Source organism: Pristiophorus japonicus, chromosome 18, assembly GCF_044704955.1.
Source record: "Pristiophorus japonicus isolate sPriJap1 chromosome 18, sPriJap1.hap1, whole genome shotgun sequence".
Lineage (NCBI taxonomy): Eukaryota > Metazoa > Chordata > Chondrichthyes > Pristiophoridae > Pristiophorus > Pristiophorus japonicus.
The window spans coordinates 90304264-90448442 of NC_091994.1; the positions used below are offsets into that span (position 1 = coordinate 90304264).

General features: G+C 44.9%; 1 protein-coding gene across 1 annotated transcript; it reads right to left on the bottom strand.

Moving 5' to 3' along the window:
* Positions 1–446: 446 nt before the first annotated feature.
* On the bottom strand, positions 447–60235 carry vwa1 (von Willebrand factor A domain containing 1). Its single transcript, XM_070860960.1, has 6 exons — positions 59869–60235; positions 49435–49998; positions 16967–17245; positions 10251–10523; positions 7217–7492; positions 447–2125 (listed from the first exon to the last, which is right to left on the bottom strand). Exons 1-6 carry the CDS (start codon positions 59945–59947, stop codon positions 2061–2063), a joined length of 1536 nt encoding a protein of 511 aa, XP_070717061.1. The 5' UTR covers positions 59948–60235; the 3' UTR covers positions 447–2060.
* Positions 60236–144179: the final 83944 nt, after the last annotated feature.

A 144179-nucleotide genomic window follows, 5' to 3' on the forward strand; every position in this document is an offset into this window, starting at 1 on the left:
TCAGCACTATTGCTCATTGATGTGGAAATGTGTTCATCTTACTCTGATCTGCTCCTTAATGATTTGGTATTTTGGTTAATGTGTACTAACCTATTAAAGGTGAATTTGAAAGAATGTGAGCTTACTGTAAGTGATGCACAATTGCCAGTAGCAATACACCACGCGTGCGGTACAGAACCTTCGGGGTGGTTCAGTGATCCACAAACACTGCATAACTACCGATGAAATCAAGACTATTAGCATTTATACTGAACAGCAGAGAGAAAGTGGGGACTATTAGTAGTGTAATTGAAGGGAACGTTTCATCCCGCATGCATGAATCTTTTCGATGAAAGGGGCTTCGCTTTCGTTGGTGAATTGAAAAGAAGAGCCGACAATGCAGCAGCAATTCTGAAACTGATATTTTTTGCTAAAAATTTATTTTCCAAATAATGGATCAATGTTGCTTATGAATGAACATCCAGTTGACAAATTAGCCACTATTAATATGGAGAGGAAGGATGTATATGGGTGATGATGTTATAAGCGATAATTTATTAGAGAGATAGAAATAAAATATTGAGACACATTAGTCAAGCAGTCATTTTATACATGGTGGTGTCTCGAGGCTAAGCATGTGACTTGGGCCTCCCTCTGACAATGTTCACGATGCATAATACATGCTGTTCTAGCTTCTCCATGTTCTCTAATTAACCGGATAGCTATATTGTGCTTTCTTAAGAAGCACCAACAGCGGCTGCATTTTCAGGTCAGGTCATCACATTTCCAAATGGGCTTTTCTCCCCCTACAGGGACATTGAGAAACTTCAGGTTACTGAATGATAGCTTTCAAAATACACATAAACTGCAACCTAATTGCTGGTGGAATCATTTCTTTGGCAATATAATTGTATTCACATCTTAATTTGATACAAGATATAAGTTACGCACATTTAATGATTGTGTGTAGAAACCGTGGCTAAATTTACACTGAGTTGTACAAGGATTAGACAGTTACTTTCACTTTAACGGTTTGTTCAGTATCATGTTAGTATTTCCTATTTCAAAAAGGAGGCACAGACAGACCTGACAAATTCCATGTAATTTGCATTTTTCTTTCAGAAGTATCCATGTAATGTCTCGTCCCATATTTGGTAGAATACAAGAGCTGACGTTTTGTCTGTTTCACAGAATTTTGTCTTGGTTCTTTACCAGACATTCTCACAATGCATTTTCCAGTGGGAGTCACTGGGCTGGTGATGAGAAGAAATCCTGGTTGATTTTTCACCCCCTTGAGGGGCATGAGGCCACTTGTAGCTCCCCACGCCCATCCCGCCTGCGATTAGCTGGCTCACCACAGACTGGGGATCAAATCTGGGACCTTCTATATGGCTCAGTACCACACTGGGCAGCACAATTACCCATTGAGCTAGCGAGTCCTGTCACCTTGTTTCAATCAGTGGAAACTCATTAACTGTTCAGGAGACTTTCTTTGTTTCAAAACAAAAAGTAGAAGTGCTTTGAATTGCTACGGAGGTGAAGCTGCCTCTTGGGAGGTTTCTTAGAACACAATCCCGCAGCAGCAGAGCTATATTCCACTTTTGGCATTGTTACTCAAAATATCTCGCAACAACTCTGGTGCCAAAGGTGCAGTATAGCAGCTGCCTCTGAGCCAGATTTTTGCGGTTTGATGTATAGGAAGTGGGTGGCATCTTGGGAGTGTCGCAATTACGTGGATCTCAGTCCTGTCCAATAAGAATGTGAAAACGAGCAGAGAATTATTCGGGCATCTTTCATCAAGCTCTACAGACGGAGCACTGTCCAACAGCGTCGGACATAAAATGGGGAAGGTTCTGGCGTGACACGAGCCTGGCATCACAGCACCGAGTTACTGGGGATTTACACTTTTCAGTTGCTTGTACAATATGGACATTTGGAGACCATCGCCTATCTGGACATCATTAAACTCTGCAAATAAGCTGCAGAGAGATTTTTTTATTAATCCAGCTATTGTCTCTGCTTTTGGTGTGTCCTCCTGTTGTTTTCTAGCTTCCATTATCTTTACGATTTATTCATCTCTTTTACCAGCACTGGTGATCTTGAATGCAGAATGATTTGGGAGATTGGGTCTCAAATGACAAAGAATCTGAAAATGGAATGTAGGCAAGAGTTAGAAAGGCTCATTAATGTCTCAACACTTTTTGTAAGAAAGTGAAACTTACGGATGAGCATAGAAACATAGAAAATAGGTGCAGGAGTAGGCCATTTGAGCCTGCACCACCATTCAATAAGATCATGGCTGATCATTCAACCTCAGTACCCCTTTCCTGCTTTCTCTCCATACCCCTTGATTCCTTTGGCCATAAGGGCCATATCTAACCCCCTTTTGAATATATCTAATGAACTGGCCTCAACAACTTTCTGTGGTAGAGAATTCCACAGGTTAACCACTCTGAGTGAAGAAGTTTCTCCTCATCTCGGTCCTAAATGGCTTACCCTTTATTCTTAGACTGTGACCCCTGGTTCTGAAGCTCCCCAGCAACGGGAACATTCTTCCTGCCTCTAACCTGTCCAATCCCGTCACAATTTTAAATGTTTCTATGTGATCCCCTCTCATTCTTCTAAACTCCAGTGGATACAAGCCCAGTTGATCCAGTCTCTCCTCATATGTCAGTCCTGCCATCCCAGGAATCAATCTGGTGAACCTTTACTGTACTCCCTCAATAGCAAGAACGTCCTTCCTCAGATTAGAAGACCAAAACTGAACACAATATTCCAGGTGTGGTCTCACCAAGGCTCTGTACAACTGCAGTAAAACCTCCCTGCTCCTATACTCAAATCCTCTAGCTATGAAGGCCAACATGCCATTTGCCTTCTTCACCGTCTGCTGTACCTGCATGGCAACTTTCAATGACTGATGTACCATGACACCCACGTCTCGTTGCACCTCCCCTTTTCCTAATCTGTCACCATTCAGATAATATTCTGTCTTCCTGTTTTTGCCACCAAAGTTATCACATTTATCCACATTCTACTGCATCTGCCATGCATTTGCCCACTCACCTAACCTGTCCAATGCAAAGTGCATTCAGCTTCTAATACCATCCTCTAGAATCCATTGTTGCTCTTCCGTCTAGTACCCTAATTTACCCATTGATGTTCATTCCTCTAGTACCCAAAACTCACCTATCAAACCCTGTCCCTCTAGTATCCTAAGTTACCAGTCAATGCTTGTCCATCTAGTACAGCTCAGCTATCATTGCATCTTCCTCTGGTGTCCTCTCACTTGTGCCTTAGCTTCCATAATTCACCTGTTATGTATTGTCCAGGTACATTAAATGTATGGTGCGCCACAAGGGGCGCTGTGGTGGGAGACCCGATAGTACCTGCAAGACAGAGTATAAAAGGTTGCCCATCACACCTGTGAGGCACTCTGGAGTTACACAATAAAGGACTAAGGTCACAGCAGTTACTACAACACCATACTGTGTGGAGTCAGTGATTTGAGTGCTACATACATCACATTGGCGATGAGGACACGGACGAGCTTCACGCAACCATGGCTACTCTGGGCTCGCTAAAGGATTTTACAGTGGGTAATGACTGGGAGGCCTTTATGGAAAGGCTCGAGTACTACTTTATAGCAAACGACCTGATGTGGGACACAAACACACTGAGCAAGAAGCGTAAGGCGATATTGCTGTCCAGTTGTGGTGATGAGGTTTACTGTCTCATCAGGGATTTGCTGGCACCCGCGAGCGCCAAGGACAAATCATATGAGCATTGAACTCATTCGTGACCAACTGAATCTGAAGGAGAGCATCCTCACGGCCAGGCGCAAATTCTACCACCACTGCAGACCTGAGGGCCAGAATGTCACCAAATATGCTGTGGACATCCGGAGACTCGCGGCGCCGTGCGATTTTGGCACGCTCCTTGACGAGGCGTTGTGAGACGTTTTTGTTATGGGGATTGGCCATGAGGGTCTCCTTCACAAGCTGCTAGCCACTGAACCTACAGTCAGCCTGCAGCAAGCCATCAACATCAGCCAGGCATTTATGACCTCGACTTGCAGCACCAAGCAGATGGTCTACACGGTCTCGAACCCAGCAGGCACTGTCCACAGGCTAGCGCCCGTCACGGACAAAACGGCAGAACGTGGCTCTGCCCAGGGCAGAGAGCACGGTCCTCAGGGTCCTGGAACTCAGAGTCCGCCAAGGAGGGCTAATCGAGTAGCACCATGCTGGTGCTGCGGAGGAAGCCATGGGGCTCACCGGTGCAGGTTTGCGGAGTATACATGCAATACCTGCCACACGAAAGGCCACCTTCAGCGTATGTGCAAAAGAACCATGACTCACCATGTGGCTGTGGAGATGGTAGATGATCTACCATCCAGTGAGGAGCAGGTAGAAGAAGATGATGCGTTTGGACTGTATACGTGTACCGACGATTCGGCCCCAGTGATTATGGAAGTCAAGATTAACGGAGTCCCAGTGAGTATGGAAGTGGACACTGGATCGGGTCAGTCGCTGGTGAGTCAGGAAACGTTTGATAAACTGTGGATCAACCCAGCTGCACGACCCAAGCTGGTCCTGGTCACGCCGAAGCTGCACATCTACACCAAGGAACAGATACCTGTTCTTGGCAGAATGGATGTGCAGGTATCTCACGGGGGCGAGACGCACGGTTTACCTTTGTGGATCATTTCAGGCGATGGGCCGATGCTACTCAGCAGGAGATGGATGGGGAAGGTCCGTGGGCGCTGGGAAGACTTCATCCCTCCACCGACCGCTGTCCCCCGTGTTCACAAACAGCAGCGCCGACTGAGCTGGAGAAGGGAGAAGGGAGAAGGGCTTCAACGGGCTGTTCCAGCAGGCACCGTCGGCCCGCAGGCAGAGGTTGGCTCCGGAGGATGTGTGTGTGTGTGGTGGCTCCCGGGCAAAAAGGTCAGCTGCGTGGGGTGCTCCGGAGGATGCAACGGTGCGGGGACCAGTGCGTTGCAGCTCCCGGGTGCGGTCGGAGTGTGCTGGATCTCCACAGAGAGTCGAGAGCAAACCGTCAGGCAGCAGCAGGCTAGAGTCCAGCAGGGAAAACACCCAGCAAACCAACCTCGCAAAAGGGTCCGAAGAAGGAAAGCTGTTTATTGGCGGTCTCAATTTCGAGACAGACGAGCAGGCCCTGGAAGAAGAATCCCCCAAGTACGGGCAGATCTCCGAGGTGTGAGTGATCAAGTACAGGGACACCCAAGAGTCCCGCGGTTTCGGCTTCAGCACAGCGAGCTCAAGATGGCGGCGAGCCTCGTGGCAGCAGAGTTCTGCAGAGAGAGAGGCAGGCAAGCAGGCACCAGCAGAGCACCTAAAATGGCGGCGCCCAGTGGAAACCTCGTGGAAAAAACAAGATGGCGGCTTAAAAGGGAAATGTACCCGGGAGTCTTAAAGGGGCCTTACTTCGTTGGCGGTCCCCACAAAGAGACTTTTGTAAGGGCAAGAGCGAGTCAAAATGATTACTGTGATTTGTATGATGACATGATTTATGACAAGAATTAATATTTTGATGCTAAAATGATTACTGTGATTAAAATGATTTACATGATTGGTGAAAAGAATTAATATCACCATGCACAAGTAAAAGGGTTAATGGATCTGTGACTAACATGACTAATAGTTTAATGCGATTTCCGATATTTTCTGAGAACAGAGGCAACGCACAAGTTGCCATACCCTGTCTCAGTGCAGCCATTACCTCGGGCAAAAAGGGGCACTATGTCACCACCATGCCTCACCCAGTGTAGCTGGGTTTAAATAACTGTTCAATGTACCTGCAACCTTTTGACATAACTCTTCAATGCATCTATATGTACCATACAAATGTACTGTCTATGTGTACCTGCTTTCTATTGGAGATTATGTGTGTGTACTTCATCACCCATGTAAGGACTGCAAATATCACATGCTTGCACCGGATCGCAAGCATAATCTCTACATGGTGGGGTGGGGGGGGGAAGAGGGAAGTGGAAGGTCATGGACTCACACTCACAAATCAACCAGGATGAACAAGGCCGAGGTTACCGGCAATGTGCTTTTGGAACTGGGGGGGGGGGGAGTGAGATGTTATGTATTGTCCAGGTATATTAAATGTATAGTGCACCACAGCGGGCGCTGTGGTGGGAGACCCGATAGTACCTGCAAGACAGAGTATAAAAGGTTGCCCATCACACCTGAGAGGCACTCTGAAGTTACACAATAAAGGACTAAGGTCACAGCAGTTACTACAACACCATACTGTGTGATTTGAGTGCTACATACATCACATCACCTATCACAACCCATCCCTCGAGTATACCAAGTCACCTATCAAAGCCTTTCCCTCCAGTACCCTAACTTACCCATTGCTGCTTGTCCCTCAAATACGCAAACTCACCTTTCATGGCCTGTACATCCAGTACCTTAAGTCACCCTTTAATGCACATTCCTCTAGTACCATAACTCACCCATCAAAGCTGGTTGCTATATTATTCTAATTCTCCCATCAAAGCCCATCCCTCTAATACACTTCTGGTACCTTAACTCTCCTTTTGAGGTCAGTCTCTCTGGAACCCTAGCTAATCCATCAATATCTGTCCCTCGAATCCCCAGACTTATCCATCAACGCTTGTGCCTCTAATACCTAACTCACATACCAAAGATAATCCCTCCATAACCCTAAACTATGTAATATCCCAACTCGCTCATTAATAATGTCTGTCCCTCTAATACTCTAACTCACCCATCAATAGCCATCCCTCCAGTACCCTAACTCTGCCATTATAATATACAGCTACATTTTGAATGCCCCTAGTATTTATGCTCCCGCTCTACCTACAGTTACAATTCTGTACCTTGAAAAAATGTAACATCCCCATCGACTCTTGAGAATCCTTGGCCCAAGACCGCTCAAAGTGGAGGAGAAGCATCCGAGAAGGCACCGAACAACTTGAGTCTCTTCGCTGGGAGCATGCGGAAGCCAAGTACAAACAGCGGAAGGAGCGCACGACAAATCAAGAACCCCACCCACCTGTCCCTCCAACCACCATCTGCCCCACAGAGACTAGAACCCGCATTGGTCTCATCAGTCACCTTAGAACTCATTTTGGTGTGGAAGCAAGTCATCCTCAACTCCAGGGGACTGCCTAAGAAAAGAAGAAGACATCTGGTTAAATGGCCAGGCTTGGTACCTCTTACTTGCCTCAGTTACCTACCTTGTCGCTGTGGTGTGCGTGCCGTCCTGCACAAGCCTTTCCCTGCACCATTTCTGTACACTGCCTTCACACAAATCCGGTTGTCAGTTCCTGGAATAAGGTCTGTTAATAGCACCCTTCGGACCTGTGCTGGGACTGTCCTCACAGATGGGCTTCTTGGATGACGGGTGCATCTCACCCTGTACTGCAGCACTTTACCGCTAGCAGGGTCCCACGAGGCTGTTACACTGGTGGGACTGATGTCAATAAGCTTCAGTTCGTTGACTTTAGAATTCACTGTTCGGAACAAAAATACAGAGAACGAAAATCACCTAGTATTAGAGCTAAGACCTCCGATTAGTGATGCACGTCCTATGCTTCCATTTCGTTCTACTGTGCTTGTGTTCGTTAGATGGGGTGGGTGTAGGTAGTGGCTAGAGTGTGACCAGGTTATGGTGCAGACTGTTTCGCTATGGAGCCAGTGCCAGTGTCAGGATTTCATAGCTCAGGTATGATTCGTGTCTAATACAGTGTACTGAAGCTTTGCTTACATTACATTTACCACTCGTATTAGAGAAGAGCAAACCGTACCCTTCGTCACAGCAGAGTGTTGGATTTGGTGGGAGGGTACATTACTCCACTTTTTCTGGTTGTGTCCAAACGTTGAGCTGCCCCCAGAGGCAGAAGGTACCGTGTTGACATCCAGAAGTTCACCAAGCACCTGAATGAACCAGATCCGCTTACTGTCCCCTGGGCCTCCCCATGGGGCTCCTCTTGGGCTCCAATATGGGCAATCACTTGGGTTTCTTACTAACTGCAAGCAGATTATTGATCCCACTAAGGAGACGGCAGGATGTCTCTCCTCTAATGTGGTCGATATGATTGAGACATCACAGAAGATGGTTTACCTCCCAAAATAAAGGCCCCAACTGCCTTAAGGGTCTTTGAAATTTGGATCCATTTCTTTCCTCCTGCCAGCATTTGTTGGCATGTTGTCAACACTCTCTGCACTCCATTCCTCCCTTCTGACTTCAATCTACTGCTGTGTGTGCAGCAACCTTCACTCTGGGTTTGACACACATCTAGTGGATATCCTCAGCCGTGACCTCATTCATGCTGCAGCCCCACTGCGCAAGCTCAACAAGGAATCCCGTCATCACCCCAGAATCAGGAACTACAGCAAGGAGGACGTGAAATGATGGGCTGGAAATTGTGGTCAGAGGGCTTCCTGTGGGCGGATGTCTCCGATCTGCAAGCAAAGTACGCACCTTCCTGGTGCCTCCGTTCCTTCGGACTGTTTTGGTCCTAGGCCTGCAGGTGTACGCCTGCGTAAAGGCCTACGTATCCCAGGGATGCATGCAGTTTGCAAGCGTCCCTGAGATCACGTGGGCCAGCCCAACCAATCACAATGGGGGAATACCATTATGCTTATTAGGATTCATTTGCATACAGAAAACCCATAAACATGAATAGGAATCCCTAAAAAACATACTTTCACCCCACTTAATAAAAATAAATCATCACGTTAAAAATTAATTAAAGTACAATTGAATTAAACATTTAAAACAAAAATTTTAATTTTTTGAAAAATAAATTTAAACATTTTTAAAGGGGTCAAAAATAACCTAAATTAATTTTAAAGATTTTTGAAGGTTTAAATGATTTAAAAAAAATGATTTTAATATTTATTTAAACCCTTATGCTGGTAAAAGAAGGCGTTATGCCTGCTTCTACCAGGCGTAAGGATTTTGTGGGCATTCGCTGGGCAGTAGTTGGGAAAATTGCCCAACTCTGCAACAGCGAATGTCCATTTCCAGTGCAATCGTATGATCTGTCCAGAGGTCATAGGCCCTGGAAAATCCGGGTCTATATCTTTGGTGATGAATGCAATCAAATCATGAAAATCTGCTAGTTACATATTACCAGCTCTCAGATTCAGTTGGAACAGGAAAAGTTTGAGTGAGCGAAAATGCGGAGGAATCAACTTCAATGGGAAACCATCTTCAAATGTGTTTGGAAATAAACGGCTGTTTGTTACATACACAACATGGCATGACCTAAATGGAGTTGAAACACTGCATTGCATCTTTTGTGTGTGACAAATGACACATAGCTCTTTGGGCTCCCCAAAGCACAAAATGATCACCGTGCTCTTTTTCCATGACTGCCGTCTTCCTTTAAATTTCACGACTCAAGTTGCAAAATTGCGCAGAAATAGTCCGAGTATCTGGAATATCTCCTGAAGATGCTGCTCGGGTTGTTTGCCTGGCACTGTCACCGTTCCCACAATCTCATGCTCAGTGCGCACTACATTTGGACACCTGATCACACCGTATCCATTGTTTCTCCTGCACTGTTCAGTCACTACCAGATCTGTGGGGTCACCAGTGCTTTGCAGACCCACCAAGTGCTTCTTGGAGGGTTTGACTTTCGGGTGGACTCAATCTGGGGATGATTGAGAACTTGTGACAAGCTCACAGTCTCTAATGCCTCCCTGACATGTTGAAGGCTTAGATTCTGACCCTTTGTAGGCAATTACAAAACAGAAGGTCAGACTATGTGTTTGGGTGAGAGTGGGCAGGTCGGAGGGCCTCTTTGTGAGACTGCTCCTGAGCCTGGCCAAGGTGGCCATTAACAGGTCCAAGCAGCGGGCGGTCAAGGCGGGGTCGTTCAGCCCAACTTCCTGCCTCTCTTCTGTGGCTACGTTCGCGCCTGGGTGTCTCTGGAGATGGAGCACGCGGTGTCCACCGGTACGCTCGAGGCCTTCCGCGACCGGTGGGCACCGGAGGGACTTGAGTGCATCATTACATCAGGGAACAGAATTTTAATTTGATTTGTTAAGGTTCGCTTTAACGTTTATTTGTTAATTTGCGGGTTCTAGAGGTTGTAACAAGGGGCCACATGGTTGAATTGTAATATTTAAAAAGAGTTGTGTTTGGGTGAGTGGTCTATATAGTTGGAGTTTGGGTGACCAGGTATCAGGCCATATTCTGATGGATGAAATGCTACCCCTTGTAAAGTGGCATTTCTTGACTCCTGTTGCGGAGGCTCTTACCGTCCTGCGTGCAAGCTTTCGCCGATAATGCTTTGGTTCTACCGGATGAGTACAAGGCTGACACAGTGACCAGGTAGGTGGTGTTGGGCTCCAAGTTGTTCACGACGGTGGTGTTCTGGTTGCTGTCGATGGTGAGCGATTTGGGCTCACCCCCCGGCAGGACCCCGTACACAACCTCATAGGAAGCAACACTGAGCGGAGTTGGGGCCCAACTGACCTGGAAACTTGTTGGTCGTGACTCAGAGATTAACACCATCTGTGGGCTGGTCTCATCTGGAGTTACAGAAAACAAAAATGTTTCCGAGTTAATTTTGTATAATTAAACTGCTGCAGAAATCCTCATAAAATTGTGCTAGAGACTGATATTTTCACGTTAATAATGCACCAATATATTAATACATTTGTATTTTCTAAAGTAATGTGATCATTATTTTATGTATCTCTATGTATCGAGGTACACATCAGTGAATGGTCCTAATTTACTGAAATTTAGGTTCTGGCTGGAGGGATGGTCACTGCTTTCAAGCTCCTGATAAACATATTCCTAGATCAACTCTCGTTAGGTTGATTACAGTAGAATCCAGTTACGGTGATCAATTTGGCCAATTGGCCATTGACCACAAACTGACTGGTGAGCGTGGTGCAGCATTGCAATCACCCATTGTTTTTATATTGGTTTCATGTCATATTGGAGCCACTGGTGTAGCATATCAAGGGTGATACCTGAACTGAGAGCTTATAGGTATCAGGAAAGACTGAACAGGCTGGGGCTCTTTTCTCTGGAAAAGAGAAGGCTGAGGGGTGACCTGATAGCGGTCTTTAAAATTATGAAGGAGGTCAATAGGGTAGATGTAGAGAAGATGTTTCCACTTGTTGAGTTCAAAACCAGGGAACATTGAATATAAGATAACCATTAATAAATCCAATAAGAAATTCAGGAAAAGTTTTTTACTCAGAGAGTGGTTAGAATATGAAACTTGCTATCACATGGAGTAGTTGAGGTGAATTGCATAGATGCATTTAAAGGGATGCTGGATAAGTGCACAAAGGATAAAGGAATAGAAGGATATGTTGATAGGCTGAGATGAAGTAGGGTGGGAAGAGGCTCATGTGGAGCGTAAACACCAGCATATGTTGGGCCAAATGGCCTGTTTCTGTGCTGTAAAATTCTATGTAGTTCTATGCACTGGGTTTAGCACTGGCAGCGCCAGACCCATGCCATAGAAGCAGGTTGTACTGCGCTGCATAAAGCCAATATAAAAGTAGCTACTGAGTTGCCCACAGGATGCTTTACAGTCAACTAGTTAAGGACAATTAGCAGCCCCATGTTAACGCCACTTCTGGGCCAGGCCGCCATGCTGCTCCTTCTGCTCCCTGGCTGTCTGCGTGGCTTCCGGCCTGCGAGCACCATCGGAGCAGGCCGGGGAGTGGAAGGAGCAGCGTGGCGGCCTGGCCCAGCAGTCTGTGCGGCCCCCGGCCTGCGAGCACCATCGGAGCAGGCCGGGGAGTGGAAGGCATAGCGTGGTGGCATACCACTTCAGGGAGCAGCACGTGCTGGAGCAGGAGAGCGACGGCAGCGAAGAGGGCAACTGGATTGGACGTCACCAAGATCCAGGTCAGTAATTGGAACATGGGCAGATATAGCAGGAGTGGTGAGGTCAGAGCGAAGGAGTGGTGAAAGATTGTAGAGGGACGTGATCGGGACCAAGGAAGGGCGTGAGTTCGGGGCCCAGAAGAGGCGAGGGCCCAGGACACCACGTGCCAGCCCACATTGTGATATGTGTGCGCACTAGGTCCGTGCAGCAGAGCAGATCTCCAGTCGTCTTGGATAACCCTTGCCACTGGACCAAGACCTAGCTCTGTCAAGCCCGTGTGGTAACTGGTGTGCATCGGCCACCATACATTAAAAAAATCCATGCACAGGCATCTTCCACCCTTCAAGATTTAGTTCGGGACCTGGAATGTTGGGTCCTTCATTGAAACACCTGTGAACTTTTTGGCGTGGAAGCAAGTCATCCTCGACTCGAAGCACTGCCTATATGATGATGTTAATGTCATTACCTGGATTAACAGTGTTACAACTCTGCCAATTGTCTTTCATTTATGAGGAGTTGCCACTGAACAACCAAACTGTACTGATCGCAAGAAACAATCGCAAAACAGTGTTATATGGGTTATGATTTGGGGAAACAGGTTTGAATAATTGTAAGCGAATGGGCCATCCAAATGGACCAATATGAGACTGACCAGATAGACCTTGATGGTCTTTTTTAGCCCCAGCCACTACAAATAATGACCAGAATAACAGGGTTCCACTCTATTTACAATCGCACTTAGGAATCTGACTTCACACATTAAGTTAATTCTATGTGCAAATTAAACTCAAAATATTCAGTTCCTTTCATCTTAACCTGGCACATAGCTGCTGCAGTGTGTGCGTGCATTGAATGATCACACACTTTGTTCGCCTGACCCCAGGAATGTCACAGTGACATATCAATGCTAGAATGCTTGGACATCAAGGTCATCACCCTGACCTATCTGGGCTGCCTTCAAAAGCTTTTGAGCTCAAGTTCTGAAGGCTGTTTTGGCCCTGAACACGCTTAACGACTGCAGCCCAGATGTAGCAGCTTCCATCAAATACTCACTCGGCTGATTCCCAGTAACAAGGACTTAGTTGGAGGCAAGGCTTTGAAGAGTATAGTGAGAAGTTAGGGTTAACCTATGAAAAAGAGCCAAGTCTATTGCACTCAATAGCCATTTACTGTTCCTGAATACCCTGATCCTGTTTGTGTGGATTTATTTATTGTCGAATTTAATGAGTTCCCTTCCCCCCCCCTCCCCCCCACCTCGTTCTGGACGCCTAATTTGTAACCTGCGCCTGATTTTTTAATGTGTAGAACAGGTTTTTTCAGTTCTACAAAAATCTTCACTGGCTCCATTCTACTTTAGTTTGGAGTACATTTTCACTGTGGAAACTTTCAAATCAGGCGTCAGTGGTCGGACACGCCCCCTTTTGAAGAAAAAATTCTGTTCTAAACTAGAAGTGTTCTACCTGACTAGAACTGCAGAAAAAAAAATGTGGAGAATTGCGATTTCTAAAATAGTCCGTTCTCCACCAGTTGCTCCTAAAAATCAGGCGCGAATCTTGTGGAAACTTGGGCCCATAAGGTGGTGTCCTGCTGGGTTTGCTGCCATCAAAAGGTGAAAAGTTCTGGAGGTACTGCAATGAGATTGCTGGAGCAGCACCTAAAAAGTGAAGTGGGTGGAAAAGCCCTCAAGAGGAGGAATGAGAAATTTATTAAGCCTCAGGCAATTCCTAAAAAAGTAGCTGTTTTGGGGTCTATATTTGCCTCAGTATTTACCAGGGAGATTAACAACAACAACTTTTATTTATATAGCGCCTTTAATGTAGTAAAACATCCCAAGGTGCTTCACAGAAGTGTTATAAGACCTGCGTGGACAGGTACAGCAAGAGCGGCGAGGTCGGGGCGAAGGAGTGGCGAGAGATCGTGGAGCGACGTGATCGGGGCCCAGGAGAGGCGAGAGTTCGGGGCCCAGGAGAGGCGAGGGCCCAGGGGCAGCACTGGCCAGCCCACACTGCGATATGTGTGCGCACTAGGTCCGTGCAGTAGAGCAGGTCTCCAGTCGTCTTGGTTAACCCTTGCCACTGGACCAAAATCTAGCTCTGTCAAGCCCGTGTGGTGGCTGGTGTGCAACAGCCACCACACATTAAAAAAATCCACGCACAGGAATCTTCCTCCCTTCAATATGTAGCTCGGGATCTGGAATATTAGGTTCTTCATTGAAACAACTGTTAACTCATCTCTTTTTGGCGTGGAAGCAAGTCATCCTCGTTACGAGCGACTGCCCATGATGATGATGATGATGCTGAGACAAAACAAATAAATTTGACACCGAGCCACTTAAGAAGAAATAACAGCAGATGACCAAAAGCTTGGTCAAAGATGTAGGTTTTAAGAAGCATTTTAAAGAAGTAAAGACAGGTAGAGAGGCAGAGAGGTTTAGAGAGGGAGTTCCAGAGTTTAGGCCCAGGCAGCTGAAGGCACAGCCACCAATGGAGGAGGAGTTATAATCAGGGATGTTCAAGAGAGCAGAATTTGAGGAACACAGTCATCTCGGGGGGTTGTGAGGCTGAAGGAGATTACAGAGATAGGGAGGGCGAAGTCATGGAGAGATTTGTAAACAAGGATGAGAATTTTGAAATCGAGGCGTTGCTTAACCGGGAGCCAATCACTGAGCACAGGGGTGATGGATGATGGGGACTTGGTGGACATGACATTGGAAGAAGAGATCAAAAACGAGATTTAAGGTAGAAAGGGCAGATTATTGATACACTAATCAAACTTGCGGAGAAGATAAAACCCCTGGTTTGGATGAATTACACGCATGCATATTAAAAGAAGTTAGGGAAGAGATAGATAGTAGAAGCTCTATTGCAGATATATATAACAATTAATTGGAAAAGGGAATAGTGCCAGAAATCTGACGAACAACTAATGTTATTCCTATATTTAACAATTTGGAACAAGTCCAGGGAACTATAAACCAATTGGCTTAACATCAGTGGTAGGAAAGATAATGCAATCTTTACTCAAAGATGTAACAGAAAAACATCTAGAAACTGAAAATACAATAGAATGGTCAGCATGGATTTCAAAAGGTTGACCAACCTTATTGAATTTTTTGATTAAGTAACAGAAAGAGTAGACCAGGGTAATGAACTAGATGTAATATATTTGGATTTTCAAAAGGCCTTCGATAAAGTATTGCATAGTAGACTCATGACTAAGGTCAGAGCATGTGGAGCCAGGGGATAGGTAACAGAATGGTTAGCAAGCTGGCTACAAATAAAAAACAGAGAGATGGGGTTAAAGACAGCTACTCAGACTGCCAAAAGATGGGAAATGGTGGTCCACAGGGATTGGTGCTGTTGTTCACAATTTACATTAAGGATTTGGACTTGGAAATCAGAAGTACAATTTCTAAATTTGCATACAACACCATTCTATTGTATTTTCAGTTTCTAGATGTTTTTCTGTTACATCTTTGAGTAAAGATTGCATTATCTTTCCTACCACTGATGTTAAGCCAATTGGTTTATAGTTCCCTGGACTTGTTCCAAATTGTTAAATATAGGAATAACATTAGTTGTTCGTCAGATTTCTGGCACTATTCCCTTTTCCAATTAATTGTTATATATATCTGCAATAGAGCTTCTACTATCTATCTCTTCCCTAACTTCTTTTAATATGCATTAATTTGCATACAAAGGAAGGTTGTGACAAAATACAATAAACTTGCAGAATGGGTGTTTCATTGGCAAATTAATTTCAATATAGATAAGTGTGAGGTGATGCATCTTGGGCTAGGAAGAATAAGCAGGCCACATACTGCTTGGATAATACGAGTCTGAATGGGACAGAGAAGCAAAGGGATCTAGGGGTACTGATACACAATCACTAAAAGTAGCGAAGCAAGTTAATAAGGTCATAAAATAAAAATCCAAGCACTGGAGTTTATTTCTAGAGTGACAGAATTGAAAAGAAGGGAAGTTGGTGTTGTGTTGAACCTTGGTTAGACCACACTTGGAGTGAGTACTGTGCACAGTTCTGGACTCCATATTATTAAAAGCATATAGAGGCACTGGAGAAGGTGCAAAAACAGATTTACAAGGATGATGCCAAAACTGAGAGGGTACAACCATCAGGAAAGGCTGAACAAGGTGGGCTTTTTCACTAGAAAAGGGAAGACTTAGAGGTGACCTGATAGAGGTCTTTAAAATGGTGAAGACATTTGATAGACATAGAGAAGATGTACCCACTTGTAGGGGATTGAAAAACCAGTGGCCATAAATATAAGATAGTCACCAATAAATCCAACAGGGAATTCATGAGAAACTTCTTTACCCAAAAAGTGATTAGAATATGGTACGTGCTACCACAAGGAGTAGTTGAGACAAATATTACAGGTACATTCAAGGGGAAGCTAGATAATCACACAAGGGAGAAAAGAATAGGACATGCTGATAACGTTAGAAGAAGTAGGGTGGGAGGAGGCTGGTGTGGAGAATAAATGTCGGCATAGAGCAATTGGGCTGAATAGCCTATTTCGGTGCTGTAGACTAGACGTAACTCAATATAATGGAGGGGAAGGGGGCCATTACTAATCACTCTCCCTCCTTCCAAACATTTAGGGGCTTGCCACTACCTCAACAGGGACTTGTGCTAACCCATCTCCTGGTAGTCCCTGGGATTAATGGAGACAGCGGCGGTAAACAGGAAAATCCAGTGATCTGCCAGGCCCTGCCTCCCCCCACCTCCCCCCTGGCATTTAGGTGTGGTGGGCAGCGAAAGGGTGCCCGGCGATTGGAGGGGATCTTTTTGTGTCCCACCAGAGTTACAGCAGGAGATCAGCGCACCATCCCTCCCTGCCCCCACCAGAAAAAAAACACACATGGACTGATCTAGTGTAAGCGGAGTCAGATTCCTGCTACAACTCGGATCATTTTGTTCTCCATATCAAAGGAACTGAGGACAATTGCAATATCTTTACCACCACCTTCACTGAGATCAGCTGACAGACTAGCCGCTTTCTGCTAAAGATTTTGTTCATTTGACAGTGCGTTAATGTTCTTATGAACTGCCCTTTTGATTTCAGATTGTTCAGGTTACAGCACACACGTCAGCACTCACCTTCCAGTGTAGTTACCTTTGTAACAAGGGGTTTGTTAGAGTTGCCGTTATTTATTGGCGTAAGCTTCACTTCATACGTGGTCTGTGGGAGCAGCTGTCGCAAAACGACACTTGTTTCATCTCCTGTGACGGTCTTCCATGATCTCTTTTGAGGCTCGGTGAGTGGGCTGTACTCAATCAGATAATAGTCGGTGTCACTGCTGAGCAGCCTGGACCACAACAAGCGGAAGCTGCTCGACGTGATCTCCAACGCTTTCAATTTTTTAACCCGGATAATCTCTGGAAGGGAAAAAACCGCAGGAGAAACAGATATCAGTGAAAACTTTAAACAATTGTGTATGTGTGTGTGAGAGAGACCTGTACGTATGGGATGTACACGTAAAGGGCCTCTGTGAAGGGGCGTATGTTTGTAGGCTATCTGTGCATGTGTGTGTGAGACGTGTAGCTGTGTATGTGTGAATGAACATGTGTGCATCTGTGTACGTGTTAAATATGTATCTCAGATGTCTGTGCATGCATGTGTGGTATCTGTGCAGCAATATTGTTGTGCTTGGCACCTGGACATGTACTTGGGGGGGGTGGGGGGGGCGGTGTTAAGTGTGTGCACACATACATGTGTCTAGGTGTTAAGTTGTATATATGCATATGGCATGTCTGTGAAGTCTTGTGTGTGGCTTGGTGTGTGTATATAGTGAGTGTGGCATGTACATGGTGTGTGTGTGGCATGTTGTACACATGTAGTGCGTGGCATATTGAATACACGTGTGTGTGGCATGTACAACGTGTGTGGCATGTTGTATACATGTCTGTGTCGCATGTTGTATACACGTCTGTGTGGCATGTACATAGTGTGTGTGTGGTGCGCATATGCATTATAAACATATTTTCATCTGTTTGAGAAACTCATGAAGAACCATATTGCACACTGCAGAACACCAACTAAAGTGTAAGCCGTAGGACAGAAGATGCAATAAATCAGAATGTGGTAAATAGGTAAGATCAAGCTTAGTTTTTAAAAGTCTGTAGGTTATGGGAGAAGTCGAGACTGAGGGCGTGGAGAACTTCCACACATTTGATGTGTCACCAATAAGTTAGAGTAGGAGACTGTGTGATGAATCTTGATTTCAAAACAATGAGGAAACAGAAAGAGGAATAAAGTGTGGGACAGGGTATTTAGAGCTTAGGAGGAACTAAAGAAAACTGATCATTGCAGCATCAATAAAATTGCAAGGACTGAAATTGGGGCTCAGATATGCACATCTTTTACTGATAGGTTTGCAGGTGAGCCTAAAACCGATGAGATCTTCCACCACAAAGCCGAACATAGTTATACTGAGTGTGCAAGGGTTTCACTGCCTCATGTTGCAGCATTAGTTCAGAGTGAGAGGATGCCCAGGCGATGAGACTGGGAAGGGGGTGATGAGGAACAGTGGTTAAATCTACGGACAATGGAGGGAAGGACATAGCCAATGAGGGCCACATTTGTGTGCGGCTGCATCAAGCTGTGCATAGACCCTCGGTACACAAACACCAAGTGTCACTACGTGCTGAGGTTCGGTGTTGCGAAGGATGGGTCTGACCAGGCTGCCGTGGAACACCCCAACCAGTTGGACCATGCCTAACCACCTGTCCTTCGTAGAAAGTTTTTTTTTAAAGAAAAACACCTTTGACTACAAGGCCATAAAGCATTGGTCGGCACGTAACGTCCTGGACGCCCTACGGAAGAAGGAAATGGTCGACTCGAGGGCAACTGTGGTGTGGAAGAGACGGTCATCCATCTCCTTCAGGACTGCCCCTTTGCAAGGCAGATCTGGAAAGAGATGCCGTGGTTTCTGTCGAGGTTCATCCCGAGCAGTTCCGTAACACAGGACTCAGTGCTCAACGGACTGTTCCCAGGGACGCACACTAAGACAGACATTATCTGCTGCTGGAGGGCCATCAACTCGGTGAAAGACGCACTTTGGTCTTCCCGAAACTTGCTGGTCTTCCAGAGCAAGGAGATGTCCATCACCGAGTGTTGCAGACTGGCACAATCCAAGGTCCAGGAGTATGTGCTGAGGGGCGCACTAAAGGTTGATGCAAAGGCACGATGGGGAAGGGCCACAGTTTAAGGCCCTCCCACCATTGTACAACGAGGAGCTGGAACTAGTTATAAACCCCCCCGAGCTGTTGGTGGACCCTGAAAAATGTGACTGAAAATGTACATGCTATGGATTCGAGAAAATGGATATCATATGTATTGAACGTATGGTATTGTATTATATTGTATGTACTGTAATGACCTTTAAACCCGAATGTATTGTATGGAACTGCTGTCAGCATCCAAATGTTTTGTATGGAATTGCTGATGGCATCCAAATGTACTGAACTGATTTCAAATGTATTGTGAAAATTTTTATATGAATAAAGTATATATTTTGAAACAAAAAAAAAACTGGTTAAGTGACGACACAGGAGTAACCGTTCAAAATGACAAAAGTGATCCTGCACAATTTGTCCGATAAACGTGCACCTTACAAAGCATCATATTATGGAATACAAGTGAATAGATAGATGAATGTGTATCACAATCACTTTGTGTGTTTAAACATCCAGCTAAAGTCTTTAGAAATCACATTAAAATCACATTTCAATCAGAAGACAATTGTACAGCAATAATGTGATAATCACATGGCAACCCCACAGCAACTGCACAGTAAAAATCAAGCCGCAAAATCATAGGGCTATGTAACTTTAAAATTGAGAACAGCAACCTGCTCAATCCAAAGTGACATTTGAGACTCACAAAAAGCTCACTTCTTTAATATTATAGAAACACTGTGCAGCTGTGCACAGGAACAGTTAGTTGGATTGCATTAGCCTGTATGGATGGGCACAAAGTAGCACAGGTACAACATCCCGAATCCGGAATTCCGAATAACGGAATTGTCCAAAAAAAACGGGCATTTTTGAGGCGGCCAAGATGGTGACATCAGGCGGCAAGGGACGAGGAAACCGGTAAAAAAATGCAGCGCCGGGGGGCCGCGGGCGGCGAGAAGCAGGGAGGAGCGGAGGAGCAGCGGGAATCGGCGAGTGAAGGAGCGACGGGCAGCGAGGAGCGGTGGGAATCGGCGAGGAGCATCAACAGCGAGGTCCGAAATCCGGCAAAACCCAAAAACCGGCACGGAGTTGGTCCCGAGGTTGCGGGATTTCAGACATTGTACCTGTACAACAATCAGCCCTGAGCAGCCACATCAGCCGAGAGAAAGTGAGAAACATAGAGATCGAGAATGAGAGAGAGGCAGAGAAAGACTGAAAGAGAAACAGAGGGAGAGAAAGAGAGAGAAAAAAGACAGTGAAAATGAGAGACAGGAAAATAAGAATGACAGAGAAATAGAGAAAATGGATGTTAAGACTGCAGTTATACAGACACTTTTTCATTGCTGAGTTCTGAGTCTGCATTGATGTGCGAGGTGGTAGTTTCACTCTAGTTTCAGGTCCTGATCTGGCTTTTGAGCCTGAATGTCAAAAAAGTACTGTTCAAAGATTGTAATGTTACTGGAGGTACCCCTGCCCTGCTCTCCTAGCATTACAAATGAGCGTAGCTCTCCATTTCATCATGTACACATGTGTAGAATCCGTTAGTGGCTGGTGTCAGTGAAAGCTACAGCACAATGCAGCTGGCAATATAACACTGGTTGTTGGCTTCACATCACAATCCATAGCTGCCAGCCCGAGATCAGCAGCTGTATGTTAACTGCAGCCCGAGAGATTTGGATCAATTTCTCATTACACCAGGTCAGTAAAATTGGGTCAAAATCTGAGTCACTGCAACATGCCCTATGCTGGGTGACTAAATGAAGTTGCATTCATATCATGCTTTTCATCACCTGAGAACATTCAAAAGTGTTTTACAGATGAAGTACTTTTGAAGTGTAGTCACCGTTATATAGGTAGCAATAATCCACAATCTCACTCCAGCAATATCCCTGTACTTAGCTTTCTACTTCAGAGGGGAAATCTAAGTTAGGATTACAGGATGATGGTTCATTGCCAGTGAATGTTGACATGAATCCACTCCCTCACCCTACTATTAACCTGATTTCTGAAATACCCCATAAAAATTCTAATGACATTTTGTGATGATCACTGATTAGCGTGTTTTGACCAAGTTTTATTTTTAGGCAGAGTCTTTCCCTTTCACCTGTGCTATGTTTAAACTTGGAAATGGATGGTCCACAGATTTCTGAAAAACTCACAAATCAAGAAATTTGGAACAATTTGAAAATCACACAAAACACAAAAGCAAAATACTGCAGATGCTGGAAATTCGAAATACTCAGCAGGTCAGGCAGGTCTGTGGAGAGATAAACAGAGTTAAGGTTTCAGGTCGATGATCAGAACTGTAAGCCATTCCACCTCCTTTTGCTTTGCACCATTATCCCTTTTGTCATTGAATCACTCCTGTCCTCCAGCACCCTATCACAGAGCTTCCCTTTTGTTCTTTCCTCACCTTCGTTTCCCCCCTCCTACCCACCTCAAACCACACCACCTCTTTTCCCTGGTTCGTAACTTGCTTAAAAACTGTTAACTCTCTTGAGGGGGGGCGGGGGGTATTCAGTACCATGGCGTCTCCCATTAGCGTCAGCAGATGGCGCTAATGCAGTAGCGCTGGGGCAAGGCAAATCCGGCGATGCATGGCAAATCTCCCCCCCCTCCCCCCCCGCCCCCGTTGTGCTGTCGGTACGAGGAACTGCCGGGGATTTTATCGCCAGGAAGATCGTGATGTCAGTGAGCATGCAACGCTCACTGGCTGCCCGATCTGGAAAGTGAATTGTCACCACTTACCCTGGCACCGCGACCAGACAGTGACAGGGAGAGCTGGTGTGCAGCTCCAGGAGGCCAGCTCCAGCGATGTTATTTAGGCATCAGCGTTAATCAATCAGTGTTTAAATGGTTTGCTGTCAGTTTCACCAACTGGAGCAGTTCCTATGAGTAATTTCAAGCTTCTTTTGTATCAGCAGTCTTCTGGCAACTGCAAAGTAGCTACATTTATACTACAAAGTAGCTAGATTTATTATTCAAAGATTCAAACTGCTATTCTTGGCAACATTAATGGGGGCTATGCTAGCTTGATACATCACCCTCCAGGATCTATGGCAGAGGCAGTGTAAGCAGTGAGAAACACGGGAATATGTGCACAGACGGATGAGGAGACATCAGGGTTCACACCGGAAGGTCTTACCCACTGAGGGTATTCCGACAGCACCTCCTCTCCCTTCAGTTAAGCGAGGAGCAGTGTATTAGATGGCTCTGCTTCACCAAGGTGGTGGTCACAGAACTCTGCCACCTCCTCCAAACAGACTTCCAGCCTCACACCAAGATGACTTCAACCCCAGATCCCTTTTGCTCACCACATCCCCATCATACCTTCCCTGTGTCATGCCATATCACAGTGTCCTCCAGGCCGCAAAGGTGAAATATGAGAGAGACCGCAAAATATTGCAAACTCCATTAATAAATTTATGCATAAACATATTATGCATAATAACATTCTTTCTATTAACTAATGACCCTTGTGCCTGCCATAGTTGAATAGCTGTCATTGTGTGCAAGGTGTGAGATGTCGGTGTGAGTGTTGGTAGGCAGAGATTGTTGCTGGCTGAGTGCTGGGAGTGTGGTGCTTTGGGCAGTGTGTGAAGACTGTGGTATGGATGGTGGGATGAAGCATTTGTTGAAGCATTCAATCATCCTGACCACCCGTCTGCCATGAGTATACCTGCTTCAGTTCTCTGGTTCCTTCTCCTTGTTGTGTTTCTCCTTGCTGAGGCAGCTGCACACTCAGCAATGTGAGACTGAGGTGCAGCAATATCAATGAACCTCCCTTTTAAGTACTGGGAAAATCCTGTGGCAATGATGAGTTGCGATTAGACTGCACCCAATATTGGCCCATCCTTTAATCTAATGAGCTAGACCTTCAAGACTTGAGTAAGCACTTCAACCATTTCCTTGAGCAGTGAGAATACATTTTGTGCACATTAACTTCTGGCGTTAATTCTCAAATGTTTCTAAAGATACCGCCCACTCCTGGGCTATAATGAATTTCCAGCCACTAACTTCTTCCAGTTCTGATGAAAGGTCATCGACCTGAAACGTTAACTCTGTTTCTCTCTCCACAGATGCTGCCTGAGCCACTGAGTATTTCCAGCATTGTCTATTTCTATTTGTAAAACACACAAATCACTCAAATTGAATTCATTCCCATTCCCGATTCGGGTTTTCTTGAGCCGACAGTGGGCGGCGCCACCTTCATGGGATCAGCTTGCGCAGTTGCCCAGACCTCCCAACCTGAAACTGTAAACAAGCCCAGAGAAATCACAGAGACTTTACTCTGTATAGAGTCATCTCCAAATAAGCAAATATCTCATTTTCAGTACACAGAATGAGGTCATGGTTTCTACAAACCACGAACATGGTAAGGGAGATTTGGTCTGAAATGATTCAATGATTTTTCCGTCTATACTTCCCAATGGGACCCAGGGGGGGGGGGGTGGGGTTATGTGTAGTGACATAATGAATACATGGCAACAGCAGGTGGTTATAGTTTCCCTTTCATCGCCGAGAGCATGCAGAAATCAAGTGCAGGCAGCAGAAAGTGCGTGCGGCAAACCAGGCTCCCTGCCCACCCTTTCCCTCAACGACTATCTATCCCACCTGTGACAGAGACTGTGGTTCTCGTATTGGACTGTACAGCCACCTAAGAACTCATGCTAAGAGTGGAAGCAAGTCTTCCTCGATTCCGAGGGACTGCCTTTGATGATGATGATAGTTTCCCTTTGTACAGTGGCCAAGCGGATCAAGGACTTGTATTGCGATGATCTGTGGTCTACACCTTTAATCAGTTTGATTGAGAAGTGTGAAAAAACAAATTGACCACACAGCAAGTCCAGCTTCACTCCCTGACCCCGCTAAATTCAAAACAAGTTCCAACAAGCTGCAGCTTTAGGCTTGGACAGCATTGCAATATTCAGGAATGCTGCTCTGACATTGGGATGGGATCAAATGTCACTCACATTTGGTTCAACTGAGATGTACAATGCAGAGATGAATCCCTCCAAATACTTGCACTGTATTCCTAAGAACATAGGAACAGGAGTAGCTCACTCAGCCCCCTCGAGCCTGTCCCGTCTTTCAATCAGATCATGGCGGATCTGTACCTCAACTCCATTTACCCACCTTTGATCCATATCCCTTGATACTCTTACCCAACAAAAATAGATCAATCAGTCTTGAACATTTCAATTGACCCAGCATCCACAACCTTCTAGGGGAAGAGAGTTCCAGATTTCCAATACCCCTTGTATGAAAAAGCAATTCCTGATTTCACTTCTAAATGCCTAGCTCTAATTTTAAGATTATGTCCTAGAATTCCTCCACTAGAAGAAATAATTTCTCTGTACATACCCTATCGAATCCCTTCACCATTTTAAATTCATCAGTTAGACCATTCCAAACCTTCTAAACTCAAGGGAACACAAGCCAAGCTTATGCAATGTGTCCTCATAACTCAACGTGTCCTTTAAGCCCAGTATCATTCTGGTGAATCTCCCGTCCAAGGCCAGTATATCCTTCCTAAGGTGCGGTGCCCAAAACCGACGCAGAATTCCAGATGGGGTGTGACCAAGGTTCTGTTCAACTGAAGCATCACATGCTCCCCTTTGTAACCCAGAACCTCGTCAGATAAAGGCCACCATTCCATGAGTCTTTTTGATTACTTTTTGTACCCTGTACTCAAGCGTTTAGTGATTTGTGTACACGGACATCCAAATCACTTTGCTCCGCCCTTTGCAATTCCTAGTCTCTCGCCAATAATAAAATATTCTGATTTGTCACTCCTATCTTAAAGGATTGAGAGTTGGTAAATAATTCATTTTGTTTTAAGCCGCTAAAGTTAAAAGCCTGCGAACTTTGCTGACGGTGGCAATCTTCATAAAGATCGCAAACAGTCTGATCTCATTAAACAACACATTGATCATAGTTAGATCTTGATTTTGTCACAATTCATGCATTCTTGCTATTTATCTGCAGTGTAGCCATAATAGAGCATATTCCATGCCTTACTAAAGCCTAAACACCAGCATTTTCTGCTAGCCTCCGGGACCACAGACATCAGATAAATTGACAAAGCCTGTATGTAAAGGCTATGGAATGTGTACGGATTAATACAATTACAAAGGGCGAGGTCATAGTCAGAAGTTGGAAGATGCAGCAAAAGGAAGCGGTCTAGGAAATTGAGTGCAATGACTGTTAATGTGTGATATTCTACAGCAAAGTATTGCCATGTGTTGTCTGTGAATATGTTCATGTAAGCCTTAATAAACTTGTAACTTGTAGGTCTTTGACTTCTGCATCTGTAACCCTCATTCCTGGTACATGGACAAGGACTGCAGCCTCTGTCTATCCTTACACTTGGATCCAAAATGGATGATCTCACAGTTCCCCAGGTTGAACTTCATCTGCCACAGTTTGGCCCAGTCAGTTAATCTACCCGTGTCCCTTTGCATCTTCCTGCTCCCATCCACACAACTTCCTGCGCCTTCAGAGTGTGAACCTGGTTGCACTGGTAATGTAACCTGCTACAGAAGTGGGACCCGGAACATTTTATTATAGTGAGAGAGGGGGCAACCCATCTTGATTTTGGGTTAAGGACAATGACTGGGCTATACTGGAGCGAGATGCACACTGTGAGTGACTGTCCCATCATTTGACACAACATTTGAGAAAATGTCCAGTTCTTCAGTTTGCTTCACCCAGATGACCCAAATTCATCAAACATAATAGCAACAAAGACACTCTGCAGATCTCCACATGTGAAACTGGGTCTCAATACGAGCAGAACTTGAACAGCATACTTCTGATTGCAGGACCTGCACTCCACCAGCCTGGCCTGGAGACAGGAACTCTCGGTAAGATTCATTCCCACAGGAGAATGTTTTGTTTGCATATAGTCAGTAATGAGCAGATTTCAGGATCCCCAAAGATTCTTGTCATGTATCTTACATTATTATATATAACTGTATCCGAACATGCTATACATGACTGTAATAAGATATGACCTGTAACCACCAGCACACCTTACCACCAGGGGTGCATTTGCAAGAGACAGGTATATAAGGACAGGTCTCAGGCAAGTGCAGCATTCCAGAGCTGTGAAATAAAGGTGCAGGTCCAGAGTGACCTTGACTTCACTACATGCCTCGTGTGAATCTGTACTGAGGGGACAGGACTTTACAGTGGCGACGAGTTACGGGATTACAGAATCCACAGAATGGCGAACAACGGATCAGATGAAAAGTACAATGCTGGAGACAATTGGAAGGACTTTATAGAAAGGCTCCAGCAAAGCTTTGTAACCAAAGACTGGTTAGGAGACGACAAAGCAGAAAAGAGAAGAGCCCATCTCTTGACCAGCTGTAGCTCGAAAACATACGCTTTAATGAAAGATCTGCTGGCACCCAAGAAACCAGCAAGCAAGTCGTTTGAAGAATTGAGCACACTGGTAAGAGACCACCTGAAGTCAACGAGCAGCCTACACATGGCCAGACACAGGTTCTACAACTACAGACGCTGTGTGGACCAGAGCATACCAGACTTCATGGCGGAACTTAGGAGGTTGGCTAGTTTATGTGAGTTCTCCGATGAACTGAGGAGAGAAATGCTGAGAGACTTTTTCAATGAAGGAACAGGCCACGCAGGCATATTCCGAAAGCTCATAGAGACCAAGAACCTGACCTTAGAGGCAGCAGCACTGGTTGCACAGACATTCTTGGTAGGGGGAGAAGAAACGAGGGTGATTTACAATGCAGGTACGACAACTAACGAAATATCGGAACAAGAAGTTCACAGCATTAAACAAGCTGCTACCCCCACACACAGACAAAACCAGGAGAACAGGCTCTCGACAGCAGGCAGTGGCGCCAGAAGCCATCAAGGGCCACAGGAACGGCCGTTCACACCTCATCAACCCACAATACGAGCAATCAACTACAAACTGAGAGAAGCTCAAGAGAGATTAGCCAGAAGCAGTCTGTGCTGGAGGTGTGGGGGTGGGCACTCGTCAAGGGGATGTTGATTTCAGCAGGCTGTTTGCAGGAACTGTGAATATACAGGGCATTTGGCCCGCATGTGCAAAAAAACTGCAGCTCAGCTGATATACGAATCGGATGGGTCGGAAAGCGGACCAGAAGACGGTGGGAACAGTACCCGGGACACCGATGTACAGCGGGTCAATACGATCAAAGGCCGCTGCTCCTACAACAGGACACCTCCTATAATGATGAGGGTCCTACTCAACGGGATATCTGTCAACATGGAGCTGGATACGGGAGCGAGTCAATCTCTCATGGGCGCTCAACAATTTGAACAACTGTGGCTGCATAAAAGAGACAGACCAAAACTCACAAGAGTCGACACCAAACTACGGACCTATACCAAAGAAATCGTACCAGTCCTCGGCAGCGCCATGCTCTCTGTCACACACAAAGGGACAGTGAACTGACTTCCCCTGTGGATTGTCCCCGTAGACCCCCCAGCACTGCCGGGGAGAAGCTGGCTGGCAAAACTGAACTGGAAATGGGATGATGTCTATGCCATGTCATTAGAGGAACGGACCTCCTGCTCAACAGTTATAAAGCGATTTGAACATCTCTTTCAGCCAGGTGTGGGCACTTTCAAAGGGGCCAAAGTCAAAATCTACATCACACAGGATGCTAGATCGGTCCATCACAAGGCCAGAGCTGTACCCTATGTGATGAGGGAAAAGATTGAACACGAACTAGACAGGCTTCTGCGGGAAGGCATTATATCACCCGTGGAATTTAGCGACTGGGCAAGTCCCATCGTCCCAGTCTGAAGCCTGATGGATCCGTACGAATCAGTGGGGATACAAATCTACCATAAACAGAGTCTCCCTACAGGACCAATACCCGCTGCCCAGAGCGGAGGACTTATTTGCCACATTGTCTGGAGGTAAACTTTTCTCAAAACTAGACCTCACATCTGCGTATACGATGCAAGAATTGACCGAGGAATCCAAGCTACTCACCACCATCAACACACATCGAGGCCTTTTCATGTACAATCGATGCCCATTCGGCATCAGGTCGGCAACTGCCATATTCCAGCGCAACATGGAGAGTCTGCTCAAGTCCATCCCGGGGACGGTTGTGTTTCAAGATGGCATATTTATCACGGGCAGGGACACCGACTCCCATCTCCGTAATTTGGAGGAAGTACAAAAGTGGTTGGATCGGGTAGCCTACGAGTCAAGAAATCCAAGTGCCTGCTTCTCGCACCCGAGGTTGAATTTTTGGGTAGAAGGATTGCCGCTGATGGAATCCGCCCAACAGAGTCCAAAACAGAAGCAAAACACCTGACACCCAGGCCCCGGAATGTCTCAGAACTGCGCGCCTTTCTCGGGCTACTCAATTACTTTGGGAACTCTATGCAGAACTTAAGCACGCTGTTGGAGCCTCTCCAAGCGCTACTCAGGAAGGGGTGCGATTGGTTTTGGGGGGACGCCCAGGAACGCGCCTTCAATAAGGCACGCAACCTTCTGTGTTCCAACAGTTTTTTGACTTTCTTTGATCCAGGTAAAAAGCTAGTTCTCACATGCGATGCATCAGCGTATGGGGTCGGGTGCGTTTTGCAACAAGTCAATAGTGCGGGCAAATTACAACCCATAGCTTATGCCTCCAGGTCACTTTCGCGGGCGGAGCGCGGGTACGGAATGGTAGAGAAGGAGGCACTCGCGTGCGTGTACGGTGTCAAAAAGATGCACCAATATCTTTTAGTGGCCAAGTTCGCGTTAGAAACTGACCACAAGCCCCTCATGTCCCTCCTATCCGAGAGCAAGGCAATAAACGCCAAAGCCTCGGCGCGAATTCAACTGTGGGCACTCATGCTGGCGTCCTACGACTATACCATAAGGCATAGACCAGGCACAGACAACTGTGCCGACGTGCTCAGCAGGCTACCCCTGGCGACCACGGAAGGGTCTGACGAACAGGACTGTGAGATAGTCATGGTGATCAATGCCTTTGAGTCCACAGGTTCGCCCATGACGGCTCGCCAAATCAGAGCTTGGACGGCCAGCGACCCCACGTTATCCTTAGTAAAAAGACGTGTCCTAACCGGTGACTGGGCAGAGGCTCACAATGCCTGCCCCGAGGAATTAAAACCCTTTCACAGGCGCATACATGAGCTATCACTACAAGCAGACTGCCTGATGTGGGGCAGCCGAGTAGTCATGCCTCTGTGAGGCAGAGAGGCATTTGTCCGGGAGCTCCACCGCGAGCACCCGGGGATCGTTCTCATGAAGGCCATAGCCAGATCCCACGTCTGGTGGCCTGGTATTGACGCGGACTTGGAGCTCTGCGTCCGAAGGTGCACCATTTGTGCCCAACTCAGCAATGTCCCCAGGGAGGCTCCCCTGAGCCCCTGGCCTACCAAACTGTGGTCGCGGGTGCACGTAGGCTATGCGGGCCCATTCATGGGCAAAATGTTCCTCGTAGTTGTAGATGCATCTTCAAAGTGGATTGAAGACACCATTTTAAACTCGAGCACAACCTCCACCACTGTGGAGAGCCTCGCAACCATGTTTGCAACGCACGGAATTCCTGACATATTGGTCAGTGACAATGGTCCGTGCTTCACCAGCACAGAATTCCAAGATTTTATAATTGATCACCGCATAAATCACGTCAAGACGGCACCGTTCAAGCCGGCCTCCAACGGCCAGGTGGAGAGAGCAGTGCAAATCATTAAACAAGGCATGCTTAAAATCCAAGGTCCCACGCTGCAGGGTCGCCTGTCGCGACTGCTGCTGGCATACAGATCTCGTCCGCACTCATTGACTGGGATCGCCCCCGCGCAACTGTTGATGAAAAGGATTTTAAAAACAAGGTTCTCATTAATCCTCCCAGACATGCACAAAATCGTTGAGGCAAAGCGCTGTAAGTTGACTGAGTACCATGACATAAATTCGAGGGGGGGATGGAATGAGATAGGGGACAAAGTGTTTGTACTAAACTATGGCAGAGGTCCCAAATGGCTTGCAGGGACAGTAACGGGCAAGGAAGGAAACAGGCTACTGGTAGTACAAATGGACAATGGCAAAACCTGCCGGAGGCATGTAGACCAAGTCAAAAGCAGATTTACCAACAACACTGCGGAACCAGAGGCAGACTACAATGTGGAACTCGCACCACACCTGGTGGACAGACAGAGGGAACAACCTGAGGAAAGGGCAATCCCTACAGACAGCCCAGGCGAGTCAACAACAATCACACCAATCGAAACAGATAGCCCAGGCGAGATACCAGCAACCACACCCAAAGAAAAACAGACACCAAGGCAAACAACTGAACCACAACTCAGACGCTCCACGCGAGAACGTAGACCATCTGAGAGACTGAACCTATGAAGACAATAAGACCTTGGGGGAGGGTGATGTCATGTATCTTACATTATTATATATAACTGTATCCTAACATGCTATACATGACTGTAATAAGATATGACCTGTAAATAAGAACATAAGAACATAAGAATTAGGAACAGGAGTAGGCCATCTAGCCCCTCGAGCCTGCTCCGCCATTCAACAAGATCATGGCTGATCTGGCCGTGGACTCAGCTCCACTTACCCGCCCACTCCTCGTAACCCTTAATTCCCTTATTGGTTAAAAATCTATCTATACATGACTTGAATACATTCAATGAGCTAGCCTCAACTGCTTCCCTGGGCAGAGAATTCCACAGATTCACAACCCTCTGGGAGAAGAAATTCCTTCTCAACTCGGTTTTAAGTTGGCTCCCCCGTATTTTGATGCTGTGCCCCCTAGTTCTCGTCTCTCCAACCAGTGGAAACAACCTCTCTGCCTCTATCTTGTCTATTCCTTTCATTATTTTAAATGTTTTTATAAGATCACCCCTCATCCTTCTGAACTCCAATGAGTAAAGACCCAGTCTGCTCAATCTATCATCATAAGGTAACCCCCTCATCTCTGGAATCAGCCTAGTGAATCGTCTCTGTACCCCCTCCAAAGCTAGTATATCCTTCCTTAAGTAAAGTGACCAAAACTGCACGCAGTACTCCAGGTGCGGCCTCACCAATACCGTATACAGTTGCAGCAGGACCTCCCTGCTTTTGTACTCCATCCTTCTCGCAATGAAGGCCAACATTCCATTCGCTTACCTGATTACCTGCTGCACCTGCAAACTGACTTTTTGGGATTCATGCACAAGGACCCCCAGGTCCCTCTGCACCGCAGCATGTTGTAATTTCTCCCCATTCAAATAATATTCCCTTTTACTGTTTTTTATTCCAAGGTGGATGACCTCACACTTTCCGACATTGTATTCCATCTGCCCATTCGCTTAACTTATCTAAATCTCTTTGCAGCCTCTCTGTGTCCTCTACACAACCCGCTTTCCCACTAATCTTTGTGTCATCTGCAAATTTTGTTACACTACACTCTGTCCCCTCTTCCAGGTCATCTATGTATATTGTAAACAGTTGTGATCCCAGCACCAATCCCTGTGGCACATCACTAACCACCGATTTCCAACCCGAAAAGGACTCATTTATCCCGACTCTCTGCTTTCTGTTAGCCAGCGAATTCTCTATCCATGCTAATACATTTCCTCTGACTCCGCGAACCGTTATCTTCTGCAGTAACCTTTTGTGTGGCACCTTATCGAATGCCTTTTGGAAATCTAAATACACCACATCCATCAGTACACCTCTATCCACCATGCTCGTTATATCCTCAAAGAATTCCAGTAAATTAGTTAAACATGATTTCCCCTTCATGAATCCATGTTGCGTCTGCTTGATTGCACTATTCCTATCTAGATGTCCCGCTATTTCTTCCTTAATGATAGTTTCAAGCATTTTCCCCACTACAGATGTTAAACTAACCGGCCTAGAGTTACCTGCCTTTTGTCTGCCCCCTTTTTTGAAACAGAGTCGTTACATTAGCTGCTTTCCAATCCGCTGGTACCTCCCCAGAGTCCAGATAATTTTGGAAGATTATAACGAATGTATCTGCTATAACCTCCGCCATCTCTTTTAATACCCTGGGATGCATTTCGTCAGGACCAGGGGACGTGTCTACCTTGAGTCCCGTTAGCCTGTCCAGCACTACCTCCTTAGTGATAGTGATTGTCTCAAGGTCCTCCCTTCCCACATTCCTGTGACCAGCAATTTTTGGCATGGTTTTTGTGTCTTGCACTGTGAAGACCGAAGCAAAATAATTATTTAAGGTCTCAGCCATTTCCACATTTCCCAATATTAAATCCCCCTTCTCATCTTCTAAGGGACCAACATTTACTTTAGTCACTCTTTTCCATTTTATATATCTGTAAAAGCTTTTACTATCTGTTTTTATGTTTTGCACAAGAGTACCCTCGTAATCTATCTTTCCTTTCTTTATTGCTTTCTTAGTCATTCTTTGCTATTGTTCAAAATTTTCCCAATCTTCTAGTTTCCCACTAACCTTGGCCACCTTATACGCATTGGTTTTTAATTTGATACTCTTCTTTATTTCCTTGGTTATCCACGGCTGGTTATCCCTTCTCTTACCGCCCTTCTTTTTCACTGAAATATATTTTTGTTGAGCACTATGAAAGAGCTCCTTAAAAGTCCTCCACTGTTCCACAATTGTGCCACCGTTTAGTCTGTGTTTCCAGTCTACTTTAGCCAACTCTGCCCTCATCCCACTGTAGTCACCATTGTTTAAGCATAGTACGCTCGTTTGAGACACTACTTCCTCACCCTCAATCTGTATTACAAATTCAACCATACTGTGATCATTCATTGCGAGAGGATCGTTTTCTAGGAGATCGTTTATTATTCCTCTCTCATTACACAGGACTAGATCTAAGATAGCTTGCTCCCTTGTAGGTTCTGTAACATACTGTTCTGAGAAACAATCCCGTATGCATTCTATGAATTCCTCCTCCAGGCTACCCCGTGCGATTTGATTTGACCAATCGATATGTAGGTTAAAATCCCCCATGATTACTGCCGTTCCTTTTTCACATGCCTCCATTATTCCCTTGATTATTGGGTGCCCCACCGTGGTTATTATTTGGGGGCCTATAAACTACTCCCACCAGTGACTTTTTCCCCTTACTATCTCTAATCTCCACCCACAATGATTCAACATTTTATTCATTAGAGCCAATATCGCCTCTCACAACTGCCCTGATATCATCCTTTATTAACAAAGCTACCCCACCTCCTTTCCCTTTTTGTCTATCTTTCCGAATCGTCAGATACCCCTGTATGTTTAATTCCCAGTCTTGGCCACCCTGCAACCACGTTTCTGTAATGGCCACCAAATCATACCCATTTGTAATGATTTGTGCCGTCAACTCATTTACTTTATTTTGAATGCTGCGTGCGTTTAGGTAGAGTGTTTTAATACTAGTTTTTAAACCATGATTTTTAGTTTTGACCCCTCCTGCAGCCCCTATATATTCAGTGGCCCTTTTTGTTTTTTTCCTTGGGTTTCTCTGCCCTCCACTTTTACTCATCTCCTTTCTACCTTTTGCTTTTGTCTCCTTTTTGTTTCCTTCTGTCTCCCTGCATTGGTTCCCATCCCCCTGCCATATTAGTTTAACTCCTCCCCAACAGCACTAGCAAACACTCCCCCTAGGACATTGGTTCCGGTCCTGCCCAGGTGCAGACCGTCCGGTTTGTAATGGTCCCACCTCCCCCAGAACCGGTTCCAATGCCCCAGGAATTTGAATCCCTCCCTGCTGCACCACTGCTCAAGCCACATATTCATCTGAGCTATCCTGCGATTCCTACTCTGACTAGCACGTGGCACTGGTAGCAATCCCGAGATTACTACTTTTGAGGTCCTACGTTTTAATTTAGCTCCTAGCTCCTTAAATTCGTCTCGTAGGACCTCATCCCTTTTTTTACCTATATCGTTGGTACGAATGTGCACCACGACAACTGGCTGTTCACCCTCCCTTTTCAGAATGTTCTGCATCCACTCCGAGACATCCTTGACCCTTGCACCAGGTAGGCAACATACCATCCTGGAGTCTCGGTTGCGGCCGCAGAAACGCCTATCTATTCCCCTTACAATCGAATCCCTTATCACTATTGCTCTCCCACTCTTTTTCCTGCCCTCCTGTGCAACAGAGCCAGCCACAGTGCCATGAACTTGGCTGCTGCTGCCCTCCCCTGATGAGTCATCCCCCTCAACAGTACTCAAAACGGTGTATCTGTTTTGCAGGGGGATGACCGCAGGGGACCCCTGCACTACCTTCCTTGCACTGCTCTTCCTGCTGGTCTTCCATTCCCTAGCTGGCTGTGAACCCTTCACCTGCGGTAAGACCAACTCACTACATGTGCTACTCATGGCATTCTCAGCATCGTGGATGCTCCAGAGTGAATCCACCCTCAGCTCCAATTCTGCAACGCGGTCCGTCAGGAGCTGGAGGCGGATACACTTCCCACACACGTAGTCGTCAGGGACACCGGAAGTGTCCCTGAGTTCCCACATGGTACAGAAGGAACATATCACGTGACCGAGCTCTCCTGCCATGACTTAACCCTTAGATACACTTAAATTGGCAACAACAATGCTAAAGTATACTCACTGTTCTCGAAGAGAAAAAAGAAAAACTACTCACCAATCACCAGCCAATCACTTACCCCCTTGGCTGTGACGTCACCTTTCTATTTCTTTCTGCTTCTTTTTTGCCTTCTCCCTGTAGCTGCACAAGCACGCCTTTTGTAGGCCTCTCTGACTCATGGACTCCCGACTCAGCGACGCACCTCCCGACCTTGCAGCCTTTTATAGGTCTCACCAACGAACCTCCTCGACGCTGCTCCCGACTCAGCACCAGCATACCTTACCACCAGGGGTGCACTTGCAAGAGACAGGTATATAAGGACAGGTTTCAGGCAAGTGCAGCACTCCAGAGCTGTGAAATAAAGGTGCAGGTCCAGAGTGACCTTGACTTCACTACATGCCTCGTGTGAATCTGTACTGAGGGGACAGGACTTTACAATTCTGTACCAAAACGCCAGGAATCCCAACTAATTCAAGTCATCTTTTAACACTGGGCCAGCTTGTCATGGTCCTTTTCAGCTCCTGCCCCAGCCTTCATTTCAACAGTGATGTTTCAGCACTGCAGAGAGGCACTGCTGGCGCGAATACACAACCTCATCTCTCTCATCTGGAGGGAGGAGAGCATGCCGGGAGATCTCAGAGATGCAATGATCGTGACCATCTCTAAAAAAGGGGACAAGTCTGACTGCGGCAACTACAGAGGAATCTCCCCGCTATCAGCCACTGGGAAAGTCATCGCTAGAGTCCTCCTCAACCGTCTTCTTCCCGTGGCTGAGGAGCACCTCCCGGAGTCACAGTGCGAATTTCGTCCCCTAAGGGGCACAACGGACATGATTTTTGCAACGCAACAGCTACAGGAAAAATGCAGTGAACAGCGCCAGCCCTTTTACATGGCCTTCTTCGACCTCACAAAGGCCTTTGACACTGTCAACCGCGAGGGTCTATGGAGCGTCCTCCTCCGTTTCGGATGCCCCAAAAGTTGGTCACCATCCTCCGACTGCTTCATGACGACATGCAGGCCGTGATCCTTACCAACGGATCCATCACAGACCCAATCCACGTCCGGACCGGGGTCAAACAGGGCTGCGTCATTGCCCCAACTCTCTTCTCAATCTTTCTCGCCGCCATGCTCCACCTCACAGTCAACAAGCTCCCCGCTGGAGTGGAACTAAACTGCAGAACCTGTTCAACCTGCGCCGTCTCCAGGCCAGATCCAAGACCACCCCAACCTCTGTCGTCGAGCTATAGTACGCGGACGAAGCCTGCGTCTGTGCACATACAGAGGCTGCGCTCCAGGACATAGTCGACGTATTTACTGAGGCGTACAAAAGCACGGGCCTTATGCTAAACATCCGTAAGACAAAGGACCTCCACCAGCCTGTCCTCACCACACAGCACTCTTTCTCCCCTCCCCCCCCCCCTCAGTCAGCAAGATCCACGGCGCGGCCCTGGACACCGTGGGCCACTTCCCATATCTCGGGAGCGTCCTATCAACAAGAGCAGGCATCGACGACGAGATCCAACATCGCCTCCAGTGCGCCAGTGCAGCCTTCGTCCACCTGAGGAAAAGAGTGTTTGAAGACCAGGCCCTCGAAACTGCCACCAAGCTCATGGTCTACACGGCTGTAGTAATACCTGCCCTCCTTTATGGCTCAGAGACATGGACCATGTACAGTAGACACCTCAAGTTGCAGGAGAAATATCACCAATGATGTCCGCAAGATCCTGCAAATCCCCTGGGAGAATAGGCACCAACATCAGCATCCTCACTCCGGCCAACATCCCCAGCATTGAAGCACTGACTACACTCAGTCAGCTCCGCTGGGCAGGTCACATAGTCTGCATGACAGACTCGAGTCTTCCAAAGCAAGTGCTCTACTTGGAGCTCCTTCATGGCAAACGAGCCAAAGGTGGGCAGTAGAAACACTACAAGGACACCCTCAAAGCATTGCAGATAAAGTGCAACATCCCCACTGACACCTGGGAGTCCCTGGCCCAAGACTGCCCTAAGTGGAGGAAGTGTATCCGAGAGGGCGCTGAGCACCTCGAGTCTCAATGCCGAGAGCATGCAGAAATCAAGCACAGGCAGCGGAAAAAGCATGCGGCAAACCTTCCCACCCACTCTTTCCCTCAACGACTATCTGTCCCACCTGTGACAGAGTCTGTGGCTCTGGTATTGGACTGTTCAGCCAGCAAAGAACTCATTTCAGGAGTGGAAGCAAGTCTTCCCTGATTCTGAGGGACTGCCTATGATGATGATGATGATGATGTTTCAGCTAAATTCTGTCTAGAGAAACAGACAGATGGACAGAGAACGAGAAAGAGAGACACACACACACAAACTGAGGCAGAGAGAGCCCGTGCATGGAGAGACAACAGAGAGAGGCAGGGAAAACCTGCAAGAGATCTCACAGAAACATATAAAATTCTGAAGGGATTGGACAGGTTAAATGCAGGAAGAATGTTCCCGATGTTGGGGAAGTCCAGAACCAGGGGTCACGTCTAAGGATAAGGGGTAAGCCATCTAGGACCGAGATGAGGAGAAACTTTTTCACCCAGAGAATTGTGAACCTGTGAAATTCTCTACCACAGAAAGTTGTTGAGTCCAGTTCGTTAGATATATTCAAAAGGGAGTTAGATGTGGCCCGTACGGCTAAAGGGATCAGGGGGTATGGAGAGAAGGCAGGAGTGGGGCACTAAAGTTGCATGATCAGTCATGATCATATTGAACGGTGGTGCAGGTTCGAAGGGCCGAATGGCCTACTCCTGCACCTATTTTCTACGTTAAGAGAGAACAAGCCGGCAGATTATGTACACAGAACATCGAGACAGAGAGGGAGAGGCACACACACACCCCCTGGAGGAGGTCTGGGTGTTGTTAAAGCTCCACCTTCAAAACAAAGAAGGAAGATCAAGCAGCAAGTGGCACCAGCCAGAACTCATGGCTGAGGCTCTTCAGCAAATGAAGGAAAAAAAGGGCCTTGTAAATGTCTGGAGTGTCACCCAGGTCGGGTGGCACTCTTTAATGTTTTATGTTTTCGCAGGTAAACTCAAAAGAGTTTCAGCAAATGATCAGACAGATGTTGCATTCTGACCCAATCCCCCAGCTTGAAGCAGCTGAAAATTGTTAGCTGGGAGTGGGAAGCAGCAAGTCACAGCTCAGTGCAATTAAGTCTGAGGGCTCCAGCTGCTACAATGAGCGATGTGTGTTTACACAAGTATTTACACGTAAACTCAAGAATGTCATGTAGTACAACATGCTCTGGAGGCGAGACCGTCATTATGTCACTGGCCCTCACACGCCTCAAGAATGTTGGCTTTGGCTGGGGGAGGGGAGTGGGCAGAAAACCTTGTCTTTCTGTATAAATAGTTCACACGATCACTACGGATGAGGAAAGTTGTGCGGCCCATCTTAATTCGTCCATCCTGAAACAGCCTACATATCCCGCAACATACAATTGTTTCTTAACTGATTCCAGGATATTCATCTTCACTCCATGTGTTGATTGCTGTTTGTGTGAAGGAGAATTTCCTGATATCAGACCTAAATTTCAACCTTGGTCCATATATCCTACTCTTGCAATTTAAAGTGGTATTCCAGATTTACTTTAACTCTCTTGTATAGCTCTAAAAGATCATCTCTCGGAAGCCTCCTTTCCAGGCTATTGCAATGCTGAGATCAGGAGAAGCCTGGTCTGCAACTGTAGAGTGTCAGGATCATTAAGAAACAGAAGCAAACAGTATTTATGGATAGAACCATAGGACAGATTATGAACTGAACAAAATAGGAATTCAACTTAATTTATGGCATCACTTCTACCGATTTGCAGTCACCAACTTATAAATACTGACTCATGTGAAGCATTTGAGATGAAGTTCCATTAGTTTCTAATTCAACAGGAATTCTACAAGGAGATAGGGTTATAGAAACATAGAAAATAGGTGCAGGAGTAGGCCATTCGGCCCTTCGAGCCTGCACCACCATTCAATATGATCATGGCTGATCATGCAACTTCAGTATCCCATTCCTGCTTTCTCTCCATACCCTTTGATCCCTTTAGCCGTAAGGGCCACATCTAACTCCCTTTTGAATATATCTAACGAACTGGCCTCAACAACTTTCTGTGGTAGAGAATTCCACAGGTTCACAACTCTCTGAGTGAAGAAGTTTCTCCTCATCTCGGTCCTAAATGGCTTACTCCTTATCCTTAGACTGTGACCCCTGGTTCTGGACTTCCCCAACATCGGGAACATTCTTCCTGCATCTAACCTGTCCAATCCCGTCAGAATTTTATATGTTTCTATGAGATCCCCTCTCATTCTTCTAAATTCCAGTGAATACAGGCCAAGTCGATCCAATCTTTCTTTATAGATCAGTCCTGCCATCCCGGGAATCAGTCTGGTGAACCTTCGCTGGCAGGAAAACAATGGAAAATGTTTGGATCATGGTCTTCAAAGAAGAGCTGAGGCTGAGCTCGATACCGGGCTGAGCCAGATGAGCTCTCAAAGGTAAGTACGGATAAGGCCCATCTACTTCATCCTTCCATTGAAACTTAAAATAGCCCTATCACAGCAACTAACAGTCTCCTGAATAACCAACGTTTTTCACCTCCACCCCGCTCCCCAGAGTCCATTCCAGGTATTACTCACTCTGATTCCTGACATTAAGCCTAAGCTTCCTTTTACCAGTTCTCCCCATACCCTGTACTGGTGGTTGAACATTATATTAGGACAGACTTGGGTAGGTTTTAACAAGCGGCTTAAAGGAAGAGGGTGAGATCAAGAGGCAGAGAGGTTTAGGGAGGAAAGCACTTAGGGCCTAAGCAGCTAAAGGCAGAGCCGCCAATGGTGGAGCAATTAAAATTGGGGATGCACAAGAGACCAGAATTGGAGGAACGCAGATATCTTGGAGGATTGTGGGGCTGGATGAGCTTACAGAGATAGGGATTTGAAAACAAGGACGAGAATTTTAAAACTGAGGCATTGTTGCACCAAGAACCAATGTAGGTCAGCGAGCTCAGGGGTGATGGAGGAATTGGATTTGGTGCAAGTTAGGATATGGGCAGCAGAGTTTTGGATGAGCTCACGTTTATGTGGGTTGGAAAATAAGAGGACGGCCATGAGAGCATTGAAATAGTCAGGTCTAAAGGTAACAAAGGCATGGATAAGGATTTCAGCAGCAGCTTCGCTGAGGCAGGGGCGGTGGCGGGCGATGTTATGGAAGTGGAATTAGGCAGTATTGGTGATGGAGCAGATATGTGGTTGCAAGCTCATCTCAGGATCAAATACGACGCCAAGGTTGTGAACAGTCTGGTTCACCCTCCGACAGTTGCTAGGGAAAGGGATGGAGTTGGTAGCTACGGAACGAGTTTGTAGCCAGGACTGAAGACAATGGCTTCGGTCTTCCCAATATTTATTTGGAGGAGATTTCTGCTCACCCAGTACTGGATGTCAGACAAGCAGTGTGACAAATCAGAGAGTGGAGGGGTCAAGAGAGGTGGTGGTGAAGTAGAGCCGAGTGTCATCAGCGTACATATCAAACCTGACTTTGTTTCGGATGATGTTGCCGAGGGGCAGCAAGTAGGCAAGAAATAGGAGGGGGCCAAGGATGGATCCTTGGGGAATCCAGAGGTAAGGGTGTGGGAGCAGGAAGAGAAGCCATTGCAGGTGATTCTCTGGCTACAACTGGATAGATAAGAATGGAACCAGGAGAGTGCAGTCCCACCCAGCTGGAGGACGGAAGAGAGGCTTTGGAGGAAGATCACAGAGTCAACCGTGTCAAAGGCTGCAGACAGGTCGAGAAGGATGAGGAGGGAGTGTTAACCACAGTCAGAATCACATAGGATGTCATTTGTGACTTTGATAAGGGCCATTTCAGCACTGTGGCAAGGGATTCAAACATAAAGTTGTGGGAAAGATGGGCCTGGATTTGTAGAATTTGCAATTGTGCTCAGGATTACCCATTTCTATTGCACTACCTTACACACTTATTTATATTCTCTACAAGGTCCCCTTTCATTTTCCGCCTCTCAAAGCTTGAAGAGCCTCTCTTCTACTTAGTAATGCAGTATTGCTTCGGAGACTGAAAAAATGATTTGCAGATGCATGATGTCCAACAGCTGTTCAACATTATGACTGGAACAAATTCTATGGTCTCCAGTTCTTCACACAGTTTAAGAACCAGTAACTGTTTCAGAAGCATTTAAAATTGGAACTTGTATAATTGGGCAAATGAGGTAGGTTGTGACAAACTGCAGTATCTGAATGCTTTTCATACATTGTGTTCTTCACACATAACTATATAATTTCATCATGTCTCCTTGCATTAAGCCAAGGCATTGGATTTCACTTTGGGCCTCACCACTGCCAGGATTCCGTCTGGGCGAATGATTACAAACAGCATTAGTTGCTGCAGCCAAATGAGGGTTATATTTAATTAACTCAATGCAAGAGTAGCTCGCCAGCTGAAGGTGTGATGTCACAGGAGTGGTCAATAATGGCTTTGGAGAGGTAACACTTGTGGTTCAGGAGAGGGATGAGTGATGCAGAACAGGAGCAGGAGGTTCAAGCACGTTCCAATTTATCCACGTAGAAAAACAGAAGTCTCATAGCCTTGTCCGTGCCAGAACAGCAACCAACAGCTGTACATTCTACGGAGGACAGAATTCATCTGTCACACCAACCAGCATCTCTTATTAAGACAGTGTTTAACTAGTGCTTGTTGAATCCTGTAGCCAAAAGGACTACCCCACTCCTTGCAGCTACCTCTGGAGTCCCGCAAGGATCTATCCTTGTGCCCCCTCCTCTTCATTTACCTGCTGGCCCTGGGCCACACCGTCCAAAGACATAGCCCCCGCTATTTACGGGGAAGTAGGGAGGGAGAGAGGGCGACTGTTAGCGGATGGGAAACTCGGAAATACGGGAAAGATGGAGATCCTGCCAAATTTAACGGCGGGGCCTCATTGGGATTTTAGAACTCAGTTTCATGCCAGCCAGATTGAGAGGCTAGCCGTTATCGGATGAGAAAGTCTGCTGTACAAAGCTACAGCCAGGGAATGGAGAGGAAGGTGGGAGGGAGGGACAGAATGGACGGTGGAAGAGATCACGGGGTAGGCAAAGAGGTCACGTGTGGAGGGGGGGGCAAAGAGGTCGTGTGTGGGGGGGCAAAGAGGTTGCGCATGGGGGAGGGGCAAAGACATCGCCCGGGGGGAGGGAGCAGAAAAGAGATCGCTGGTGGTCTGGAGATTGCAGGGAGGGAAGCAGATCATGGTAGGTTAGCTTGGGGGCCGGGAAGGGAAGAACTTCTGCTTCTCCTGGCCCACAAGCAGTGCTAGAAAAGCAATTACCTGCTGGATGCAACAGTTCTCGTCTCCCTTCAGCTGCCGGTTTCCCGAGCCCTGGGAAACCCGGCCTGCAGTCGTTAAATCCAAATGGCTGCTGAAATCTGAGGCACGCAGCCTCATTAATATATTATAGTCACCAACCCGCTTCTCGAGAGCTGGTTATTTGGCTGACCCCCAACTCGGCCCAGTTAAACTGGAGGTAGGTGCATTCGCAGACAATTTGAGGTTGGGTTTTTCCATCTTTTACAATTTAAACCCACCCCAACCACTGTCCCGCTCATCCTGGGGGGGTTAAAGTTCCCCCACAGGGTCAGCTTCCACATGCACGATGATGACAACCAGCTCAACCCATCCATCGCATCCTGTGACTCCTCCACTGCCACTGTGCCATCAAACTATTTCCTTCAGTTAAAGATTAGAAAGACCAAAGCCATCGCCTTCGGCCCCATAGATTTTACAGCACAAAAGACATTGGACTCAGAGCATTGGTAAAACCCACGTAGCCTCTATTCAACTACTGGCCAATGAGAAAAGAACACAACAGTAAATAGTAATGTAGAAAAATGTTCCAACACACCATAGATTCCATCCCACTCCCCAGACACTGTCTCAGGTTAAACCAGGCTGTTTGCAAGCTCTATGTCCTATCTGACCCCATGCTACCCTATATCTTCTTTGTCACAAATATCGCCCACCTCAATCCAATGCTCATCTGGCTGGCCTCCCATCCTTCACCCTCCAGAAACTTCATCTCATTAAAAACTTTGCTACTTGTATCCAATCCTGCATCAAGTCCCACTCACTCATCTCCCCTGTGCTCGCTGACCTACATTGGTTCCTGGTCTCCCAACATCTAAAATTTAAGGTTTTCATCCTCGTGTTTAAATCCCTCACCAATTCCTATCTCTGTAACCTTCTTCAGCCCTAGGACCCTCCAAGAACTATGTGTTCTTCCAGCTCTGACACCATGCATCCAGCATTCCCGTTGCCTCACCATTGGAGGTTCTGCCTTCATCCGTCTCGGGCCTCAGCTCTGGAATTCCCTCCACTGCTCTCTACTCTTTTAAGACGCTTCTTATAACCTACTTCTTTAACCAAGCTTTTGATCATCTGTCCTAATTTCTTCTTATGTGGTTCAGTGTCAAATTTTTCTGTTTTGTCTTATAACACTGCTTTGAAGCGCTTTGGGATGTTTTACTATGTTAAAGGCGCTATATAAATAAAAGTTGTTGTTGTTAAGACTCTCCTCAAAACATACTTCTTGGACCTGTCCTAATATCTCCTTCTTTGGTGTCGATTGTTTGTCTGATTTCGCTCTACTGGAAGTGTGTTGGGACATTTTTCTACATTACTGTTTACTGTTGTGTTCTTTTCTCATTGGCCAGTCGTTGAATAGAGGCTATGTGGGTTTCACCAATGCTCTGGGTCCAATGTCTTTGTGCTGTAAATTTTTTTTGTGTTAAGATTTTGTTATTCACCGTCTTAAAAAGGTCCTTTTGTTTTGCGCACTGAAAATTGGCATAAAACCTGGTCAGATGAGTAAAAGAATTTAATTATCAGACTTTCTGCTCTGTGTACAGGGTGAACGCAGGGAGAGTTGTGGTGGGGGAGGAGGAGGAACTGAATATCAAATGTTTTAACTCAGCTGAAAGCTGGGTAATTGCATCATTGAGAATCTTTTTCATTTTAATTTACAGTAGAAACTTGCGCTGCTGGAGTGAAGCCTACCGCGGGAACAGCATTTTCGGTCTCATTTCCTTGTGGTACAATTCAGGAAGGTGGTGGTCAGACATAATGAATCACAATTAAACATCACTAGCAATTCATGGATGGATTAAAGGAAAAGGATATTATTAGCCAATTGTGGACTTCTTAAAGGGGATGAGGAAGACGATCTTTGTGATGTAAAGTGCTCACAGTTATTACAATCCAAAGGCACTTCAATCTTATTGGTTGATTAGGTCTGGGTGAGCGAGACTCAAACCGAGACTCTTGAACTCCGTGCCCCTCTCTGCAATTTACTGTGATCTGCTGCCACTTTGTAAGTCCAATTGAATGCAGAGGCCCATTTTTCTATGCAAGATATAATATACGGGAGCAGTCTAACAACAAAGTGAGTGCCAGAGATAAGATCAACGTGCTGAAAGCTGATTACAGACACAGTCGTATTTCTTAAGGCAGTTCAGTTATGTGCAAATTATAAGCCTGTAATTCAGGAATGTAGCTGGGCGTTTAATAATACTTCTATAATATACAGCAATCTCTTTCTCTTGATTTGTTTATAGTATTTTTCCTTCAATTTCCTCACATGAAGGCAGTGATTTCTGCTCGGGTATGGTTACATAATATTTACAGCACAGAAACAGGCGACTCGGCCCCACAGGTCCACGACGGTGTTTGTGTTCCTCCCACCCTGCTTCCATGGGCACAGGGCATGCTCACCCAACTGGCCATTCTTCGTGACCCTAAAGCAGTGGTGGGCAAAATATGGACCGTCAAGTCATTCCATGCCCGCTGAACGGGACAGAAATAGATTGCAAGCCGGAGCTCAAGCTGCACATTAATCACGTTCGGTTCTCCTGGGTCAGAGTCGGACCCAAACTGCAGTGAGGGAGCACATAGTAATACTTAATTCAATTTATCAATTCGCAAAAGCGATTCTCCCCAGCCCAATCTAAAAAAGATCTGTTCTGCGATTCTGGGCCCCAATGGCCTAGACATCTGTACCCAGAAATGCCCTATCCATTTTAGAGTCGAGTCATGGCTGCTCATAGAAAGAAAGCCTTGCATTTACATAGCGCCTTTCACGACCACTGGAAGTCTCAAAACGCTTTATAGCCAATGAAGTGCTTTTTGGAGTGTAGTCACTGTTGTAATATGGGAAACGCAATTTGTGCACAGCAAGCTCCCACAAACAGCAATGTGATAATGACCAGATAATCTGTTTTTGTTATGTTGATTGAGGGATAAATATTGGCCAGGACACCGGGGATGACTCTCCGGCTCTACTTTGAAATAATGCCATGGGATCTTTTATATCCACCTGAGGGAGCAGACTGGGCCTCGGTTTAATGTCTCATCTGAAAGATGGCACCTCCGACAATGCAGCACTCCCTCAGCACTGCACTGAGTGTCAGCCTAGATTTTTGTGCTCAAGTCTCTGGAGTGAACCCACAACCTTCTGACTCAGAGGCGAGGGTGCTACCAACTGAGCCACAGATGACAGTATTCTCACCTCCAATACTCTTTAGCCGAAGAGACTGGTGCTGTGTCTTTCCTCTACCGGTACCCAGAGGATGATGGCAGGGGAGTTCTCATGGCTGTCTTAGACACGGGAGTGGATCCCAGAGCACCAGGACTCCAGGTAATTGCACGGGATTATAGATACTGCGCATGCCCTCGTTGTTTATAGAGCAGCATATTTAACCTGCCCATATTTTTGTGGTCAATATTGTTTCTGTTTTAATGGAGGGCTCTTCATTTCAACCTTGCTGTAGCTGGGGGACTGTGATGTGGGGTTATTTCTGCTCGCTGGGTCAGTGTTCATTCTAATTGGAACTTCTGTTGGGTCTGATAAAGGGTTTTGCGCACTGAATCATTTCGAGAATAGCCTCATACAGGGGTAGCTTTGAAATCAGATTGCAAAATAAGGAACAATGGATATCTGCATGGGGTACTGGAAACAATATGGCAAACAGCCAGCTGCACAGTCTGTATGGTTTCAAAGACAGGGTAAATGTAGCTGGTTGGTTTCAGTGTCTCTTACTCAGGGGTGGCTAATTATTTGGGCCGGGGGGGGGGGGGCGCTTAACAATACTGCACGCACCTTATCTCTTCCAGTGGCAGGAGCCGGTGAGCGGCCTGCGTAGGACCTTGTGATTGGTACATGGCCGCGCTCCTTCGGGGGAACATTGGTGGGCGGACCCTCAACAGTTCACCAAAACTTGTTAAGTGGCCCTCCAGCCCAAATAATTGTCCTAATGTGTCAGCAGGGTATTTTTCTTTTGAATGCAACACTAATTTATGTGTCTATATCCCAAATATTAAACTCCAGTCCAGTTACAGGAGTTATAAACCCAACTGTCAGAATGAACATGATTCAGTCTGGGATGTGATTAACAGCAGCAATAACAGCAGAATCCAGGCTATTTCATGATCGTAAGAGTCACAGGTGATTATGATTATGTCTTCATGTGACACTGTGCACGTTCCAGCAGTAGTCACTGAGCAACAGGAGCATAAACTGAGTCTGATATGTTTTCCCTAGCCCATGGACACCAACGCCAATTGTAGGCCTCTAATCACTATCCCCACTCAGATCAGCTAACGCAGCACATATCATGAACAATATTCTCGCTATGCTGTGCAGCGGTCTGCAGGTCCCGCACGGGCTGCTCACTGCCCTTTATATGGGAGAAACTGCGCATACACAAAACATTTGAATGGGCCGCACAGCCAGTTAAAGGGACAGCGCACCAAAACAAAAAGAAGAGAGGACATTGATCAAGAGTCTATCTTCAACAAGAGAGAATCTATTCTCCTTCCCATAACATTGCATGGCAAAATCATCGCTGAATCCCCCACCAGCAACATTCTGAGGGTCACCACTGACCAGAAACTCAACTGAGCCAGCCATAGAGTAGGTGATAGGCTGGGTATGCTATGGTAAATGGCTTACCTACTGATTCTCTAAACCCTTTCCACCATCTACAAGGCACAAGTCAGGAGTTTGATGGAATACTCTCCACTTGTCTGAATGAATGCAGCTGCAACTACACGCAAGAAGCTCGCCACCATCCAGGACAAAGCAGTCCACTTGATTTCCTGCCCATCCACCATCAAGCCATCCACTCCCTCCACCATCAGTGCACCACGGCTGCAGTGTGTACCATCTACAGGATGCACTGCAGCAACTTGCCAAGGCTTCTTTGACAGCAGCTCCCAAACCCACAACCCCTACCAGTTAGAAGGATAATGGCAGCAGGCACATGGGAACTCCATCAGCTCCAAGTTACCCCCCCCCCCCCAAAACCGAACACCATCCTGACTTGGAAATATATAGTCATTCATTCATCATCGCTGGGTCAAATTCCTGGAAATCTTTACCTAAATCCCAGCACTGTGGGGTACCTTCACCATATGGACTGCAGTGGTTCAAGAAGGTGGCTCACCACCACCTTCTCAAGGGCAACCAGAAACGGACAATAAATGCTGGCTTTGCTAGCAATGCCCATATCCCAACAATGACTTTTTAAAAAGCAGGCAGTCGCAACTCCATGCTCATTTAGCAGCCCAGAACAGGAAGCACTTAATCCAACAACAGATCACAAGACCCACAAAACTCTGGGTCTACCACTGAAGATCTGAGCCTCAGAATTTGTAAGAACTATTATGGTCACCAGCATAAAGGTCCCCATAATCAACCTCTATGAACTCCCCAAAGAAGCTAGGGTGGATCAGCCTGTGAAGTGTCCAGCTCAAGATAATGAGTTCAGTGCAGGCTATTTGCTCAAAGACTGACTGCCTGTTTGTACTTTAACAACAGTCCCCGCTAGGTTTTTCTATATCACACAGAACATCAGCTGTACCAGGACTAGTAATAAACAAGAATCGGTAACTGCAGTTTTCCCTTTGCTCCTCATGCTAACCTGCTCCCTCTCTTCCTCATCTTTTTGTTAACCTGCTCCCTCTCCCTCTAAATGAGCCTTGCTATTAACAGTAAATTAATTACATAGGATTACATAGGCAAAGAAACAGGTCATTCGGCCCAACCAGTCCATGCCGGCGTTTATGCTCCACTCGAGCCTCCTCCCGTCTTTCCTCATCTAAATCTATCAGCATAAACCTCTATTCCCCTCTCCCTCATATGTTTATCCAGCCTCCCCTTAAATGCATCTATTTTATTTGCTTCAACCACTCCCTGTGGTAGTGAGTTCCACATTCTCACCACTCTTTGGGTAAAGAAGTTTCTTCTGAATTGTTTATTGGATTTCTTGGTGACTATCTTATTTTGATGGCCTTTATCTGCACAAGTGGAAACATTCTCTCTGTATCCACTCTTTCATAATTTTTAAATACCTCTATTAGGTCACCCCTCAGCCTTCGATTTTCAAGAGAAGAGACCCAGCCTGTTCATCCTTTCCTGATATGTACACCCTCACATTACTGGTATCATCCTTGTAAATCTTCTCTGCACCCTCTCCAGTGCCTCTATATCCTTTTTATAATATGACGACCAGAACTGTACACAGTACTCTAAGTGTGGCCTAACCAAGGTTTGATACAAGTTTAGCATAATTTCCCTACTTTTCAATTCTATCCCTCTAGAAATAAACTACAGTGCCTGGTTTGCATTTTTTATGACCTTGCTAACCTGTGTCGCAACTTTTAGTGATTTGTGTATTTGTGAATTGATTTGAAAATATTTTGTGTTGTGATGTAACATTGAAATTGGCTGATATTGTAATCGAAGTACTTTATAATGGTGAATTATACAAAACAACACAGTTTACAGAGAGAGCATTCCTCGCTAATTCAGATGGTGGCAAAGCTATTTGATTAGAATATTCCTACAACTTTGCGCAGAAATATTTCCTTATATAGAGATTTTAAATACTTTTGTTTCTTTGAATACTTTAACGGGATATATTATCTTAAAAAGATTGGCTCGTGTGTCCTTTTAATCACATGATTAATGATGTAATGATGTAATGACCCAAAGATGTGAGTGATTCAGCACTAAATAAACTACTTCAAACGAATGCTTTAAACAAGTAAAAGCCCCTCATTAACCCACTGTACAAGAGTTTGTCTGCTAGTAGATTCTACATTTACTGAAGCATGGACAGTCCCTGTGCCCAGCCTGAGCAGCTGTTCCAGGCACAGGCCTGTACAAAAACTGCCCAAAAGTACATCAATAGCCTGCTGAAGAGTCTTGCTTCATACCTTGTATCAGATATTTTAAACTATAACACAACCTTCAATACAAGAACTGTCATTGACAGAGAAATGTGAAAAACTTGCACGTGATCCCCAGCCGCCAACCAGCATCTAGTACTGAGTGTCTGGGATCTGGTCTACTTGGCCCTTTGTTGCAGAGCTGCCCACACAGAGCCCTGGGAGCAGCTCAAACTCCTTTCCCAGTCACAAAGCTGCACACACAGAGCCCTGGGAGCAGCTCAAGCTCCTTTTCCTGTCACAAAGCTGCATACACAGAGCCCTGGGAGCTGCTCAAACTCCTTTCCCAGTCACAAAGCTGCATACAGAGAGCCCTGGGAGCAGCTCAAACTCCCTCCCCAGTCACAAAGCTGCACACAGCCATGGGAGCTGTTTGAACTCCCTTCCCAGTCACACTGCTGCCCACAGAGAGCCCTAAGAGGTGCTTCTGCTCCCCACCCAATGACAGACGGTGAAGATAAAGGGATTGGGGGAACATACTTTAACCCCAGCGGAGAACAATTGTATTGAAATAATGACTGTAACATGGACATACCTAGAATTTCATTACGGAGCTCCTCAGTAATAACATGCATGTCATCGGGATCTACGTAATACAGGTGCCTTTCTGATGGTTCACTGGCTGCAGCCTTCAGTTCAATGTAATTTCCCCTCCCCGTGCTAACAATGAAAACGGTAACCCCGAGGTCCTTGAGGTGTTGGATGGGCTGTGATATGTCGTCTGATGATACCCCGTCCGTCAGCCATACCAGGACTTTTGGGACATCTGGTCTGGCGCCTGCCTTCTGTGTGAACATCGAGTCTTTGGCATGAGTCAGTGCCTTGCCGGTATTGGTGTCTCCCAGTTTCTGCTTCATGTTCAGAAGAGCCCGCTGTACAGTAGTGTCCGACGTGTATTTATTAAATGGAAACTCCACCACTGGGTCATCACTAATGTGCACAAATCCGACCTGCACGTCGCTGGGGCCTATGGTGAATGGCTTCAGTAAATCAACAACGAACTCTTTCAAGTTGGTGAACTCATAGGGCAGGATACTGCCAGAACTGTCCATCAAGAAGAGCAGGTCTCCCTCTGCAGCCTCGATAGAGTGCTCAGCCCCTGGAGGGAGGGGAGAAAACAACAGATTCAATTAGAATAAAGGCATAACTGTACACCCACTGAAATGCTCACTCGGGTTCTCTCTGCACAGATGCTGCCTGACCTGCTGAGTGTTTCTAGCACTTTCTGCTTTTATTGTGCATTAATTTTACTGTTATAGAAAAAAGAAAGATTTGCCTTTATATAGTGCCTTTCACCACTACCGGACATCTCAAAGCATTTTACAGCCAATGAAATACTTTTGGAGTGTAGTCACTGTTGTAATTAGGAAATGTGGTAGCCAATTTGCGCACAGCAAACTTCCACAAACAGTAATGTGATAATGATCAAATAATCTGTTTTTGTTATGTTGGTTGAGGGATAAATATTGGGCAGGACACTGGGGATAACTCTCCTGTTCCTCCAAATCATGCCATGAGATCATTTACGTCCACCTGACAGAGTAACCAGGGACTCGGTTTAACATCTGATCTGAAAGACGGCACCTCTGACAGTGCAGCACTCCCTCAGCACTGCACTGGAGTACCAGCCTCAATTTATATGCTCAAGTTCTTGGAGTGGGACTTGAAATCTCAACCTTCTGATTCAGAGGGGAGGGTGCTACCCACTGAGCCACAGCTGACACTTGTTTGCATAGTCCTAGATTCTATTAGTGAATGTTACAAATGGCACGCATATTGATGCGTTGAGATGTAAGAATGATCTCGAGAAGTGTTGGGCTACAAGACAGAACAAGTTATCCTGACATTGTGGAGATCAATAGCAAGTCCAGTTCTGGAATATGACGCGCAGTTTTGATCACCCTACCTCCAAAAGGATATTGATGCCTTAGATAGGGTGACTGGGATGGTCTCAGGCCTTAAGGGGACTAAGTTATAAAGGAAGTTTCAATGACTAAGCTTATCTTTGCTGGAGAAAGCTCTGAGTGGAGACATGATTCAGGTCTTTAAGATAATGAAAAATGAGGAAGAGATGGAAGTAAACCAGCTGGACAAGAATGCAGGACTAGGGGGCACAAGGTCAAAATTCATTAGCCTCGAGCAGGGTTAGTGATTAGATGAAACTTTATTGCCCCAATGGGATTGTGGATATGAGCCAGATTCCTGGAGAATGGAGTTGATCTGGGGTCAATTAACACCTCGACATCTCTTGAGAAGGGCTCCTGGACAACTGTTAACACAACTGCTTGACTTTCCTTTCTCAGTGGAGCTAAGGGAATGAACCATGCTGTTCTTTAACATAAAAGGGATCAACAGATGGAGTGGGAGGATAGAACAATAAAAGAATAATCAGGCAGTGTCTGTGGAGAGAGAAACAGAGTTAACCTTAAGGGTCATCGAACTGAAACGTTAACTCTGTTTCTCTCTCCACAGATGCTGCTTGACCCGCTGAGATTTCCAGCATTTTCTGTTTTTATTTCAGATTCCAGCATCCGCAGTATTTTGCTTTTGTGAAAGAATAATCAGAACAGGTTCTGGGTGGAGTGGGAGTGTTTTAAATTTTGGGTTGCACTAGATAGTCTCATCGGTTCAGCATCACCAGACCATTCCTTAAGCAGATGCTATATTTACCTTTACTGCCCAGTATCTGATTGTATGACAGTGTGACCTGTCATTGTGTGCACTCTATCCTGTAATCTTGCACATGCTTCCATGTGCATTTCTCCTAGTTTTCCGAAGGCAGACTGATAAATATTCTAGTGTGACATGGCCAGTTGTGAACCAAGATACAAGATACAGAGCCGAACAGAATACAGTTATCAATGAAGTTCAAGTTATTTTATTTTGCTCCACATAACATGAAAGATAACAAAGACGTCACTCTCACCCATTAACTGGTGAAATTTATTTTACTGGTCAGCAATCTCTGAAACTAGCCAGTAATAATCTTTCTCTTACAAAAGGTATTTGTTCATATCTTAGCCACAAGACTCTTCATTTCTAATGTGTTAATCAGACAATGAAAGCCTTCCTGACTGTTTCCAAATTCAAACTTGAACAGAATGCCTTTGTCCCAGCTTAAGGTGAAGCCAAAAACCTGACCACTGACCTGCCTCCAGCTAGCTCCCCGTGTTGGGTATTGACTTGTTGAGCTGCCAATCAGATCTGCTACCACTAATCAGAAATCTCATCTCCTCCACTTAAATGGTCTGTTCAGATATAATCCCCTGCTGTGCTCAATGCAAGGAAGCCATTCTCACAGCACATCCAACTTCCTCTCTGAAATGTACGAATAAATCCCATTGTCTCAAATTGATATGGTACATGAGAAACACAGTTCTGTTAGCCCCAGCTACTGGGTCTAATCCCCCCTTTCCCAGGTAGCTTGTGTGTTGCCTGGTTAACCCTTTGAATGCTGAATTTAAGTAAATAGCAACATCACAATATAAATAACCTGAAATACCTCCAAAACCAAATAGTCAACGATTTTGAAACATGACAGAGACTGAAGGCTGACTGGGCTTTCTTGCTCTGAATTTCCTTATATCTTTATGAAATAAACAGATGTATTGGAGGTGACAGCTTGCTGTTAATTATCCTGCAGTTGCCATTATCGATTCCTAGCAAAACATCAGGCCAGGCTTAGGATTCAAAAGGACAAATTGGAAAGGAGTAGCGCACATTCCTTGTTGAGTAAGATGTTCTACTTTTCAAGGTAAGGGCTATCAGGGCTAGGAAATGGATTGCTTACCATTTTTGGGAACCCATTGTCAGCATCAAGTATTCCCAGGCCAAAATTAGATGCACAGTAAGATACCTCTACACTACACATCAAGCACCGCCAGTGCAGAGTAAGGTATCTTTCCATTTTCCTCACCAAGTGTGCTATGGTCTCATTGAGTGGGATTTTCAATTTAATACCAATTAATTTCTAAGAGGCTGCCTAAACTCATTTCACATTGGATACAGATAAAAACTATCATCTCATCCATCTGGATTGCATTCCAACATGTCCCAGAGGTAACAGACTCATTGTGCTTCCCTATGATCAATACCGTGGGGACGGAGATGGTGTGTACAAAACCCAATCTGCCGCAGTTTCCTGGTGTCACCTTTCCTCAGCCTTAGCACTCTCATCTCTGAGTCAGAAGGTTGTGGTTTCAAGGCCTACTCCAGAGACTTGAGCATACAACACAGGCTGTCACTTTACTGCAGTACTGAAGGAGTGCCTCACTGTCGGAGGGGTCTATTTCAGATTAAGTTATAAAAGTGAGGCTCCAGGTGGACACAAAAGATCCCAGAGCATTATTTGAAGAAGAGCAGGGGAGATATCCCAGTGTCCTGGCCAACATGTATCCCTCACCCAACATTACTAACACAGATTATCTGGTCACTTATCTCAGTGCTGTGGGACCTTGCTGTGCATAAATTGGTTGCCTGTTTGCTTACAACACTCACTGCAGTTCAAAGCTACTTAATTTGCTGTGAAACACTTTGGGATGTCCTGGGGTTGTGAAAGGCACACTAAATGCAAGTTCCTTCCATCCTGCATGATTGCGCACCTTTAAAAGCAGAAGGGAAGAATACGACATAGGAGAATCTGGTACATTGATGGAGGAGAATCTGGTACATTAATGGAGGAGAATCTGGTACATTGATGGAGGCTGAGATGACGAGTGAGGTGTGTGTTCTGGTCATTCTTCTTGTTGTGATTCCCCCCTCCTCCCTGCCGTCCTCTCTCCTCCCCTCCCCCCAGAACCACGTTCATTGTCACACATGTTGGTTGCAGTTTGGCTCATTCCCCTAAACTGTCGTCTGACATTGTGTAACTAGCAGTGTATTTCCTGCTGCTGGGCACTACATACCTGCACCACCATGTTGTTTTGTTATAATTTGCAGAGTGGGCCTTAAAGAAATACAGAACTGGCAGCTATAACTTAATAAAATATGGAACAATGACTAACTGCTGTAGTCAGGCATTCCAAGTGAGGACACGCAAACCAGGGCTGAGGGCAACACAAGTTGGTACTGCGCCTGACTTACAACCACAAAAAGCATTTATGTTTGGCCCTAAGCAGTTGTGTAAATGCACAGCAAGTGATTCTATTGTATCTGATGCACAATAATACATGATTCATCCAACTTGAGACAGTCTTACTGTGTACACAACAGATCAAAGACCAGCACTCCCAATACACGCGCTCTGTTTAGTACCACATTGTTTGTCATAAAGGGCCATACAAGTCAATTTATACAATTAGTAACAGAGCTTAGCAAATCCAGTCAGTGAGACAATGTCATCACATCACCAATTGCAGCTGTTACTAATTACGTATTTATAAAAACTAAATATTATCGTGCACTTAATCATGTGATCGAATACACTTGACTTCAGAAAGAATTTTGGGGATTTTCTTTGCGCTCATCAAGGTGAATGTTGTGTGAATGTTAATGCTGGGAATGGAGTACTTCCCATGTTGGATATTCAGTGTCAGCATCAAGCACTCCCAGGGCAGTTACAGAGATGCAGAGTAAAGCTCCAACTACACTGCCCATCAAACACTCCCAGTTCAGATATAGAACAGGTTAGCTACAGAGCAAAGAATCCTTCACACTGTTCCATTAAAGACTCCCACATCAAGTACAGCACAGACTACATATACAGTGAAGCTCTTTCTACACTGTCCCAGTAATATGCCTCCGCTCAATGCCCTCTACTGCACCTGTATGACATTTCCAATGTGTGACTGCTCCAATTTTAGTATTTAAATCACAGTTTTTAAAAAGGTATTCCCTATATACTTTATCTAATTTTATAATCTGGTTACTTCACATTCTGTGATATTCACACCAGTATGGAATAGAAATGAGGAAGATCTTTCAGCCCATCTTAGTTCATCTATCCAGAAAGACCCGAAATTTCCCTCATTTCAGCATCCAATTGTTTCTGAAAAGATTCCAGTTTTTCCCACTACTCTTCCTAGAAGTCTGTTCTATATGTTGATCAATCTTTGTGTAAAGAAGAATTTCCTGATATCAGTCCTAAATTCACTTTTTACTAGTTTGGACCTATGTTACTTGGTCCTACTATCAATATGTAATGTAAAGTAATATTCCAGATTTACCTTTTCTGTTCCCTTAACTAGCTTGTTGTCCAGGATAGCTTGACATATGTGCTGGGCTGCAAACTATGATTTATGTTTTGTAACAAAGTACAAGAAGATCTTTCCATTTAAATTAAGTTTTGTTTAACTTCATGACCACCTCTCAGACACCTCCATTCCATACTAAAAAGCCCAACTTTATCTCGTCTTGCCTCAAAACTCAGACCATTGACACTAGGCATCAGTCGTGTGGCTCTTCTCGGCAATGACACTCGCACTTATATGTCTTTTCTACATTACAACAGTGACTACATTCCAAAAGTACTTCATTGGCTGTAAAGCGCTTGAGACATCCGGTGGTCATGACAGATGCTATATAAATCCAAGTGACCAAAATCGGATGCAGTACTCAAGGTACAATCTGACCAGAGCACTATGCAGTTTGGTCGACTTGTATTTGACTGTTTTTGCTATGTTGTTCAACATTCTCTTGGCTTTATTGATTGCTGTTGTGCATTGGTTGAACATGTTGGGGATAAATTAACTTTGGGCAATTGTGTAAGACGGGCAATATTGAATTGGTCACCCATTCTACACCTTTCCCAATTTTCCTTTCTATTGGCTTAAATGGAAATGGAAATCAAGCATGGTGTATAATTTGATATTGCCCATTTTACACCATTGCCCCATTGAGTATTGAGTTTACTAGGAATTCTAGGTCTCGTTCAGCTTCATCGTTGCCTATTCCAATACCATTTATGGAGTAAATCTGTTACTTATTTTTTTCTTTGAATGTGTAATACTTTACATTTGTCTGCACTAAATTTCATCTGCCATTTTTCTACCCACTAATATATTTTAGCCCACTTCTTCTGACATTTCTGAGCTGTCTCCTCTAAATCCACTGCATCTCTTAGTTTGGCATTATCTGCAGATTTGACCATTTTACATCTAGTTTCTGAATGCAGGTCATTTACATAGATTAGAAACAGCAACGGTCTTAACACCAATCTCTGGGAAATCCCACTCAGCCCTTCCCCCTCCCCAACATAACTCCTTTCACAAGTACATTGTTTTCTACCCTTCGGCCAATTATTTATCCATTCTCAGGGTTTACCCTGAATCACTAACACATTGAGCTTAACTAGCAGGCTTTTTGTGGAATTTTGGCGAATACATTTTGGAAGTCAGCATAGGACATCCCACAGTTCACTTGGGCCATCACTTCATCGAAGCTTTTGAGGAGGTTTGTCAGGCAGGATCCTTCCCTTCTGAATCCATGATGATTGTTGTTTACTAGATTATTGTACAGATAATCTTCAACTTTACTCCTGATAATCAACCCATTATTTATATAGAATGGAATGGGTCTCTTGTCGCTTCTGTCTGTTCTAAATATGGGCACCAGATTACCCTGCTTACAATCTTCTGGTACTTCACGAGTGCCCAGTGACTCCCTCATAATGGTTGGTAGTGCCACATAAAAAAAGAATCTGGTCTTTCTCAGCACTCTGGGATAAACACCATCCATTGCTGAGGAATTATTTGTCATGAGCTCTTTTAGCCTGTCTAAAACTTTCATTTTATTTATGCTGAAGTGATTGATTCTCCTTAGGTTAATTCTGTTTGGGGAGAACATATTGCTCATGTATCCTCTTCTGAATAGTTTGAGGAAAGAATCATTCAGAATATTTACTATTTTGTGTTCATTTTCAATTTCAAGCCTGTTTACATATTTTATGTTTTGCACAACAACTTACATAGTTAGCACAGCGAAAACACACCGCCCTCTTACTGTTATAATACTGGGAAATATATATGTTTTTAACTGATGTGCTTAGCCTCTGCCTCTATGCGGTTTATTCAGGTTTCTCTTTGTAACGCTGACCCCTTTTAATGTTTTTTTGCATTTTAAAAATATTAATTCCAGTGAATCTCTTTGCCTTTCTCCGTGCAAGATTTGTTGATATTATTTATACTGATTATCTTTTAATTTGTTTATTAATCTAAGTTAGGGTCACATTTGCTTAGACTGGGATTTTAGCAATGCATTTGACCTTTATACTCAGCATTATACTTTTAAAGGCATTCCACTTGACTGCCACTGAAGTGTTAAGAATCTACTAAAATATTTATTTTAGTTGTTTACCTCATTTCTTTGAATGGAGCCCTTTTAAGGTCACACATGATTCCTCCAGTCCTCGTCCTATGTATATTTGACTTCAAGATCATGTTGAACTTGATTATTCTGTACTCGCTATTCTACCAGGCGTACAACTTCAATGTCCTTTATATTGCCTGGATTATTAACTAATACCAGGTCCAGATGAGCACTGCCTCTTTTGGTTTCCTCAATACACTGGGGGCATGTATACAATGCAGTTTAATGCATAACATTTACCAATATCGACTCTAAACCAGATGCTTTCCCAGTTTATACTTGGTTGATCAAAGTTCTCCCTGTCTATCTCTTCATAGAGTCAAAGAGCAAATAGCCTCCCCCTCACACCTTATACTGTTCCGGAGGTCTGTAGCATCCTGTAAGCTTTGATGTATTTCAGTTTTGAGATATCTAACCAGAGTCATTCAGTTTGAAGTTTTCGCCCTTCCACTAAACCGTTCCTGAACAGCAGCCCATATACACCCTATGTGCGGGTATGAGATCTGTGCAGATGGACAGGAAATCCCAGCGCTGCTCGTTGTTTATAAGAGTTACTGTTATCTGCAGTGAATTTGAATTCCGAAATGTATCATTGGGCCATTCCAGAGTGGAAATGAGTGGTTACTGCTGCCGATTAAAAGGTCGCTGCGGGTTATCAGTCGCCAGCTTGTGATACCGTTTTAGTTGTAACTGTGAACAAAGGTTTCTGTTGAATTAATGAGCCTTTGTTGTTCTGCTCATTGGGCTGCGATTGCTGGGTCCGCGAAGTGTGCGTACATTGCAATAATGCACGGTCTTTGTGTTACAGAGATGGATCACCTCGACAATACGCAGTCAGTAACGCCAAGCCACTCCCAAACTTTGGTGAAAATCTCGTATAAGCGGTCTGAGCTCGTTGCCAGGATTGTAGTTACAGGGGCCCGAGTATTTTAGATTCCAGGGGCGCCAACTAAGGGTCGCTTAGCATTTTAAACCAGGTTCTCAATGTAACACACATCTCCGCCCGAGGTGATATGCAGCTACCGTGTACACACATCCGACACAGTCACTAAGGACCACACAGTTAGCCGCAAGAACTTCTAATTGCCAGGGAGTTCGAGATATTCCTGCTTCTCTAATACACGGACATGCCCAATCTAGGCAGGGAACTGCCTTCTTCTAAACAGCTCCCAGCAAAACCAACCGCGGAGTTACATACATAATATATGAGTTACATAATCAGCAACAATCAAATCCTCTTCTCTTCCAGGTAGAACTAGCTAACCTGGCCAAGGGAAGCTAAATAACATTGGACAAGAAACAACCTGATTAATCAGGATTGAAACACGCTGAACAGCAATGTGATTCAAGATAACCACACAAACAACCCGCGGCCCCAGTTTGCAGGATTTCGTTCTCGACTCATAGAAATTGACATTGCAGAAGGCGGGCATTCGGCCCATCGTGTTCGTGTCAGCCGACAAAGAGCAATCCAGCCTAATCCCACTTTCCAGCTCTTGGTCCGTAGCCCTGCAGGTTATAGCACTTCACATGCATACCCAAGTACTTTTTAAATGTGACGAGGGTTTCTGCCACTAATACCCTTTCAGGCAGTGAGTTCCAGACCCCCCCAGCACCCTCTGGGTGAAATTTTTCCCCTCAAATCCCCTCTAAACCTGCTGTGACCAACCGATCCCCTGAGTCCCCCCCCCCCCCCGCAGGTGGTGGGTTTCATGCTGTTTATCAATAGCAGTGCACTCTCTCTAGGTCTAACTCTAGGACCAGGTCAAGCGTTGGCACACCTTCCGCTGGGTTAAGTGCCCGATGGCTGCCACCTGCCACTCAGAACTGGCACCATATCCCGTGGGAACCAGAGAGAGAGAGAGGCTCAGAATCAGAAAGATAAATCGGAGATGGTGGTGTGGGGGTAGAGTGAGTATCCGAGAGCCCACTGCATGTGCCCACCCCACCTCTTCCAGCTGGGACAGAGAAGCGGTTTTAACTTCATTTCGTAACAAAAAAACTCCTTCGGGAATCCCCGCTTCTGCTCTCCCAAACCCAATGAATGCGGAGAGTTGCAACTCAGATTTCAAAGCTCAAGTTCGCATTCGAGCTTTCAGTTTCTGATTTCCATTTTATTTTTGGTCTTGTTCTACCAGCGAGTTTAAGGCTGATCTGAATAATCCAAATCGGCGAACAGGATGTTCCAGAAGTGTAGAAGAGCTCAGTGTTCACTCTGCCAACCTGGGTAAGTACAATCTAATCCCCCCCCTCATTGTAATCTTCAACTCTGCAATCCCCACAATTACAAACATTGCAGGAAAATTCCACAATCCGCCTCTCTGGGTGAGAGGTAACAGTCTCAGATTCCAGTTTCAGGTCGTGGTCCCAAACAGGGACCTGGCACCCGCACTCACAACAGGTCTCAGTCCCAGCTTCAGGCGCCTAGTCTGTACCGAGGGATATAGGGACATCTGCCTCTCCATCAGACTTGTTACAAAAGCACTTGTTTGAAACTTGCTGAGCCAATCTAACCTCGCACACACTCCTCTCACTCCACGTGATATTTGTCTTCAAACTCTGAAATTGGGTTCCTCAACCCAAGACAGGATAGGAGATGAATCACCACCCCCTCACCACCCCCTCATCTCCCCAGGGTGCTGCTCCCACCCGTGACCTGCCTCACCTGTGCTCAGCACCTTGCTCTGGAAGACCCAAAGCACTCGCAGAAGGGACTGCAGACTGATGGCTCGGAGTGCGAGCATGGCGGCTGCTGCTCCCGAATCTCGGCACAACTCCGCTGTGACTTTGTGCTCATATTATTCCCAGGAATACCAAGGTGGAAAAGCCGCCGAGTAACCGCGCGGGTCCCGGTCACATGTCAGCCTGGACCGGCTCTGGGCTGCATCCCTGGCCCTGGCGTCTCGAATTCCCCTGCCCGATCGAATCGACAATCGCAAACGTTCACGTTAAACCAGAAGGAGCTCTGTGATCAAATCTCTCTGTGCATCGCCGAATTTCGAAACGCCGCGTCACTGCAAAGCTGGCAAGATGCCTAACTGTAAAAAAAAACCTTTAAACAAACCCAAAGTTTAACCATCTCATCACTTGGTGTTGATAATTAAATGGAAGCAAAAGTTTCCCGAGCCCTAACGCCCTTAGTTACATCTTCAACAACCCCATCAACCTTTATAACACTCAGTTGGGGTACGGTGGCACAGAGGGTATGTTGCTGGACGAGTAATCCAGAAGCCTGGACTAATGATCTGGTAGACATGAGTTCAACACACAACAGGACAGCTGGAGAATTTAAATTCAGTCATTAAATAAATCTGGAATACAAAGCTAGTGAAACTACAGGAATGTAGTAAAAACCCATCTGGTTCACTTAGGGAAGGAAATGTGCTGCCCCTACCCGGTCTGGCTTCTACGTGAATCCAGAACACATGTGGTTGATTCTTAACTGCCCTCTGAAACGCCTCGCAAGCCACTCAGTTGTACCATACTGTTACAAAGAAGTATACTCATGTGACGGACTGCAGCGGTTCGACAAGGCAGCTCACCGCCACCTTCTCAAGGTCAAGTAGGGATGGGCAATAAATCCCACATCCTATCAATGATTAAGATCGGTGTAGTATGTAGCCTGAATCAAATAGTTATTCTTATCAGAAATGATTATTTTAATGTAGGATTATGCAGATTCAGAAACGTTCTGACCATTTAGTTACATTCCAGCTCAATATGGAGTGTAAAAGAATTAGTACTAAGTATAATGTAACAGCAATAAGTGTGAAATAATAACTATGGAAGCAAGAGGGTCCGAGGCAATAAACAGTGTGCTAATCAAGAGAGAAATCCAGGGTGTGTTAAATGGAACAGTCAGCAGTCTGCTGATCTGGGGAGAGAGCATGGCCAAGAAATTGGTTGGTGCCACACCCATTTTACAGATGTAAAACAAGTGGTACAGCATGTGCCAATGCAGTGGGCTAGGTACACAGGCACATTCCATGCCTGTCATATTGGTAAAGGCAGAAAAAGAGACATCATGAGCCCAAGCCTGAAACATATGGAAATAAGCAGTGAAATTAAAAAAAATGTGGGCATCGCTGGCAAGGCCAGCATTTAATGCCCATCCCTAATTGCCCTTGAGAAGATGGTGGTGAGCCGCCTTCTTGAACCGCTGCAGTCCGTGTGCTGAAGGTACTCCCATAGTGCTGTTAGGGAAGGTAATTCCAGGATTTTGATGAAGGAACATCGATATACTTCCAAGTCAGGATGGCATGTGACTTGGAGGGGAACTGCAGGCGGTGGTGTTCCCATGCACCTGCTCCCCTTGTCCTTCTAGGTGGAGGAATCTGAGACATTAGTTGAAAGGTACGATTCTATGAGTATGACTATATCAGGCTGTTGCTTGACTAGTCTGTGGGACAGTTCTCCCAATTTTGGCACATGTCCCCAGATGTTAGTGAGCAGGACTTTGCAGGATTAATGGCAGTTTTAGGTTCCCTTTACAAAGTTGGTCTGTGCTGAATGCAGCCGGCTACATTCAGGAGAACGTAATCTACATGTGGGCTAACCAATGGTTCTTAAATGGGCTGCAGGAGGCTGGCACCAGATTTGTAAAAAAATACTTGCCTGAATGCTCATTGTTCCATTGCAATGCTGAAGACTTCCGATCATTCCTCGCACCCTCCTGATCACCCCCTCCTCCCGATTACCCCCACCCTCCTAATCATTTCCCCATCTCCTGATCGCCCCCTCCCTCCCGATCAGCCCCTCCCTCCCAATCATTTCCCCTTCTCCTGATCGCCCCTTTCCTCCCAATCACCCCCTCCCTCCCAATCATTTCCCCTTCTCTCTCCCTCCCTCCCAATAGTTTCTCCTTCTTCTGATTGACCCCCCCTGAGCATTTCCCCTTCTCCCGATCATTTCCCCTTCTCCTGATCGACCCTCCTTCCCCCACCCCCACTCCCAATCACCCCTTCCTTCCCAGGACCTACCTGCGGGCCCCCACTGGAGAGGAATCGACACACAATCCAAAGCCGATTCATCGGCAAGTCACCTGCTGATGCCCAGCGTGTGTCTGCCGCTTGCTGGTCTCGTCTGCGGTAAGTGTCTGCAGCTCGAGGAACTTTGGCTCCGCATTGATGAGTTGGAGTCCAAGCTGCAGACACTGCGACACATCAGGGAGGGGGAGAGTTACCTGGACACTGTGTTCCAGGGGGTAGTCACACCCCTTAGGTTAACTAACTCAGATTTGGCTAGCGGTCAAGGACAGGAGGGTGTGACTACGAGTGAGGATGGTATCGGGATCCAGGAGGTCGTGATGGAGGAGCCTCGGCCCTTGCTCTTGTCCAACAGGTTCGAAGCTCTTGCTGCCTGTGTGGACGAGAGCAGGGACTGCAGGGAGGATGAGCAAACTGAACACAGCGCCGTGGTACAGGGGGCCATTCAAGCGGGGGGAGTAAAAAGAAACATTGTAGTGGTAGGGGACAGTATCATTAGGGGAATAGACACAGAGGTGAGCCTGAGTCCCGAAGGCTGTGTTGCCTGCCCGCTGCCAGGGTTAAGGACATCTCCTCCAGGCTGCAGAGGAACTTGGAGTGGGGAAGGGGTAGATCCAGTTGTCGTGGTCCACGTGGGTACCAACAACATAGATAGGACAGAGAAGAAGGTTCTGCTAAGGGATTATGAGCAGCTAGGAGCCAAATTAAAAAGCAGAAGATAATAATCTTTGGATTACTACCCATGCCACGAGCAAATTTACATAGACTAAATAAGATCAGAGAACTAAATTCGTGGCTCAAAGACTAATGTGGGAGAAATGGGTTTTGGTTCCTGGGTCACTGGTACCCAGTACTGGGCTGAGAGGCAGCTGTTCCGTCGGGACGGACTCCACTTGGAACGTGCTGGGGCTCGGGTCCTGGCGAACCGAATAACTAGGGCTGCAGAGAGAGCTGTAAACTAATTAGTGGGGGGGAGGGTTCAGGTGAGCAGAAACCTAAAAGCTCAAAGAACAAGGTGAAGGCAATAGAGCAGGGTAGCATTGGGAGAAACGAAAACCAGAGCGAGACAGGAAGGGACAGAAGCTATAAACACAAGAGTGTATCAGAAACTGGGGCCATAGCAGGAGAAAATGGTAAGAAAACACATTTAAAAGCTCTTTATCCGAATGCATGCAGCATTCAACAAATTAGATGAGCTTTCTTGGTCACCTTGCAACCACGTCTCTGTTATGAACTGGGAATTAAACATTTAGGGGTACTCGACAATTCGGAAGGACAGACAGAAAGGAAAAGGAGATGGGGTAGCTCTGTTGATAAAGGATGGAATCACTGCAATGGTGAGAAATGATATTGGCTCAAATGATCAGGATAGGTGGAGATAAGGAATAATAAGGGGAAAAAGTCATTGGTGGGCATAGTCTATAGGCCCCCTAATAGTAGCAACTCTTGGTTGGAGTATAAACCAAGAAATAGTGGGGGCTTGTAAAAAGGGAACAGCAATAATCATGGGAGATTTTAACCTCCATATTGATTGGACAAATTAAATTGGTCAGGGTAGCCTTGAGGAAGAGTTCATAGAGTGCATAAGGTTCCTTGAGTAGTATGTAACGGAACCAATTCAGGGGGGCATGCTATCTTAGATCTGGTCCTGTGTAATGAGACAGGATTAATAAACGATCTCCAATAAAGGATCCCTTTGGAATGAGTGACCATAGCATGGTTGAATTTCAAATTCAGATGGAGAGCGAGAAAGTTGGATCCCTAACCAGCGTAATAAGCTTAAATAAGAGAGACTACAAAGGTAATAAGCCAGAGTTGGCTAAAGTGGACTGGGAAAATAGATTAAAGTGTAGGATGGTTGATGAACAGTGGCATACATTTAAGGAGATATTTCATAACTCTCAAGAAAAATATATTCCAGTGAGGAGGAAAGGGTGTAAAAGAAAAGATAGCCATCCGTGGCTAACTAAAGTAATAAAGGACGGTATCCAATTAAAAACAAGGGCATAAAAATTGACCAAAATTAGTGCGAGGATAGAAGATTGGGAAGCTTTTAAAAGCCAGCAAAGAATGACTAAAAACATGATTAAGAAAGGGAAGATAGACTATGAAAGTAAACTAGCACAAAATATAAAAACAGATAGCAAGAGTTTCTACAGGTATATAAAAAGGAAAGAATGGCTAAAGTAAATGTTGGTCCTTTCGAGGATGAGACCGGGGAATTAGTGTTGGGGAACATGGAGATGGCAGAAACTCTGAACAAATATTTTGTATCAGTCTTTACGGTAGAGGACACTCAAAATATCCCAACAGTGGATAGTCAAGGGGCTCTGGGGGGTGGGGGGGAGGGGGGGGGGAAACTTAACACAATCACAATCATTAAGGAGGTGGTACTCAGTAAGATAATGGGACTAAAGGTGAATAAATCCCCTGGACCTGATGGCTTGCATCCTAGGTTCTCAAGACAAGTAGTGGCAGGGATAGTGGATGCATTGGTTGTAATTTACCAAAATTCCCTGGATTTTGGGGGGGTCCCAGCAGATTGGAAAACTGCAAATGTAACGCCCCTATTTAAAAAAGGAGGCAGGAAACTATAGACCAGTTAGCCTGACATCTGTGGTTGGGAAAATGTTGGAGTCCATTATTAAAGAAGCAGTCTAAGGACATTTGGAAAAGCATAATTCGGTCAGGCAGAGTCAGCATGGATTTATGAAGGGGAAGTCATGTTTGACAAATTTGCTGGAATTCTTTGAGGATGTAATGAACAGGGTGGATAAAGGAGAACCAGTGAATATGGTGTATTTGGACTTCCAGAAGGCATTTGACAAGGTGCCACATAGATAAAAGTTCATGGAGTTGGGGGTAATATATTAGCATGGATAGAGGATTGGCTAACTAACAGAAAACAGAGAGTTGGGATAAATGGTTCATTCTTGGGTTGGCAATCAGTAACTAGTGGGGTGCTGCAGGGATCAGTGCTGGGACCGCAACTATTTACAATCTATATTAACGACTTGGATGAAGGGACCGTGTGTAAGGTAGCCAAGTTTGCTGATGATACAAAGATGGCGGGAAAAGCAATGTGTGCGGAGGACACAAAAAATCTGCAAAAGGACATAGACAGGCTAAGTGAGTGGGCAAAAATTTGGCAGATGGAATTTTATGTTGGAAAGTGTGAGGTTATGCACTTTGGAAGAAAAAAGTCAAAGTGCAAGTTATTATTTAAATGGAGAAAGATTGCAAAGTGCTGCAGTACAGAAGGACCTGGGGGTCCTGGTGCATGAAATACAAAAGGTTAGTATGCAGGTACAGCAAGTGATCAGGAAAGCCAATGGAATCTTGGTCTTTATTGCAAAGGGGATAGAGTATGAAAGCAGGGAAGTCTTGCTACAGTTATACAGGGTATTGTTGAGGTCACATCTAGAATACTGTGTACAATTTTGGTTTCCATATTTAAGAAAGGATATACTTGCTTTGGAGGCAGTTCAGAGAAGGTTCACTAGGTTGATTCTAGGGATGAGGGGGTTGATTTATGAGGAAAGGTTGAGTAGGTTGGGCCTCTACTCATTGGAATTCAGAAGAATGAGAGGTGATTTTATCGAAATGTATAAGATTATGAGGGGGCTTGACAAGTTGGATGCAGAGAGAATGTTTCCACTGATAGGGGAGACTAGAACTAGGGGGCATAATATTAGATAAGAGGCCGCCCATTTAAAACTGAGATGAGGAGGAATTTCTTCTCTCAGAGGATTGTAAATCTGTGGAATTTGTTGCCTCAGAGAACTATGGAAGCTGGGTCATTGAATAAATTTAAGACAGAGATAGAAAGTTTCTTAAATGCTAAGGGATTAAGGGGTTATGGGGAGTAGGCAGGGAAGCCATGATCGTACTAAATGGTGGAGCAGGCTCGAGGTTGCCGTATGGCCTACTCCTGCTCCTATTTCTTATGTTCTTATGAATGAGATCCAAGGCCCAATATCAGGTGTAGCTCACACCTACATGTTCTGCCTGTGTCCAGCTTGCGCTGGCCTGCTAGCGTGAACGTATTTCTAGGCTTTTAGGTTGATGTTGTTTGTTGAATGGGACAGTGAGATAGCATGCTGACCCTGAGAGAAATCTAGTATTATCTGGTGTGGAATGGAACAGTGAGACAGTGTGCTTGTTATATGTGGGATTTCTTTTGACAATTTTTTCAGAAAAAGTATTTTTTTTAAAGAGTTGCATATTTTGCGTTGTGTTTTGAAGCAAAGTGTATTCACACAAGTTTTAGAAAAGACACTGAGATGAAAGGTGTTTAAAATGCTAATGAGCAAGGCTTTGAAGTTGTTTCCCTCACAAGTGTAAACAATCAGACATTCATTAACCAACTTGATAATCACAACTATTGTGCATCATCATCATAGGCAGTCCCTCAGGATCGAGGAAGACTTGCTTCCACTCTTAGCATGAGTTCTTAGGTGGCTGTACAGACCAATACGAGAACCGCAGTTTCTGTCACAGGTGGGACAGATAGTCATTGAGGGAAAGGGTGGGCAGGGAGTCTGGTTTGCCGCATGCTCCTTCCGCTGCCTGCGCTTGATTTCTGCATGCTCTCAGCGACGATACTTGAGGAGCTCAGCGCCCTCCCGAATGCACTTCCTCCACTTAGGGCGGTCTATGACCAAGGACTCCCAGGTGTCAGTGGGAATGGCGCACTTTATCAGGGAAGCTTTGAGGCTGTCCTTGTAACGTTTCCTCTGCCCGCCTTTGGCTCGTTTGCCATGGACGACTTCCGAGTAGAGCGCTTGCTTTGGGAATCTCGTGTCTGGCATGCGAACTGTGTGGCCTGCCCAGCGGAGCTGATCAAGTGTGGTCAGTGCTTCAATGCTGGCGATGTTGGCCTGGACGAGGACGCTAACGTTTGTGCGTCTGTCCTCCCAGGGAATTTGCAGGATCTTGCGGAGACATCGCTGGTGGTATTTCTCCAGCGACTTGAGGTGTCTACTGTACATGGTCCACGTCTCTGAGCCATACAGGAGGGTGGGTATTACTACGGCCCTGTAGATCATGAGCTTGGTGACAGTTTTGAGGGACTGATCTTCAAACTCTCTTTTCTTCAGACAGCTATTGTGCAGCTTTTAGCTTAAAAACATAACTGACTTCATGCGTATTTGTCTCTTTTTATCTTGCTTTGGAGGAGAGGGCCCTGCCTGATGACCCCTGCTTGAGCACCTGAGACAAGATGGGACAGAATGCTGATCAGGGAAGAGATCTAGGGATTCCAGTGTATGTTAACTGGAACTGTGGGACAGGGTGCTGATCAGGACAGAAATCTCGGTGTTTTAGTGGGTAAATCTGTGAATCCATCAGCACATGACTTAATTGCAGTAAAACAAAACAGATATTGGGTTCCATCAGAAGAGGGAAAGAGTACAAATCTAAAGAGGTTGTGTTGCTGCTGTATAAGATACTTGCCAAACTTCATCTGAAGCTCTAGGTGCAGGCTGGGAATCTTATCATAGAAAGGATTCTATTGCCTCAGAGAATATAGAGAAGAGAACAACAAAGGTTATTTCAAACGTAAGAAATTGTGAGGAAAGGCTAAGGAAGTTATTTCACTTGGAAAAGAAGTGATGTCAAGGACTTCCTTATATAAATAATTTACAACAGCTTGAATAACATCCCAAGTCATTTCACAGACAAAAATAGACATCGAGCCATAAAGGAGATGTTAAGAGGGTTATACAAACAGACGAACATATGAACAATGACGGACGGGTAAAAACTCTCTGGTCTATCCAGCCTGCCTCACATAATTGTGCTACCTTGTGTATCACAATATATACACTCAGCACTTCATCCAAAACCATGTGAGAGGCGAAAAAACAGAGTAATTTGGGCGGAGGGTGGAAATTCTGGGAAATTCCTCTCCGACCCATCTAGGCGATCAAAACTAGTGCAGGAGGTCACTCTGGCCCTGAATTCCCTGCAGTGCCCATCATTTTAAGCGATGATGTTTGCCCCAGCAAGAAACAGGTCCAGCTCTCACTTGAAGGGATTCAGTGAATTGGCATCCGCTGCACAAGATGGCAGCTTGTTCCAGAGGTCCACTATTATCTGGGAAAAGAACCACCTCCTGACATCTAATCTAGATGTGGCCTTGTACAACTTAAAGTTGTGACCCCGGTCCTCCCTAATCTATTTGATTGGAACAAACTGTCAACTGGAATACAATCTATTCCCTTTATTATCTTATAAACCTCAATCAGAGGGTTATACACTTCCCGAAAGCGTAGAGTCCCAGCTCTTTTAACCCACCTCGATAACTAAGATGCTTTATACTGGGAATTAGACCAGTGGCCCTCCTCTGCACCCTTTCCAAAGCCTCAAAATCACCCACCATGTGAGGAGACCAAAACTGGACACAATATTCCAAGGGAGGCCTGACCAAGTACAAGGACAAAATAGTATGTCTCGTCTTATAATCAATTCTCCTATGCACCCCAGCACCCTATTCACTGTAACTATCGCTTCACAGTATTGCTCATGCATCTTTAGAGATGCATATGTATTAGAATGCCTACATCTTTCTTTCTCCATCTTCTTTAATGCTTTTCCCTGAAGGGTGTGTGTATGTTGAGCATTCACTCTGCCCACATGCATAATACTGCTCTTTTCAAAATTAAACATAACTTACCCATCGTGAGCCCAATCTCCCAACATATCAAGATCCGCTTGAATTCGTCGAGCATTGTCTACAGTCCTAACACACGCAGAGATCTTAATATCATCTACACATTTGCAGATTGTGCTGACAACACCTACATCTAGATCATTAATAAAACAGTAAAGAGCAACGGTCTCAACGATCCCTGCAGGACACCACTGGTGACCAGTTTCCAAACAGATCCAATTCCATCTGTAACTACTTTTTGCCTATGTCCTTCCAATCAATTCTCAATCCAGCTCAATATATTACCACTAATACCAAAGGCTTCACTCTTGTAGAGAAGCCTCTTATGTGGTACCTTATCAAAAACTTTTTGGAAGTGTAAGTAGACAATATCTACTGGGACTCCGTCATCCACCATCTTGGCGAATTTCTCAAAGAATACAATTAGATTTGTAAGACATGACCTTTTTATGAAGCCATGTTGGGTGTCTCTAACTCTCTCTATCCAAGCAATCATATATTGCATCCCTAATGATTCCCTCACGCATCATTCCTATTACTGATGTCAAATTAATAGGCATTATAGTTACCCAGGCCCGTCTTGTCACCTTTTTTTAAAAATGGGGACTACATTAGTCTGCTTCCAGTCAATGGGAATCATCCCAGAGTGTAGTGAGTTACTAAAAAAAAATTGTGGGGGGGAGGGGGAAGGGGCGAGAGCATGTGAATGGTGTGTGTGTGTGTGTGTGTGTGTGTGTGTGTGTGTGAGGGAAGAGTGTGTATGTGAGGAATGCATGGGTGGGGGTATTTGCGGGAGGGAAAATGTTCCATGGGAGGGAGAGGTCCCTTAAATAAGTAACATTCCAACTCAGTTTTGGGCTCAGTCAGGGCCTACCCTGCTCACCATGAAGCTTTTAGAAAATGCCGTAAATACCAAAAGTTTATAAAAACAAACACTTTAAAAATCAAGAATGAATCTGTTGGCTTCTGAATAATCCGCACTGGTGCTGATGTTGATTGGGGTCCTACTATTTTCTGATCACTGTTATCTGATCATTTGAAAGGAGGTGTTCCATTTCACAGAGATACTTCCATGACTGAAATCTGTCAAGTAGGAGGGCAAGCAATGAGTGAGCATACAGCTACTGGAGGAGCTGGGCTATCTCCAACCCCAGCGATTTCATCCAAAGCTCTCACCAAGAATCTGCCAGATTTTGCTTCAATGAACACTCAATGCGAACTGACTGAAGAGTTTAATGAAGAGGCTCCTTTATTTTAAATTTATTTTGTTATGTCTCTTTCTTGTAAATTAGAGTATTTCCTATCCTGTGATTAAGCTGTGAATATGTGAACACTTTACAGTGCAGAAGGTTCATTTCTTGAATGCACAGTATCACAGCTGGGCAATGTGGGAACTGGATGCATTGGGCAAAGAATAGTGAGAATTGGTCACGGACTTGTCAACGGTATCATTGATATCCTAGTGGCTAGGGAGCGGAAGGAGCATCGTGGCAGCTTAGCCCAGCAGTCTGCGTGGCCCCCGGCCTGCGAGCATCATCGGAGCAGGCCAGGGAGCGGAAGGAGCAGCGTGTCAGCATACCACTCCAGGGAGCAGCACGTGCTGGAGCAGGAGAGCAACGGCAATGCAAAGGGACGTCACCAAGGTCCAGGTCGGTGATCGGAGCGTGGGCAGGTACATCAGGAGCGACGAGGTCGGGGCGAAGGAGCAGCGAGAGACTGTAGACGGACGTGATTGGGGCCCAGGAGAGGCGTGAGTTCGGGGCCCAGAAGAGGCGAGGGCCCAAGGGCAGCACGGGCCAGCCCACACTGCGATATGTGTGCGCACTAGGTCCGTACAGCAGAGCAGATCTCCAGTCGTCTTGGTTAATCCTTGCTATTGGACCAAGACCTAGCTCTGTCAAGCCCGTGTGGTGGCTGGTATACAATGGTCACCACACGTTAAAAAAATCCACGCACAGGCATCTTCCACCCTTCAAGATTTAGTTCGGACCTGGAATTTTAGGTCCATCATTGAAACACCTGTGAACTTTTTGACGTGGAAGCAAGTCATCCTCCGTTCGAGGGACTGCCTATAATGATGATCCTAATGGCATGTGCATTGTGTACCAAAATATAGCCCCTCTCCCCCTGCACTGTGTACCACAGTGTAGTCCCCAGTGTACCACAGTTTAGTTCCCCCACCATGCACTGGGTACCACGGTACCACTGTGCCCCAACCACCGAGCACTTTGTATAGTTTCCATGGACTGGTAAGATGTGGCTTTGAGCCTCTGAATTCCCCAATCTTGTCCCAGCCATGGTGAGATGCTGCTTAGCGCCAACATAGTGCTTCCCCACAGAAACGGCGGGACGTTCAACCGTTAAGTCAACCCTCAGCCAGGGGCCATTTTCAAACCCATTACTTTTACTACAATTATTAATGTGGTACTCGCGAAGAAATGTTTTCCATTCAAAGACCTTGTGGAATGAAATCTGTTTCCTGTGTCCTCCCATGGACAGACACTTCAAGTTGAACTTTTACTGACTGCACGAAGGAGTAGGAAGCCTGGTCTAAATTCAATGTATTTATATTTAAATCTGCCGCATCCGCCTCCTTCATTCAGAGATCAACCACCTGCATTGCAAATTAAAATTATGAACTGGAGCTTAGCAGAAAGAAACCTTGAAACCATATTTATCTGCGGATCCTACAGTTTCTGTCCTCGATCAATGTGTTTAAAAATGTCACATGCAGCCTGTTATTTTACTTCCAATCAAAGGGACACAGCGAAATTTCACCAAGAGGGACACAACTAACTCAGTTTTATTCTATTCACGGTGTCCCCGGAACTGGCTACAGATCCATCCATTCACTGACCGAGATCAGGTCCCTTGTGTCGTCCTTCACTCCGACTTTATACTCATTACTGCTGTAGGTTGTGGGGTCTCAGAAATGAGGGTCGTTCCTTACGGTTTCTTTCACAGTTAAATGATTCAGAGTACTGTACATAATACGTTGAGTGTTTTAGCAGCTGATCTGGTTTCGTGCTGAGCGAGGGATGCATGTTAGAATTTCTAGTGATTTGACCAGCAGCAGCAACTCCCTGTTCTTCAGCAAATACTGCCATGAAACCTTTAACGTCCAACCGAACGACTGGAACACAGCACCTTTATTTAATGTCTCATTACTGCATGGTGTCAGTCTGGATTATGAGGCTCAAACCCCAGGCGTGGGCTTGAACTATCAACCTATTGACCCAACTGAGCGAAAAGACACACGAGGGGATAGTAGTGAATAAGGGCCACTGTACAGCAAAATTCTAAAAGGACAAAGGGTGTTAAAAAAACAAGCCTGAAGGCTTTGTGTCTTAATGCAAGGAGTATCCACAATAAGGTGGATGAATTAACTGTGCAAATAGATGTTAACAAATATGATGTAATTGGGATTACGGAGACGTGGCTCCAGGATGATCAGGGCTGGGAACTCAACATCCAGGGGTATTCAACATTCAGGAAGGATAGAATAAAAGGAAAAGGAGGTGGGGTAGCATTGCTGGTTAAAGAGGAGATTAATGCAATAGTTAGGAAAGACATTAGCTTGGATGATGTGGAATCTATATGGGTAGAGCTGCAGAACACCAAAGGGCAAAAAACATTAGTGGGAGTTGTGTACAGACCTCCAAACAGTAGTAGTGATGTTGGGGAGGGCATCAAACAGGAAATTAGGGGTGCATGCAATAAAGGTGCAGCAGTTATAATGGGTGACTTTAATATGCACATAGATTGGGCTAGCCAAACTGGAAGCAATACGGTGGAGGAGGATTTCCTGGAGTGCATAAGGGATGGTTTTCTAGACCAATATGTCGAGGAACCAACTAGGGGGGAGGCCATCTTAGACTGGGTGTTGTGTAATGAGAGAGGATTAATTAGCAATCTCATTGTCCGAGGCCCCTTGGGGAAGAGTGACCATAATATGGTGGAATTCTGCATTAGGATGGAGAATGAAACAGTTAATTCAGAGACCATGGTCCAGAACTTAAAGAAGGGTAACTTTGAAGGTATGAGGCGTGAATTGGCTAGAATAGATTGGCGAATGATACTTAAGGGGTTGACTGTGGGTGGGCAATGGCAGACATTTAGAGACCGCATGGATGAACTACAACAATTGTACATTCGTAAAAATAAAAAAGGGAAGGTGACTCAACCGTGGCTATCTAGGGAAATCAGGGATAGTATTAAAGCCAAGGAAGTGGCATACAAATTGGCCAGAAATAGCAGCGAACCCGGGGACTGGGAGAAATTTAGAACTCAGCAGAGGAGGACAAAGGGTTTGATTAGGGCCGGGAAAATGGAGTACGAGAAGAAGCTTGCAGGGAACATTAAGGCGGATTGCAAAAGTTTCTATAGATATGTAAAGAGAAAAAGGTTAGTAAAGACAAATGTAGGTCCCCTGCAGTCAGAATCAGGGGAAGTCATAACGGGGAACAAAGAAATGGCAGACCAATTGAACAAGTACTTTGGTTCGGTATTCACTAAGGAGGACACAAACAACCTTCCGGTTATAAAAGGGGTCAGAGGGTCTAGTAAGGAGGAGGAACTGAGGGAAATCTTTATTAGTCGGGAAATTGTGTTGGGGAAATTGATGGGATTGAAGGCCGATAAATCCCCAGGGCCTGATGGACTGCATTCCAGAATACTTAAGGAGGTGGCCTTGGAAATAGCGGATGCATTGAAAGTCATTTTCCAACATTCCATTGACTCTGGATCAATTCCTATCGAGTGGAGGGTAGCCAATGTAACCCCACTTTTTAAAAAAGGAGGGAGAGAGAAAGCAGGGAATTATAGACCGGTCAACCTGACCTCAGTAGTGGGTAAAATGATGGAATCAATTATTAAGGATGTCATAGCAACGCATTTGGAAAATGGTGACATGATAGGTCCAAGTCAGCATGGATTTGTGAAAGGGAAATCATGCTTGACAAATCTTCTGGAATTTTTTGAGGATGTTTCCAGTAAAGTGGACAAAGGAGAACCAGTTGATGTGGTATATTTGGACTTTCAGAAGGCTTTCGACAAGGTCCCACACAATGTGCAAAGTTAAAGCACGTGGGATTGGGGGTAGTGTGCTGATGTGGATTGAGAACTGGTTGTCAGACAGGAAGCAAAGAATAGGAGTAAATGGGTACTTTTCAGAATGGCAGGCAGTGACTAGTGGGGTACCGCAAGGTTCTGTGCTGGGGCCCCAGCTGTTTACATTGTACATTAATGATTTAGACGAGGGGATTAAATGTAGTGCCTCCAAATTTGCGGATGACACTAAGTTGGGTGGCAGTGTGAGATGCGAAGAGGATGCTATGAGGCTGCAGAGTGACTTGGATAGGTTAGGTGAGTGGGCAAATGCATGGCAGATGAAGTATAATGTGGATAAATGTGAAGTTATCCACTTTGGTGGTAAAAACAGAGAGACAGACTATTATCTGAATGGTGACAGATTAGGAAAAGGGGAGGTGCAACGAGACCTGGGTGTCATGGTGCATCAGTCATTGAAGGTTGGCATGCAGGTACAGCAGACGGTTAAGAAAGCAAATGGCATGTTGGCCTTCATAGCGAGGGGATTTGAGTACAGGGGCAGGGAGGTGTTGCTACAGCTGTACAGGGCCTTGGTGAGGCCACACCTGGAGTATTGTGTACAGTTTTGGTCTCCTAACTTGAGGAAGGACATTCTTGCTATTGAGGGAGTGCAGCGAAGATTCACCAGACTGATTCCCGGGATGGTGGGACTGACCTATCAAGAAAGACTCGATCAACTGGGCTTGTATTCACCGGAGTTCAGAAGAATGAGAGGGGACCTCATAGAAATGTTTAAAATTCTGACGGGTTTAGACAGGTTAGATGCAGGAAGAATGTTCCCAATGTTGGGGAAGTCCAGAACCAGGGGTCACAGTTTAAGGATAAGGGGTAAGCCATTTAGGACCGAGATGAGGAGAAACTTCTTCACCCAGAGAGTGGTGAACCTGTGGAATTCTCTACCACAGAAAGTAGTTGAGGCCAATTCACTAAATATATTCAAAAGGGGGTTAGATGAAGTCCTTACTACTTGGGGGATCAAGGGGTATGGCGAGAAAGCAGGAAGGGGGTACTAAAGTTGCATGTTCAGCCATGAACTCATTGAATGGCAGTGCAGGCTAGAAGGGCTGAATGGCCTACTCCTGCACCTATTTTCTATGTTTTTATGTTTCTATAATGAAACACACAGAAGTACACACACGCAAAGGCAATGATTCTGGGGACGGGGAAGATTATCAATCACTATTCAATTCACTCAAGGTCGTGAAAAATGAAATACCAATTCCGAGTGCGTGTTTCATTCAGTTTCACTCATGCTGCCAGCACAGTAGCAGGATGTACTTATGCTGCTCGCCACAGTTTTTAGGCCATTGCTCATCTGTTTATCTGTCTTTGCTGCATTAATCGCTGACCATCACAAAGGGTCCCAGGCCTGAAATGGTAACCACCACCCCCCCCAATCCTCTCTCCACAGATACCGCGTGACCTGCTGAGTGTTTCTGTATTTATTTCCGATGTTCAGCAGCTGCAGTATGTGACTCTTTGTTCCCGTGTTGATAAAGTCTGTAGCAGTGTGGGTTAATAATCCTCCTCCACCGACCAGAGTCCAGAAACAGTGAACTTCATTCACTCAATTGTTTCAGCATTTTTGCGGGGGAGAGGATTTTGCAATTATCAACCTGTTGGGGGCAAATGTTGTGGAATGGAATCTTCTGTTGCACAACCCACGTCATCAATATTTCCTGAACACAATCTCAGAGGTTGAGGATGGGCTGATTGACAAGTGCTTCCCTGTGATATTTTGATTCTCAACATCAGCCATCCAATCCCTTTTCTGTGGTATTGGGACGTTGCCAGGCCTTTTTTGGGCTTTAGCTTTACGTCCACAGGGAATAGGGCTGAAACCATCTAGATTGTTTTCGATTAGGAAAGTTAACAACATCAGGGAAAGGAAACTTTCATCTGGAATCTCCTGGCTTGAACTCAGCACAAATAACATAGATAAAACCCATATTCTAACCTGCTGCTCCACCTAATCCCTGGTATGTTTCCTTCAAAACTAAAGATAGTACTTTATCTACAATGTGAAAATGAGAGAATGCTTTGGCAGGACTGCCAGTTGCAGAATGGAATCAGCGCTTTTTATAATCTCTTTCCAACAGTCACAAATACATGCAGCTGATGTGCCTATGTGCGCATGTATCTGCTTGTCTACATTTGCTTGTTTGTGTGAGAGTCTGTGTGTGTGCGAATATGTGCCTGGTTGTCTCATTGTTGGTGTGCACGTCTTTCCATCTGTGTGTTTGTCCTTCTATGTGTGCGTGTACATGCATAAGAATATAAGAAATAGGACGTGTGTATGTGTCTCCCTGTTTTAGGAAAACAATTATTTTTATGCTCATCTGCTGAAAGTTAGTTATCCTGCCACTGTCTGTGTGGTGGAAAGGCATTTCTTGATATCTGGGGAATTGGTGTGCTGTGTGTTCTGGTACAATGCTTCAGTTTTAGAAGGTTCGAATTAATTACTGTCCTGAGTAATGACCATTCAGATAAACTGCTGAGACTAACAGTTTATGACATAAGAACATAAGATAAGAACATAAGAACATAAGAATTAGGAACAGGATTAGACCATCTAGCCCCTCGAGCCTGCTCCGCCATTCAACAAGATCATGGCTGATCTGGCCGTGGACTCAGCTCCACTTACCCGCCCGCTCCCCATAACCCTTAATTCCCTTATTGGTTAAAAATCTATCTATTCGTGACTTGAATACATTCAATGAGCTAGCCTCAACTGCTTCCTTGGGCAGAGAATTCCACAGATTCACAACCCTCTGGGAGAAGAAATTCCTTCTCAACTCGGTTTTAAGTTGGCTCCCCTGTATTTTGAGGCTGTGCCCCCTAGTTCTAGTCTCCCCGACCAGTGGAAACAACTTCTCTGCCTCTATCTTGTCTTGTATCTTGTATTTCATTATTTTAAATGTTTCTATAAGATCACCCCTCAGCCTTCTGAACTCCAACGAGTAAAGACCCAGTCTACTCAATCTATCATCATAAGGTAACCCCCTCATCTCCGGAATCAGCCTAGTGAATCGTCTCTGTACCCCCTCCAAAGCTAGTATATCCTTCATTAAGTAAGGTGACCAAAACTGCATGCAGTACTCCAGGTGTGGGCTCACCAATACCCGATACAGTTGCAGCAGGACCTCCCTGCTTTTGTACTCCATCCCTCTCGCAATGAAGGCCAACATTCCATTCGCCTTCCGGATTACCTGCTGCACCTGCAAACTAACTTTTTGGGATTCATTCACAAGGACCCCCAGGTCCCTCTGCACCGCAGCATGTTGCAATTTCTCCCCATTCAAATAATATTCCCTTTTACTGTTTTTTTTCCAAGGTGGATGACCTCACACTTTCCGACATTGTATTCCATCTGCCAAACCTTAGCCCATTCGCTTAACCTATCTAAATCTCTTTGCAGCCTCTCTGTGTCCTCTACACAACCCGCTTTCCCACTAATCTTTGTGTCATCTGCAAATTTTGTTACACTACACTCTGTCCCCTCTTCCAGGTCATCTATGTATGTTGTAAACAGTTGTGGTCCCAGCACCGATCCCTGTGGCACACCACTAACCACCGATTTCCAACCAAAAAGGACCCATTTATCCCGACTCTCTGCTTTCTGTTAGCCAGCCAATTCTCTATCCATGCTAATACATTTCCTCTGACTCCGCGAACCTTTATCTTCTGCAGTAACCTTTTGTGTGGCACCTTATCGAATGCCTTTTGGAAATCTAAATACACCACATCCATCGGTACAACTTTATCCACCATGCTCGTTATAGCCTCAAAGAATTCCAGTAAATTAGTTAAACATGATTTCCCCTTCATGAATCCATGTTGCGTCTGCTTGATTGCACTATTCCTATCTAGATGTTCCGCTATTTCTTCCTTAATGATAGTTTCAAGCATTTTCCCCACTACAGATGTTAAACTAACCGGCCTATAGTTACCTGCCTTTTGTCTGCCCCCTTTTTTAAACAGAGGTGTTACATTAGCTGCTTTCCAATCCACTGGTACCTCCCCAGAGTCCAGAGAATTTTGGTAGATTATAACTAATGCATCTGCTATAACTTCCGCCATCTCTTTTAATACCCTGGGATGCATTTCATCTGGACCAGGGGACTTGTCTACCTTGAGTCCCATTAGCCTGTCCAGCACTACCCCCCCTAGTGATAGTGATTGTCTCAAGGTCCTCCCTTCCCACATTCCTGTGACCAGCAATTTTTGGTATGGTTTTTGTGTCTTCCACTGTGAAGACCGAAGCAAAATAATTATTTAAGGTCTCAGCCATTTCCACATTTCCCATTATTAAATCCCCCTTCTCATCTTCTAAGGGACCAACATTTACTTTGGTCACTCTTTTCCATTTTATATATCTGTAAAAGCTTTTACTATCTGTTTTTATGTTTTGCGCAAGTTTACTTTCGTAATCTATCTTTCCTTTCTTTATTGCTTTCTTAGTCATTCTTTGCTGTTGTTTAAAATTTTCCCAATCTTCTAGTTTCCCACTAACCTTGGCCACCTTATATGCATTGGTTTTTAATTTGATACTCTCCTTTATTTCCTTGGTTATCCACGGCTGGTTATCCCTTCTCTTACCGCCCTTCTTTTTCACTGGAATATATTTTTGTTGAGCACTATGAAAGAGCTCCTTAAAAGTCCTCCACTGTTCCTCAATTGTGCCACCGTTTAGTCTGTGTTTCCAGTCTACTTTAGCCAACTCTGCCCTCATCCCACTGTAGTCCCCTTTGTTTAAGCATAGTACGCTTGTTTGAGACACTACTTCCTCATCCTCAATCTGTATTACAAATTCAACCATACTGTGATCACTCATTCCGAGAGGATCTTTTACTAGAAGATCGTTTATTATTCCTGTCTCATTACACAGGACCAGATCTAAGATAGCTTGCTCCCTTGTAGGTTCTGTAACATACTGTTCTAAGAAACAATCCCGTATGCATTCTATGAATTCCTCGTGCAGGCTACCCCGTGCGATTTGATTTGACCAATCGATATGTAGGTTAAAATCCACCATGATTACTGCCATTCCTTTTTCACATGCCTCCATTATTCCCTTGATTATTGCGTGCTCACCGTTAAGTTATTATTTGGGGGCCTATAAACTACGCCCACCAGTGACTTTTTCCCCTTACTATCTCTAATCTCCACCCACAATGATTCAATATTTTGTTCATTAGAGCCAATATCGTCTCTCACAACTGCCCTGATATCATCCTTTATTAACAGAGATACCCCACCTCCTTTCCCTTCTTGTCTATCTTTCCGAATCGTCAGATACCCCTGTATGTTTAAGTCCCAGTCTTGGCCACCCTGCAACCACGTTTCTGTAATGGCCACCAAATCATACCCATTTGTAATAATTTGTGCCGTGAACTCATTTACTTTATTTTGAATGCTGTGTGCGTTTAGATAGAGTGTTTTAATACTAGTTTTTAAACCATGATTTTTAGTTTTGACCCCTCCTGCAGCCCCTATATATTCAGTGGCCCTTTTTGTTTTTTTCCTTGGGTTTCTCTGCCCTCCACTTTTACTCATCTCCTTTCTGTCTTTTGCTTTTGTCTCCTTTTTGTTTCCCTCTGTCTCCCTGCATTGGTTCCCATCCCCCTGCCATATTAGTTTAACTCCTCCCCAACAGCACTAGCAAACACTCCCTCTAGGACATTGGTTCCGGTCCTGCCCAGGTGCAGACCGTCCAGTTTGTAATGGTCCCACCTCCCCCAGAACCGGTTCCAATGCCCCAGGAATTTGAATCCCTCCCTGCTGCACCACTGCTCAAGCCACGTATTCATCTGAGCTATCCTGCGATTCCTACTCTGACTAACACGTGGCACTGGTAGCAATCCCGAGATTACTACTTTTGAGGTCCTACGTTTTAATTTAGCTCCTAGCTCCTTAAATTCGTCTCGTAGGACCTCATCCCTTTTTTTACCTATATCTTTGGTACCAATGTGCACCACGACAACTGGCTGTTCACCCTCCCTTTTCAGAATGTCCTGCACCCGCTCCGAGACATCCTTGATCCTTGCACCAGGGAGGCAACACACCATCCTGGAGTCTCGGTTGCGGCCACAGAAACGCCTATCTATTCCCCTTACAATCGAATCCCCTATCACTATTGCTCTCCCACTCTTTTTCCTGCCCTCCTGTCCTGACTCATGCCCTCCCCTGATGAGTCATCCCCCTCAACAGTACTCAAAACGGTGTATCTGTTTTGCAGGGGGATGACCGCAGGGGACCCCTGCACTACCTTCCTTGCACTGCTCGTCCTGCTGGTCTTCCATTCCCTAGCTGGCTGTGGACCCTTCACCTGTGGTAAGACCAACTCACTACACGTGCTACTCACGTCATTCTCAGCATCGTGGATGCTCCAGTGTGAATCCACCCTCAGCTCCAATTCCGCAACGCGGTCCATCAGGAGCTGGAGGCGGATACACTTCCCGCACACGTAGTCGTCAGGGACACCGGAAGTGTCCCTGAGTTCCCACATGGTACAGGAGGAGCATATCACGTGACCGAGCTCTCCTGCCATGACTTAACCCTTAGATACACTTAAATTGGCAACAACAATGCTAAAGTATACTCACTGTTCTCGAAGAGAAAAAAGAAAAACTACTCACCAATCACCAGCCAATTACTTACCCCCTTGGCTGTGACGTCACCTTTCTATTTCTTTCTGCTTCTTTTTTGCCTTCTCCCTGTAGCTGCACAAGCACGCCTTTTGTAGGCCTCTCTGACTCACGGACTCCCGACTCAGCGACGCACTTCCCGACCTTGCAGCCTTTTATAGGCCTCACCAACGAACCTCCTCGACGCTGCTCCCGACTCATGACAGATGAAATACAAATGAAAAGGCTGTCAGGCCCGACAAACCCGTTGATCCCATTTATCATCATCATAGGCAGTCCCTTGGAATCGAGGAAGACTTGCTTCCACTACTAAAGTGAGTTCATTGGTGGCTGAACAGTCCAACACGAGAGCCACAGACCCTGTCACAGGTGGGACAGACATTCGTCGGGGGAAGGGGGGGAGGTGGGACTGATTTGCCGCACACTCCTTCCGCTGCCTGCGCCTGACCTCTTCACGCTCGCAGCGTTGAGATTCGAAGAGCTCAATGCCCTCCCGGATGCACTTCCTCCACTTAGGGTGGTCTTCGGCCAGGGTCTCCCAGATGTTAGTGGTGATGTCGCACTTCACCGGGGAGGCATTGATGGTGTCCTTGTAACGTTTCCGCTGCCCACCATTGGCTCGGTTGCCATGAAGGAGCTCCGCGTAGAGAAATTACTTCGGGAGTCTCGTGTCTGGCATAAGTGGCCTGCCCAGTGAAGCTGATCGAGTGTGGTTAGTGCTTCAATGCTGGGGATGTTAGCCTGGACGAGGACACTGATGTTGGTGCGCCTGTCCTCCCAGGGGATTTGCAGGATCTTGCGGAGACATCGTTGGTGATATATCTCCAGCGACTTGAGGTGCCTTCTGTACATCGTCCATGCCGCTGATCCATACAGGAGGGCGGGTATTACTACAGCCCTGTAGACCATGAGCTTGGTGGTAGGTTTGAGGGCCTGGTCTTTAAACACTCTTCCTCAGGCGGCCGAAGGCTGCACTGGTGCACTGGAGGCGATGTTAAATCTCTGCATCAATGTCTGCCTGTGTCTGTGCACATTCTGAGGCTGAACTCCAGGATATAGTCGATGTATTCACCGAGGCATATGAAAACATGGGCCTTACACTTAACATCTGTAAGACAAAGGTCCTCCACCAGCCTGCCCTCGACGCACAGCACTGCCCCCCAATCATCAAGATTCACGGCGCGGCCCTCAAATGTGGACCACTTCCCATACCGCTGGAGCCTCTTGTCCCATTTATACTGTCTGCTTCAATATCCTTTCCTGGTAACTTACCCCATAATTTGATTACCCTTTGAGTCACTGGTGTCCAATAGAAATTGTTGACTGACCACAGGTGTGGCTACTGCAATACCATCCTAGCCAAATGCATAAATTTAGTAGAAAGTGCCTTACATACACTCACACAATACAGTTAAATGTATTACACATGTGTATATTTACATAACAAATAGCTACCACCATTTAGTAACCAAGGAAGTAAAGCGTGCACAATGATAATTTTACCAACAAATGCAAAAAAACTAATTGTGGATTTTTTTTGGTGGTGTTGGTTGAGGGAGGAATATTGTCAGGACACTGGGAGAATGTCATGCTTTGAGTAGTGCAATTGGATCTGTAAACTGACCATAAAAGGCAGATTTAGAGTCAGTTTAACATTTCATGAAAAAGATAATACTTCCAGCAATGGAAGTCTCCCTCAGTACTACACTGAAGTGTACATTAACATTTGTTTTTGTACCTAAGTTGTGGAATGGGCCTTGGACCCAGAAACTTCCAGCTCAGAAGAGTGCTACCAGGTGAGATAAGCTGGCACTTATATTAACAACTGTTGCAACTCCACTATACTGGAAAAGAAAAGGTCTATGAAGTGGGAATACAAGATAAATGGTAGTGATTAACAGGACACAAAAGGGAGAGGAATCTGGGGGTATCGATGGAAGCTATCAGCACAGTAAAGAAGAAAAACAGATCCTAAGAGTGTACAGCTAGGGGTAAGATATCGCCTATTGACAGATGTTAGAAGTTAGAATTAAGAAGCTTATTTTACACATCTTTAATTAATGAATAACCTTTATGTTTGTAACTTTCTTTATATGCATTGATTGTATGTAAAATTCACATATAAATGATAGAAAATAGCTGTATAACATAAAATGGGTTTAAAAATGGCCAAAGGCTGAAAAGCAAAGCATCATGGTAAATTGAGCCATTATGTTAACCATTTTTGTAACAGCTGATACAGCTTCATTTAGAACTAGAATGATCAAGGTCAGAATTATTAATAAATAAGATAAAGGTATGCAACATGTACCATTTCTTATCATAATTTTGTAAAGCCAAGCTCAGTATAATTCTGTGTGACATGGTCTGTATAATTGTACTCAGAGAAGTAATTCCTGCCACAGAGAGGGAGGGGAGATAGAGATAACATAGAATGTCAAAAGCAGTAGACTTAATATGATCTATTGTAAGGCTGAAACAGCTGCAGTTTTTCACAACATTTGAATGGGAGGAAAAGGGTATAAAGTAACAGCTCTTCTACCAGGAAGGTAGTACGAATCAAGACAACAGGAGATAAGGGGTCAGCACCACGGTCACTCGAGAGAACGCTATCGAGAACAGGCTGTGACTATCATTTGTTAAGGGTACTTTTTGTAACATAATGTAATTTACTTGATAAATCTCTGTTGTTTTTATTCAATATACCTGTATTAAAAGCATTTGTTACGAGTCTCCTAGTTTGAATTAAATATAAGCCCTGAGAATAGTTGAATTGCTATAATTAGCAAAGCGGCAAAAAGCTACTAAGTAGTTAAACATACACATAGGATCCTGGATAATAGTGAGATTGTGTACAGCATGGGTCTCTTTCTACCTGGAGAACGGTATACATTAGCCACCGCACTCCAGTGGTGACTTCCTGGCTTTGGAGAGGATACACAGGAGGCCAACTAAACTGATATTGGGGTTGACTTGCTTGAGCAATGAGGAGTGATCAAAGAAGCTGGGAATGTTTATACAAGAGAGAGGGCAGCTAAGGGAGATTTTATTGTTGTTTCAATAAAAAAGTGTCTTCTAAATATAAGGATATAATAGCTATGTTTGTAATTGTTACATGTCACTAATGATGGGAACTGCCTACACAGACCAACAGTCTAGTGTGTGCAAAATAATGAGGATTAATCGGGAATTGCTAAGTTGAAAGCATAATGTCAAGATGTGACCCAGCTGTCATGATAAGTTGGGATCCAAGGTATTTTTACCCACTGTGCAGTAATTGTGAATTCCTGGTTCTAATGCTCTGGTCTGATCTCCTTAATCTACCTTAGTTAAAATTATTCTGTTCCTCTGCTAACATTCATAAACAAGGGCCTTGATATTTACGGGAAGGTGGGGAGGGTGTGTGGGAAGCAGGAATTGGCCGAAGGACTAGGCAACGCCAGGGACACGAAGGTCTTGCCAAATTTAATGACAGGACATCATTATCATTTTTTCTTTCTGTTTCCTGCCTGGCAGCCGGCCTAATTGACACCCTGGTCAGCTCCGAGCGGGGAAACCAATGGCAGGAGGCTGCTGATGGGGACCCTTGGAGACGATCGGCGATAATCGGGAGGGGGGTGGGGTGGGGGAAGGTCGGTGTTTGGGACTTTGGGGCGAGCGGAGGTCGACCGTGATCGCACATAGAGAAGTTGGCAATTGTGCCTTGGAGAGGGAGTAGTGGACGAGAGGCCACCACAGAATGGAGTGGTCGGCCATCATGGCTTTAGGGGTGTGGGGGAAAGAGAGGTCCTTGAGGTCATTGTGGTATGGAGGTGAGTGATCGGGGCTTAGGGGGTGGGACCGGGGGTGGGACCGGCTGCAATCAGCTGGAGGGAGAGGCTTGAATGGGAAGGAGTTGGAAGCTGACGATTGTGGCGGGGGTGGGGGGGGGGGTGCGTGGGGAGAGACACTGATGATCGTGGCGGAGGGAGAGAGCTGCGATCGACAGGGGGAAGGTCGAAGGCTTCCTTAACATAAGAAATAGGAACAGGAGTAGGCCATTTGGCCCCTCGAGCCTGCTCCGCTATTCAATACGTTCATGGCTGATCTGATCATGGCCTCAACTCCACTTTCCTGCCCACTCCCCATAACCCTTGACTCCTATATTGTTCAAAAAATCTGTCTATCTTCACCTTAAATATATTCAATGACCCAGCCTCAACAGCTTTTTGGGGTAGAGAATTCTAAAGATTCACTGAGAAAAAAATTCCTCCGTTTTAAATGTGCGATCCCTTATTCTGAAACTATGTCCCCTAGTTCTAGATTCCCCCACTAGGGGAAACATCCTCTCTGCATCTACCTTGCAAAGCCCCCTCAGAACCTTATACGTTTCAATAAGATTATCTCTCATTCATTCTTTTAAACTCCAGTGAGTATAGGCCCAACCTGCTCAATCTTTCTTCATAAGACAACCCATTCATCTCAGGAATCAACCTCGTGAACCTTCTCTGAATTGCCTTCAATGCAAGTATATCCCTCCTTAAATAAGGAGACCAAAACTGTAAGCAGTATTCCAGGTGTGGCCTCACCAATACCCTGTACAGTTGTAGCAGGACTTCCCTACTTTTATACTCTATCCCCCTTGCAATAAAGGTCAACATTCCATTTGCCTTCCTAATTACTTGCTGTACCTACATGGTAACGTTTTGTGTTTCATGTACAAGGACCCCCAGATCAATCTGTACTGCAACATTTTGTAGTCTCTCTCCATTTAAATAATAATTTACTTTTTATTCTTCCTACCAAAGTGGATAACCTCACATTTTCCCATATTATATTCAATCTGCCAAATCTTTGCCCACTCACTTAACCTGTCTAGATTCTTTGTGTCCTCTTCAAATTTGCTTTCTCACCTAACTGTGTCTCATCAGCAAATTTGGCTACATTACACTCAGTCCCATCCGCCAAGTCATTAATACAGATTGTAAATAGTTGAAGCCCCAGCACTGATCCCTGCGGCACCCCACTAGTTGCAGTTTACCAACCCATTTATCCTGACTCTCTGTTTTCTGTTAGTTAGCCGATCCTCTATCCATGCTAATATATTACCCCCAACCCCATGAGCTCTTATCTTGTGCATTACCTTTTATGTGGCACTTTATCAAATGCCTTCTGGAAATCCAAATACACTACATCTACTGGTTCCCCTTTAACCACACTGCCCCTTACATCCTCAAAGAACTCTAGCAAATTTGCCAAACATGATTTTCCTTTGATAAAACCATGCTGACTCTGCTTGATTGCGTTATGATTTTCTAAATATCCTGCTACTACTTCCTTAATAATGGACTCCAGTATTTTCCCCAATGACAGATGTTAGGCTAACTGGTCTATAGTTTCCTGCTTTCTGTCTCCCTCCTTTCTTGAATAGGGCCATTACATTTGCGGTTTTCCAATCTGCTGGGACCTCTCCAAAATCCAGGGAATTTTGGTAGATTACAACCAATGCATCCAGTATCTCTGCAGCCACTTCTTTTACGACCCTAGGATGCAGGCCATCAGGTCCAGGTGACTTGTCCACCTTTAGTCCCATTAGTTTGCTTAGTCCTTTTTCTCTAGTGATAGTGATTGTTTTAAGTTCTTCCCTCCCTATAACCCCTTGATTTTCTGTGATTATTGGGATGCTTTTAGTGTCTCCTACCATGAAGGCTGATACAAAATATTTGTTCAAAGTCTCTGCCACTTCCCTGTTTCCCATTATTAATTCCCCACTCTCATCCTCTGAGGGACCAACATTTACTTTAGCTACTCCCTTCCTTTTTTATATACCTGTATATAAGGGGCTGGGGAGAGCAATCCTGCTCCTCCTGGCCCAAAAGGACTGCTTGCTGTTAAAGGCATTTACCTTGAGGATCTGCCAGCTTCCTTCTCCCTTTCACTGCCAGGTTTCTCAACCTCTGTTGTAATGTAAGAAACTTGTGTGGCATCTGTAACATTTAAATGGGCCTCCCAACTTCATGTTATTGAGGATGAGTTTAATTCATGCTGAAAGATGTTGATATCACTGGCAGCTATCTTGCTGACAATGCCAGACTGACTTTAACTCCAAGACTCTTGAAGAAAAGTGCTTGGCTTGTGAGATTAGGTGAACAATCAGTACTTTAAAGAAACTTTCACTTTAGTATAAACAAATGGGGACCTGTCCCTTTTAAATTTAAATAATCCAAAGAAGGAAAGAAAGACTTACATTTATATAGCATCTTTTACAACCTTAGAATACCTCAAAGCACTGTACAGCTAATGAAGTACTTTTGAAGTGTAGTCACTGTTGTAATGTAAGAAATGTGGCAGCCAATTTGCACACCGCAGGGTCTGATGAGCAGCAATGTGATAATGACCAGATAATCTGTTTTTAGTGATGTTGTTTGAGGGTTAAATATTGGCCAGGACCCTCAGACATGAAATAAAGTAATCAACATCAGTCTGATTTAATCAACTATCAACGTCTTATGCAAAGAGTTCTAAAATGACTGCGCGTTGGCTCCAGTGACCATTGGAATGAATCCAATATAAACATTTAACCATGGAACCCATGTCTAATCTAAATTTCAGAGCCTGGTCCATAAACATAATGACAAACAGCAAGCTCTGCATTGCATTGGCCATCGTGTCTCTGGAAGCTTTGGATTTGGAACTCTTGTTATACATGCCAACCTACAAAACTCAGAAGCTGACACACAGCTTCAATGAAGTTGGCACAGCCTCTGAAAAGTTGACAACTCAAAAAACAACTGAAAAGCAGCTCTGAATAAAGGCCTATAACCAAGGTCTTTGCTAGAAAGTGATGGAATAGGTTATATTCCTTTTTAGGTTATATTCCATTACAAGACTTCTATTAGTGACGTGAGTTCTTGCCTCCAGTATGCAGAGGTTGCTATCAGGGCCAGTATTTTTGGAATCAGTGCAAAAGAAAGCAGGACTGCCTGGTGCTTTAGCTACTGAACTCTGGAGGAACAGACTGTGGTGGGAGGGGTGAAGGGGGCGGGGTTTGGAAATGAAATTACACTGTTTGTTGATTTTGGGCCACAGTGGTCACTTACACAAATGAAATATTCAGATGAGTTTAAGGGTTGTTCAATGTCTATTTCTTTAACTTTAATAAAATAGTAACCTACTTAGACCTACAGATACCAAAGTCTATGCTGTGCAAATGGCACCAATGCATCTTAGAGCTCAAAACTGTGGGTGCTGGCGTTGTGATAAAGATTGGGGAAGATAATGCATCACCCAGTTACATGTAGTATTCAGCACCCATCACAGCAATGATGCACATCATTTAGACAGCCACAATTGTATCTACTGTATGGCAGAGAGAGCAATAATGTTAAATTTCACTCATACATACGTAAATATTTGAAATCAAAAATGAGAAGTATAACGCTATAGTAAACAACAATTAAATCTCATTGATCATGTTCTGCATGAGGCATAGTAAACATGCCGGCATGGGCTCGATGGGCCGAATGGCCTTCTCCCATGCTGTAACCATTCTATGATTCTAAGTGCTCTCTAAATTAAAGAATTGCATCACACCTTGGATGTAATGGATACATTCACCTTAATTTCTGTGTTTTAATTTCAGTGAGCTTTTCAGGTTTAATACATCATTCCTGCTTTATCTCTTGATTAGTTCTGCATGACCCACTTGTTTTTTTTTCTGATCCATATTATTTAAAAAAAATAAATTTTTACATGTTTTCTCTCTATCTGCTTTTTCCTTTACCCTGTAAGGAACTTTTTGTGCCATTTCATGTATTTATTTCTGTTTCAAAGCTTCCCTCCCCCCATTTATTTGAGTGCATATTGCTTAAAGCAAAAACAGAAAATCCTGGAAACAATCACCAGGTTAGTCAGTATCTGTGTATGAGTTCATATTTCAGATTAAGAAGTGTTCAAGTTGATGAACTAGTGCCGGTGAAGGGTCAACACTTGAAATGTCGACTCATTTGTTCAGTTTACGGATGCTGACTGACCCGCTGAGTGTTTCCAGCAAATTATGCTCGTGTTCCATATTTTCAGCACCTGCAGTTTATTTGCTTTTTGTGCATATTGTTGAAATTTTCTGTATCTGTCAAAACTATATGCTGTTCTAATTTTCATTTCCCCCCCTCATTTTTGCCCATATTCCATATTTTTCCTTTATTTGCATTGTAATATTTCTGGGTTTATCTTTCTCATTTTTCATTTATTTTGCTTTCCATTCTCTTATGCCTTAGTTCCATGTTTTTTTGGTTTTAGCCAATTTGCTTCGTTTTCATTCACGTTTTATCGCCACCCCTCTCTTTTACTCCCTTTAGTTTGTCATAAACTTCTGTTTCAGTCAACTATTTGTCATTTCTTGATATCCATTTGACTTTTACTCTCCTTATTCATTATTATTTTTATTTGTCCCCATTGTTTTCTTATTTTGCTAATTTTACTTCTTGTTTTTCACCTTATTTTCTCCATAGTTTGTGTGTCTTTTATCCTTGGAATGCTGACATAGTATCAGTATCATCCTAGATTCTTGTTTTGGTCCTTCCTGGGTATTTCTTGGTCTCACTCAAATCATCTTTTCTTACTTCTCAGTGTTCTTCTCCCCCCACCCCACCCCTTCTTGTTCCTGTCGTCTTCCGTATCAACCCTGGTGCACTCCAAATTTCACTCACAAGTCCTTTTGTTTCTCCAGCACTGTAGATCATTCAGGACCTTCAGTTATAGCTTTGCTAGCCCGATTGATTCTCAGGCCCCGTGCTTTTCATTTCACCCTTTTTCACAGCTGTCTCGGAAAACAACCCTTGAACCCCTGATTGACTTCCCCCCTCTCACCCCCAATAATACATAATCAGTCTCAAAGTGTGAGGCAGCATTTAAAGTGCCAAGATCCGAGATGTCGGCCATGCTGGTGTGAGTAGCGCAGATAGAGGAAGGCAACAGTGATGCAATGTGAAGACACATGAAACTTCCCAATAGAAATAAAAAGTATAATTACAAATACCATCCTGTATGACTCAGAGACGTGGACCATGTACAGTAGACACCTCAAGTCGCTGGAGAAATATTACCAGTGATGTCTCCGCAAGATCCTACAAATCCCCTGGGAGGACAGACGCACCAACATTAGCGTCCTCGATCCAGGCCAACATCCCCAGCATTGAAGTACTGACCACACTTTGATCAGCTCCGCTGGGCAGGCCACCATAGTTTGCATGCCAGACACGAGAGTCCCAAAGCAAGCGCTCTACTCGGAACTCGCCCACGGCAAACAAGCCCCAGGTGGGCTGAGGAAACGTTACAAGGACACCCTCAAAGCCTCCCTGGTAAAGTGCGACATTCCCACTGACACCTGGGAGTCCCTGGCCAAAGACCGCACTAAGCGGAGGAAGTGCATCCGGGAGAGCGCTGAGCTCCTCGAGCATCGTCGCCGAGAGCATGCAGAAATCAAGCGCAAGCAGCGGAAGGAGCGTGCGGCAAACCAGACTCCTCACCCACCCTTTCCCTCAACCACTGTCTGTCCCACCTGTGACAGAGACTGTGCTTCTCGTATTGGACTGTACAGTCACCTAAGAACTCATTTTAAGAATGGAAGCAAGTCTTCCTCGATTCTGAGGGACTGCTTATGATAATGATGATGATGCACTAAGGTGATAGCAAGTGTTTTCCAAAGGCTTAATTTGACCCTGCGACTCTCAGTCCTGCTATAATTCCCATCTTGCAACCCCATCTATGATGTTTAGGCTATAATATTGCAGTGACTATTGACAATACATTCACCTGCTTCCATGGAAGAAAGAATTGCATTTATAAAGCGCCTTTCACGATTACCAGACATCATAAAGCTCTTTATAGCCAATGAAGTACTTTTTGAAGTGTAGTCACTGTTGTAATGTAGTAAATGCAGCAGCCAATTTGCACACAGCTCCCACAAACAGAAATGTCATCTTTTTTTTAAAGTGATGTTGATTTACATCCACCTGAGAGAGCAGACAGGGTCTCGGTTTAACGTCTCATCCAAAAGACAGCAGCTCTGACAGCTCAGTACCGCACTGGGAGTGTCAGCCTAGATTTTTGTGCTCAAGTCTCTGGAGTGGGACCTGAACCTTTTGACTCAGAGGCAAGAGTGCTACTCACTGAGCCACTGGCTGTCCATAATGTAGTAAATGCTACGATCGAAACGTACCACCAACCATAGCTTCCTATCCCATGCAAAAGACATGCATTTAAAGAAAGACTTGCATTATATAGCGCCTTTCACCGGATATCCCAAAGTGCTTTACAGCCAGTGAAGTACTTTTTGAAGTGGAGTCACAGTTGTAATGTAGGAAATGTGGCAGCCAATTTGCACTCAGCAAGTTCCCACAAACAGCAATGTGATAATGACTAGATAATCTGTTTTTAGAGATGTTGATGCAAGACTACTTTAGTCAGCTGTCAAGTCATATAATGATTTTTCAGTGGCGAGGTTGGGATGTCAGGGTTGCCCCGTTATCTTTGTAAATCAGTAATATTAACTGAAGCTGTGGGGACATCTTTTCAACCCTGTTTAATATATGTTCTCCAGCACAGACTAACGGGAAGAGATACAACAAAGGCTGACATATTTGCAGCGTTTGGGGTTTTGGATTGTACATGTAGCAGACCAATGGTGCTCATTCATGCCCACTTGGTCCTCGTACCTGCCGTGTTCCGCCCGCTGCCGCTTCCAACCGCCTCTCCGCGGTTCGGACTTCGTCGCCTTTGCGCATGTGTGCTGTGCGCGTGGGGGTCGGTTGGAGCGGGAAAGGCGGTTTGAAGCGGCGCTCGCGCGGGCCCAGGCATCAAACACACTCCGATGGTGAGCACTTGGCAACTGTGTCCTTTAACCCTGAGCCACAAAGGTCAATTGGAGGACTCGGACTGCTGCCAGATTGGAGGACAAGCATCGAATCAGCCAGACCACCTCTGCTTGTTCTGTGCATCGGACATACAAACAGGAGGAAGTCATTCAACCCCTCTGTCCTGTCCCATCATTCAGTTAGATTATGGCTGATCTGTATCTTAACTCCATCTACCTGCCATGGTTCCGTATCTCTTAATACCCTTGGCTAAAAAAAGAAAGACTTGCATTTATATAGTGCCTTTCGTGACCACCGGACATCCCAATGGGCTTTATGGCTAATGAAGTACTTTTTTTTGAAGTGCAGTCACTGTTGTAATGTAGGAAACCCAACAACCAATTTGCACACAGCAAGCTCCCACAAACAACAATGTGATAATGATCAGATAATCTGTTTTTAGTGATGTTGATTGAGGGATAATTGTTGGCTAGGATTCTTCTTCAAATAGTTCCATGGGACTTTTTGCATCCACCTGGGAGCAGCCAGGTCCTCAGTTTTAACATCTCATCTGAAAGACAGTATCTCTGACAGTGCAGCACTCCCTCAGTATTGCACTGGAGTGTCAGCCTAGATTGTTATGCTCAAGACTCTGGAGTGGGACTTGAACTCCAAACCTTCTGATGCAGAGGCGAGTGTGCTGCCAACAAAGCCACTTTTTAAAAAAGGAGGGAGAGAGAAAACGGGTAATTATAGACCGGTTAGCCTGACATCAGTAGTGGGGAAAATGTTGGAATCAATCATTAAGGATGAAATAGCAGCGCATTTGGAAAGCAGTGACAGGATCGGACCGAGTCAGCATGGATTTATGAAAGGGAAATCATGCTTGATGAAGCTTCTGGAATTTTTTGAGGATGTAACTGGTAGAGTGGACAAGGGAGAACCAGTGGATGTGGTGTATTTGGACTTTCAAAAGGCTTTTGACAAGGTCCCGCACAAGAGATTGGTATACAAAATCAAAGCGCATGGTATAGGGGGTAATGTACTGACGTGGATAGAGAACTGGTTGGCAGACAGGAAGCAGAGAGTCGGGATAAACGGGTCCTTTTCAGAATGGCAGGCAGTTACTAGTGGGGTGCCTCAGGGCTCAGTGCTGAGACCCTAGCTCTTTACAATATACATTAACGATTTGGATGAAGGAATAGAGTGTAATATCTCCAAGTTTGCAGATGACACTAAACTGGGTGGCGGTGTGAGCTGTGAGGAGGATGCTAAGAGGTTGCAGGGTGACTTGGACAGATTAGGTGAGTGGGCAAATACATGGCAGATGCAGTATAATGTGGATAAATGTGAGGTTATCCATTTTGGGGGCAAAAATACGAAGGCAGAATATTATCTGAATGGCGACAGACTAGAAAAAGGGGAGGTGCAACGAGACCTGGGTGTCATGGTACATCAGTCATTGAAAGTGGGCACGCAGGTACAGCAGGTGGTAAAGAAGGCAAATGGTATGTTGGCTTTCATAGCTAGGGGATTTGAATATAGGGGCAGGGAGGTCTTATTGCAGTTGTACAAGGCCCTAGTGAGGCCTCACCTGGAATATTGTGTTCAGTTTTGGTCTCCGAGTCTGAGGAAGGACGTTCTTGCTATTGAGGGAGTGCAGCAAAGGTTCACCAGACTGATTCCCGGGATGGCTGGGCTGTCATATGAGGAGCGACTGGATCAGCTGGGCCTTTATTCACTGGAGTTTAGAAGGATGAGAGGGGATCTCATAGAAACATATAAGATTCTGACGGGACTGGACAGGTTAGATGCGGGAAGAATGTTCTCGATGTTGGGGAAGTCCAGAACCAGGGGACATAGTCTTAGAATAAGGGGTAAGCCATTTAGGACTGAGATGAGGAGAAACTTCTTCACTCGGAGAGTTGTTGACCTGTGGAATTCCCTGCCGCAGAGAGTTGTTGATGCCAGTTCATTGGATATATTCAAGAGGGAGTTAGATATGGCCTTTACGGTTAAGGGGATCAAGGGGTATGGAGAGAAAGCAGGAAAGGGGTACTGAAGGATTGATCAGCCATGATCTTATTGAATGGCGGTGCAGGCTCGAAGGACCGAATGGCCTACTCCTGCTCCTATTTTCTATGTTTCTATGTTTCTAAGCCACAGCAGACAAACAAAAAATCTATCAATCTCAGTTTTGAAACTTTCAATTGGCCCTCAAGAGCTTTTTGAAGGAGAGCGTGGAAGCTTTCTTGATTTTATATAAGTGCTGAAAAAAACATTGAATTCACAAAGGACAGCTAAAGATAAAAATGCAACCTTGAAACTAGACTGTTAAAAGGCAAACAAATTGAACGTCTAATTGGGGAAAAAAAGTGTTTGCAATTGTCTTATGTAGTTTAAATTAACATAATGGGCACAGTGAAATCTCGGCTTTGTTTCAAAGTGCGACAATTGGAAAAGAGATAAAAGACACTCTATGTTGATAATGATTTTAAATTATGAGAAAGTTTCACTGCAGTAAAGGAGATTTAAATTTCGGGTTTGAAAACCTTTTCAAAATGGACGGTGCTTATCGAGGAAAAGTCCCGAACAGTCTAAACAAGCAGGGGAGGGTTTTGAAAATAACAAGGGGAAAAGATCTAACCTATGCGAACTCAGCAAAGGAAGGGTGAAAAAACTGAGAATTAGAAAATGTTGCTGAGAGGACAATTATATAAAAAGATGGAACCGGCATGGAAATTTTTGCTTTTGTGCCAAGAGAAATAAAAGACAAGATTTGCTCAGTGAACGGGACCTTAAAAAACAAAATGCTGGAATGTATATAGCTTGGGTGAAAATGTAAAAAGTGTGGCAGTTTACCTGATTGTTCTGACTATGATTTACAGAGCTAAGAAAAATAAGCCACAGTTGCCAGTACTTTATTTTAAATTGGATTTCAGTAAACAAAATAGCTATTAAAAATGTGTGGTCTTGTTTTAAATCAATTAAAAAAAACCTTTGGCAGATATTTGAATTGGAAGTTTAGAAAAATTAGAGTTTAATCTAAAATGCTATTTTTCCCGATGAGAATGCTTTATTTAAAGCTGATGACAGCTTTACTAATGATTTCTGCTGTTTTAACGGATTCTTAATTTCTAAGCAAGTTTTGAAGGCACAAAGACCGAAAAAATGATTACGTGAAGCCACGTAATGACATCAGGCCTTCTTATAAACCTGCAAAGGCGTTAACCCTTTCCATTGACAGTGGTTTTATACTGGACATTAGTAATTTGGGTTTCTTAATAAAATAAATGAAATCACAAAAATAGCAGCAGAGACAAAGGGGGAGGAAACACACCCTCATGCAGCTGCCCTGATATGTTTTAGTTGCAATAAGGGGGGAGGCGAGGCCCCCAACAGGCAAAGAAGGGAGCACCCTTTTTCAGTATGTGGATGATATCCTTATTGCCTCCAGTACAGAACAACAACACGTACTAGTTCTAACTACAGTGCTAGGAGCTCTACAGAGTGCAGGATTAAAAATAAATCCTAGGAAGGAGCAGTTGGGAAGGAGCGAAGTAACATATCTAGGATACATAATATCACAAGGGAAGAGACAGATGCCTGAGGACAGAAAGGCAGCAATCCGATCAATGCCCAGGCTAGGAACTGTGAAAGGGGTCAGGCAGGGCTATTCAACTACTGCTGAAAAAACAAGCTCTCACAAGTGCTCCAGTCCTGGGATTACCCGACCAGAAAAGGTCCTTCCACATCTGTACCCACCACAGTAAAGATCATTACATGGGGACTGGCATAGGCCAGTGGCATAGTACTGTTGGGACACATACCCAGCATACCTTAGTAGAATTGCTTAACACAGGAAAGCTAAAAACGGTATCCGGCGCGCAAAGAGCAAGGTGGGAAGCAACGCTCTTACCCCCTCAACGGGACGGTAACAATAAAAGACAACTGTAACAACCCTGCAGGATGGATCATTACGCAGGGAGACGAGCATCAGTGTAGCCCGACAGGAGAAGACGAGGGAAGTAGTCAGACTTGAAGAGCCAGACATAGATCTATACGTAGATGGGTCTCGGCGCTATATCAATGGGACACCACGGATGGGATGAGCCGTGGTAGATTGCAGCGGACAAGTTAGAAGGGAAGGACAGCTAGAAGGGGGCTTATCAGCTCGAGTGGCTGAATTGGTGGCTCTCACCGAGGCTCTGAGGATGGCTAAGGGAAAAAGAGTAAACATCTATAGACAGTCGGTATGCTTTTGGAGTAGTGCATGATTATATGATAGCCTGGAGAAGACGGGGATACATGACCTCAGGAGGAGGGTCAATTAATCATGAGGGGATTGTTAAAAAATTAGTGGAAACCTCCCTCCTATCCCAAGAGTGTGCGATAATTACCGATCAACATCAACAGGGGCCGAACAAGGGACTGGCGGGATATGGAGGAAAGATGGGAATGTAGTGGCTCCAGAATATATCCAGGGGAGCCTACAAAATTATACCATGGGTATGTCCATACAGGTAGAACCAACATGATAAGCTCGATGTCCAGATGTTGGTGGTGGAAGGGAATGGATAGAGATATAGAGGACCACTGTAGAAGGTACCTGACATAGGCAAAATACAACCCAGGGGGGAAAGTAAAGGTCAGAATGGGACATCAGCCCCGGCAGGAAGGACCCTGGGAAAACTTGCAGATAGATCTTACTGGACCGTTACCCAGCAACAAGGGGAAGACATACTGCCTAGTGATAATACCCCGATGGGGAATGCCACTACAGCTGGACTCAGATCAAGGTACACACTTCACAGGGAAGATAATGAAACAGGCCTGCGCTTTACTAGGGATCAGGCAAAAATGAGATTGCCAGAAGTTGTTACAGGAAGCGAGGACAAAGGACCTGATAAAGACAGGATATGGAGGTTTGTGATGGAACTCTGTAAGCAGTTACATGACTTAAAAGCACAGGCTAGAGATCAGCAAGTAATCAAGGACTTCGAGAACGACACTAAGGAACAGAAGATCCAAATACCCCAAAGGGACCAATCAGGTGATGGTGAGGATGGTAAGCGCCTGCGTAGTTATAAGGGGTATCTGCAAGTGGAAACACTGGACCCAGTTAAAAAACCATGGTCACTAACTAACAGGTGACAACCGGGAAATATTGTTTTTTTGCAGGACTCTAGTGCTCATGGAAACAATGTGGGGTAACGCAGCCTCATATCAAGGGCAATAGACTGAGGGACGGCAAGGCCTATATTACAGGGACTCGGGTGACATTAGTTTAATAAAGTATCAAAAACACTGATGGTGATGGATGGAACAACAGTAGACTTAAATAACGGGCATAAAACAACGTAACGAGGAAACAAAACAACATTGGGGATGGGCCAGTAATACGGGACCAATAATTCGTGGGAATAAGACCACGGTGTGTTTTATAATCAGGAGGGACAGAGATACTGCACCCGGGGGAAGGGAGTGCAGATTTCACTCAACATCTGAATGGTGGTGGAGGGATATCTCCCGCGATAGACCCACCAACACGGCCCCACCCACTACTTTAGCAACAGTGAGCACTACCAGGGCCCTGACCATCACACCCCCAGTGCCACAAACGTGTCCAACTATGAACACTGGGCCAAAAGGCAGATCAAGGATAAGATATACTTCGGGGTACACCAGTGAATAATTACTGTATTCCTAAATTTAACAGACTTAAAAATCCCCAACTTCTGCGGGTTAAACACTATAAGCCTGTATAAAAACCTGACCCTACGGGCACTTAAAGGCCCTGAATCAAAAACCATGACAGATGTGGAAAGAGGGTCAGGTAAAAAGCAGGACCAGGGAAAAAGAGGGATACTAGAAATGGTAAGTGCGGGACACGCGGCAGGATACACGGCGGGAGTTGTGACGGTAAACACTATAGATGATCGACTTGACACTCTAACACGAACCTCACGGGATTGTTGGAGAGAAATGTAGGAGAAAGTCACGTGCGGTACCATGACAATCCAGAAATGTATTGAAGAGAGCAACGGTACTAAGAGTCTCAGCATAGATGATTGTTATAAAAATAACCAAGTTGCTTTATGTCGAGATCCACTACGAATGATCAAAGATGACTGTGGCTATGACCAAGTGGACGGGTGCTCCTTGAGTATCACCCCCCCAACACAGGACTACGAAATTATCGCTGTTCCACGAGGAAATGGAGATTGATGTGTGAACATCACGGCAACTGAAATTAAGAAAGGAACACCTCATGCACCATTATGGATACTGACTTCTGGTTTACTCCGCTTGACAAGACAGGTATAAACGGGTTTATTATAACCCCTGAACTAAAGAAGGAAATCATCGATGGTGGACATTACCCGAGGAGGTTACGCGAAGGCCATTGGGCCGCAAGGTAAACTGATACTCGAACTGAATGAGGAACAAACTCGACTGAATTGGACACAATGGAAGACAATTCGACAACATAGAGAAGACCCCAGGTGGAGGAAAGATAGAAGAAACAAAGGATACCCCAGGCGAGGCATAATTCGAACACCGAGAAAATGTTGGCTAGAAAGGACTTATACATGAACTATGCTGAACTAAATGCACTGGTTGTAGTGCCAGGGAACTCATCTTGCTAGTATTATCCTGTAAAAAATGTAACTTTCGTAAGAGGCAGGCCCTAGCCTGTACTATAGTGAAAACATTGAATAAAGGGAATATAGACAGTCCGGCAGAAAGGACTTATTTAGTATAACCTTGATGGGAAAGCCAACAGGTAGGTCCTACAGCTTGGGAAGTAGCGCTACCCAAGCGAAAGGACAAGCCTGGAAGCTCACCCATGAGGAATTAATTGGGAAATGGCCTGTCTTGGGCATATAGTCAAGGGCCATAAGGGGGGAATTGTAAGGGATATATAGAATTGTAGCAGGCAAAGAGCAGACAGATAGGTGGTCAGAACACAATGCTGAAGGTAGTGAACTAATCAGTATTAGGAGGGTCTGAGGAATTGCCTATGTATGTAACACTTGCTTATGTAGGTATAGCACACTTATAACACATTAAAACTGTATGGTTAACCTTAGTAACACTTAAACAGTCAAAGTCAGCAGTTGCAAATTTTGATTAGAAGTCTCTGAGGAAGAGATAAGAAAGCCAGTATTTTGGGAACAGTTACTTCAGGCGACAGACAAACTGTGGCAAAGTGCAAATGGTGGAACAACACAATTAACATATGATGGGAGATGGACAATTGCATGTACCACTCAGAGCCAGTCTGATCAGAGTCGACAAATCAATGTAACTCCGCTGATAGCAATAGACCTATCGATGATTTTGTAGGAGGGTAGCTCCTCTCCAAAACCTGTATAAATGATACTCGAAACCTCTTGTATTTTGAAGGTTCCACGATTGAACCCTCCCTTGCATTTGCTCGAACTAAAGCCGGTTGAACCCAAGGTTTTGTTTGTATAATTCCATGGTCATTATACGGAGGGTGAAGGGCGAGGTGTTGATTAGCTGTCTCAGGTAGTCCACCCCGAGGAAGAGAAGCCTTCTTTTTACCTCAACATCATCTGAAAAACATCTCCAACAAAGCAGTATTCTCTCAATACTGTATTGAGTGTCAAGCCTAGATTATATTCTCAAATTTGGAGTGGGTTTGAATCCACAACTTCTGACTAAGAGGTGTGAGTGCTATCATCAGTCAAACTGACACCAACTCAGAAAGACTTCCGATACGGCCTCAGTTGGAAGGTGCTATTGGATCTTTGTCCCCACCCTAATGTAAATGATCAAACAGAGTTTAATGTGTTCTGAGTAGGTGCCAAACTCCAACTTAAAAGGCAACTACAAGCTAGTGCAAGAAAAATGTCTCCGAAAGCTCTATATTGCTTTACCTGAGATAAAGTGAGGATTGCTTTAAATAGCATGAGAAATAACTGCCGCAGGACTTGTATCGCCCATGGTTGGTGGGTGGGGAGCAAGCAGTGATGCTGTCATTTGACCCTGATTTGAAGTAATTCATGAAGTTCACGCCTGCTTCAGATGGGAGCTCTGGCTTCCAGGATTAATGGGCCCAAATTTCCCCATGAGTTGCACCGTTTTTTTTGGTGTAACTTGATTTTTCTGGTATATCTTTTTAATTGAAAATATGGTCATTTAATTTGCGTCAGTGTAAATGAGTTAGTTAGGTTTTTTGTTAGGTCGTTTTTTTTTCAAAAGGGGGCATTCCCAGCCACTTACACCATTTATGACAATTTGGTCAGAAAAAGTTGTACTAACCTAACTTAGGCCAGCGTATGTGTCCACTTTTGTCCGCACAGAAAGACCTTACTTAGTTAAGGAATCGATGCAATAACTGCATTTAAAGCACCAAACAAAGCACAAAAAGTAATAAGCAATTAATTAACAAATAAAATAGAAGGAACCCTGCACCTAAAACACCAAAATCAATCGGTAAATAACAAATAAAAAATAGAACTCCTACCTTAGGAAACGCAGTAGGCCGCCGATGAGGGAGCCCATTCAGCCAGGGCTAGGGACACCGTGCTTTGGCCCCTCCCACACAGCCTGCAGCGCGCGTTTGCTGAAACGGCCTGCCAGGAGCTACTGCACATGCGCGCAGACGCAACAGCGCATGTGCAGAGGTCCCGGCACTGTTTTCAGCGCCGGGACCTACTCCGCCCCCCCCCCCCTATCTTTCTTCTGCGCCACGCCAGCTCCACAGACGGCCTGAGAATCGGCCATGATCGGACGGATTTTTTTTGCCGCTGCTTCTGATGGGTTGGTGGGTTGGTAAAATGTTGGTGGGGGGCTCTGAGGTGCGCCGAAAAAACTGGAGGGCCAAATTTGGGCCCAATGTCCCCAGGAAAATCAGACAGCTGTAAAAGCAGTGGTAAGTGGGTATGAGGAACAGACAGTTTACTTTCACCCCCAAGCACCCCATTTTTGAGTGCAAATGGGGTGGTAATAAGAATATCGTCACTTTGTGGTTTAGCGTGCAACAGGCTGTAATGCAGCTTTTGAGGGGATTCCTGTACGGGCTACTCTTGCACTCCTTCCATTTTGCCATCCTTGTCTGCCATCCGGACACGCCATGGCGCACCATCTTGCCATCTGGAGGAGGTTGTGGCCCCAATGGAGGGCTCTCTATGCGGGAGTCCTCCCGTTATCTATTGGGGACTTGGCTGGAGGGTGTGGCACGAGGTAATCCTGTGCAATAAATTTTTAAGTCGGTTCACGGACTCCCAGGTCGCCTGCAGTTTCTGCGGTCTGGAGGAGTCAGTGTTCCATGTTTTTATAGAACGTGCGAGGTTGCAGCCCCTCTTCCATTATTTGAAGGGGCTGCTCCTCGATTTCAGGTTGCACTTCAGTCCCACGCTCCTGATCTTTGGGCATCCTGTGCGGAGGAGAGGGGGCAGTTCGGTGAATCTCCTTGTAGGACTGCTCCTGGGCTTAGCGAAGGTGGCCATTAACAGGTCCAGGCAGCGGGCGGTTGAGGGGGTCGTTCAGCTCGACTGCCTGTCTCTCTTACGTGGCTACGTTCATGCCAGGGTATCCCTGGAGATGGAGCACGCGGTGTCCACTGATATGCTTGAGGCCTTCCGCGACTGGTAGGTACCGGAGGGACTGGAGTGCAGTATCACCTTCGGCAACCAAATTCTAATTGTTTTTCTAGTTGTTGTGCTGCTTTAACAATGGGGGGCACTTGGTTAATTGTATGATTTAAAATAGTTGTAATGCAGCTGTTGTAGTCATAGAGACAGCTCAATGCACTCCAGGTGTAAATTAATCATTCCATAGAATCACAAGAACTAAAAGGCTCAGTGGACGTGTTGGTCTTGATCACAGTTCAGCCATATTTACTTACTAAAGTTGAAATGCTGAGATGGCCAATACTGTCAGATAAGAAAGACTACAAGCCAGGATTGTAACCACTTCCTTGCCCGATTCTGCAAGCCGGTGCTTCAATTGTTGCACAGCCACAGGTTGTGGCGGGAGACAGTTTTATCCTGGGTTCGAATGTACCCTGAATATCAATGGATTGTTCGGTTAATTATTAACTTGGCATTTGCTCCTGTTGCTCTTTATAGTCCTGTGACATTCAGTCCCGCAGGACCAGGAAACATCGCAAAACATTGACTGAAATGCTTCAGTGAACAAGAATGTTAGAAGTTGTGAATACAGAGCTATTGTGTGTATAACCTCAGCATTACCATAACTGTAACTCTCCATTATTTTTTCCACTATTGTCTTTACAAAGATGACTTACAATATGGTCATGTGCAGGAATCAGACATGAATATGGCTGAAACTTCCAGTCATTGCAGTCTACAGGGTGAGAAGGGCCCTGCAGAGCTACGATAGATAGTATGCTGATATGCACAAAGTGGTTATGTGTAGACCTCCAGTACTGATAAATGGATTTATATTCCAGTTAATAAAAGTACTAAGTAAGGCTACATGTGCTTTTAATTATGAATGAACCAGAAAGTATATCCAGGCAGGGAGGCCTCAAAAAGCAGAAAGGTGTCGCCACCCTTGAACCAAGTTTCAGTCAAAGCCAGGATGCTGGTGCATTCATTCACAATAAGGTTGTGTTTGCTACAGACTGTGTTCGATAATGAATGAACATCATGAAGGGAAATGTGTAGAGGAGCGGATTTGTTGACTTGCTGGCAGAGTCCAAGGTGTGTGAGATGAATGGAACGAACACATGGGGTAGGAAAGATCGTGAGACAGGTGGATCTGGCACTTGGGGTTGCTGCTCATAAGAAGGCAACAAAGGATGCCTCAGTGAACCCTTTGGTTCAATACCAAAGATAGATGTGGACTTATTCAAGGTGGATTCAAGTCTTGAATAGTGGCAGAAGTGTAAAAAGATGGAGAAGTAGTGATGGATTGGAATTAGGGGGTAAAGCAACCAATGGGGGTGAAATGAAAAGTGGCATGACTGAATGACTGGACGGGGAGGAGATGGGAAAGAATGGCCCAAATAGGAGCCAAGAGAAAAGAAGAGAAAGGAAGAAAGAACTAATGGGCTTAGGTCTGGAGCAGCAGCCAAAATGCATATGTGAATGGACACCGAGGCATGGCAGAGATTAGGAGAGACATATCCTGGTCATAAACAGAAGGCAGGGAGTTTTACGCGCTGCTGCATTACAGCACCAACATAATACATTGTTCTAACCACCATAGGAAAGGCAGTTGTATTTACTGTAAGGTTGGTTTGGCATTGTCCAGAAGTTTGATTTGTACTTTACTATGTGCTGTACCTTTGACATCTTTTTTATCCTACCTCTGTGACCAAGCTTCAAGCTTCTGCTCACCTGTCCTAATATCTCCTCATGTGGTTCAGTATCAAATTTGCTTTGATAATGCTCCGATATAGGCTTTATATAAATACAAGTTGTTGTTGTTGGTGAGATGATAGGTAAATGTCTAAATTTAAAGTCTGGAATCTTGTGGTGGGATGAAATTGGTGTCTAAATGTGGCGGAGTCAGCTTGGAGCTGGAAATACCGCCTCCCATCTTGTACTGGGCAAGATTGGTGGGCAGGAGTAGGAATTGTGGTAGTCAGATGGGCAGAGATGAAAATGGCATTGGGGTCTTAATTGCACCATTGATCGTTAGTTGCATATATATATATGAGGCTTCCGCCTAATTCGACAGGAGCTGCAGTCACCAGGCCCACCTGAGAACCAGAACCGATGTCAATGCAGCGGTAAGTTGGTACAACTACCCACCGCTTGATATTGGTTCCACTTTGGCTGCCACGTTTCCCACATCACAACAGTGACTACACTTCAAAAAGTACTTCATTGGCTGTAAAGCGCTTTGGGACATCCGGTGGTCGTGAAATTCGCTGTAGAAATACATGTCTCTTTTTTTCTACCGCCCCGTTTTTAAGTGCAAACAGGGCAGCAGCAACACAAAATTATCCCATACTATGATAACTTCACCAAATCTGTTCACAATTGGATGCTCAACGATTTTATTGAAATATTTCAACTGTGATAACATTCAGTAATCTGCATTGTGGCTGATCCCAGCATGATTAACTGGGACTTGGATGTTGCCCAATGAATTTGAAGAGGGCGAGTCTATTGCAGACACAGTGATTGAGCTCAGAGCCAGCTTCTTTGATCGTATTTCTTTACGAACAATGGAAACGTCAGGTTTCCACGGAATGTGAAATGAGCTGTGAAATGAGCTGAGCCAGGTCATGGGGAAGGGTAAGGGGGAGAAATTTGGCTGGTACCATGTTCACCCTTAACTGTTCCCTTAGTGTTCACAAATGTTTTTCTTATTGCTTTGAATAAAGCCATGTTGTGTTTGATTTCCACATTAATATCTGAACTTCTGTAAGGCCTACGTCCATCATCTCAGCGATCAGGGGACGTGTCTGTGGAATATTTCAGCGAAGAGGTGCAGATGGGAACCAACCATCATCAACATGCAGAGGATCAGAAAGATGCATTTAAATACATGGAAGGTGCTTTAATGTTCATGCACTTCAGGGTCTCATCGCCAAGAGCATGCAGAAACCAAGGGCAGGCAGTGGAAGGAGCGTGCGGCAAACCAGTCCCACCAACCCTTTCCCTCACCGACTGTCTGTCCCACCTGTGACAGAGACTGTAATTCCCGTATTGGACTGTTCAGTCATCTGAGAACTCATTTTTAGAGTGGGAGCAAGGCTTCCTCGATTCCGAGGGACTGCCTATGATGATGATGATGACTTCGGGGTAGAGATGTGAAATGACGCCCCCCACAAGACGCCTGTACCAGAGGCTGTAAAATCCAACACCGATCGCAAGTCAGAAAGAAGTCATGGTCTTGTGGCCAGGCAATACAAATTGCACACACAGTCCTTTCAGTCAAACTCCTGGTTTGCCCCTGCAAAGGTTGTCAGTTTGTGCTGAAAGATCTCTACTGTCCATTGGGCAGAAAGGACTTATGGCTAAATGGGCACCATCCATGAAGGATAAAATAGAAAGAGACCTAGGTGTCAGTATAATCGGTGCTAAACATGTCGAACTAATATAAAGCAGCAAGCAACAAGGCTAATATGTAAAAATTAGTAAACACAAAAGCTGAATATAAGTCCAAGGAAGTTGTGATCAAACGGTATAGGTTCTGGTCAAACCACAGATTGAGTGCAGGTTCTGGTCGCTGATATACCAGGGAGACATTGAAGTACTGGAGGCAGCGCAGAGAAGAGCCATGAGGCTGATTCTTGGCTTTAATGCTCTGAGCTAGGAGGAAAGACTGGAGATAATTAGCCTTTTCATCCTTGAACACAGGTGTCCGAGAGATGACCTTGTAGAGGTATGTAAGATAGTAAAATGGTATGGAAAAGGTAAATCCGGAATATTTAAATTTAAATTGTGGGAGTAGGACACGGCGATGCAGGTTCAAACTAATAAAAGATAACTTTAGCACTACTATCAGGAAACTCTACTTCGCATCGAGAGTGGTCACACTTGGAATGGACTTTTCAGTAGAGTGATGGAGGAGAAAGCTCTGGATACATTAAAATAACAACTGAATGCTGCAATGGGGGAACAATAGGGTGCTTCTGGATGGATGAACATATATTGGACAAATGGTCTTCCTCATAGAAACATAGAAACATAGAAAATAGTTGCAGGAGTAGGCCATTTGGCCCTTCCAGCTTGCACCACCATTCAATAAGATCATGGCTGATCATGCATTTCAGTTCCCCACCCCAGCCTTCTCTCCATACCCCTTGATCCCTTTAGCCGTAAAGGCCACATCTAACTCCCTTTTGAATATATCTAACGAACTGGCCTCAACAACTTTCTGTGGTAGAGAATTCCACAGGTTCACAACTCTCTGAGTGAAGAAGTTTCTCCTCATCTTGTGATCTTCGAGAGCAAACGTTTGCCAAACTCTTGTTTTACAAACACAGATCTCACTGATGCAATTGGGCTGAAATAATGATCACCTCATTCATAGGTGAGGTAATTGCATATGGAACACATTGCCCCCGCTGGCTTCTATCCTCCCACACATTAAAAGCTGTTGCTAAAATCTTGTCCATGGGACAGATTCATTCCAGTTTAGGGCTCCCAACTCGATGCCATTATTATTCAGCCAGGTGCCAATGTTCGGTAGGAAGAAAGAAGTATGGGGTGAGAACATATTAAACTAAGACGGACTCTGATGTGTGGGACCACTCCCCCCCCACCCCAAAACTACAGCAAAATTGGAAATGATGATGATAATCAATGCTGCAATTTCTTTGTTACTGTGAATTGCTGCGACAGTCGCTGTGTATGTGCGACGAGCACACGACAGCTGTAATTATCCACTTACGTTCGTCCTGATCACTGAAATAAACATCAATAAATCAGGATGGAGGAAAAATCAACATTGCTTTATTCGTATTAAAATATACCAAAATGGCCTCTCCCACCAGCTGATGAACAGAGGTTGAGGACAAAGGTGAGCTCAACTGGCCCCATGAAATGGAGCAGCGGTGGGATAAACTGTTGTGTATGTATATACCCTGTACACTCAATGTACAGTTACATAAGACCAATGAATGTATCTTTACACTGTATACAATATGCCTGTGCCACCAGAGAGTGCAACAGGTGGAGACCTAGAGGTCACCTGCAAACCACAGGCAACCAGGTATAAAAGGGAGCCCGCCATACCGTAACCTCATTCAGGAGCTGCAATAAATGGACTAAGGTCACAACAGTTCAAGTGCAATACCTTACCTCGTGGAGTCATTACTAGAGTGCCTGCAAACACCACAACTAACCTTCAACCAGAGGCTGGCGTCTGCTTGACTCTTCCGCAGTCCTTCGGTATGCAACTGAAAGTGCAATAAGATTTTCAATTTTACCCAAAAATGGAGAATGTTTCTGAAGCGATTGCTGCAAGTGGCAGAGGCAAGTATCACAGGCTGAAAGAATTTAGCAGCTGCTTGTGGGAGTCATTCTTGGCATCATTCAGCTACTAAGATGATAAATCAATTGGCTCAAGTGATTGGAATATTTGCCTTTTATTCATCTCCTTCACTTTGTTTGGTATTATTTTAGTACGAGCAGCGATCCCATGGTGTTGCTCGGTGGCAGTTTGGGTCCCGAGGCACACTTTCTGATATTTAATATGATCCTGCTGCGGCCTAAATATGAGAACAAAAACAAAAAATGCTGGAAATCTCGGCGGGTCAGGCAGCATCTGTGGAGAGGAAGCAGAGTTAGCGTTTTGACCTGAAATGCTAACTCTACTTCCGCTCCACAGATGCTGGCTGACCTGCTGAGATTTCCAGCACTTTCTGTTTTTAGTCCAGATTCCAGCATCCGCAGTGTTTTACTTTTGTAAATATGAGAAGTTTGTTTGTAATGCAGCAAATTTATTAAAGCAATACATTGAGTGGCTCAAGATGAAAATATGACACCCAACCACAACAATTTGCATATAGATGTAGTGCCTTTTAATGTAGTAAGATGTCCCAAGGCGCTTCACAAGAGCGTTATCAAACAAAATTTGACACTGAGCCATGCAATGAGATGTTAGGACAGATGGCCAAAAGCTTGGTCAAAGAGATAGGTTTTAAGCTGCATCTTAAAGGAGGAGAAAGAGGGAGAGAGGGAATTCCAGAGCTTAGGGCATTGGCAGCGATGAAAATCAGAGTGCGCAAGGGGCCAGAATTGGAGAAGGGCCGAGATCTCAAAGGGCTGTGGGGCTTTTGAAGGTTACCGAGATAGGGAGGGGCAAGGCCATGGACGGATTTGAAAACAAGAATGAGAATTTTAAAATTGAGATGTTGTCAGTCTTGGAGCCAATGTTGGTCAGCGAGCACAGGGGCAATGGGTGAACAGGACTTGGTGCGAGTTAGGGTACAGGCAGCAGAGTTTTGGATGACCTCAGGTTTATGGAGGGTGGAAAATGCGGGGCTGGCCAGAAGGTACTGATCGATATGGACCTTTCTTACTGATACTGATAGATATGGACCTCCCAGATCTAATACTTGTAACAATATTTACCTCACACTTTACAGGCCTCATAAAACTAATATTTTCTTAGCACTTTACAGGGCATTGCTGGTCTAATTGTTCTAATATATTTATATAGCAGTTTGCAGGGCCTCACCAGATGTAAGGCCTGAATATCTGCAGTTTTTCCAGGATGCACTTTCCCAGTGTAAGTTAGCCGAAGTGTGGAGCATGTCCCATGAATTGAACTAGGACCCAGATATGCAAGATCCCAGCCTCCGCTCTAAGTTTCTTGAGAGGCCTGTTTGGGCAGAACTTCTATCTGCACCTAACATGGCCCCTAAAAGTTTCCTTGGCTTTAAACATGAATCATTTAGTCTGTGTTACTCTTATAGTCATTTACCAGGTGTTACTCATAATTATTATTTAGCCGTTGTCACCTCAAAAATCTTTCCCTGTATTATCCCTATAATCATTCTTCATCATCACATCATAGGCAGTCCCTCGTATCGAGGATGATTTGCTTCCACGCCAAAAAGAGATGAGTTCACAGGTGTTTCAATGAAGGACCTAATATTCCAGATCCTGAACTGAAGGGTGGAAGATGCCTGTGCGTGGATTTTTTTTAACGTGTGGTGGCCGTTGCACACCAGCCACCACACGGGTTTGACAGAGCTAGGCTTTGGTCCAGTGGCAAGGGTTAACCAAGACAACTGGAGACCTGCTCTGCTGCACGGACCTAGTGCACACACATATCGCAGTGTGGGCTGGCCCGTGCTGCCCCTGGGCCCTCGCCTCTCCTGGCCCCGAACTCACATCTCTCCTGGGCCCCGATCACGTCGCTCCACGATCTCTCACCGCTCCTGCGTCCCGACCTCGCTGCTCCTGCTGTACCTGCCCATGCTCCAATCAACGACCTGGATTTTGGTGACGTCCAATCCAGTCACCCTCTTCACAGCCATCGCTCCCCAGCACGCGCTGTACCTTGAGGCGGCAAAGTATAATCATTCAACAGCTGTTACCACATACTCATTTGCCTCATGCCATACTTTTAATCATTTTCCTTATATTACCCCTATAATCAAGTTAACCATATAATCCATATACCTGGTGTTACTCATATCACCATGTACCATATACAGTAGATGCCTCAACTCGCTGGAGAAATACCAGCAATGCTGTCTTCGCAAGATCCTGCAAATTCCCTGGAAGGACAGATGCACCAACATCAGCATCCTCGATCAGACCAACATCCCCAGCATCGAAGCACTGACCACACTCGACCAGCTCCGTTGGGCGGGCCACATTGTTCGCATGCCTGACACAAGACTCCCAAAGCAAGCGCTCTATTCGGAACTCCTACACGGCAAGCGAGCCCAAGGTGGGCAGAGGAAATGTTTCAAGTACACCCTCCAAGCCTCTTTGATAAAATGCAACATCCCCACCAACACCTGATAGTCCCTGGCCAAAGACCGCCCTAAGTGGAGGAAGAGCATCCGGGAGGGCGCTGAGCACCTCGAGTCTCATCACCGAGAGCATGCAGAAAACAAGCGCAGGCAGCGGAAGGAGCGTGCAGCAAACCTGTCCCACCCACCCTTTCCTTCAACGCCTGTCTGTCCCATCTGTGACAGAGGCTGTAATTCCTGCATTGGACTGTACAGCCACCTGAGAACTCACTTTTAGAGTGGAAACAAGTCTTCCTCGATTTCGAGGGATTGCCTATGATGATGTACTTCATGTTACTCTTGAAATTGCGAGCTGGTTTTATCACCATCATTATTTACTCAGTGTTATGCTGTATTTCTTTACCTTTTGTTTCCTTATAATCATTTGCCCCATGTGACTGGTGTAAGCATTTGGTCTGTGTTACCCCAATTATCATTTATCCGGTGTTCTCCATATTCCTGTGCCTTATAATTCCCTATAATCATTTATCTGGCGCTCCCTCTTTAATCATTTGCCTCATGTTCATAAGAACATAAGAATTAGGAACAGGAGTAGGCCATCTAGCCCCTCGAGCCTGCTCCGCCATTCAACAAGATCATGGCTGATCTGGCCGTGGACTCAGCTCCACTTACCCGCCCGCTCCCCATAACCCTTTAATTCCCTTATTGGTTAAAAATCTATCTATCTGTGATTTGAATACATTCAATGAGCTAGCCTCAACTGCTTCCTTGGGCAGAGACTTCCACAGATTCACAACCCTCTGGGAGAAGAAATTCCTTCTCAACTCGGTTTTAAATTGGCTCCCCCGTATTTTGAGGCTGTGCCCCCTAGTTCTAGTCTCCCCGACCAGTGGAAACAACCTCTCTGCCTCTATCTTGTCTATCCCTTTCATTATTTTAAATGTTTCTATAAGATCACCCCTCATCCTTCTGAACTCCAACGAGTAAAGACCCAGTCTACTCAATCTATCATCATAAGGTAACCCCCTCATCTCTGGAATCAGCCTAGTGAATCGTCTCTGTACCCCCTCCAAAGCTAGTATATCCTTCCTTAAGTAAGGTGACCAAAACTGCACGCAGTACTCCAGGTGCGGCCTCACCAATACCCTGTACAGTTGCAGCAGGACCTCCCTGCTTTTGTACTCCATCCCTCTCGCAATGAAGGCCAACATTCCATTCGCTTACCTGATTACCTGCTGCACCCGCAAACTAACTTTTTGGGATTCATGCACAAGGACCCCCAGGTCCCTCTGCACCGCAGCATGTTGTAATTTCTCCCCATTCAAATAATATTCCCTTTTACTGTTTTTTTCCCAAGGTGGATGACCTCACACTTTCCGACATTGTATTCCATCTGCCAAACCTTAGCCCATTCGCTTAACCTATCTAAATCTCTTTGCAGCCTCTCTCTGTCCTCTACACAACCCGCTTTCCCACTAATCTTTGTGTCATCTGCAAATTTTGTTACACTACACTCTGTCCCCTCTTCCAGGTCATCTATGTATATTGTAAACAGTTGTGGTCCCAATACCGATCCCTGTGGCACACCACTAACCACCGATTGCCAACCCGAAAAGGACCCATTTATCCTGACTCTCTGCTTTCTGTTAGCCAGCCAATTCTCTATCCATGCTAATACATTTCCTCTGACTTCGCGTACCTTTATCTTCTGCAGTAACCTTTTGTGTGGCACCTTATCGAATGCCTTTTGGAAATCTAAATACACCACATTCATCGGTACACCTCTATCCACCATGCTCGTTATATCCTCAAAGAATTCCAGTAAATTAGTTAAACATGATTTCCCCTTCATGAATCCATGTTGCGTCTGCTTGATTGCACTATTCCTAGCTAGATGTCCCGCTATTTCTTCCTTAATGATAGCTTCAAGCATTTTCCCCACTACAGATGTTAAACTAACCAGCCTATAGCTACCTGCCTTTTGTCTGCCCCCTTTTTTAAACAGAGGCGTTACTTTCCAATCCGCTGGTACCTCCCCAGAGTCCAGAGAATTTTGGTAGATTATAACGAATGCATCTGCTATAACTTCCGCCATCTCTTTTAATACCCTGGGATGCATTTCATCAGGACCAGGGGACTTGTCTACCTTGAGTCCCATTAGCCTGTCCAGCACTACCTCCCTAGTGATAGTGATTGTCTCAAGGTCCTCCCTTCCCACATTCCCGTGACCAGCAATTTTTGGCATGGTTTTTGTGTCTTCCACTGTGAAGACCGAAGCAAAATAATTGTTTAAGGTCTCAGCCATTTCCACATTTCCCATTATTAAATCCCCCTTCTCATCTTCTAAGGGACCAACATTTACTTTAGTCACTCTCTTCCGTTTTATATATCGGTAAAAGCTTTTACTATCTGTTTTTATGTTTTGCGCAAGCTTACTTTCGTAATCTACCTTTCCTTTCTTTATTGCTTTCTTAGTCATTCTTTGCTGTCGTTTAAAATTTTCCCAATCTTCTAGTTTCCCACTAACCTTGGCCACCTTATACGCATTGGTTTTTAATTTGATGCTCTCCTTTATTTCCTTGGTTATCCACGGCTGTTTATACCTTCTCTTACCTTCCTTCTTTTTCACTGGAATATATTTTTGTTGAGCACTATGAAAGAGCTCCTTAAAAGTCCTCCACTGTTCCTCAATTGTGCCACCGTTTAGTCTGTGTTCCCAGTCTACTTTCGCGAACTCTGCCCTCATCCCACTGTAGTCCCCTTTGTTTAAGCATCGTACGCTCTTTTGAGACACTACTTCCTCACCCTCAATCTGTATTACAAATTCAACCATACTGTGATCACTCATTCCGAGAGGATCTTTTATGAGGAGATTGTGTATTATTCCTGTCTCATTACACAGGACCAGATCTAAGATAGCTTGTTCCCTTGTAGGTTCTGTAACATACTGTTCTAAGAAACAATCCCGTATGCATTCTATGAATTCCTCCTCCAGGCTACCCCATGCGATTTGATTTAACCAATCGATATGTAGGTTAAAATCCACCATGATTACTGCCGTTCCTTTTTCACATGCCTCTATTATTCCCTTGATTATTGTCTGCTCCACCGTGAAGTTATTATTTGGGGGCCTATAAACTACGCCCACCAGTGACTTTTCCCCTTACTATCTTTAATCTCCACCCACAATGATTCAACATTTTGTTCATTAGAGCCAATATCATCTCTCACAACTGCCCTGATATCATTCTTTATTAACAGAGCTACCCCACCTACTTTCCCTTCTTGTCTATTCTTCCGAATTGTCAGATACCCCTGTATGTTTAATTCCTAGTCTTGGCCACCCTGCAACCACGTTTCTGTAATGGACACCAAATCATTCCCATTTGTAATGATTTGTGCCGTCAACTCATTTACTTTGTTTCGAATGCTGCGTGCGTTTAGGTAGAGTGTTTTAATACTAGTTTTTAAACCATGATTTTTAGTTTTGACCCCTCCTGCAGCCCCTTTATATTCATACATATTGTCCCTTCCTATCACCTTGTGGTTTACACTTACCCTTATAATCATTTGGCCTGTGTTCTCCCTATAACCACTTACTTGGTGTTGCCCCTATAGTCATTGGCTGCGTGTTACTCTTACAACGGGAGTGATCCTTTGGGTAGTGGTAACACTCCTGCCTCCGAGACGGAAGGTGAAGGGTTCAAATCCCACTCCAGACAGCCCCGTGAAGTGGAGACTAAAATATGGTCTCTCGACGGGGTACTTGCATCCAGCCAGAGTGCTCAGTGGTAGCATTCCTGCCTCTGAGTCAGTAGGGTGGGTTCGAGCCCCACTCCAAACAACAAAATTAGGTGACTTCCCTCTGACCCTGCATAGTTTGGCAGGATCCTAACCGTATGCCACCAGTGGGCATATCCTGACTGTTCAGTAGGGATATGGCAGTCGCAGGTTTTCACGGACTACTTTTACAAATGGCAGCCAGCGGGTCTTAAAATTCGGTTTGAGTTTGTCAGCCCCAGACTCAACTATTCTGATGTTCTCCTGGCCAGCCTCCTCACTCTGTAAATCTCAGCTCATCTAAAACTCTTCTGCCTGTATCCCATCCCACCTTGTCCTGCTCACCCATCACCCCTGCCCTCGCTGACCTACATTGGCTCCCAGTCTCTCCACACATCCAATTTAAAATTCTCATCCTCGTTAAATCCCTTCACGACCTTGCCCCTCCCTGTATCTGTAACTTCCTCCCGCCTTGCAACTTTTTTAGTTGTAATAATTAATCAAGTGCCCCCTAATTAAAGGGGGGGGGGACATACCAAACATTTTCAAACAAGTGTCCCCTTGGTTTTTTTTGAGAGCACTGAAACACAAATGATACAAGTGCCTCCTGGCTAAAAGGTGGGGGGGGGGGGGGCACTAAAACTGGAAAATTAAACAAATTAAACTTTAGACAAAACATCAAATTAAAATTTGGTTGCCGGGGGTGATGATGCACTCCAGCCCCTCCGGTGTCCACCTCTCGCGGAAGGCCGCGTGCGTACCGGTGGACACCGCGTGCTCCATCTCCAGGGGCACCCTCGCTCGGATGTAACCACGGAAGAGAGGCAGGCAGTCGGGCTGAACAACCCCCTCGACCGCCCGCTGCCTGGACCGGCCGATGGCCCCCTTGGCCATGCCCAGGAGCCTCCATCCCTACATCTCTGATTACACCTCTGTGAAGCATCTTGGGGCACTTTCTACATTGAAGGTGCTATATGAATACAAGTTGTTTTGTAATTGAGTTATATTGCGGCTATTAGTCTCTGACAAAACAGCTTCATGCTGTGTGTTGTGTGATTGGATGCATATTTAATATTATGTGATTTTCTGTTCTCTCTGAACGTTGAAAATATTGTCCATGTGGGCACTTATAAATGTTGGCTTGGCAGCGAACTGAAGGCAGACTGCAGCACTTACGATTTGAAACTGGCATGAGATAATGTGACGTTTGGGGCTTTGAAGCTTTGTTTTAGCGCGCACAGGACCTGATATCGGGATTACACTATGATGCAGTTTTGGATGTGCATCAACAAGAAGTTGGCAGTAAAACAGCAGCCTGACTGATGCCCTGATTATTAACACCAGGTTGTCCCATTTGTGAAAAATAAACAAACAACAGCAGCCAGCTGATGTGTGAAAGATCAATAAATGAATTGCAGTGTGGCATCATGGTGTGGCTATCTCATTTAACCGTCTTATTTACTGCATCAGTACCTGTTGTCAACAGTGGTTAGACACGATCAGTGTGATTTCACCCTCCGTCTTTCTCTGAATGTATTTGCTTCACACAGTCTTGCAAATATTATCCTTTCTAGAAAATTTTGTACAATTACGTTGTCTTGCTACAGTGTGATTGACATGGTGGAAAAAATTACCAACTGTATGAATTCCCTCCCCACCTCAGCCCACAAAGGATTAACCCACAAACATGCTGCACCAGAACTCTTTTGGGAGGAAACTGAAACATTAATCCTTAAATCGTGTCCCCCTGATCTGGGGGGGGCACACCAAACATTTACAAGGCCCTTTTTTTGTGTTTTTTTTTTGTGTTTTTGTTTTTTGTTAAAGTTTTTTTTTTGGGCACTAAAATCATATATATATTTTTTTTTCCTCCAAGTGCCCCCTACAAAAGGGGAGGGGGACACTAAAAACACCGGCAATTAAAACAAATGAAACTTTAAAACATAAAATCAAATTAAAATTTGGTTGCCGGGCGTGATGATGCACTCCAGTCCCTCCGGTGCCCACCTCTCGCGGAAGGCCGTGAGCGTACCGGTGGACACCGCGTGCTCCATCTCCAAGGACACCCTGGCGCGGATGTACGCGCGGAAGAGAGGCAGGCAGTCACATGCTGCACCAGATGGAAGGATAGTGGATCTGCACCTGAAACTGCTCAACCAGTGAATGGACAATGGGATCTGCCATTTGTACCTGTTACTTCTATCAAAATTAATAGTTTAAATGAAAAGCTCTGTTAAGCTAATGATCCAGTCTCTCCTAATTGGTACAATGGTGACAACTTTCTGCCTGTCACCTCTTACTGATTATGTAGCTCGTTATGTAGCTCATTTATCGTGCTGTTATACATACAACTATTTTAGTTGTGCACTTTAATCAAGTGCCCCCTGGTTCAAGGGGAGGGCACACTCCAAACACTTTCAAACAAGTGCCCCCTTGTTTTTTTTTGAGGGCACTAAAACCACAAATTATACAAGTGCCCCCTGGCTAAAAGGTGGGGGGGGGGGGTGCACTAAAACCGCTAAACTTAGACAAATTACATTTTAAACATGTGGTTCAAATTAAAATTTGGTTGCGGGGGGTGATGATGCACTCCAGTCATTCCGGCGCCCACCTCTCATGGAAGGCCGTGAACGTAGCGGTGGACAGCGCGTGCTCTATCTCCAGGGACATCCTGGCTCGGATGTAACTGCGGAAGAGAGGCAGGCAGTCAGGCTGAATGACCCCCTCGACTGCCCGCTGCCTGGACCGGCTGATGGCCCCCTTGGCCATGTCCAGGAGCAGCCCTCGGACCTACCCGCACCCCTCCACACAGGGTGCCCAAAGATCAGGAGTGTGGGACTGAAGTGCAGCCAGAATTTGAGGAGCAGCCCCTTCAGACATTGGAAGAGGAGCTGCAACCTCGCACACTCAATAAAAATGTGGAGCTATTATACATACATAGCATATACTCGTGAAACAGGAGCAAATCCTTGAAAACTGCTCAGCTCCTACTCTGAACAACCCCCCCAATCAAAGCAGCCCCATAATCTGAGCAGCCCCTATTCCAGGCAGCTCCTGACAAATCCCTGCCCAACTGGGCAGCCCCCAACAGTGAGCTGCTCTCACCTCAGACAGGCCCAATTACAGGCAGCCCTTTGCTCCAGGCTGTTCCCAATTGTTCTGACAGCGGTTGTTGGCTGGAAACTTTGAGTCAATGCTGACCCCAGCTAACTGATCTCACAGTCTGCTCCTAAACTCTGGGATCCCTCATTCAAATCACAGAGAGTAACAAAGGTTTGGAGATGCCAGAGTTTATGGGTCTCTAAATCACAAACCTGTTTGAAAAATCAACCCAGTGGCTGATAGAGAACATTCTTGAGTCCAGGGAGCACAGGTTAGAACACTAATTTTACTGGGAGCTAGCAGCAGCAGCATGGAGCCTCATTGACAGTGAGTGCAGGTCGAAAAATTAGGCCGAACATTTCCTCTGCAGATGGCCGTGAAGTTAAGTTGCTATCTTTCAGCCCTTCTCAGCCCTGAGTAACATTACATAACCCTGCCCAACAAACAGTGCTGTAAGTCCTACTCTCATGCTTGCTCCTAATGAGCCTCTAAACTGGGCTCAGTGACTCTGTAAAGTGTGTTTGGTGACCCTCTAAGCTGGACTTGATGACCCTGTAAGCTGGCCTTGTGCTATTTCTTAACCTGTCTGTTTGTTCCTTGAGTGGGAGGAACAACTGTGTTGGCAGGTTGGTTGATGTGTGTGGTGTGGCCTTGTTGGGATGGTGATGGCCTTAAAGCTTTGAGGAATACAGGGTCATGTGATGTTCCTGCAATAGCTGGTGTCACATCCAGTGAGACCGTGGCTGTCAGGGTCTGATGACATCTAATCATCTTGAGAAAAAGCCTCCTCCTTGGACCCTTCTATTGCTACCTGCTGGCACTGGGCACGCAGCATGAGAGCAGTCCATAGGACTGTCTCAGGAATATTTAAAGCCCATCATTGCTGCTCTTTCTAATCTCCCAGAGTGTCCAACTTGGAAGTGACAGATTCCTATAACTGGATGTCCATGGTCTTAACGGACCTTAAGCATTCGTGAGAGAACAATACTCTACTCTTGTTCCCTCACTGCTTTGGGGTTCTGCTGCAAGTGGTCGTGAAGCTGCCATTTGTTCCATTGTACTCTGCGTTTGAGCAAATTCCTTCTGCAGGGTGGTGGCGATGTCGGAGGTGCACTGCTGCCCATTCACCACCAGTTACTGCAGGCTGCTCTTGTTTGGCCTCAATGATATAGCAAATGCCTTTAGCTGCCGCATCCACTCCCATCTGTTGGCAGACCCTGTAAAATACCAATCTCTTGCCCATTCAATTTATATGTGGTATGGCCTTGCATCATATTAGAGTTTGCTACTTTCTCTCCTGTTACCTCCATTACCTATGCTTGAAACTATCTGTTCAGCTGCCTCCCACCCCTCACCTGTCTGCTTAGCCAACCCTACATCTTGCTGCCTGCTTATCACAGTTCTGATCCCGGATTCTCCTTCCTCACTCTCTCCAAGCTCATTTTCTCTGAGACCAACTTCTTGTTCCCCTGACTCCCTCCCACTAAACTCCTGTCCACCCACTTTCCTTCATGCACTCATGACACTGTAAATGTCAATACTCATCTGGCATTGTCTCCCCTTCAAAGCCACCATCATCACCCCCCCTCCTCAAATATCCCATCCATGCCCCCTCTGTTCTAGTTAACTTGCCCCATTTCCAACATTTCCTATCCAAGGTTTTAACCATGTTGTTGCCTCCCAGCTGTGTTTCCTTCCCTCCTGTAACTCCTTAGTTGAATCCCTCTAATCTGGTTCTTACACCTCTCACAGTATTCAAACAACTGTACCCAAAGTTACAAACAACATTCTGTGTCACTGCGACCATAGTACGCCTTCTCCCAGGAGCTACATTAGTCCTCCTTGACCTCTCTGCAACCTTGGATGCAGTGCACCACACCCTCCTTCTCCAACACCTTCCCTGTCCGTTGTCCGTCACAATGGGACTGTCCTCACTTGGTTCCATTCTTACCGATCCAATTGTAACCAGACATCTCCAGCAATGGCTTCTCTTCCCACCCCCTGCACTGTCACTTCTGGAGTTCCCCAGGATTTCATTCTTAGCCCCCTTGTCTTCCTCATCTATATGACGCACCTTGGTGACACCCGTAGACATTGGGTTAGCTTCCACATCTATGAATGAAACACACTTCTCCCCTACCTTCCTCGATTCCTCCATTCTTGTATTCTGCCAGACTACATGTCTGATATCGAGTCACGAATGAGCCTTAATTTTCTTCAGCTAAATATTAGGAAGAATAAAGTCATTAGCTTTGGCCTCTGCCACAGCTTCCATTCTATCACCACCGACTCTAACCATCTCCTCACCATCGTTTCAGTCTTAACCAGGCTGTTACAATCTCTAACTTCTGTTTGATCATGAGCGGAGTACAATCTCCACATCCTCTCCATAACAGGGACTATACTTCCACCTCCATAGCATCTCCTGCCTCCAAACTACCTCAGCCCATCTGTTACCAAAACCCTCCTTCATGCCTTTGCCAGCCCCAGACTCAACTACTCAAAAGCTCACTTTCCCATCCTCCTCCCTCCGCAAACTCTAGGTCATCCAAAACTCAGGTGCTTGTATGCAATCCTACACCATCTTGCTTGCCTAGCACTCTGTGTGCACTAAACTACATTATCCCCTGCTCTACCAACATCTCGAATTTAAAATCCCTGTCCTTGTCTTTAAATCCGTCCATTGTCTTGTCCCTTCCAACCTTTGTAATCTCCTCCAACCCTACAAAAGCTCTTTGTTTGTATGGCTCTGACCTCCCTTTGCTTCACTATTGGCAGCTGTGCTTTCAGTCACCTTGTTCTCATTTTCTGGAGTTCCTTCCGCAAACCCCTCTGCCTCTCTACTTTTTTTCCCCTCTTTTTAAGACGCTCATTAAAACCCATCTCGCTCTTTGGCTCGGTGTTAATTTTTCTTATGTCTGCCTGAAGTGACTTGTGACCTTTTTGCTGCATTATAGGTACTATGTAAATTGCAAGGAGTTGTTGTGGTACTCACTTGTGCACTGTGACTTGCCTAGTGTCCCTTCCTCAAAACTCACTGATTACATTTTTTGAGGTGTGGTATCTGTCAGGAGTGCTTGATGCAAGCTGCTATGATGTGCCAGAGTCTGTGGAGCCACCCAGTCTCGCCTGATCTTAAGAGGACCCTACAGGAAGAGGAAAGGAAATTGATGTACAATGCAAATCCAAGACAATGACTTCAAAGAGCAATAAGGTCAAAAACATTGTGTGCATCACGCAACTGCTTAGTGAGTCCAGCTCCTGGGAGGAAGAGGAAGAAAGGGTGTCAGGGTATAAACGATCAGAATAAATGGAGATATTTGCAGTGTGGTGGCACCATGCCTCCAAACTGGCACAGAGCCTGTATGGCTCAGAGACATGGACCATATACAGTAGACACCTCAAATCACTGGAAAAATACCACCAGCGTTATCTCCGCAAGATCCTGCAAATCCCCTGGGAGGACAGACGCACCAACATTAATGTCATCGTCCAGGCCAACATTCCCAGCATCGAAGCGCTGACCACACTCGACTAGCTCCGTTGGGCGTTGGGCACATTGTCCGTATGCCTGACACAAGACTCCCAAAGCAAGCGCTCTACTCGGAACTCCTACACAGCAAGCGAGCCCCAGGTGGGCAGAGGAAACATTTCAAGGACGCCCTCAAAGCCTCCTTGATAAAGTGTAACATCCCCACCGACACCTGGGAGTCCCTGGCCAAAGAACGCCCTAAGTGGAGGAAGAGCATCCGGGAGGGCGCTGAGCACCACGAGTCTCGTCATCGAGAGCATGCAGAAATCAAGCGCAGGCAGCGGAAGGAGTGTGCAGCAAACCAGACTCCCCACCCACCCTTTCCTTCAACGACTGTCTGTCCTACCTGTGACAGAGACTGTAATTCCCGTATTGACTGATCAGTCACCTAAGAACTCACTTTTAGAATGGAAGCAAGTCTTCCTCGATTTCGAGGGACAGCCTATGATGATGATGATGAAACTGGCCCTTACCAATGACCAATACTGCTCCTCTTCCAAGAACAGGGAGTGAGTTTCTTCACATGGAAATAGTTCCCTCATGATGGCTGGTACCTCCCCCCTCAACCCCATCCTCATCTTTTCTCTGTGGATGATCCTCTCCCTGTGGCTTCATATACCAGACTAGCGTTGTATTTAAAAGTGGCACGTCATTTTTGATTCAGTCACTCTTATATTATTGGTCAACAGGTGTTTCTTTTTGTAGCACTTTAAGACTGTGAACCTTAATGGGCTTCCATGATATGTGTCAGAGTATGTGATGTAACTGCAAAGGTTTCTTCAGCTTCTTGTGATCGCTATATAATCAGCTTTGTTATAGTTGGAGATAATCAGTAAATTAGAGCTTGCAAACATTAAATAAAAACACAGATATTTGGCGGATTTACAGCTGGGCAGAATGCAAGGTTTGTGAACTCTGCATTTAGCCTTGTGTATTGAGGCTATTTCACAAATCACTGGATTTATGATGAATAATGCAGCTAATTGGTGTTAATTTGGGACAAGGAGAAATTTTCAATGTAATATTTTACTCTGAATGTCAGACAAAATTAATGTAAATATAAACAAGGTTGCCTTTGAGAACAGTGTATTTGGGAGGTGCCCAAGGCTAGACACAGAGGATAAACTTCCCACAAAGGATTGTGCTGCGGCCAAACAAAGCACACAGGAAAATCCTGTAAAGTGTTTATAGAAATAACAAAACAGGACGAGAAATTATTTGGAGTGGTATTTATTAAATTGATCTAGCACTGATAAGCGACCCACATCTTGCTCTACCATTGGCCTTTGAAGGGTTTGTCCAAGCTGATTATTGAAAAGGACTAATAAAGAAGAGATGCAACCACAACAAGAGCATTGTAGAGAAGGCTACAGTTTGAGTCCAGGGAATTTGCTCTGAAATGGCTGCATCTGGGAGAATAGAATGTCAGATAAACAGGAAAAGGGATTGTTGGTTGAACAGTGCCTTTGAAGTCAGTTAGCAGGGTAGCCTATTTGGTGCCAATAGAAACAGGAATCTTTTCATGAGTCAAAATGCTTTGTCCAATCTATGTAATGGGGCGAAAGGTCAGCAGTTGCAGTAGGTCACATCATTCACAAATAAAAACTAGAGCAAACCCTGAGCATTATAAACACGCCACACAGTGTTGAGCACATGCTTTGATTCCAGGCCATACCTCAAATCCATTATCCATGCAGACATCCTTTGGAGTGGAAACACCCTGAGTTTTCTGTGTGACGTGCTGAACCTTCACTGTTATGCTTCATCCTTCTGCTTATTGTCAAAGCTCCATGAGGTACGGTCAAAGAGCATCCGTCACCCATCTAATCTATTGTCACTATAACCAAAGCACGATCTATGGGTTGGATTTTCGGTTGGAGGCTTCGGGCGCTAATCGTGATGGGACGGTAAAGTTTGTGCTGGAAAATGGTTTGCGACGGCAGACAAAAAATTTGGTTGCTGAGAGTGGAGTGGAGTGCTAAGGGAGGCGTTCCACACCTCTCTTAGGGCGCTAGGCCGGGTGAACAACTGAAAATACGTTACTAAAGAGCCGGCTTCGGAGTGTCCGAAGAGAGGCCTTCCTGCAACAAAAAAAGAATCGTGACAAAAAACATTCCCGATGAAGTACTCCCCCCAAATAAAGGTGAATCGCAAAAAAACCCCAAAGAAATATCAATTTCATTTACCTTTTTCAAGCATTCCTTCCCTTAGCGCCCTGTGATAGTTGTGCATGCCAGTTTTCTCTGGGGGTCTCACCAGGGGGCACAGTGGGTGCTGCTCCAAGCTAATATCGCATCGCTGTCAAAACCTGGGGCATTGCACACCGGCGCGACGCTCCCGGGCGCTACTGCTCAGTGACACCGCAAACCCGGCACCAAATTTCCCAGCGGGGCGCTGGCAGCTGGCTGTCCGGGCACTAAGCTTTTCGCGTCCCATTACCACCCCTCCAGGGTGCTAACATAGGCGCAATCGAAATGAAAATTCAGCCCTCTGTAGCATCTTATCACTTTTCTCTCAGAAACGTACCAAGGTCTTCACATGCAATTAATTACTTTGAAATACAATCACTGCTGCCATACAGCAGCCATTTCTCAAGGTCCCACAAACAGCAGTGTGATGAATAGCCAGTTAATCTGCTTTTGGTGGTGTTGGTTGGTGGAGGAATTGGGAGAACTCCCTGCTCTTCTTCAAAAAAATACCATGGAATTCCTGTTATCTACCTGAAATCAGCAGAATAAGCAGTTTAACATCAGCTAAAGGTCATTACCTTGAATAATGCATTACTCTGTCAGTACTGCACCAGAGTGTTAGCCTAGATTATGTCAAGGGTGGGGGGTAGGGGTGCTTGGAACCAAAGCCTTCTGACACAGATTGAGAGTGCTAATAATTAAGCGGAACAGGACACGACCACAGTGGGAGAGACTTTGGGCGAGAAATTGAGCTCGCGAGCGCCCGTTGTTTGGGCACTACGGGTGCCGTTCGGGGACCAAAATGGCGTCCGATGCGCACGCTATCTTGGTCAGGGCGTTGGCACGCGTGCAGCTAACATCTGCCGGAAGTATGCAGAGCAGGCAGATCATGACGCCAACCAGCGGTGCTCAATGCTCCAGCTGACGCCCTCTCCTACCCTTGCACAGGTGAACACGCGCTAAGCAGCAGAAGGACCCCTGACCAGCGCTATTCAAAGGGATCATCAACTACCTACAGGATGGTTGCTGATTGAGTTCCACCTGGCTGTTGCTACAATTCTACGAGTGTTTGGTGCTTTCCAAAGTTCTTTCAAGTTGCAAAAGTCTACAGGGATTGGTGCCCTGTGAGGTGGACTATAGCACAGCACCAGTATGTATGTACTCTTGGGCTGATGTCATCTGCATGTTAGCGCAGTGCAAATGCAACTCTTTCTCCAACCAGCAGGATGGAAGCGGCAGCAAGTATACTGAGCTTTCCTCCTGCCTTCCAACATGAGGAGGCTGTACCAAGATAAGGGATAAAACCATAAAAGAAACTGAATTATAGTCAAATATCAACTCTGTGCTTTATTGAAATAGTTGCGGTTTGATGCATTTTATTGAGAAACCCAGATTAACTCAGGACCAGGGCATGCTTCCAAGAGAAGCATTGCCATAAAACAGGACACTGGACAATTGGCAGAGAAATAGGCATAACATGAGCAGAGGAAAGTGTCACGTGCTTACTGTCAATAATTGAAAGCTGAGTGATATCTGCCAGGACATCAGGGAGAACGCCCCATCTCCTCTTCGAATTAGTGCCGTGAGATCTTTTACCTGTTAGCAGACGGGGGCCTCAGTTTCATCCGAAAGATGAGGATTGAATTATATTATATTAAACTTATTCCCATGCCAATAACAACACTTAAGCAGGCAGCTGCAGTAGAGACTGATTTATATTGTTCATTATTGCGATATTAAACAGTAAAGTATATTGAAGTCAGTTTAATGTGAGCAGTTTGTGTCTCTGCTCAAGTTTAACCAATCCATCTCCTCTGGCGGATCAGTGCTTTGTTAAAAATCCGTTGGCACCATTTGAAGAGTAGGGAGTTCTCCCAGTGTCCCGGCCAATATTCTTCCCCCAACCACCAAAAAATAGATTAACTGATTATTCATCTCATTGCAGGTGCCTCAACTCATCCACTGCTGAAACCCTCATCCATTCCATTGTTACCTCTAGACTTGACTATTCCACGCACTCCTGGCTGGCCTCCCACCTTCTACCCTACATAAACTTGAGGTTATCCAAAACTCGGCAGCCTGTATCCTAATTCGCAACAAGTCCTGTTCACCCATCGCCCCTGTACTCGCTGACCTACATTGGCTCCCGGGAAAGCAACACCTCGATTTCAAAATTCTCATCCTGGTTTACAATCCCTCCATGACATCGCACCTCCCTATCTCTGTAATCTCCTTCAGCCTCACAACTCCTCAAGATATCTGCGCTCCTCAAATTCTGCCCTCTTGAGCATCCCCGATTATAATCGCTCAACCATCGGTGGCCGTGCCTTCTGTTGCCTAGGCCCGAAGCTCTGGAACTCCCTCTCTGCCTCTCCACCTCTCTACCTCTCTACCTCTCTACCTCTCTACCTCTCTACCTCTCTACCTCTCCACCTCTCCACCTCTCCACCTCTCTACCTCTCTACCTTTCCACCTCTCCACCTCTCCACCTCTCCACCTCTCTACCTCTCTACCTCTCTTTCCTTCTTTAAGATGCTCCATAAAACCAAGCTTTTGGTCATCTGCCATAATTTCTTCTTATCTGGCTCGGTGTCAAATTAATTTTTTTGTCGTATAACACTCCTGTGAAGCCTTGGGATGTTTTGCTACATTAAAGGCGCTATATAAATACAAGTTGTTGTTGTGGGATTTTACTGTGCACAAATGCATGTCAAAGTAATTCATTGTGTCTGAAGTGCTTTGAGACATTTCTGACCGCGGATAAGGTGCGAAATAAGTACAAGTAGTTTTCTTTTTAAATAGTCTGTCAAGCCATGGCTTTGTTGGGTTACAGCATCAGTCACCTTCCTCAATCTCTGCTTCGGTCTCTGGATAGGACAAAGTGTCTTCGTCAAGAACTTGCACCACAGAGAAAATACAATTAATAATTAAAAAAAAAATGTCTTGTTTGTCCTTTCTAATGAAGCTGAAACTCACTTTTAATGACCTGACTGGAGTAAGGTCTTTTCAATGTGCCCCCATCCTGATGATTAGTGAATCTGGAGCAAATGTTAGACCCTTCCCAAAAGCTGGACAAAGTAGGCGTGATAGAATTAAGAACATAAGAAATAGGAGCAGGAGCAGGCCACATGGCCCCTCGAGCCTGCTCCGCCATTCAACACGATCATGGCTGATCTGATCATGGACTCAGCTCCACTTCCCCGTCCGCTCCCCATAACCCCTTATCCCCTTATCGTTTAAGAAAACGTCTATTTCTGTCTTAAATTTATTCAATTAAGCCCCAGCACCCCTAACAGTTTGCAGTAATAGCAAAGAAGGATTAGAGAATCATAAGTGTTATTTTAACAAATGGTCAGTAACCAGGTTCAGCTCTGGTTTGAGTACATGTGATCGATATCCTCTTGACAATGACTATAGTGCCTTGCCCCATCAACCTCTCCACAGCGGTTGACATGGTTTATCATGCCATTCTCCTCCAAAGTCACTCCTCGCATTGTCGAGCCCTTGCATAATGCCAGTCCTTGCTGTCGGTGTGTCAGCCATGGCTCAGTGGTAGCACTCTCACCTCTGAGTCACAGGAATGTAGATTCACGACCCACTCCAGAGAGGAGCACAAAATCTAGGTTGATACTGCATTGCAGCAATGTCGGAGATGCCACCTTTCGGGTGAGATGTTAAACCGAGGCCCTGCCTGTCCACTCAGGTGGAGGTAAAAGATCCCAGGGCACTATTTCGGAAAAGAGTAGGAGAGTTCTCCCTGGTATTCTGGCCAATATTTATCCCTGCTGTTTGTGGGACCTTGCTGTGCGCACATTGGCTGCCGTGTTTCCAACATTTCAACGGTGACTTCACTGCAAAATTACTGCATTGGCTGTAAAGCGCTCTGGGACGTCCTGAGGTCGTGGCATCATCCATAGGCATGAGATCCGCTTCCATAGCAATGCCGATGATGGCCAACTCTACTTCACCACCTCCCTTAACCCCTCAACTGAGTATCTGCCATCTAATCTTAGGCGAGCCATGACTTCCTCCAGCTCAACATCAGGAAAACCCTACCGCAAATTCCGCTCTTTTGCCATTAGTTTTGATCCTCTCCCTTACACGTTGTCAGGCTCACCAAGACTGTTTACACCCTTGGCATTCTATTTGACCTGAGCTTAGTTCCAGATCACCACCCTCTCCATCACAAAGACAACCTCGGCAACACATCTACGTGCACATATACACTGACACATACACACAAGGACAGATATACACACACACATACACAGCCACGGAGACAGAGATAGAGGTTTACACAGACGGCTGTTTCCTACACAAAGCTGCCCATGGTTACTATTTTTGAATTAATTGCTGTAATGTCTGTAGCTCCATACTGTGGATGCCTGTGTTACTGCAGCTAGTGTTGTTTTAATAAAGAACAGGTCACCTGAACAGCAGTTCCGAAGTTTCCTGAACCATCTTAAAGGTTGTGTGCTGTGTGCTCTCTGAAGATATCACATTTGGTGACGAGAATGGGATGTAATCGGATATTACAAAGCTGAAATTTTTGTTGGTGAAGGATTCAGCCAGCCGACAGAGAGACTTTGAGAGCTTCTCTGCTTTTGGAAACAGCTACAAATCCGAGGTAAATTACGAGCACACTTGGTTAAACTGCCAGAGTCAAAATGGCTGCCCCTATGGGAGTTAGAGGGCATTTGGGGGCATTTCAACGTGACCATGAAAGTTTCAGAGCATATGTGGATTGGCTAGAAATGTTTTTTTACTGCAAATAATATCATCGAAATCCCCGGTAATGAAGACAATAACCGGGTTGGAACGGAAAAGAGCTATATTCTTCACTGAGGCCAAGCCCGAGTTGTATGAAACGCTGATAAGTTTGCTTGTGCCTGACAAGCCAAAGGATACAACGTTGAAACAGATTCTAACTAACTTAGAACAACATTACAGCCCCGTTCCATTAGAAATTGCTGAAAGTTATTGTTTCAGAATACGAAATCAGAAGGCCAAAGAAAATATCAGTGAGTATATTGTACCATTTTAAAAAAAAGCTATCTATTCACTGTAATTTTGGAGACTTTCAGAGCCAAGCATTGCGAGACCATTTTGTTTGTGGGATGAGAAATGATGCGATCAGAAGAAAATTATTGACAATGCCTAACTTGACTTTTTATTTAGCTTATCAGACAGCGAGGTCGATGAGCATGGCCGGCCAATATTCCGAAGAATTTCATACTAATTTCAGTCATCAGACAACCGAGGTGAATCGCCTGCAGGTTCAAAGTAAAAGACGGTGGGGCCCCAAAGTCTCAGAAACTGGAAATGGGAAAAGAGCATTGACGTCTTGCTATCGGTGCCTGGGACAACACATTGCTCAAAGTTGTCCATATGTGAAGGCAGAGTGTTTCTTCTGCAGGAAAATTGGGTATCTTGCAAAGGCTGAAGGGTAAACCAGTTTTCAAAGCTATGAGTAGAAATCCCCAGAGACTACATAGCATGGAAGAACAACAACAGGATGAGGAGATGTTAGAGTTACACGTCATTAGGAGCACGAGGTTAGCGGACGGCGATTCGAAAAGTATCATAATCCACAGAGATGTTGCAGGATTCAAGATACCCATGGAAATTGACACTGGTGCATCCGTGAGTGTAGTACTGGAGTCACTATACCTTTTACAAATTGCGGGATTTCCCATTGGAGAAAGCCAAGATAGAGCTGCGAGACTACTCGGGAGAGAACATTCCGGTGGTAGGTCGTATCACTGTACCGGTGAAATACAAGGATCAAGTTCAGAGCTTGCCTCTAGTAGTAGTGGCAGGAGACAAGCCTGCTTTACTAGAAAGAAATTGGTTGGGATCACTGAAGCTGGATTGGAATGAGATTTTTCGTGTTGAAACGAGATTTGCGTCAAAGGATGATGTCATCAAGAATTATCCAAAGATGTTCTGCGAAATGGGCAGTCCGATCCAAGGCTTCATGGCGAGTGTCAGGATACAGAAGGATGCAAGATCAGTTTACTGCAAGCCATGTTCCGTACCATATGCACTCTGAGAAAGTTGAGCAAGAACTCAAAAGACTAGAGACTGAGAACATTATTTCTAAGATAAGATCGATGTAATTGGGCTACACCCATTGTTGTTGTACCTAAGTCCGATGGTAAGATAAGATTGTGTGGTGATTATAAAGTAACTGTAAACCAGGTTCTAGAGGGTAATGTTCCCAATACATTGCCAAATATAGAAGATTTGTTCACAACACTGACGGGGTCAGATTTTCTCAAAGTTGGATCTTACGAATGCCTACTTACAGCTTGAACTAAATGAGGAGTCCCAATCATGCTTGACTATAAATACCCATCTAGGCCTATATCAATTTAATAGACTTCCATTTGGAGTGTCTTCCTCCCCTGCCATATTCCAAGGGGTAATGGACCAGATTTTGCAAGGTATTGAAGGGATAGTATGTTATTTAGATGACATACTAATTTCAGCACCAAATAGGCAAATTCATAATAACATATTAGAAACATAGAAAATAGGTGCAGGAGTAGGCCATTCGGCCCTTCAAGCCTGCACCACCATTCAATAAGATCATGGCTGATCATTCCCTCAGTACCCCTTTCCTGCTTTCTCTCCATACCCCTTGATCCCTTTAGCTGTAAGGGCCATATCTAACTCTCTGTTGAATATATCCAATAAACTGGCATCAACAACTCTCTGTGGCAGGGAATTCCACAGGTTAACAATTCTCTGAGTGAAGAAATTTCTCCTCATCTCAGTCCTAAATGGCCTACCCCTTATCCTAAGACTGTGTCCCCTGGTTCCAGACTTCCCCATCATTGGGAGCATTCTTCCCGCATCTAACCTGTCCAGTCCAGTCAGAATCTTGTAAGTTTCCATGAGATCCCCTCTCATCCTTCTAAACTCCAGTTGATCCAGTCTCTCCTCATATGTCAGTCCCGCCATCCCAGGAATCAGTCTGGTGAACCTTCGCTGCACTCCCGCAACAGCAAGAATGTCCTTCCTCAGATTAGGAGACCAAAACTGAACACAATATTCCAGGTGAGGCCTCACCAAGGCCCTGTACAACTGCAGTAAGGCCTCCCTGCTCCTATACTCAAATCCCCTAGCTATGAAGGCCAACATACCATTTGCCTTCTTCACCGCCTGCTGCACCTGTATGCCAACTTTCAATGACTGATGAACCATGACACCCAGGTCTCGTTGCACCTCCCCCTTTCCTAATCTACCGCCATTCAGATAATATTCTGCCTTTGTGTTTTTGCCCACAAAGTGGATAACCTCACATTTATCCACATTATACTGCATCTGCCATGCATTTGCCTACTCACCTAACCTGTCCAAGTCACCCTGCAGCCTTTTAGTGTCCTCCTCACAGCTTACACCATCACCCAGTTTAGTGTCATCTGCAAACCTGGAGATATTACATTCAATTCCTTCATCTAAATCATTAATGTATAGTGTAAAGAGCTGGGGTCCCAGCACTGAGCCCTGTGGTACCCCACTAGTCACTGCCTGCCATTCTGAAAAAGACCTGTTTATCCCGACTCTCTGCTTCCTGTCTGCCAACCAGTTCTCTATCCACGTCAGTACATTACTCCCAATACCATGTGTTTTGATTTGGCACACCAATCTCTTGTGTGGGACGTTGCTTAATGCCTTTTGAAAGTCCAAATACACCTCATCCACTGGTTCTCCCTTGTCCACTCTACTAGTTACATCCTCAAAAAATTCTAGAAGTTTTGTCAAGCATGATTTCCCTTTCATAAACCCATGCTGACTTGGACCGATCCGGTCACTGCTTTCCAAATGCGCAGCTATTTCATCCTTAATAATTGATTCCAACATTTTCCCCACTACTGATGTCAGGCTAACCGGTCTATAATTACCCGTTTTCTCTCTCCCTCCTTTTTTAAACAGTGGTGTTACATTAGCTACTCTCCAGTCCATAGAAACTGATCCAGAGTTGATAGACTGTTGGAAAATGATCACCAATGCATCCACTATTTCTATGGCCACTTCCTTAAATACTCTGGGATGCAGACTATCAGGCCCTGGGGATTTATCGGTCTTCAATCCGATCAATTTCCCTAACACAATTTCCTGCTTTATAAGGATATCCTTTAGTTCCTCCATCTCACTAGACCCTCGGTCCCCTAGTATTTCCGGAAGGTTATTTGTGTCTTCCTTCGTGAAAACAGAGCCAAAGTATTTGTTTAACTGGTCTGCCATTTCTTTGTTCCCCATTATAAATTCACCTGAATCTGACTGCAAGGGACCTACGTTTGTTTTCACTAATCTTTTTCTCTTCACATATCTATAGAAGCTTTTGCTGTCAGTTTTTATGTTCCCAGCAAGCTTCCTCTCATACTCTATTATCCCCCTCCTAATTAAACCCTTTGTCCTCCTCTGCTGTGTTACAAAATTCTCCCAGTCCTCAAGTTTGCTGCTTTTTCTGGCCAATTTATATGCCTCTTCCTTGGATTTAACACTATCCTTAATTTCCCTTGTTAGTCACGGTTGAGCCACCCTCCCCATTTTATTTTTACTCCAGACAGGGATGTACAATTGTTGAAGTTCATCCATGTGATCTTTAAATATTTGCCATTGCCTATCCACCGTCAACCCTTTAAGTATCACTTGCCAGTCTATTCTAGCCAATTCACGTCTCATACCATCGAAGTTACCTTTTCTTAAGTTCAGGATCCTAGTCTCTGAATTAACTGTGTCACTCTCCATCTTAATAAAGAATTCTACCATATTATGGTCACTCTTCCCCAAGGAGCCTCGCACAACAAGATTGTTAATTAGTTCTTTCTCATCACACATCACCCAGTCTAGGATGGCCAGCCCTCTAGTTGGTTCCTCGACATATTGGTCTCGCAAACCATCCCTAATAAACTCCAGGAAATCCTCCTCCACTGCATTGCTACCAGTTTGGTTAGCCCAGTCAATATGTAGATTAAAGTCGCCCATGATAACTGCTGTACCTTTATTGCACGCATCCCTAATTTCTTGTTTGCTGTCCCCAACCTCATTACTACTGTTTGGTGGTCTGTACACAACTCCCACTGGCATTTTCTGCCCTTTGGTATTCCGTAACTCCACCCATACAGATTCCACATCATCCAAGCTAATGTCCTTCCTTACTATTGCATTAATTTCCTCTTTAACCAGCAACGCTACCCCACCTCCTTTTCCTCTCTGCCTATCCTTCCTAAATGTTGAACCCTGTATGTTGAGTTCCCAGCCTTGGTCACCCTGGAGCCATGTCTCCGTGATGCCAATTACATCATATCCATTAACTGCTATCTGCGCTGTTAATTCGTCCACCTTATTCCGAATACTCCTCGCATTGAGGCACAGAGCCTTCAGGGTTTTTTTTAACACCCTTTGCCCCTTTAGGATTTTGCTGTAATGGGGCCCCTTTTTGCTTTTTGCCTTGGGTTTCTCTGCTCTCCACTTTTACTATTGAATGAAGTCCTCAAATGGCTAGAGAAGCACAGAGTATGAATGTCTGCTCGCAAGTGTGAGTTATTTCAAAACTCAGTGGAGTACTTAGGGTACAGAGTAGACAAAGATGGTTTACATCCAACCAAGAAAAAACTGGATGCAATCAGAAATGCACCCAATCCCAAGAATGTCACTGAACTTCAATCATTTTTGGGTCTTTTGAACTATTATAGGAAGTTCCTACCAAATTTGGCTACAGTATTACATCCGCTGAGTGACCTATTGAAAAAACAGGTCCATTGGAAGTGGTCAAAAGAATGCAACACAGCATTCAAGGAGTTTAAAAGCAATTTGGTAGAAAGCACCATGTTAGTTCACTGACATATCTCAGGAAATCATGCTAGCATGTGATGCCTCTCCATATGGAGTTGGGGCAGTAATCTCTCATGTATTATGTAGTGGGGAGGAGAGACCAATTGCTTTTGCTTCACGCACTCTCAGTGCCAGTGAGTGTAATTATGCGCAAATCGAAAGGGAAGCTTTGGCATTAATTTTTGGGGTCAAGAAGTTCCACAAATACTTGTATGGTCGTAAGTTTACTCTCGTTACGGACCATAAGCCCCTGACAGCAATCCCCCATCCAAAGTCCCCACTTCCAACATTAGCTGCAGCACGAATGCAGAGATGGGCTTTGATTTTGTCAGCATATAAATATGATACAGACAATCAGCTGATCACAGTAATGTTGATGCTATGTCTAGATTGCCTTCCCTATCACAAGTTACACCCGATAGGGAAGAAGTGTTCTATTTTTCATACATTGATGAACTGCCAGTCATAGCTGAAGAGATTGGTAGAGCAACCAAACGTGACCCAGTTATGTCAAAGGTGTATGATTATATTGCAAATGGATGGCCAAACCAGGTAACAGACAAAGATATTCATCCATTCTTCATTCGTAGGAATGAATTATCAGTCGATAAAGATTGTATCATGTGGGGTGCAAGAGTGGTTATACCAAATAAATTCAGGTCCAAATTATTAGGAAACCTCCATGACTAGCACCTGGGAATGTACTTGACAAGAGTTTTGCACGCAGTTACTTATGGTGGCCAGGTCTTGATAAAGATATAGAGTACATCGTGAGTCAGTGTACGACATGTCAATCGGTAAGCAAGCAACCACCATCAGTACCATTACTGCCATGGAAATGGCCTCTTAGAGTGTGGCAAAGGCCACATATTGATTTTGCTGAGCTCGAAGGACAACAATTGTTCATTGTGATTGACAGCCATTCGAAGTGGGTCGAGGTGTTTCCAATGTGGAAAATAACAACAATGTGGAAAATAGACAGTTTGCGAATATTATTTTCTTCAGATGGCCTCCCAGAAGAAATTGTTTCAGATAATGGACCACAATTTAGTTCAGAAGAATTTGCACAGTTCACGAGCAAAAATGGTGTGAAACATACCAAGGTTCCACCGTACCAACCTGCTTCGAATGGTGCAGCAGAGTGCACTGTACAAATTGTAAAACCTGCCCTCATAAAACAAATGTTGGATCCAAATCCAAATCCAGTTGTCATTGGACCACAAATTGACTAATTTTCTAATAATGTATCGTAATACTCCTCACACAACTACTGGTAGAACACCAGCAGAGTTGTTTCTCAAACGACAGCCACAAACCAGATTCTCGTTGTTAAAACCAAATTTGGCACAGTCCGTAGAAGAGACACAATTAAGACAGAAAGAGAATCATGATAGAGGTAGAGTAAAAGAGAGAAGTGTGAAATTAAATCAGAAGGTGAGAGTGAAGATCCATCACCATAAATGGGTAAAGTGGTTACCAGGAAGAGTGGTGAAGATATGTGGTCCTCGCACATATTTGGTCAAGATGTTTGATAAAAAACAGGTTAGGTTTGTTCACATTGATCATATTTTACCCACAGACATAGAAGTAGTTGAAGATGGGAGTGATTCAATTATTTCTGACTCATCAGATAGTTTTGATACACCAGTAGCAAATCCTACATCCAATGTACTGGAAACAAATCCAAGAGAAAGTCAGAATTTAAGTCTGAGTCCGAGTCAGGAAAACAAACAGTCTGAAGTTAGAGACAGTTCAAATGGAAATCAAGGGCATCCCTTGGAGGTAAACTTCCCTCAGGATCAGCCTCAAATGAGTTTAAATTCGACACCATGGTTGGAAGGTTCTGTTCGAGAGCGAAGGTATCCTCTTCGAAACAGAAAACAAGTGGTCAAGTTTGATTTGTAAATATGGCAAAATAAGTCCATATCCTTTGTTATGTATAACCATGCAAGTTATATATGATGATTGTTTGTTATACTAACTCTTCATTAAGGAGGGAGGTGTAATGTCTGTAGCGCTACACTGTGGACACCTGTGTTACTGCAGCTAGTGCTGTTTAATAAAGAGCAGGTCACCTGACCAGCAGGTCAGAAGTTTCCGGAACCTGCAGCCATCTTACAGGTTGTGTGTTGTGCGCTCTCTGAAGATATCACAATTGCAGTGCAGTTTTCAGCAGCAGAGAACTGCGGGGCACATCGGTCAGTTAGCTCTCTTGATAAGCCACCTCCAGCTTTTCATTAAGAATATGCACAATGTAAGGGAGCTGATAGATGTTCAGCAAACATGCCAATAGCTGATCCGAGTTTTAATGGTGCCAATCGCAGATTTTCCTTTCAGACAGGTGATGGCAGGATGAGCGCACTAGAGTGTTTGGATGAGGCAGAATGAGCAGGAACGACTCCCGATGATAGGTGATTAGCTAATAATGGGCCCGGCATTGATCTGTACTCATGCGTCTGGTGAACCCTCTGCCACTATCTGCTTCTGCAGATTTTGATCCTTGCAAACCACATGGAAAGTCACAGTGGATCTGATGTCAGCAATCTCTGACTTTACATTCCACACTGATACATTATTCTTCTAAATTCTAAAAGCAATTAGTTCAGAAAATCCAAATTTATGTTATATTTCATGTTTTGGAAATATTTTGAGTGTTCAATGCCTGACTCGTCAGATGAAGAAAATGGAATCCTTACATTACGAAATGAGAATCCAGGACGATGAGTGTAATCTATAAAAAAAGGGCAACTCCGACTGTTGCTAGCACAGCATCATTAGTTAATGATGTACGCTGACAAGACCCAGTTCTACCTCACCACCAACTCTCTCTGCCTCTGCTGTGTCTCACTGCTTGTACGACATTCAGTATTTACTGAGCAGAAATTTCCTCCATTTAAATATTGGGAAGACCAGAGCCATTATTTTCGGTCCCCGCCACAAACTCTGTTCCCTAGCCCCCGACTCCATCCCTCTTCCTGGCTGAGGCTGAATCAAACTGTTTGCAACCTTGGCATCATTTTTGACCCTGAGCTGAGCTTCCAACCTCCATATCCTCTCCATTACCAAGACCACCTATGTCCTCCTCTATAATATCACCCGCCTCCATCCCTGCCTCAGCTCATCATCTGCGGCTGAAATCATCAGCCATGCCTTTGTTACCTCTAGTCTCGACTATTCCAATGCTCTCCTGGCCAGCCTTTCATCTTGCACCCTCCATAAACTTGAGTTAATCCAAAACACACACCAATTCCTGTTTGCCCATTTGTGCTTGCTGACTTACATTGGCTCCCAGTCCGGCAACATCTTGATTTTAAAATTCTCATCCTTGTCTTCAAATCCCTCCATGGCCTCGCCCCCTCCTAACTCTGCAACCTTCTCCAACCCTTCAACCCTCCAAGACCTGTCCAATTCTGGCATATCTCCGCTTTTCATCGCTCCACCATTGGCAGCCGTACCTTCAGCTGCCTAGGCCCAAAGCTTTGGAATTCATTGTCTAAACCTCTCTGCCTCTTTACCTCTCTCTCCTCCTTTAAGATGCCCTTTAAAACCTACCTCTTTGACCAATCAGTCCAAAAATCTTCTTATGTTACTTGGTGTCACATTTTGTTCGATAATGCTCTTGTGTAGCGCCTTGGGACGTTTTACTATGTTAAAGGCGCTATATAAATGCAAGTCTTTTTTGTTGTTGTTAAAGATCAGCAAATTACAGCACAGACACATTAATTGTGACCCAGTTCAATGTTATGCAGCTAATTTCTAGTGCCATCTGATACAAGGTATATTTTATTGACAGTGCAGAGGAGTCTGCGTTTTAGGCAGAGTAGAGCAGAACCTGCGCCAGAAAATCGAAAGTTTGGGCAGGTGTGCGATAGAAAACCGATGAATTAGGTCGGAACTCAGAAATGCCAGGTCATGGTCTGCGCTACAAATTTCTTTAGGAACTTGTTTGGTCAGAACCTCAGCCCACCCCAAAAATGGTGCTCTCAAGCAGAGGAGGTAAGGCTGGAGAGCCCCATTGCAGGCGGGAGGGGTGGGTGGGGGGAGGTGAAGAGGTATGTTAAAATTTCCTTGGTTGGTTGAGGCTGTTGGTGTAAATATGAGTGGCTGGCCAACACCACTTCTCTCTCAATAACTCCCCTCCGGTGGCCTCCTGACTTGCGCCCATAGTTACCTGGGATGGGCGCCCACTAGTGAAATTGAAATAAGGGAACCACCCCGGAATCTGGATACATTTAAATGGGATTGGCAGCAGAGGTTCCCAGCGGGCTTATCCTGTAACTTATGTCAAGATGAAATATCTGGGGATTTTCTGTTTTTAGAGAGGAATCTGTATTTTAGACAACAGAGAAAGGAGCTTGTGTTTGGACAGCACTGAGAGGAGCCTGCACTTGAAATCCCGCGGACGTGACCTCTGTTGCTGACCTACTAAAGTTTGTGGGGTCAGGGAGAGATCACTCAATTTAAATACTGGTGCTCAGCGTTTGTGCAACTAGGAGTGCCTCTCGGGTGCCCCCCTGCCCAGGTGGCCTCAAACTTTGGAGGACTGCGCTTGCTTTGGGGTCGGGTATTGCCAAGGCCCTCCCCCAGGTAGAGGATGAAGTTGCACCCATTGGCGCCGTTTGTAAAGGAATAAAAAGAGGACTATAAAATGTTTTGCTTCTTCAGGATCCAATGCAAGTCCCAGACCTGGACTCCAGGTTGGTTACCCCATCGCCCCTCCAGCAAATGCAACGCGAGCTTCCACTCTGCATAATGGCTGCAAATGCTCTGTGCAGCATATCCCAGGCATAGAGAGTACTGTCCTAGAGCCTTCAGTTCCGACACCACCCGTGGCCTTGTTTGGGACAGGCAGCGACTCCACCCCCAACAACACCCAGTAAAAACTCTGGGAGAGTGCTGCAAACTGGTGTGCTGGGTCCCGCCTAATGTATGGCACTTCTGGTATGCTGCTGCTGCAGTTATGCCGGAGATGGATTGGGAAAGCTGCAGATTTGCAACTCCCCTGTGTTTAGGTCGGTGTATAGTTTGAAGTTGCTCTTCCTTGTGCTGCTGGCACAGACTCAAGCCGTGTAAAATCCTGTAATAAGGACATTCTGGGCGGGTGCCCAGGCATCTCCGGAGATTATGCTACTTTGTGTCGTTGGTGCAGTGCCAAGCTGCAAGAGCAGAAATTGGAACAGATCTTTGACTGAAGCAAAGTTCAACAACCCCCTGAACGTTCAGGAAACAATCTACATTTATACAGCGCGACTTTGACACAGACAAGCAGAATATTGAGCTTGCTTCTTCACCGGTCAAAGTCGGAATCAGTAAAGAGGTGATCTCCTCAGAGCTTCTCCCGCCCCACCAACAAGCTTCCACCGAGGGAATTCACCCCCTAAGTAACTAATGCATTTAGGATCAACAGCAAACAGAAACCCAAAAGTGGCATAAATTTTGAGTTAATTTGCTGAATAGCAAATAATTCAAACTCTTCCATCATCTCCGGTCTATTTCAATTCATCATCACACCCAAAATGTGTTTCTGTCGAACTCTGACATCACTTTCACTTTAACATTAATTGCCAGCCAAAGTGGTAGCATTTATTTAAGTCTTGTCACTCTTGACAAAACAAGGTTTTATCAGCAAAGCTGGTAGGCCGGAAAAAACATCTTTGTCTCAATCCATCATATGTATTTGATAAAAGAGTGGTTTAAATTATACACTCATTGCTTGAAATGTTCCTGAACTGACACCCTCTCTGGGTGTCTTCGGCACTGACTGTCAGACACTGGGAGAAGGCTGATGTGCCAAGTTTAGGACACTTGGACGGCTGCTAGTGTGGACACTGAAGATGGCGGACACAGTAAGTGGCTGATGAACTGAGTGTCAGACATGGGAGTATCTGATGAACTGAGAAGTGCCTTATGTACTGAGTGTGAGACACCGGGTGTGGCTGGTATTTTGAGTGTGGGACATTGGGAACTTTAGATGTAACAACTGTAGGTCACTGGGAGTGCTTCACGTGCTGAGTGAGGCCAAGCTGCCCTGTAGCGTTCCTCCACAACTACCAAGGTCTCTGTTTGGAGATTATTCTAGTACTCCTTCACATGGGCGTTCTCTCACTTTGCCCCAAATCATTCCCCACATATTTTTCAAAAGCATTTCACTAAAAACAAATCTGACAATCTTCCAACTGCTTATGGCCATCACGTCTCCCCTTAGTGGCTACGACTGTGTGCTCTTTCAATCCCAACCTCTGATTTCTCCCACAGTTCCAACAGGCTCTGAGATAGTTCTCTGATGATTTGCAGCAAGAATCTTGGGGGATTTAGGTGGTATTCTAATCTTTGGTTGGTTGTCTCTTTCCCCTTTAAGAAAAGAGAGTGTGAGGCGACTCTGTGCGTCATCACATGGAATGTAGTCCGGGTGTCAGACAACATTCCTTAATGCATGTGATCACGCATGCTGGAAACATGAGACATATCATGTGGGTCTTCGACTGTTTCCTTCACATTCGGATATGAGAAAAGAAATACTAGCAGGAGAAGGAAGAGGGTACGAAGGGTATTGTAATGTCTGTAAGCTTGTAATGTTTGTAGCCCCACACTGTGGATGGGGACGTATTGTGTACTGCAACTGCAGAGTTAATAATAAACAGAACCAGGCAGATTCTGGAGGCTTCCGAGAGAGCTGCCTGCCATGTTAGGAGCTGTGTGTGCTGTGCTATGTGAAAAAAAATCACCTTTGGCGATAAGATGGGATTTTTCGGATGATTTAAAGCTTAAATTTTGTTGGGGAAGGATTCAGCCAGCCGACAGAGACTTTGGACGTTTCTGTCTTTGGAACAAAGCTACAAAATCCGAGGTAAAATACAACACACGGTGTGAACAGCTAGAGATTAAAATGGCAGGTGCAATCGGACATTTGGGGGAATATAGACATGACCGGGAACATTTTAAAACGTATGTGGATCAGCTAGAAATGTATTTCACTGCAAATAACATAATCGAAGTTCCAGACAATGCAGTCCAGAACCGGGCTGTGTTGGAACATAAGAAAACGACCTTCTTATCGGTGGTGGGTCCGGCATTGTATGATACCCTTGTAAATCTGCTTGTGCCTGACGAGCCAAAAGACACAACGCTTAAAGAGATTTTAACGAAGCTGGAGCAGTACTATAACCCCAAACCGTTAGAAATTGCTGAAAGCTATCGTTTTTGGATTTGGAATCAAAAGAATGATGAAAGTATCAGTGATTCCATCGCAGCATTAAATAAGCTATCGATGCACTGTCATTTTGGAAACTTTCAAAACCGAGCATTACGGGATCATTTTGTTTGTGGGGTGAAAAATAAGATGATCAGAAGGAAGTTATTGACGATGGATGACTTGACTTTTGAGATTTGCTTGTCAGACAGCGAGATCGATGGGCATGGCCGAACAATATTCCCAAGAATTAAATAATAATTACGGTCGTCATTCAACTGAGGTAAATCACCTGCAGGTTCAAGGTAAAAGACGGTGGGGGCCCAAAGTCTCAGAAACTGGAAATTCTAACAGAGCGTCGAAATCGTGCTATCGGTGCCTGGGACAACACATTGCTCAAAGTTGTCCATACGTGAAAGCAGAGTGTTTCTTCTGCAGAAAGACTGGGCATCTTGCGAAGGCATGCCGACTGAAGGGTAAACCAGCTTTTAAAGTTATAAATCCAGCGTTCAAAGCTATGAGTAGAAATCCCAAGCGACTACATAGCATGGAAGAACAACAACAGGACGAGGAGATGTTAGAGTTAAACGTCATCAGGAGCACGAGGTTAACGGACAGCGATTCGGAAAGCATCAAAATCCACATAGATGTTGCGGGATTTAAGATACCAATGGAAATTGACACAGGTGCATCCGTGAGTGTAGTACCGGAGTCGCTGTACCTCGACAAATTGCGGGATTTCCAACTGGAGAAATCCAAGATAGAGCTGCGAGGCTACTCGGGAGAGATAATTCCTGTGGTAGGTCATATCACCGTACCAGTGAAATATAAAGATCAATTTCAGAACTTGCCTCTAATAGGAGACAAGCCTGCCTTACTAGGAAGAAATTGGTTGAGCTCACTGAAGCTTGATTGGAGTAAGATTTTCTCTATGGAAGCGAGATTTTCATCAACAGCTGAGGTTATCAAGAAGTATCTGAAGGTGTTCTGCGAAACGGGCAGTCCGATCTAAGACTTCAAGGCGAGTGTCAGGGTACAGAAGGACGCTAGATCGGTTTACTACAAGCCACATTCTGTACCATATGCACTCAAGGAGAAAGTTGAGCAAGAACTCAAAAGACTAGAGACTGAGAACATTATTTGTAAGATAGATCGATGTAATAGGGCTACACCCTTTGTTGTTGTACCTAAGTCCGATGGTAAGGTAAGATTGTGTGGTGATTATAAAGTAACCGTAAACCAGGTTCTAGAGGGTAATGTCCCCAATACATTGCCGAATATAGAAGATTTGTTCACAATACTGACAGGTGGTCAGATCTTCTCAAACTGGATTTTACGAATGCCTACTTACAGCTTGAACTAGATGAGGAGTCCAAGTCATGTTTGACTATAAATACTCATCTAGGCCTATATCAATTTAATAGGCTACCGTTTGGAGTGTCTTCCGCCCCTGCCAAGGGGTGATGAACCAGAGTTTGCAAGGTATTCAAGGTATGTATTTGGATGACATACTAATTTCAGCACCAAATAGGCAAATTCATAATAACATATTGAATGAAGTCCTCAAACGGCTAGAGAAGCACAGAGTACGAGTGTCTGCTCGTAAGCGTGAGTTATTTAAAAACTCAGTGGAGTACTTAGGGTACAGAGTTTACATCCAACCATGGAAAAATTGGATGCAATTAGAAATGCACCAACTCCCAGGAATGTCACTGAACTTCGTTCATTCTTGGGTCTTTTGAACTATTATGGGAAGTTCCTACCAAATTTGGCGACAGTATTACATCCACTGAATGAACTTTTGCAAAAACAGGTCCATTGGCATGTTGGCCTTCATAGCGAGGGGATTTGAGTACAGGGGCAGGGAGGTGTTGCTACAGTTGTACAGGGCCTTGGTGAGGCCACACCTGGAGTATTGTGTACAGTTTTGGTCTCCTAACTTGAGGAAGGACATTCTTGCTATTGAGGGAGTGCAGCGAAGATTCACCAGACTGATTCCCGGGATGGTGGGACTGATCTATCAAGAAAGACTGGATCAACTGGGCTTGTATTCACCGGAGTTCAGAAGAATGAGAGGGGACCTCATAGAAACGTTTAAAATTCTGACGGGTTTAGACAGGTTAGATGCAGGAAGAATGTTCCCAATGTTGGGGAAGTCCAGAACCAGGGGTCACAGTCTAAGGATAAGGGGTAAGCCATTTAGGACCGAGATGAGGAGAAACTTCTTCACCCAGAGAGTGGTGAACCTGTGGAATTCTCTACCACAGAAAGTAGTTGAGGCCAATTCACTAAATATATTCAAAAGGGAGTTAGATGAAGTCCTTACTACTCGGGGGATCAAGGGGTATGGCGAGAAAGCAGGAAGGGGGTACTGAAGTTTCATGTTCAGCCATGAACTCATTGAATGGCGGTGCAGGCTAGAAGGGCTGAATGGCCTGCTCCTGCACCTAGTTTCTATGTTTCTATGTTTCTATTGGAAGTGGTCAAAAGAATGCGATACAGCATTCAAGGAGTGTAAAAGCAAATTGGTAGAGAGCACCATGTTAGTTCACTATGACATATCTAAGGAGATTAAGCGCATGTGATGCCTCTCCGTATGGAGTTGGGGCAGTGATCTCTCATGTATCATGTAGTGGGGAGGAGAGACCAATTGCTTTTGCTTCACGCACTCTCAGTGCCAGTGAGAGTAATTATGTGAAAATTGAAAGGGAAGCTTTGATATTAATTTTTGGGGTCAAGAAGTTTCACAAATACTTGTATGGTCATAAGTTTACCATCGTTATGGACCATAAGTCCCTAACAGCAATCCTCCATCCAAAGTCCCCAGTTCCAACATTAGCTGCAGCCCGAATGCAGAGATGGGCTTTGATTTTGCCAGCGTATACATATGATATTGAATACAGACGATCAGCTGATCACAGTAATGCTGATGCAATGTCTAGATTGCCTTCCCTATCACAAATTACACCCGATAGGGAAGAAGTGTTTTATTTTTCATACATTGATGAACTGCCAGCCACAGCTGAAGAGATTGGTAGAGCAACCAAACGTGACCCAGTGATGTCAAAGGTGTATGATTATATTGCAAATGGATGGCCAAACCAGGTAACAGACAAAGATACCCATCCATTCTTCATTCATAGGAATGAATTATCAGTCGATAAAGATTGTATCATGTAGGGTGCAAGAGTGGTTATACCAAATAAATTCAGGTCCAAATTATTAGGAGACCTCCATGACCAGCACCTGGGAATGTGCTTGATGAAGAGTTTTGCACGCAGTTATTTATGGTGGCCAGGTCTTGATAAAGATATAGAGTACATCGTGAGTCAGTGTACGACATGTCAATCGGTAAGCAAGCAACCACCACCAGTACCATTACAGCCGTGAAAATGGCCTCCCAGGGTGTGGCAAGGCTTCATATTGATTTTGCTGAGTTAGAAGGACAACAATTGTTCATTGTGATTGATAGCCATTAGAAGTGGGTTGAGGTGTTTCCAATGTGGAAAATAACAACAAGTAAAACATTGGACATTTTACAAAAGTTATTTTCTTCATTTGGCCTCCCTGAAGAAATTGTTTCGGATAATGGACCACAATTTCGTTCAGAAGAATTTGCACAATTCACGAGCAAAAATGGTGTGAAACATACCAAGGTTCCACCATACCACCCTGCTTCGAATGGTGCAGCAGAGCACACTGTACAAATTGTAAAACGTGCCCTCATAAAACAAATGTTAGATCCAAATCCAAGGAAACGACAGTTGTCATTGGATCACAAATTGGCTAATTTTTTTATTACATATCGAAATACTCCTCATACAACTACTGGTAGAACACCAGCAGTGTTGTTTCTCAAACGACAGCTACGAACCAGATTCTCGTTATTAAAACCAAATTTGGCACAGTCCGTAGAAGAGACACAATTAAGATAGAAAGAGAATCATGATAGAGGTAGAGTAAAAGAGTGAAGTGTGAAATTAAACCAGAAGCTGAGAGTGAAGAACCATCACCATAAATGGTTAAAGTGGTTACCAGGAAGAGTGGTGAAGATATGTGGTCCTCGCACATATTTGGTAAAGATGTTTGATAATGGGCAGGTTAGGTTTGTTCATATTGATCATATTTTACCTACAGACATGGAAGGAATTGAAGGTGGGAATGATTCAATTATTTCTGACTCATCAGTTAGTTTTGATACACCAGTAGCAAATCCTAAATCCAATGTATTGGAAACAAATCCAGGAGAGAATCAGAATGAAAGTCTGAGTCCGAGTCAGGAAAACAAAGAGCCTGAAGTTAGTGAGTTCAAATGAAAATCAAGGAAATTCCGTAGAGGAAAATGTTCCTCAGGATGAACCTCAAATGAGTTTAGATTCGACACCAGGTTTGGAAGGTTCTGTTCGAGAGCGAAGGTATCCTCTTCGAAACAGAAAACAAGTGGTAAAGTTAAATTTGTAAATATGGAAAAAAATAAGTCTATATCCTGTGTTATGTATAAACATGAAAGTTATGTATGATGTTTGTTATAATAACTTCTTCATTAAGGAAGGAGAAGTGTAATGTCTGTAAGCTTGTAATGTTTGTATCTCCACACTGTGGATGTGGACGTATTGTGTACTGCAACTGCAGAGTTAATAATAAACAGAACCAGGCAGATTCCGGAGGCTTCCGAGAGAGCTGCCTGCCATGTTAGGAGCTGTGTGTGCTGTGCTCTGTGAATATATCACAAGTATCATGGGACCTCCTGAATGTGGCTGGTTGGTTGCAGGTGACGTTCGAAGTAGTGAAAGCAAGGAGGCTGCAACTGGGCAAAAAGGTTACGGAGTGACTCCTGCCAGCGAACTGGAAACTGTGCAGAAGTATTTGCGCAAAACTGTCATATCACAAAATCATAAAATAACGTTCACAACAGACGGAGGTCTGCGTAAAAGACAACTGTAGCGTTTTTTTTCCCTTGTTGGAAATAATTTTATTATAAAGAAATGCAAATAAAATTTAAAACACGTATTATTTTCCGATTAGCAATTTTCTTTACAAACACGTGATTAAAAAATAAACACTAAGTGATCGGGCGATTGTTTTTTTTCCCTCCGACTCACCTGGTTTTCTGAGTTCCAAAAGGAGCTCCTTGAAAGAGTTTCACTTCCATTGAGTGATCAGCTCATGTCGGATGCTGACAGCGGTTTCATAGAACCATAGAAATTTACAGCACGGAAGGAGGCCATTCGGCCCATCGTGACCGTGCCGGCCGACAAAGAGCTATCCAGCTTAATCCCACTTTCCAGCTCTTGGTCTGTAGCCCTGTAGGTTACGGCACTTCAGGTGCACATCCAGGTACTTTTTAAATGTGGTGAGGGTTTCTGCCTCTACCATCCTTTGAGGCAGTGAGTTCCAGAGCCCCACCAACCTCTGGGTGAAGACATTTCCCCTCAAAATTATGCCCCTTGTTTCTTGACCCCTCTGCTAAGGGAAATAGGTCCGTCCTTTCCACTTTATCTAGGCCCCTCATAATTTTATACACCTCAATAAGGTCTTCCCTCAGCCTCCTCTGTTCCAAAGAAAACAAACCCAGCCTATCCAATCTTTTCTCATAGCTAAAATTCTCTAGTCCAGGCATCCTTGGAAGTCTCCTCTGTACCCTCTCTAGTGCAATCACATCTTTCCTGTAATGTAGTGACCAGAACTGCATGCAGTACTCTA

Excerpts from the sequence above, each read along its gene's own strand:
- vwa1 (XM_070860960.1), bottom strand. The coding sequence starts at position 59,947 with ATGCTCGCACTCCGAGCCATCAGTCTGCAGTCCCTTCTGCGAGTGCTT. Across the intron at positions 17,246-49,434 it reads GCTCCGTAATGAAATTCTAG|AGATTATCCGGGTTAAAAAA; the intron begins GTATGTCCATGT and ends TTTCCCTTCCAG. Across the intron at positions 2,126-7,216 it reads ACGCACACCACAGCGACAAG|ATTCTTTGTCATTTGAGACC; the intron begins GTAGGTAACTGA and ends TTCCATTTTCAG.